Source organism: Osmerus mordax, chromosome 24 (genome assembly GCF_038355195.1).
Source record: "Osmerus mordax isolate fOsmMor3 chromosome 24, fOsmMor3.pri, whole genome shotgun sequence".
NCBI classification, from domain to species: Eukaryota; Metazoa; Chordata; class Actinopteri; order Osmeriformes; family Osmeridae; genus Osmerus; species Osmerus mordax.
The window spans coordinates 6,188,591-6,332,769 of NC_090073.1; the positions used below are offsets into that span (position 1 = coordinate 6,188,591).

Below are 144,179 nucleotides of genomic sequence, written 5' to 3' on the forward strand. Positions count from 1 at the left end.
TGCGCGCGACCAATCAACCGTAATAGCAATTTGTGCCAGTCACACGCGCGCGCACGCACGCACATAATATCAACACTGTCTCTACATTCACTCGGTGCATGGAGTGCTCGATTGGCCGAGCAGTTTGGCTGAATGATCGATCATACTTTCGGGTCAGAAAATAAGATGTGACAGTCTCAAAACAAGTTGCATTCATTTTATATTACATAGAGAACACAAAGGCAAAATTTAGATATTTTTTTATTAAAACCTTCAATACACGTGTAACTAATTGTGTTTGATGCTAGCCATAACAAATGCCTGGTTAGCAAAAAAAGCTGGTGTTGCGTTGCTAGTTTATTAAAATTGCGTTAAAACAGTGTTCGTGTCATTAACACATATTACATTGCTCGAATTCAATTCTATATGTTCAACTTCAAACACTATTTTATCCATTTGTGGTAAATATGTGGTATGGTATGTAATATAAAGGGTCCTTACTTCCTTATAAGAATGTCGTGCAGAGTAGGAAAGGCAGTGCCAAATAGACTAACTGACCTGACCACACCCCCAGGCCAGAACCGCCTGTGAATCTAAAAGATTTGTTTCGTCTGCGGTTGAGGTTATGCCAGATTGCAAGTTGTAGGCAAATTGAACCGTGTAATTCAACTGAATGTTGAGTTTATATTAGGAAATATTTGTGGTAACACACACACGCAGATGCCACTGCCCAGTAGGCCTAAATCTGCTGTTTTCCTCTTTGCATTTCATTTAGCTACATTCCAAGGCACTGATATTACCATATTCTTACCAATGCCACGTCAAATCAATCAGGCTAAGACAAAAACTGGACCATAACACTGTCTTAATCAAAAGTTAATTTAGGTAAGAGAAGCTTTAAAGCTTCTGTCAATGCAACAGTTTTTCTTTCTATTTTTATGAGTGGACCATACTTTTCATAGTGGGTTTCAGGTCAGCAATTTAGTACATTGGCAATTAGTTTTGGACTTGTTGAGGTAATCAGAAAAATGTTCCCAGAAGCATTAAGTGGATGATTTTCTGCCCCCAGCTTGTCCCTCCTAGAATAATTGAATCAGTCTTCCAGAAAGTAATGCATTTACAAGTCCCTGCTCACAGACGTATTTGGTCAGGTAACGAGCAAATAAAACACTGTGCGTCTTACTCACATTGTTTGCTGCTTTTTGGCATAGAATAAAATTACAATATTCTTTATTTCGTTACATACAAACTAACTCATGATTTATGGCACATTTACAGCAGCACAGGCTTAACAAGTCAGCATTAGTATCAGTGTGTGGTGTATAACTGACACAGCCTTTAAGGTCATCATTCTCAGCAAACCATCACCATAAATTAATAAATTACCGTAATTATCGTTGTCTTCTCATCTGGCTTATTGGGCATACACCCAGGTAATCATACCACATTCTATGTCAACAGTGCAGAACTTTTATTTAACTCAGTGTTCGCATTTGAAAACACAGTGTTATTATCTGCTTTTTCCAAACCCAGTTCCCATGGAAATCTCAATAATTTGTACCTGAGTTAAAAGTGCAGCAATAAACTTGGTCTGGAGAATGGATTTGATTGGCCACAACATGTGTCAGCCAAATAAGCTGTAGGTGGTTTGTAAACTTACACAGCATATGCAATTGAGCTGACTCATGAATTCAAGACATTGTCAGGGAGGCCCAGTTTTAGAGAATTGATTCCTGGAGCCATCTGAGTGGAGAGTATGGGGTGACTGATTGTCCACAAAGGAGTGGATGTGCTACACATTTGTAAATCTCCCTTAGATGCTCCGGCTGCACAGAAGATACAATGACTGACGGTCTTTAGTGAGCCATGAAAGCGATCTATAAGCTGGGGCACCCGAGCAGCACGTCACATCATCAGCTGATGTCATTCACGCAATCAACTGCAGGTGTGATCATTTAAGTTCCAGGCCTTCCCCTTCAGAGGACTTGAATACCGTGTGCACTCACAGACCCAGACACACTCACTCACACATCATACCTTATGATACCTTATGATGTGTGAGACTTACCTGTATTGTGCAATTGCTGCCACCTTCCACCATCCCCAGCTCATCCATAATGTCTTATGTATCGTCACTACAATATGTTGTCAATGCTCTGTGAAGCCTTTTGGCTTGCTTGTTAAAAAGTCCACTTTATGGACTTTATGTTTTAAATTATTCCTGGCCACCAGTGGATCTTATATGCTATACTGCCTGCCTTGTTATTGTATGTCCTTGTATGCTAGCCATGCTCCAAGGTCAGGAGTACCCCCTCAGATATAACCACACTGCCAGACAAACCTATTTTCATTGCAATAAATGGTTAAATGAAGACGTGACTGTCTTGACAGAACTTAAAGTTAATTGTCAAAAAAAATAAACCCTTTAAAATAAACCCCCAATTGCAGCTCTAGTCTATTACATGATAAGTGGGAGTTAACAAGGTACTTTCCTGCTGAAAGCTTGTTCTGCACAAGCCCTCAACCTGCCCCTTGAGTTTATTTATTTATTTATTTATGGAAATGCGTACCATCTCTTTGATGCCATACAGTGACATTGTCCTCACAGTGGTTGGGGCAATTTTAGTGACAGCAGGCTGGCCCAGGAGCTAGCATCACCAGTCACTGGAGTTAATGTAATGTGACAATCATCATTACCGGCCTGCCCATCAGCCTGGACAGCGGGTAATGGTGAGTAAACCCCCAGGCAGTGATGATCACATCCGGGGGAGTGACAGCAGTGGTCTGTGGGAAGCGCTGGTCTCCCCCCTCCCTTCTTCCATCCTCCGCCCCTGTCCTAGAGGGCTAACATACCACAGCTGTTTCTGCCTAGATGATAATACAAATACCCAATGTCCTGGGAAAGCTTCTCTCAATGTCCTTTCCGTGCTGTCTCCCTACAGAATTTCTGGATCTGAATTTTCCAATTGTTTTGTGCAAAGGTCAGGAGATATTCTCATGTGACCTGATGTTCAAAATTACTGATGAGAATATTGTTTTATGGAGGTTTTTTTTTCTCGTCATAGGGCTTATGTATACGTAAAATATAGATATGAATAGTCTATAAGTATATGGAAGTGATCTATTTTAGCCAGGGATGGCATATGGTTTCCTATGCAGATGTCTGGGTAGGCATATTCCAAGAATGTGCGCTAGGTATGCCATTAAAAAAAGTATTTAACAACATATTATGCTCATTCCCTATAGTATCCGACCTTTCTATGTGTTTGGTTTGGCTATTCTAAAAGGATTCAAATGTCTATGCTTCTTTAGAAATTACTTCAATATGTTGCCTTATTTACAAAGCATTATCAATACTCATCTTTAGCCGAACATTTCCGGAAATATTTAGTCTACTTGTGATTCAGCTTTCTCTTATTTTTGGTTATCAGCCGGAAGCCAGGACATGCAAAAAAACATCATCAAATGATTAAAAAAATAAAAAGATCTCATATCTCACAAAACGGAAACGCATACAGTGGTCAAAACGGTTTACTTTTCGAATTCCTTATTAGATTTCAGTGAAAGGCGACCAGTCTGTGCTACATGCGTGCGCACAATAGATTCAATCGTCTTGCGCTTATGAGAGGCGCGCGAATTAGATTCTTGAGCAGGTGTAGGCTACTACTGAGTTGGACAAAAGTGGAGCGGAGGTAAAGTGGGCGCGTGTGCTTCACACCGCTTTTTAAAAATCTGTTATAGGTTATGAAAAAATGAACAACTGTTGGAACCAAAATCCGATCCATCCTGATCAAGTATGCGCGTAATTGGAATACTCTGGCGAGGTGTCCCTTGCATCGCCGCCGGGATAACGTCGCCGTGATGTTCAATACTTCAGGCGTCGATTCCACTTTCATTAAGAGAGAGGATGTTCCCGAAGTTATCAATGGCACTCTGGAGCATTTGTACAACGTCCTCATCACCATCGCTCCTACAGCCATGTGGAACGAGTCATGCGGGGAGCAATTACTTCATTTTGGCGAGGCAGAGAGGATAATTATCGGAGTGATGCTGGCCATCATCACCGCAGTCACAGTAATGGGGAACACTTTAGTGGTTATTGCTGTGTGCGTTGTTAAAAAATTAAGACAGCCTTCTAACTATCTTCTAGTATCACTTGCTGTGGCGGACCTCTCCGTGGCTATAGTCGTCATGCCCTTTGTGATAGTGACGGACCTAACAGGGGGCCAGTGGCTTTTTGGTGAAGTGTTCTGCAATATCTTCATTGGTATGGACGTAATGTGCTGCACAGCCTCCATTATGACCCTGTGTGTGATCAGTGTTGACAGGTAAGTTCTTTAAGTGAACCAACTAAATCATTCAGCTACTGTCATGCACATTGGTATACCATGCAGCTTGTAGTTACATTGTGTGTGTAAAGTAGCCTTTTGTGTCTTCATACCTAGTTGGAGACCATTGTGCGAAGGCGTGTCAATGTGTTCGTTAGATGCTGAAGCCAGTCACGCCATGGACTTCAACTGCTTGTTCCGCTAATGTACGCCTCGCGTTAATAAGCAGGCGCAGAGATTCGGAGCTTAATGAACAGTTGCAGCTCGGGTGAATTGGTTGTGGTGAGACGTCTTCTGTCTGGTCCTCTCCGGAAAATTCTCTCAGAACAAAAATTGGCAGACTGTGATTAATTTATTGCTTAATGAATTTTGTTACAATCATTCTGGTTCAGTTATCATTAGTTCTCTGAAGTGGGCAATATTTCTCATAATTGATTTGACTCACCCCCCCCCCCATACAAAAATACATAAATATAATAACATCCTTAATTTGCCAATATTTTTTGCAAACTGTTGAAAGTCATCTACAAGTAAACCATTAAGTGAGATTGTATTGGCTCACCTCCCCTGCCTTCGATTGGCATCTGCTCTGCACACAATGCTCTGCCAGTTAAAAAGATCCTGGCTATTACAATGTTGGTGGAGCAACAAAACGGGCAGTGGTTCAGCAACCTTTACACAGCAATGCTCACTGGGGCTTTGTACACCAGCGCTCACACACACAGAGTGAACCAACCCTTTGAAGTGTCAACTCAAGCAACCCGACCAAAAGATTGCTTGTCTCCACACATAAATCTCCTCATGTGCTATATTTAAACCACCCAAAATAATCTGTATTATTATGCCACCTCCCCCTCCACAACCCCCCCCTCCCTACCCATCCTCTGTTGAAAATAAAAATAGAAAAAGAAGCCCCATCACCATCATGAGATTGAGATTATTCTAATATCTTTGTTGATGGTGCCACATTGACAGATTGAAGACATTCCAGAGTCCCCCCTAATAGTTTAGTATGAAACCGGTGTTGGCAATCAATCAGATTGTCCAGCCTTAGCAACCTCAATTGAGACAAAAGCTGATGAGAGTTTTCAGTGATACGATTATACCTTCCCCTGCTTGACCATATTGCCATATTAGCTCCATACATTACAGATGTACCCATTGTGCTGACAATGCTTCCCTAAACAATAACTATTCTGTCTTTGAGAGGAAGTAATATTATTAAACGAGGAACAAGGAATAGTGAAATATGACAAGTTGAATTGGAAGCAATGCTCTTACACTTTTCAATTGGTTTGGTACATTTAACATGAGCTCCTCGGATGAATCATCATGTTTTACTGTGTGTGTCTATAAGACACCATTGACTGTGGGACAACATTCAAAGTGTCCCCATGGTTTTCAACCACGCGGCCACAGGGAAAAATGATTTACAGTGAGGGAAGTTAATACCACGTCACTGTCTGCAGGGGCATGTTATATGGTCATATGGTATCATTTTAAATAGAGTGTTAATGTCAAGGAAATTAGAGAAGTAAACTGCGAATGTGTAGGTGATGTGAATGTCTTGTTATTTATATACAGATATTGACTATATATGTACATTTTTGGCCAATGGAGGTGCAGTCTTGGTCAAGGAAATATTCAGCCTCCAGTAAACTCACCATCTGTCCTTTTATAGCGCATAACATCATTGGTTGGTCATCCCAGAATAGAACCTCGAGCTGCATCTCCAAAAACAGCCTGACATCACAGCTTTTATGGCTGACCCTTCCTGCATTACGCCAGAAAGCCATGATCCGTCCACTGCAAAGCGATTGATCCTTAACCTTTTAAAGGCAGAACAAATAGTGCTAATGTGTGAGAATAAACCTTGCTTTGGAGGACATCAGGACATCCTTGTTTGCCAAGCTGAGGCAAATGAAGGGGTTCTTGATTAATGACAGACAATTGTCCCTGGTTGAAGCCTACCTCTGGTCTTTGGAGTCGGCAGGTGGGAACTGAGGACATGGTCAGGTGTTTGACACCACATGAGATAAGAGTTCTGTGGTTGTCTGATTATAGATCTTGGTAGTTCTTAGTATTTGCTCAGCAGATGTGCAAATTTACAGACTCTTGAATGAGCAAGCATGTCAAATGATGAAACGGGCAATTTGATCTGTCAACTTTACAAATGATGAAATGGGCAATTTGATCGGTCAACTTGTAACATACCCATGCAACTCACCAAACAAACCTTTTCAGAGTTTGCCTCACGCAAATGCGGGGGCATAGACAACAAAGAGAAAGGGATCTAATGTTGTAACTAGACAAAACCACATGGCAATGATATGTGAACTGGAAGGAAACTTTTCAGATTAGCATGTGATTATCCTCGGGGATAGCAGCATTCATGCCAATCCAGGTATTCAACGGGCTCTCCGACACGAACATTCATTATCATCCTGTCATATCAGAGTCCTGTTATTCAGAAAATGCAAGCTTGCAAGCAAACAATACACACTCTAAAACTCATTATCAGTTATAAACGGCTTTGTTGAAAATGCATTATCTCTGCATCCTTTTATTCCTTCAACGTTTTGAAGGACTCTTGATGAGGTGGAGGGCTTATTGTCTTACTTAAGGGTTTACAGAAGTGGCCATTCACAGCTCACTGTGTAAATGACACATAGAGCTGAACAAGGGGCCATTCAGAGCACTGATTTAGCAGCGTAACCAGGGCCACACCGGCCCATGTGGTTTCATCTCACCAAGAGTTATGCAAGTTCTTTAGGAATCCTTTGAGGCTGTGTATCGATTTTACTCTGAGGGCTCCTGTCATCTTCCAGCATGGGATTGTGCAGCACTGCATGAGAGTTATTTGGTCCCTGTGTGACCAGTGGATAAGCATGATCCTGTCAGCAGCCCAGACACATGCATCAAGAATACACAGAAAAAAAAAACACTGGCCACTCTTGTGGAAATAATATCTGTGCTTTTTATGACCTTTTCCGTCGCATCCTGCGTGCCTCTGGCCTGGACACAAGGAGTGTGCGGAGTATGAAAGAAAGAGAGCTCGGTAAAATATCGGTGGAGTCATTTATATTTGAATGGCTTTGTTTCTGCATCGCAGGCGGTCACAAACACCATGTATGATAATGACTCTCCAGTGAACCCTCTGGCCTTTTCTAAGGGGGCTGTACGTATAGCTACCGTGTGCCAACAACTGATTTAACCGTCAGTCTACCACGGCATAAGCTCCGAGTACTGTTAGTCATCCGAATCAGTTTCATGTTTTTCAAATCTAATCCAATTCCAACATGTTTTCATGCATGCTCGACATCTCAATAATGGCAGACTAGTATTCCTTGGGCATTTCACAACACGTTTCATCTAATACCTACACTTAGCCGAATCCTGATCTTCAAAAGTTCCCCTCTCATGTCAGTGCCAGTTCTAACCTCGCCGATAGTAATATGTTGTTTCTTAAATATTTCACAAGCCTGGCATGAATAATTGAACTGCTTCGAGGGGTAGAAAGGATACTTCCACACTAGAATGTTGAAAAATTTCCCTGAAGGTAATGGAGGAGTTTGTTATTGCTGGAGACAGATCTTCATTAAATTTGCAAAATGGAAATACACCGCCATGCACTCAATGACCGTCTGAATCAAGTACGGATACGGATGTGGCTTAAAATACAGGTGTCCCATCGGTGGTCAGACTTCTATACCAGCCTCCTTTCATGCGTTGTCACAGTGGACGGGACAGTGCATGAAAGGAGGCTGGTATAGAGGCTGTCCCGTCCACTGTGACAACCTCTGACGGAGGCTAAGCCCAATACCAGATGGGATGCCAGAGCATGGCTCATGCTGGTGCCCTTGGCACCTTGGTAATCTCAGGACCGGCTGACGGGCCAACACAATAAACCCTGTCAACAGTTCTCATCACCCCCTCCATCCTCCCGCCCTCCCCCTTGCCTGTCCAATTGATTGTTTGGGAGCCTGTGACAATGCTGATCCGTGGGGAGTCGGTACTTGTTTGGGCTCCGTGTGTAGAAGCGTCCACCCACAGACACGGCGGCACACCCACCTCCACAGGCGACTTGACATGGCTAACACTTCCACGGGTAACACAGAGTGACACTAAGGTCTCACACATCCGAGTATTCCTGTCCTGTGCTATACGTCCATCTCTCTGAAGTGCCCTGCTCGCCTCCTGAAATATGAAAGAGGAGACAGGGCATTGGCTGTGCTGATCTTTTCAAAGCCAGGATGGTCAGATCAAAGTGAAGGCGTCACAAGAAACCCACATTACTGTTGGCATAATGCCTTCAGAAGCGTTGTCGTTTATTGGTGCTTCTCTCCTTGTATGTGGTTGTGCACTTCAATTTTCAAGCCACACGAGCAATTTATCTGAGTTCATGTTATGTCAACTTCGAATCAAACGTGTATAATCTTTTGGGATGAGATTAGTATCAAGCGTCCTTTTAGTATGCATAGAATAACTCTGTCAAGTTATTTGGTAATTCGGTTTGAAACTATCAAGGCTTTGATGATTGTCAACCCTCACAGTTGCCCCAAATAGAAGTGAGCGCCCACATTTGGAATATACTAATTCAATAACCTAAATGTGAAAGCTGTCAAACACATCTTTACAGTAGGCTATGGATTCATTAGGCTCCTATTGAATTTCTGCTCCTTGTTTTTGTTATTGTTTGCTTTAGCTGCTAAATGAGACACCCACAACTAATCAGAGATCCCTTGAACCATTTCCAGATAAACATTATCATACGTAGAGAGCAGGCACAGTGCTCGAACACAGACCGTGGAAATGTCCCTGAAGAAATCCTCAAGCTGAAGGGTTCATGTAACGACTCTCAAGGAGGAATAATTTGGCTGACAACCTGAATAATTTGCACATTTTGCACAGTTCTGTGCAAGGCAAGTGAAAAACAGGATAAAGAGAAACGCATTGGGTGTGAGCCTGTCAAAGATGGAGACCTACTTTTGCTGTAAACACAACTTGTAGCACTGACTTCTGAGTAATCTGGTGAGGAAACTGAAAGGAAAAAGCCAGCGGTTTAAATGTGTTCTTAGTGGGGCGGGGAGCCTAGTATAAATCATGTTGCGTGTTTGGCATGAAGTAGCCATGGGGCATTTTCAGAAGTGAAACGTTCACCCTGGAGGATAATGGGATTCCCAGTGGTAGCTCAGAGATTACATACAGTTGAATTTAGATTGTGCATGCTGGCATCTGTACTGCACATGCGTGATTCAATGTTTGTGTGTGTGACAGTGTGTTTTTGTGTGTAAGTTTATTTTAATTTAGTCTACAGCTGCATACACATTCCAGTACACATGCAGATTTATGGTTTGAGGAGTTGCTTTCCTCTGGAATGACAAATTGTTGAATCTCAATGTAAGTCTGTACATAAACAATTGGCAGTTTTCTCCCTCAATGTCAAAAGACGTCATTAAAGTTTGTCGCTAAAACATAGACTGCTGTAAGAAGTGGTGAACAGGCTGGAAATGTTGCTTCTCTCTTGACCTCCTCGCCCAAAAGTTGATTGCACGAAGTGACATTCGATTCTATTCTCCCGTAAATTTCCCAAAACAGTCCCTCTGAACAAACAAAAGGCTTTGGCTCTTTTCAAATCAAACCAAATCAAATTTATTTGTATAGCCCTTTTTACACGCAAGCATGTCACAGAGGGCTTCACATACGCCCATAGAACTGCCCCTCAACCAACCTAAACCCTCAAGGAAGACAAGGAAAAACTCCCAGAAAAACCCCCAACAGGAGAAAAAAATGGAAGAAACCTTGGGAGGAGCATTTCAGAGAGGGATCCCCTCCTCCAGAGACGGTTGGTGAGAGAGAGGAGCAGAACACAGGCTAAACATAGTCATACAGTGTCGATGGGTTTTGAAACACCAAAATCCATTGTTCAACTTTATAGATGTAGGACAGGACCGGGAGACTCGCGACCAGGTCCAGCGTTGGCCGACCGACGACCAGGCAGGTGCTGACAACTCAAACCCCCCACACCACATCTTTTGTGGTTTTTGTTTGAGGGTTTGATTTTAGTTTGCTCACCTGCCTTGGGGACGAAGGTACACAGGTCTGTCTGTGATGACAATACACAGATACGGAGAGATAACAAGTACTGGCGATGTTCAAACATGTTTTGACATGTCTCGCTAATAAACAACAGAAAATTACAGAGAGGAAGCGGACATAGGCTATGCCTACTGTTTTGTTCGCTGTGTGCCAAATATGCATTAGTGAATGCATGTTTTTTTTCCAATTGAAGTGCTGTTATAATGTTACTATAATGTTGCTGCTATAATGTTTTTGGGGCCCTCTCGTTGTGTATGATCATTGACCTATGCACTTTTGTAAAGCTCTCTCTTGGAAGTCGCTTTGAATAAAAGCGTCTGCTAAATGAATACATGTAAATGTAATGTAAATGCTGTATTAGGCCCTTATTAGAAAGAAATCTGTAGAGAGCAGAGAAGAATCAGGAACATGGTGTTTCTACAAAACCGGTCACTCTGATGCATATCAGTGTCTGTTGTGAAATCAAATTCAATTCAATTTAGCCTCCTCCCAGTCAGCAAAGAAAAATAGAACCGTCGCTGATAAAAATAACAGGGCAAGAGTTCAGAGTAAAACACAGACATTTTGATGAATCCCAAATGGCAATATAACTGCCTATCTTTGTGTTTCAAAATCACGTACGCAAAATCATATTATACAGCTCCCGTGAACAGCAGTATACCTTTTCTACCATGTACATATAGAAGCCGTGTTGACCAGAGCTTAAGATCTAAACAGAAAGACCAACACTTGTTTTCTGAGGGATGGCTTCCTGGTGAAGAAGAAAAAAAAGCAGTTGTCCCTGTCATGTAATGTAAATATTGGATTGAAGATAACGGTTGGTCTGTATTGATAAAGCCAGGCAGGGTATAGCATGCCTTCATGTTCCACTCTGTATTTGCAGAGCACAAACCAGTGCTGTCTTTCCCACAGTCACTGTGCCCCTCAGCTGAAGTGTTGCTGGTGACTGAGCTTGGAAAGGATGTGAGACTTGACTTATTGTGTGTGATGAACACGAGGTGGAACCCAGATCATAGAAATCCAATGTGTGGAGACACGTCTGCAAGAAAGATGATGGTGTGTGCTGTCGTGTTTTTTTTGTCCAAATTAAACGGTAAAACAGTTTTGTTAAAGCTCTGGCAGCAAAAAGCTTTTCTGAAAGGGAATCTTTTTTCTCTCTCTTTCTCTCTCTTGTTCTCTCTTTCTCTCTCCCACTCTCGTATTCTGTCTCGGGGACGGTTTTAGAACGGTGGCCTGGGATTTGCTATTTGGATTTCAACAGGAAAGGTAAATTAATGGCCAAAAGGGAGATGAAACACAGATCTTAATATAAGCTTACATTTTTGTTATGTCATCAGTTTAAGAACAGCGGAATATTTTGGGTATATTATTTCCCTTCCCACAAAGGCAAAGTGGTCTGATACATAAAAAAACACCTGCGACATCCATATTCGTTCTCCATGGTAACTAAGAAGTGGAAAAAAGAAAGGGAGCCAAAAATAAAAGTAAGAATATGCACGTATATGGGATTCTTAAGAGCAGGGAGTTTGTTGTTGCTCGTTGCGACATTTAGTTTCAAAGAAGCTGTTCAATAGAAAACACATCCTGTTAGCCTAAGAAAATAATGTAGAACAGAGTATAAAGTCAGATAATCATGGCTGCCGTAGTAGTAAAAATAGATGAACAGACCCATAAATATTCTGGTTCCAGCAACATAATTAAGTCATTGTATAGTAATGAGGAAGGAGTTGGCACATTCATGAATATTTGAGCGAGTCTTTTTGGACCTTGCTAAATTAGTTTGTGGATGTGGGTTCACATGTCATTCATGTGACACAGATGTCTGCATGCAGACATACCAACCCTACACCTACACAATTGGTTTCCAAGTATAATTTTTCATCCCAGAAGATTGAATGATACAGCAAATTATCTAATCACAACTCAAGCGATTGTAAAAAAAAAAATGCTCTAATTTGAATTGACACACCTGGCCTTGTGAGTGACAGGCACAGCTGTGCCCTGTCTTATTAGAGAACATTAGCAGTTTATAGATTTGACGCTAATAGCATGCCATCATCTTTCTCCATGGGAAACGATAAACCTCAATGACACAGGTGGTATCTTAGACATGTAATGACCCACGGCAGCATGGCAATAAAATAATTTTATAGTCCTGCCCTGTTCAACTGCTAGGTGAGATTGAGTTGAACCAAGTTTCCCTGTGAACATATGCTGCAGAGGAGATATCAAGGTGTGTCTAGACAGTAAACATTCTGACCATAGAAAGACATGACCCTGTGTCCCAGGCACAGCCTATCAGGATCCTCACACACTGGGTTTTCCCAGAATGCAGTGTAATAAATGTCTGTTTGCATACTCTATCTCACAACATAAAAGTGCCTTAAGTCATCGTTAGTTGGGTTAACCGGATGTCAATTGTAAACAAGAGTTTAAGTGCTCTCTCAAAATGCTCTCTGTAAAATAAACGCACCCAACAATGCACTTACCACATATCAGTCATCAATATAGCGTGTTCACACTCGATACCATATTGTTCATATCCCCTTAATGTCCTTTCGTCAGTTCAAACATTTCAACAGTGTTATAGGGAGGAAGTGATGTAATCTGAGTGGTTCGGGAGGCAGTAGAGTGGGTAGCTCAAGTGTAGGGTTGGCATGTGTGACAGGGAAGGTTAGGGTTGAGGTGGCTAAGTGTCAGGAATAGGATGGGTCAGGGTTAGTGGTAGGGTGGGTTAGGATTAGTGTCAGGGTTAGTGTCAGGGATATAGGGTGGGTTAGGGTTAGTGTTAGGGTGGGTTAAGGTATGAGGGGGTTAGGGTTAGCTTGTGGGAAAGGGTGGGAGGCAAAGGAATCACAAACCCTTGCACACAGCAGAGTCTCTCAGCAATGACTCAGACAGTTTATGTAAGATTCTTGTTCTTTTTCTGGCTGGGTCTTCATTGCTCACTGGTTTTTAACCTTGACCCAGCTAGAGACAAGTTCAAGAGTGTAAAGTAAGTTATTCTAACTGCGAGAGCCATATGTGGAAGTTTTTCCGGAGCTTATTAAAGACCGAGAGTGAAGGACAGGAGAACGGGGAGCCTTCTCATCCTCTCATATTTGAATAGATTCGATGTGCTCGTTGATGTTTTTCAGACCCAAGAAATGAATGAGGGCTCTTTAGAAATTCGCTCTCTCTCCGTACTTGGGCTTGAAATTCCCGACTGTCTTTGTTAAACAAACGCAAGGGTGCTGGCAAGACAACTTTGGCCCAGAGTTCGTCCTGGCACTGAATGGTTTAGAGTGAGTATGTGCTGAGGACGCGCTTTGCCAGCTTTCATTTATTTTCTAAATTTCTCCCTCTCAGTGCTCATCTTTATCTAAACTGCACAAAGCCATGAAGAGGCCATGACTAGGCGGAAGTAGGTTACTGACCATTCAATTGATAACAGCAACTTGACATTTCTAGGGTTCTAAAAAAGACTAGAGTACACATAGTCGAGTTTTGTGACAGCTATGAATGGCATAAAATATCAATATTCATTCACATCATGAATGAAACTAAAGTAGATGTCTAGCAGCAAGGGATTCGATGCCATTGTTTAATAAAGATAAGAGTGACACTTTCTCTTTTGAGAAAAAATATCTTATCACAGAGAGAAGTAGAAAAACTTGAAACAAAATTGAAGTTTACCATCCTTATATTTTATAAATTGACAGCACCGATTCTTGAACAAAATTGACAAATCATAATCACAATTTCTGAAGGCTCTCAAGTGCAGTGTTAGGCTTTTTCATTTATTTATTTTTTACAACGTCTCATCTTTGTGAAATAGAACCCAGTTAATAGAATATGACACACAATCCTCCTCAATGAAGTCAACGGTGAAAAGCAATTCAACACATCTTCACTGGCTCCCACCCCTGTTTCCCCCCTCCCATACCATAGACACACGCAAACCTCCATTTAGCAAGAGCAGTTCTAAACAGCATCCTCGCCCCACCCCTACTGCACTAGCGTAAATATTTCACTGTGTTTCCCATCCCTGGCATACAAGGCTTGAGAAGTGCCCCTTCGGAGTGAGCGTCAGCGGCACGGCAACACTGGGGCCAGCTCATCATGTGTGCGAAAGAGTCCACGTTTCTGTTCTCTTGCTGGCAGCCTAGCGGAAGTAACAGAATTCTCCATTAACTCAGACACACTGTTTGTCTTGGACTTTGCAATCCCTTGAGGGGCCAAGAGGAGGGGTAGAGGAGGTGGGGCGCGGGTTGGGGGGGGGGGGCACAACTGTCGAAGTCTCTGAATCGTGTGAAACTTCCTTGAAGGTGCTCCCATCGGCTTGTGTGGCTTTGTGCGCATGCAGAGAAGTGACCCCCTGGAATAAGTGTGGCTTAGTGGTGACGGTCACTTGCAGGATGCAATAAAGACGACGATACGAGCAACAGATGCTTCCATTCCCAGGTGCTTCGGTTGTGGTGATATGCGACTAGCAGATGTCGAAACATCTATAGTACAAAGTCACGTGCACTGGAACCAAGATTGCTCTATCCAACATTTGTAAAATACCATACCCAGTCACCCTACATGAAGAAATTAGAGAGATAAAGTAATTCAACACTGGCACACAGCCAAATTCTTTTTCAGTGAGAGTGGTGATGCAGGACTCGTGTCCAAGTGAAAGTGGTTTTGAAATGGCCTTCTTGTAAAAAGGCCAAAAAATGAGCGACTGAACATACAGTTGTGTTCCTTAAACAGTGTTTTCAGCTCATTGAATACTACATTTATGGCGCAGTGTTACATGACTGTGTGGCCACAAACTATTCCTAACCATTCCCTCAGCGTAGGGTGTAGACATCCTGAACCGTATCGCCTGTTTAAATCCCCCGTTCACAATTCTAAGTACATCTTAAGACCGTGGGATTTGACATCATCACTTTGCCACAGTCATGACACAGCATCTGACCAGCTTCTCTCATGCAAACAGTCAGATTTAGTCAGGTAAAACTATAAATGAATACAGATTAGTAGGATCACAACGCTGCTTACTGTTGTATGTCACCAACCTGTGACCTAGGGATATAAGACTATGTTGTTTATGTAGATATCCTCTAAAACCTCAAGTTGGCAGTGCACCCGGTTGTAGGTTTAATGGCTGGTAAAGCTTTGACGCCTAGAAATCTTCTTTTGGACCTAAGTAAAGAACCTGTTGGCTTTCTAGAAGATGATGGGGCTTACTCTCAAGCGCATGACCTCAAGTGTGAAGACTCTCTCTTTGAAAAGAAGCACTTCTTTGATGTTTCGATGTTTGTCGGCAGCTTTTGATCATGAGGAAAATGGCCGGGGAAAGTCCTCGTGCCTCAGGAGCGCTGCTAGGAACACACTCCATTTCCCTGAGGAGATGAATCACGGTAGAAGTAGGTAATGGCCTTTGCCTCACACGCAAGCAGAGATGCATCTCCCCATTGACATGCTAACAGACTCCACTAAGCTGAAAAGCAGTCTGTATTAATGGCAGAGAAGAATGAGTTGAATCCCTGGTTGATACTAACACTCTAAAGCCCTGTCGGGTTCCATTTCATCTTCTTCTTCTGCTTTGCGGCACTCAGCATAGCGGGGTTCGGTCCTCTGTGTTGGAGGCCGGGGGTTTCAGATGAGGAGGTAGTCTCTGATCCTGCTAAACGCCTTTTTCTTCTTCTCTCCTCTCCCTCGCTCCAGGTACCTGGGCATCACCCGCCCCCTCACTTACCCGGCCAGACAGAACGGTCAGCTGATGGCGAAGATGATCCTGGGGGTGTGGCTGGCGTCGGCCTCCATCACCCTGCCGCCGTTCTGCGGCTGGGCCCAGAACGTCCACGCGGGCGGCGTGTGCCTCATCAGCCAGGACATCGGCTACACCATCTACTCCACGGCCGTGGCCTTCTACATCCCCATGCTGGTCATGCTCTTCATGTACTACAAGATCTTCCGGGCGGCGCGCAAGAGCGGCGCCAAGCACCGCCTCACCGACCCGGCCCGGCGCGAGCGCCTGGAGACGGTGGCCAGCGAGGCGGTGAGGATGCAGGGCCTGAAGCCGCCGGGCGTGGCGGAGGAGTGCCTGTCGCGGCTGCTGAACCGCGAGCGCCGCAACATCTCCATCTTCAAGCGCGAGCAGAAGGCGGCCACGACGCTGGGCGTGATCGTGGGCGTGTTCGCCGTGTGCTGGCTGCCCTTCTTCATCCTGTCCACCGCCCGGCCCTTCATCTGCGGCGTGACGTGCAGCTGCGTGCCCATCTGGCTGGAGAGGCTGCTGCTGTGGCTGGGCTACGCCAACTCCCTCATGAACCCCTTCATCTACGCCTTCTTCAACCGCGACCTGCGCGCCACCTACAAGGACCTGCTGCGGTGCCGCTACCGCAACATCAACCGCCGGCTCTCGGCCGTGGGCGTCCACGAGGCTCTCAAGGTGTAGCGAGAAACCGCGGGCGGGTGAATAAGAACGAATCGACGTTGCGACCTCTTGATTGGCTGTCAAACGCCCTAACCACTGAGCGATACCCATTCCCGGGAAAGAGGTGGAGCGTCTACAACGTTTCGGGGGGTTTCCCCAAGAGACTCTCTGGGGAATGGCGACCCCTTTTTCCTGTAAATGGGACCAGTGTGCTGGCTACTGTAGATAATAACTGACAGTATTAGGGTCGTTTAAAGACTACATCCCCCACTGCAAAAACAAAAAAACAGGACTATCACTTCAGTTTTTGGGTGACTCGTCAGTCTATTTCGGGGAAGAGAACCAGGAAAGCGTACATGATGGGCTATTCAAGTTGACACTGCTTTCGTGCATCTGCTACTGCTTCAGCCATATTCCCGGCGACATGCAAGTACAGTCAATAAGTCTGTTCTGAGAAGTCTCTGTCTCTGAGAAGCACGGCCCGCAATTGGATTTCTTTACCTTTTCCCAAATGGATGCCTGTGTGGCTGAGGATGCTGTCAAGGTGACTGATTATCTATTCAACATTGTTCACACAATGTAAACCACTGCAAAGGCAGTTTCTTTTGTATCCGGAGTTCCTTTCCAGACATGCCTTTGAACCGTACTGTATTTCAACAGAAATATCCCACAGTGCTCAAGTGGTACACAACAAATCCCCCCCCCCCCCCCCTGTTGGATTTCCATAAGAGAAGTGTCACAACAAGGCAGACGAGCCTGACGCAGATATTGTTCTCATGCCCTGGAGAGTAGCAACACATGCTTAAGCTGTGATTCAACGTGATCGTGGTTGTGTGTTTTCTTTGTTAGTTTGTGTGTGTGCGCGAATGTGTGTGTCGGTGTGTCTGGGGGGGAGGGATGTTACGTTTAAGAAAACGATATCGCAACGCCCCATTTCCCAGTTTGAAATCCCCAGGAATCCACATTCCAAACACAAAACCGTCTGTAAGTTGTTTGAGTCTGCATGAATTTCATGTTAGTCCAACGTGCTGCTTTAGATCATATGTGAACCATGAAGCACAATCGCTTGCATCGATTTCACTTAGTTGGGCACACTTGCTTATAGACACAAATGTGTGTACAGGATGTCTGTCCAAAAACAACAATGCTGTTTGACGTGCTATACATATTATTTTCAACTCTTGAAACGCTCGTCTGCAGACATTGCTGCTCTGTACAGACAGATTTCTCAATTGTCCATGGAAGTTTCGGAGTGGCTACAAGAAAGCATCATCAATAAGTGCGAAACGTAATTTCGATGTGTCTTGCGCTCATCTTGTGAGAAGGAACAATTTGTGTGAAACCTGTTTGCTATTGTAGTTCTATTGGATGGGGGTTTATTCTGTTTCCTCCCAGTACCAGGATGTAGTCAAAGCTTCGACAAAACTTGGCTGCACCCTTTCTCTTTGACAGGAACTCTGTTGTATCAATTCATGTGAATCGTAACCAGTCAAGCAGTGTGAGCTTTCTCTACCTCGATTTTTGAAAATAATGTATCTTACCGCAGACAGACATATTGCTGTCTTGCACTATATTTTGTAACATGACTTTTATTTATAGTGTGGACATATTTACATCGACACCTATCTACAACTGCTTTTCCATTACCTTCTAGCATTACTTGGAGAAGAAATATCATTATTTCATTGTATTTTACTCTTTGTAAATAAAGTGGCATCTGGCTAAAATCTATGGACGTCCCTGTGCCTCGATGTGTAAAGTCACTCACTTGACAGATGGACATGAAGTATTCAAGATCTGCAGATGTGTTGTCACAGCGAAGATATGCTTTCACGCTGTCAAACAAAGACCCAGATTTGGCCCATGAGATCTCTTCTTCAGAGGTTGAATTATACAGAATGCCGCGTTCATTTTGTGTATCACAAGACTGATACACTTGTCACGAAGAGAGGGGATCTTGAAGGCACGGAATATATTCTCATTAAATGACGAAATGAAAATGCATTACAATTCGTTACATTCAATGTTTGTTCATTAATGAAGCCTAGAAGAAGGGGGGAAAAAAGAAAGGGGTTTCAGAGAAACCGCTTTGCAGCTCTGAAGAAGTGAATGAAGACGGTGACCCAAAAAAGAAATCTCTTTATCCTCATCCTGCTCCCAGCAAAATATTTTATTCAGAACTTGTGTGGCAGCTGTCTTGCTTGCTATACTGAAAACTTGTCAGGAGAGAAAGAGCGCGAGAGAGAGAGAGAGAGAGAGGGAGAGAGAGAGAGACAGAAAGAGGGAGTGTGAGAGAGAGAGAGAATGGTACCAAACACGAGTCACACTGTGAGTATTGCTCAGCACCAAGCCTAACATGGTAGTCAGAGGCCACATGTAAACATTAAAGGAAAGGGACACAAGCACGTATAAACGTCAGGGGGGGGGGGGGGTGTTGGGTGATGCGGGGCTTAGGGAAGACAGTGCAGTTGGTGGTGGGGGGGGGGGGGGGGTTGGGGGTACAAGGGTGCAGGGGGGGGTTTGGTTGACGTCGGGACGGGGTGATGCAGAGGGTAGCAGTTGTTCACACGTGATGCTTTCTCATCAAAGGAAGCAGACAGATGACGACACCACATATGCTGCCCAGAGGCTCCATGCTCCAACTATGACAGCCTGCAACGGGGTGGGGGAGGGGAGCGCCACACACACACACACACAAACGCTGTTGGCTCTGCTCCACACCTTTTAATCCTCGCTGGAAATTAGTGGTAGAAGCTTTTGATTAAACATTCAAGGAAACCGATCTTGAGTTGTAAAACTTTCAACACCTGATAATGTGTGCCGTTTGGCCTAATTCAAAGAGACACTGATTTAGGAGAGAGGTTGAAAGAGCGTTCGTTGCGAGATGAAGGCTGTTTTATGTGTGCTGAGAGTGGGGAGATGTTCTTATATAAGTGCCTCTTGGGTGGTAGCCATGCATCTGAGAGTGACTTGTGGATGGGAGACCAACCTCTAGGTCATCCTGTGTTCGCAGGAATCAAGTGAAGGTACTAATGCACAAGTCAGAGTTACTGCCTAGAGTGCACAGCCAGCAGTGATACACTACTGAAATATAATTGGACCACCAAGGCTCCCATGTTCAACCAACCTCCTCCTCCAACGGAACCAACCACACACACACACACACACTACCTCCAAGACCCTCCAAGCGGTAGCTATTTATACCATTGTAAACATGTCAATTATAGGGTAATCCCATTTATTTAGTGTGACCTAAAATATCAACCTCCTCCTACAAACACAGCCGATGGCCAAATGCAATACGAGGCGGCTATTACCAGTGTCACTTCCACGGGAGGACAGGCGCAGGATTAAAAGGCATGATGCTATCTGCATGTGGAACAGGGACACCACTTACTCTTGTTTCAATTAGGAAGGAGGTGAGAAGCTGCAGCCTGTCATTGGACCAATACGAGTTCCTTGTCTCCATTCAAGGTAGTTCCATTCCTCAAAACCTTGTTGATTCAACAATGAAGCCCTAATTGCAAGGCTTTTGTAGATGCTACTATCATTGTCGAAGTCTTGTATGAGATTATTTGAAGGTTATTTTATTTTAATTTTTTTACATTTAAATTCCATAAATGACACTCATAAACTCTATTGTATTCTCCAAATGCAAATCCCAACCGAATCGAAGATTTGAGAAACTCAAGAATAGGTAGCATTTTCTTATATTAATCATTTTTTTTGGTGGTGTGTGATGAAAATGACCCTCGGCTGGAAGTTCACAAGAAAATTGCTCTATCGAGCCTTTTAATCGTGCCACATGTAGGATTTCAGAGTCAATATTGAAACGTGTTGTTCCCAACTGTCCTGAGATCAGACAATGACTCACTGGCTTGTAAACCAGTGTGTATGGCGACGTTTAACACCATGAATCGCACACCTACACACTTTACACACTGCGATATCGACCAGACTGGAGTGTGCCGCCTGTGATAATGACATTGCATTTGACAGGATGAAAGCCAAAATAAAAACCTAGCGTTGAAAAAAAGAGTCATTTCCATCTCTCAATTCTGTCATCCTCAAGCTTTCATAAACCTATGATAAACATACCTTTTGAGTCGGTTCGCAGCACGAAAGGGCTTTTACATAAACGAGAATTAATCACTGGGGTGGTGGAGAGGGAACTGTCAGCAATGCATCATTCTGTCACTCTCACCTCACAGGCCCATCACATTCTGTGGTGGCATCCAGCTGTTGAATTAAGTGTTTAGCGATCAAGCAAATCTGTCTCATCTCACTGTGTGATGCAGGCTGGAGCTGACAAACAGCTCGGAAAAACACAAAACTTGTCTTTGTCACCATCAGACACATTGTAAACAAAGGTCTTAATCTTCCATTTTTCTTCCTGTTTATGTCTGATGACCGTAAGTGTATCCTTTTTTATGTAAAGCTTCGGCTTCTGACGAATTTCCACTTTCCACTCCCACACAATTGTTGAGTCACAGTCAGTTTGATCACCAGGAGCAATAAACATTCTTGCTCTTCAGAATGCAACATTTACCTCCCTTGGCCGTCTGATTTTGTTAACTTAGAAAGTTATGTAACCCTAATGTAACAAGCGATTGCTTCTTCACATCTCCTGATGTGTGAAACGTGACCTTACCTTCATAATTCCACGTACGAAAAAGTCAAACCGACTCGCGTGTTCTGAAACTCATCCCGCCGCCCCGACCAGACTCACAGCATTCACTGTTCCATCTGCCCGAAACAGGTAACTAAGCTGTACGGCTTGTCTGTGACAGCTTGTTAGTCCCTGCTTTAGCAGCGGAAAGGAGTGAGAGTGACAGTGTGTCTGCCAGTGCAGTCGGTTGGGGTGTAGACCTGAGTACATCCCGGCACTCAACTGCAGTCTGAACCACTTACTAGGCCAGTCAATCCCCACCTGCCTATTGTCAGAGCACATTGGCTCTGATCCCTGACTGAGCTGCTGCAAGAACCTGTCACCCTGTCGGGCTCACCACAAACCTGGCCACCCTGCCCTCGCCTGCAATAACAAAAAACCTGTCACTCTTTATTGTTCACCTCAGCTGTGGGTGGCGGGAGATGTCAAGCCACCGTCCAGGAAGAGCGACCCGGGGTCTCTCCTGTGTTGATCATGTGATTGCGTGTCAGGAATCGGACAACTCAGGCGGGGGGTTCGTATAACGGGATAGGATCGTTCGTTCAATGGGCGTTGGAGGTTCATCCTGTGCTCTGTTGCTGTCGTGAGGTCCCCTTGCTGGGACGGACAACAGCTATGTCATTTTTTGGGGGGACTTTGCATTGCCGGAGTCTAACACACGTCAAGCATGCAAAATGACCTTCGAAGACGTTTGTTTTCAAAGGAAAGAATCCCTTTGAGGGGATGCTTTGTCTGGGCTGCGGGATACTTCTGCTTCAGCCGTCAACGCAAGACCAACTCCTGAAATCCATAGCTAGAGGCTCAAAGAACAGCGTACAAACAGTTTTTGGCGACAACAACTGGAACAATCGCTGTTGTTGCCAAGTGGAGTGATGCTACAAATGAATCTTACCCAGGGGGTCAAGCAGGTGAAGAAAAAGGCAGTAATGGATCTCAAAGGCCGTTTCATTTCACCTGCAGTTTTTGGGTTTGTTTGACGGGAGAGGATCTAACCCAGAGGATTATGTGTGGAAATGCTCTCACATTGACTAATGGGGTTGTCTCAGAAATTACCTCTCAAGTGTATGTTGCCACACAGCCTCCCATCACATCCAGGCATTCTAGAAAATGAGTTCCCCGTCTGGCATTGACTGGCCATACAATTAAACACATCAGACATGCGGAGGCCTGACAGAGTTTGAGCCCTGCAAGGCCCCCAGCCACAAAAAATCAATACAGCTGAACAAAATTATCAGCAGTTCCCATCGCAGCTTGCCTTTTGACATACAGTAGCTTCCCGAATCATAAACCTTGGTGTCGGGGATTTATGTTCAGATTGTTGAAACCCAACGGTTAACCTTGTCTGGAAATGACCTGCTGGTAAATGTCACATGTTGATTGGCTGGTGTTGGATGAAGGCTGGTTTTGTTGTGATGGAGTTGTGTTTGTCCACAGGCAAGCTTGTACGCAGCGATACACACACACACACACACACACACACACACACACACACACACGGTCCAACACACGCACACGATCAGACACACACACAGCAATACACAGACACACGCAGGCGGTCCAACACACAAAAGATCCGACACGCACACACACACACACACACACACACACACATTATGGAGCTTGTTTTAATTGTTCAACAGATGGTGTGAAGTCATTGATTAATTGCATTTCCTTCTTCCAATATACTGTATAATAGAAACAGTGTTATGATAAAGGCCCTCGCTGGCTAAACGAATTGGCAATGTCCAAAGGCAGTATAAGTGGACCAGCATCCCCACCTCCCTGTCACATCCTTTTCATCTGCCACTAACAGCCTGGATATCATCCCCCCCCACCCCCCACCCCCACCCCCCCCACCCCCACCCCCACGAAGTACACGCCCCTTCGCAATCTGTAGCCGACAATCTAAAACCCATTCATTCCATTGTTTCATTGAGAGGGTCTTTTTCTTTTTCGTTTTCTCCCACTGAGCAGTGGAGGCGTGATTGAGAAGCCCACATCCATTACCTCAGATAGCATCGGAGGAGAGAGGCCTTAGGCAATTCTCCTGAGGATCTGTCTGGCCAAGGTTGTTAGGAACAGCATGAGGCCTCGCCATGCAGCCAGAGGAACTCTGTGTGTTTTCGCGGTCAAATTTATTCAGGACAGAATCATCTCCATTTGTGTCCCTGTCCGCACGCGACCCGCAGATTTCATGTTGCAGATCTCCTCCGCCGATATCTCAGACCAGATTACTCACTCTCCAAAGGACACCGCTGCCGCTGGAACGAGGTCAGACTTCGTCTTGCCAATGTAGCCTACATTTGATAGACATCAGATTCACCAGTCAAATTAGTTTCAAATTTAGCCATCGGTGTGCAGGATTAAAAAATACTGCACATTTTCACAATACAGCATGAAATAACATACATGCTGTCACACGCTCACACACTCAAAACTATGCCAAGCATGACCATAGCATAGGTTTGCAAACAAAAAACGAAGTCTCCTTGAATTGAAAATTCATCTAAGTCTCTTCTTCTCCCTCCGAGACTCTTTTTACATCATCATCATTTACATTTAGTCATTTAGCAGACGCTCTTATCCAGAGCGACTTACAGTAAGTACAGGGACATTCCCCCGAGGCAAGCAGGGTGAAGTGCCTTGCCCAAGGACACAACGTCAGTTGGCATGACCGGGAATCGAACTGGCAACCTTCAGATTACTAGCCCGACTCCCTCACCGCTCAGCCAACTGACTCCCCAGACTCACGCCTGGAGGGCAAAAATGAAAGTCACACCAACAAACAACAGATGCGAGTGGAGTAGTTCTTATCTGTTGATGGAGACATAGCGGTGATAGCTAAGTGGCTGGCAATGTTTGTGTTACATCATCACAAGGCGGGCAGATTGGGATGACTCGGTAAAGGGGAACCTCTGCTCTCGCGTTCCTCAATCTCTCTCGGGGGGTGAGTGTCTTCTGAGTGAGAGACTCAGTCTGAGAGGGCTGAGTGTTTGTGTGTTTGTGTGTGTGTTTGTGTGTTTGTGTGTGTGTTTGTGTGTTTGTGTGTGTGTTTGTGTGAGCAGGGGGGGGGAAAGGGGAGTGGTACAGAAAGAACAGGTTTGATGACTGGCACAGGTGGTGCATTGAGACATACAGGAGAATAACGCTTGCAGGTTCAACTGACTCATAAAAAGTCAATTTCAGATATAGCGTTGACATATGAACGCATCATATGGACATTTCTTACTGTTCACTTTTTACAGTTCTATAGTGATTATCGGTCTGTCCCAACATGGGTTGTGAATCCTCAACCACAACAAAAAACTCTCAAGTGAAAAATCGAAGCATTTAACGGATACATTAATGGTTGCGATTGGAACTCTCCAATTGAAATCATTAGATGAGCTTGTGTTGGCTTTTTTGTCGAAAGAAAGCAGAAATGAGATCGAGAGGCGCTTAGTTAGAGCAGACTGGTTCTGGCGTGAATAAGAATGTAAGAATGCCGAGGCGGTGATTCATTGGGCCGTATTAAAAGCTAACACCTCTGTATGAATGACGCTCAAGCCGCCCTCACTTCTCACACATCCCTCCTGCGAATACCGGGGGGGGAGCGAAGAAAAAAAACTCTGCCAGATGATTAAGATATATGACTATATCGAGTTTCCTTGTGGTCGTGTGCACCCTGTTTGGATTGCTGCTCATCAAACAAGGCAAGGGGAAGGAGTTTTAAGTGTTGGTGGTGGCGCGAAGACACTCCTCCTCCTATTTCACACGCAGACGTTGGTGTTAAACTAAATTCATTGTGATTTTATTTTGACAAGACACTCGTACAGCATGGACTTTGGCAGACAGGATATTGGGCCTGCGCACAGCTTCATTCCCCGCCATCTCAAAACACACTGTGTCATACTGACACTTTAAAGCATGGATTCACGGTATCGACCACAGATGTATGAGAGAGAGAGAGAGAGAGAGAGAGAGAGAGAGAGAGAGAGAGACTGACTGTCTGTCTAAAGAAACATGCCAACCTTCCTGTGTAACTACCAACCCTCTCCATCTTCCACCACCCTCACAGAACCACATTTCATAAAGTTCACACATCTTAACCAGAGGCACAATTACAAACCTGAAGGTGCAGAGGTAATAGGTGACATAGCAAAAATAGAAATAAGGTGCCAGTGGCAAATTCCTTTACTATAATCAACACTGCACGTAATGGATCGTTTGTTTCATGCAGGAGACGTTAATTCATCTAAACCCATTTCAGTGACAGATAATGTAATTTTTTCCGTGGTGTGAGTGGAGTTTGATTCTTCGTCTTTTCCATTCGTATTCAGGAAGATTCAAAGACGTTTTGAAATGATTGAAATGCTCCATCACTCAACAGACACACGCAACTAAAGACTAATCTCATAGGATTGCAAACATTCTTGCTGTATTTATCAGGGAACATATTTAAGAAGGCCATGATGAACAGCTATGAATAATCAAACGCATTCAAAATGCTGGGACTGAATAAGTTAAGGGAGTCAGGTGGCTGAGCGGTTAGGGAATCGGGCTGGTAATCAGAAAGTTGCCGGTTCGATACCCGGTGTGCCCAAATGACGTTGTGTCCTTGGGAAAGGCACTTCACCCTACTTGCCTCGGGGGAATGTCCCTGTACTGACTGTAAGTCGCTCTGGATAAGAGCGTCTGCTAAATGACTAAATGTAAATGTCATGTAAATGAGATGTAACATTAGGTGGCTGTAACCTGGCAACGTGGTGACATATGGTAGACGTCGCAGTTAGGAGAGACACAAAAAAAACACCACGCCTGAAACATTCATGCGCTGCGGGGGAGCTATCTGTACAAACGCCTTGAAGGTATTTGAGTGTTTGATTTGTGTTCTGCCTCAAAGCAAGGCCTGCTGGCCGCCAGGGGAGGAGCCGAGGAGAGGGGAGCGGATGGTCGGAGAGAGGAGAGAGGGGGAGCAGAGAGAAAATGGGATTTACTGCTGGATTTTGATGGCTTGGCATAGGCAAAGAGTAGATTGTAGAAAACAACAAAAGCTATTTCAACAAAGGGATTGCTGGGAGGTCGGTGTATGATTTGTTCTGCCTGGTTGTTCTTTTGTTGTTCTTTATCTGTGAGCGGAGCAATTTGTGTGGGTGATACTTTGAGTGTGTTTTTTTTTTTTTTGCTTCCAAAGTGCAAATATAGAACAAAAGTAGTTTTGTAACACCTCTAGCTTGCAGGGCTGAATAAGGCAGATTACCTCAGCAGCAGACTAGTCCATTTCAGAAGGACGTCGGGAGAAATCATCATGGCTAGCCAGAAGGAGCTGACTGTTGTAGCCTATGCAAATCAGAAGTGAAAGAAATGAAGTAGAAAAGCTCAACCACACCTGCCCCCACAAAGCTTAATTTCCAGAACAACAGCACAACAGTAAGTGTTCAAGTTATTTTTAGGGAAGAGGAAGACTCTGTAGCACAAACAGCCTAAAACATGTAAATCCTCCCAACAATGCTGCAGGAAGGCTTTCCTGATAGCCCAAAAAACTAATTTAGCAGGTATTGAATGCTTATAATTTCACCTCTTTTAATTTTCATAGTTTTTGTATTCATGTTCAATTGACTTTCTCTGTGTTTTAGTTCCCCCCTTGACCCTTGATTGTCAATGTGTGGCTTCAATGGAATGCAAATGAAGGCTTTTAATGTCAATGTTAATACAAATTTGAGAAAGATGCAATTAGTTCCTTGGGTTGCAGTCTGAGACGAAGAAAGGACTACAGCCAAGTTCGTTTTCTTCCAGACCTACCCATATTCTACAGTAGTAATCTTGTATTTTAATAATAACCAGGAAACAGTATGAGTCTGATTGGTCATTTATATGAAACCGCTAGAATGGGGGAACAGTAATTGCAGAGCAAGGTCTATGTTTGGTTGTGTGAAACTGCTGTTCTTTGTTAGGGTACTAGCACTATTATTACTACATCTTGAGCTTTTGCAGCAATCAAGGCATGCAGGACTTTCATTTTCACTGTTACTTGGAGAGCTATTCTGGGGCGTGACTTTTGAGATTGAAAAACGTGACCACAATCACCTAACCTTTATCAAGTTACATTTACATTTAGTCATTTAGCAGACGCTCTTATCCAGAGCGACTTACAGTAAGTACAGGGACATTCCCCCGAGGCAAGTAGGGTGAAGTGCGTTGCCCAAGGACACAACGTCATTTGGCACGGCCAGGAATCGAACTGGCAACCTTCTGATTACTAGCCCGACTCCCTCACCGCTCAGCCATCTGACTCCCTCAAAACAAAAAGTTCCTCAAAACATCACGGAAACTCCACACAATCTCCACAGAGAGTGGAGTTTCTCCAAAGAAAGTTGAGCAACAAACTCAAACAAGATCTACGATGATTGTAACGTTGAAAACTCCGATTTACAGTAACAGATGTATGGGAACTCTCGCGTGAGCTGACCCTCGTTTGACCCACACGGGGGCCTGGTTATGGTGAGTTATCGACGAGACACACTTTCGAATGGGAACCTCAACCATCACGAGGAAAGCACACGCAGCATCCAAGCCGGGAAGACAGGAAGAATGGACAGGGAGGAGGAGGAGAAAGGAAAAATGGACAGGGAGGAGGAGGAGAAAGGAAGAATGGACAGGGAGGAGGAGGAGAAAGGAAGAATGGACAGGGAGGAGGAGGGGAAAGGGAGAATGGACAGGGAGGAGGAGGAGAAAGGAAGAATGGACAGGGAGGACGAGGAGAAAGGAAGAATGGTACTAAAGAGGCGTTTTGATGAGGGCAAGCCAGTGGAGCCAGCGGCTGTTTGTTCCACAGCAGAATGTCAAGCAGCCCACAAGCTGCTTGGACTGAGTCAGAGAAGGGAAAATCATGTCAGGCATTAGAGAAGACGACTCCATGACTCCGAGGACCCACAGCGCCCCCCGCCAACACAGGGAGGGTTCAGACAGGAGCATGTGTTACCGTCACAGTCACCGTTTCAGGGAAGCTATGTGTTGTTTTCTTCTCAAACAAGGACACAACAATGGAGGAGACATTTTGTTTACGTTCAGTAAGCAAGTCAACGAACCAGAAAAGTTACTGTCCCTTGCGCCATTTGATGTATAACTGTAAATACGGAACAGAATTATATCCTAATAATATTTGACAATGTAACCGTTTTTCTCAGTCGCTTTGGTACATTTCTATAATCCACCTTTATTATTTGTATGTGCAAATATGATACATTATTATTACATAGCATTTTAACCAGTATGACAATTTCTCAAAACAATTTGCACCGCACAATGAATTACCTGTAAAAGCCTGTAACTTGCTCAAAATCTTTAGTTAATCTCTCAAAAGTAAGTATAGCGTAGATTTCGAGCCACATTGAAACATTTCAGAGTTAGTACTTTCAGTTCAGGTGTCCCTTATCCCTCCCACAGAGGCTGACAAATGAAATTCTATGTTTGGATTTCAGCTTCGTTTCCCAGGGTGTTTTGTGTACGACCCTGCCTCCCTCACATCCACGGAAGCTGGTCCTAGGTCTTAAATCACTATTGCACTGTAAACCAAAGATTATGAAACTCATTGCCTCCCTGGCAAGCAGTGCAGTTCATTTTAATGTAAGCCTCAATTTCAGAAAGATAGGAATATGATTTATATCATTTCATAAAACTGCCAGCTGGTAATTTTTTTTATACTGTCGTCTTCTCTCTCATTTGCTACCTCCACAGAACATCCATGTTTGACTGCCTGGACTGAATTTTGGGGCAGACTCTGGAATTCCACAGCTCTCCCATCCTTTGCAATATGAGGAAACTCCACGCTGCTGTGTGTGCAAGTTATTTCGATGGCTAGTACTCAATTTACAAGAAAAAACAAGTCCAACTCTGAGTATACTACCAGTAGTGTTATGCTAGTGTGTAATTATCTGAGAGCTGTTGCAAATTCGATATCTCATCTGTGCCTCACGTTTACCTGTGAATCAGGTTCTGATTAGGGCATGGAAAATCTGTATTCACTTTCGTAGGCAATCAATAGCATCTATTGATCCATCAACAGTAGGGGTGAAGTGACCAATGGCCGTTGTCCCCCACCACTCAAACCAGGAATAGATTTTCGGAAAAATGTATAAAAATATCCACAGAGAACAAAAAAAAATGTCGTCCTTGAATATTTGAAAGAGTTCCGAATTAATGACATAGCAAATACGGATCCTTTGGAGTCCCAGGCTCCAGGAAATTGAAGAGTGGTGAGAGGATGAATAGTAGGGAGAGAAAGGGCAAAGAAAAAAGAGGAGAGGGACAGCAGGGAGATTGAGGTTTCTAAAGGGTAATGACTGCGTCGGGATGAGGATTACAATTCTGAAGGATTTGCATCAAGTCTGTAGCTGGGGGAGAAAACAACCCTAGAATCTATACCATCACGGTCTTTAAAGGGGGATTTGTCATATTCCTCTGTTGGAGGAGATGCAACTTAATACAGAAAAATAAGTATTGTGCAATACTACAGAGCAGAAACATAAACTATTGGCCTGTTGAGCTGAAGGCTACTTCCTTCTTCATCAAATTTATCGTTCTTTGATGTGAGAGCAAATGAGGTAAGAGAGCTTGCCTTTGAGGTCCTGTAGGCATAATTCGGTCATTTGCAGGACAAAAGAGGTAAGTAGGCTTGGTAAACGACAAAATGCACTTTCCGCAGGATGACTCACAGACCCGCCGTCATTGGGGGTAAAGGGGTCAAAGGGTACAGATGTCCCCAGGCCCAGGGGGGGTCCATGAAAAGGTCCAAGGGAAGGGCCCATGTTCAGTAAAGTTGTGATCATTTGCTTATGACAGTAAAATGCAGATTCCACAACCGTACAGATGCTCATTGATCATAATGGAGATGTTCTGAAAGCGAGGCTACAGCCTGATGGAGTGTTCTTCAGTTGTGTTATGTTCGAACTGTCTGCAGCTATTCCAAGAACATCATCTATTCAGCAAACGTCAAGATTTCTCAAGATTAAACTGTCGCCTGCAGATTGGCAGTGCACGCCATTCTTCTCTGTCAGATCATTACAATGCAATCGCAGATGCTACTGATGGGCATACTGAACATTAAAGTCAAACTAAAAGCTCGATAACAGATAGGCTACAGCCCATATTGCTCATGGCTGTCATTGTCTCCCAAGACGCTGATATCTTTACGGTTCGGCTGAATAAATAAAGACATCTTGGATAGTTGCACACGTGTTTCTGGCCAGCAGCCCGCCTCCCGCTGAGTTGAGTGAATCACCCGCTCATATTTTTGTGTCGGTGGAGAGATAAAGCCGCGACCCCGGTGCACAATTAATTAGCGATCATTATCCCATATCCGCTTCCCGGGTAAGGCTGTACTTTAGTCTTATTAACATAGATAACATAAAACGGAGGCAAAGCCGCATGATTCAGGAACATGGCAGCCAGTGTGTACTGGCAAAGACACGCCAAGCCCTGCCAAATATTCACACATGATTTATTGGTGGCATTTTGGTTATGAGAGAAGGAAGCAGTAGAAAGGGGCCTCAGGAAGTGAGACTTCGTATAGGCCATGGAGGGATCACACACCCATGAATGGGATATTATCTTCATCTGGTCTCGTTTAACATTAACCCTACGGTCTTAAGTTTACAATAAGGTTTCAAATAAGGTCAACGTTGTTCACTTAAATTCCAGCTTCCTAGTTAGCAAGGGAACTGAGAAAGAGAGAGAGATAGGCATAAAGATACAGACTTAACGCACGCACACACAGACCCATACCAGGCCTCTGATTTTAAGGGAGCACTCAGTCCCATGAGTGATCTGAGTTAGACCCCGCCCCCTGACCCCACATCAAGCCTGAGACGTTGACCCTCTCAGAGGACCCACTCCAGCACACAGCCCCCCACGCACCCTCTGATTACCTTTCATCTACGCATCTGCAGCCATCAGAGACCTCAATCACTGCTCCTAATGGCCCAGTCCCTCTTTAAACCCAGTCTTCCAGTTCGTGAAGAGTAGAAAAGTCAGTTGGCAAGGAGAAAAGAAGCTTGAAAAATGGAAGTTTCTTTTTTTCCCTCCATTAAAGCGCTCAAGCGCAAGTCACCTTAGGCACTGTGCAGGTCCGGTTCTGAAACTCATAAAACTCGTGTAAAGGGTTCTAGATGCTCTTAAAGAGTCTTTAAAATAGCCTTATCCGCTTCCAAGAACCCACTCCAAGTTCCATTTAAAAGCACACACATATATTAACCTTTGGACCGAAGAGGGAAACACACAGAGCAAAGTTAATTCATGATGACACTTTTATTATAATCACGTCCGATGCAGTACGGCAGACAGTTTTCTCTGACGCAAACACAAATGAATTGTGACGATTTTCCTCTGACTGCACTGGAAGGCTGTAATCCAGAGAAAGTGTGACTTCCTTGTTCACTGCTGGTTTATAATAGATTCCCCAGAAGAAGAAAAAAATCCATCCATGAAGTGTTTTTTTTAACAAAGTACTCTCGCCATGACCCTACAAGAGATAGAGTAAATAGTTATTTTAAATCCCCATGGTTGATAAACCAACAGAATATTCTACTGAGTCATGGGGAGAGTGCAACAAGCTGCGTCTGATAACTGTGGGCTCAGTCGATCATCGCATTGGCTGGAGTCTCTCAGGGTATGGATAAAAGAGAGGGTCAGCACGTATCCCGCAGAGACAGTCGAACTGTCTGTATAGACAGTCGAACAGACCACAGGATATCTTCCCTTTGGATCTGATAGTGCCGAGCCTAAAGAGTTGGAACAAACCAATCAGCCGCACCAGGCATACTGCTTTTGACTACTATCTCTCCCCATATAGAAAACTCTCTTTCATCTCCAGTCACATATGCTCTGGGGAAAGGGAGGCATTGCATTAAGAAGCCCTCTCATCTTGTTTACCGAAATGGCTGAAGTATTCTCTGTAATTGAACGAGATAGGAATGGAAGCCTTCTTTTGACCCATATTCCCATGTCTTTTGATAAACAACTTGGAATAATAACAGACCTCAGATTCCTTCAGCGCCAATTTGACACCCGCTGTTAATGCATGTGACTTATTGTCTTAATTGTTGGTATTATGATTATTAGAACACAATGTGCAAGATACACATTCTCTCTTCTCTCACTCTCCCTGCCTCCCATGCAACGTATATTTTATTTTATATTTTATTGTATAGTTTATTTTAAAATAATTCCACTTAGTATTGCTAGTATTGCTAGTTATGTACCCTTAGTTAGTCCTCATATTTAAATTTTAGATTCCTATATGTTTAATGTTGCACCTTCCTGCCTAAGCAAATTCCTTGTCTGTGCAAACTTTCATGGCGAATAAAACCCATTCTGATTCTGATTCTAATGCAAGGGGGTTGGCTGGAAAAGAAAATTTCATGACAAGTGAGAAAGACTTGTCAGAATAAAAAAAACAACCTTTGAATAGTAATTGCCTTTAATGATTGAGTAGTGATTCCCACATCACTTTGTCAATAAAGCCTTGGGCTTACCGTTTCTCTAATGTTTTAGCGCCCCTGAAGTGCAGAAAAACACGTTCCTTTTCAAACATCCTGCCTTAACTAAAAATGCCCCCCCCCCCCCCCCCCCTGTATCTGCCTGCGTTTGGCAATTGGAATCCAATCCCTGAGATCTAGCCTGAGCTTTTAATATTAACAATGGATTCTCTGGGATGAGGAAAGGTCTGGGGCTACGAGAGTTTAAGTTGCATTGTTGTTTAAAAACAAGGGGCCTGCATTGGCAGTGAATGGTCCTAAGAAAGACTTCATCCACAAACACTTGGTGGAAGGTCAGCCCATGCATCCATTCACGCAAGGGAGCATCTCAGATGAAACCTTTTCAATGATTAGAAAAACCTGTGATGACCAGGATCAGTGGTGAAACTTTGACCTAATCTGAAGGAGATTCCTGATTGGAGAGCACTTGATGGGTAGAGAGTTTATGACCTTCGGCAGGAGCCACAGGGGCTTAACAAGACAGTGTGGACCATTATCATTATGATCTGAATTAATATTCCCTAATACAGAACAAGAAGAAAATAGGTAATATTTTGGATGCTTTGTAGGGTTCACATATGGGTCCCCTTACACCTAGAGGGTCCCCCCCTGGCCTAAATATTATCATATGATAGCCACATTCACCTATAGAATGAATGGTCCAAAATGTGGGTTAGTTAGGGGATACCCTGAATTTGCATGCATACATGTAGGCTACTACATTAACATCTCCGCGGCTGGGCTGACTTCTAAGCTGATTATTTCCACACTGGCATATTTTCCAGATTTGGACCGTGATCCTGTGTGTCTCTTTATATCCAGCGATGGCCCTTTTCCTGGTAAACAGCGATATATCTTGGCATCGCTCACCGCTCAGAAAGCGCCAAAGCAAATGACCGCCATAAGCTACATGTAACAACAGTGCCCCCTTATGGCTACTTTGAAGGTAGTAAACAATTTGCCATGGATTGAGGGACTTCAGTGTAAGACCACTCTGTAAGACTACTGACTCATTAGTCACATTGCATGACCAGTCAAGGCCTGAAAAAACCCCTCTGGTCTGTATGAAGAGATTAGCTTGACAAGCATTTAGTATTTGATTGCTTCTTTGCTGTTTACAACCTCCTGTATACGTCTGGACAACTGGGTTTTAATAAGCATGGGACAGCTGGCGTAAAAGGTAAAATAATAGGTTTATTAGAATGTAGTAACATTCTGCAATTGAAAGGGGAACATTTTTTCCATGTTACAGTGTAATTAGAGTTACTGTGTTTTATGGTTTAAGACATCAAATATCCTTTTTATGTTAAATGTCATCAAATAATAACTGCCATGGCACACGCATAACAATGTAACTTAAATAATGAACCTACAATACACCACACAAGTCAACTCCAACATTATAAACAAAACAGAAAAATATAAATGCAAACATATCCAGTATGTGTGTCAGTAAACCTGATACTTTGGTAAAGTGCAATGTTATATGAACTGACGCAACATTAAATAATTTATTTTTTTCGCATATAATAACACATAAAAATCACAGACATGCAAACAACTCAACGCTGGTGATCATTTCTCTAGTAAGAAAAATAACGGTGTCCATAAATATTCCTTATTCTTTCTTTCCACAAGGAATGCATGATTAAAACATCAATTTGCCTATTTGTGCGTCCTAGTTTGTCTGAATAACAAAAATGTTGCTGCATGTTTGGCGAATGTGAAGATATACAGACAGCCTATCCCCCTTTTCACACAGTCTATCCATGTGTGGACAGCTTAGCTGTCAGTCACGATATTGACCTTTAAGGTCTTCAAGTGCGCTGTGACATGGTGTGTGTGTGTGTGTGAGCATAGGGAAGGACAATTGGAACATGTCCCTATCAATGCCAAGAGACAATTGAAACATCCCCACCAATCAGTGGCAGAGTAGGGATAATGTTAGCATAGGGTGATAAAGATGTTTTGTCCTCACTCCTGTTCAACCCAAACCTATGGCCTTGTGTAAGATTGTGTATGTGCACATGTGGAGCAGCATTAGTTATGTTTATGAACTGTAGCCAGACAGTAAAAAAAATGAATTGAATGTCTCAAGTGCACTAGTATGAGATGATAAAAAATAAAATTTTAAAAGAGCAAGAATCCTGGCCTCATCTGGAACAGTGATCTGAGAGTGGAGGGGACAACATACAGGGGGGCCAGGGCCACCGACAAGAAAACTAGGATGTCTAAGGGGGGCAGGCCGGAGGGGGGCTAGTCCAGAGGGACCTCCCCCAGACATCTCTGGGGCATGGTGGCCTTCTTGGACTCCTTCATCTTATCCAGGCCAAACAGCAAGTCCAGCTGGGTCACGGGCCTCAGTCGCTCCTCTACAAGAGACCTTGGGGAGGAGTAGGGGGGGGGGCAAATATGTTTTAGGGTGAACATAAGACACAGGAAGGCATGGGCTACAGAATTGTGCAGATACACTGCACCAGAATTGCTAAGGTGTAACATTACTCATGTTCAGATAAACTCGTTTTTCTCTTCTCGTTAAAAGTAAAAGTAACAATTGCGCTAGGCTAATAACACACTCCCATTGACACTGACTCGTAAAAAAGAAAAGAAAAAGATCTCCCAGAGGCTAGAGCACCAGAAAAGTGCGAGGTTCTTGGGGTGGAGGTGGTTTTGCGAGACTCACCTGTCCTCCTCGTCCTCCTCCTGGAGCTGCTGAGCTATCTGCTTCATCTGCTGCTTGCGGACGTAGTCCCGGACGCGGTACATGGCCGCGTCCCGACACAGCTCCCGGAGGTCGCTGCCGGAGTAGCCCTCCGTCTTCTCCGCTATCTCCTTCAGGTTAATAGCGTTGCTCAGCTGCGGAGGCAAAGGGGACAAAACATCCGTCACACAGCGGCGAGCGGTTTGTAGTACAGTGCTTTTCGAAATGATCACTCGAGAGACGAGGCTCGTTTGTCACTCAGGACGGGTGACGAAACAATGATCCGCACGGCGCTCTCAGTGGCCCTTTGGTCCAACTGGGACGTTTCCGTTGTGTGCGTTTTCGGGTTCATTTCTTGACAGATGTGTTTGGTCATGTATATTACATTGGTAATGTATATTACATTTAGTCATTTTACATTTATATTTGTATCTTGTCAAGATTTCTTTTGTCTCGTCGTTGTCACGTCTTCCTCAAAGAGGAAAAGGCTTTGGCTGACCATTTTAGAGTCAATCCACTCTAAGGAGAGAAGGGTCATTCTTCCACAAACGCTTACATTCTCTCCATCCAGGATCAGCTTCAGAATCTCCTGCCTTTGTCGTGCGCTCTACAGAAGCAGATCAAGAACACAGAAAACATGATTAACAGTGCACTTGTGTTTTGCCAAAATAGTGAGTGTGTGTGTGTGTGTGTGAGTCTCTTACTGGCAGGCCCACATGAAAGGTGGTTGGCATTCTGCGCAGGATGGCTGGATCCAGATCCTGAGGTCTGTTTGTAGCTCCCATCACCATCACCTGTGACGGAACCACAAACACAATATCACCTCCAAACCACAAAACACACCGCGTGCTTATTTACCTTATTTATTTTCCATTTATTTCTGCATCCGACTATATATCTATCTCTGCGTCTGTCTGTCTGTCGACCTGCATCTGACTGTTTCAGTCAGTCAGTCATCCATTGTCATTAACCCCTCTCGGGAATAGAGAGGTAGGGGGCAGGGTGTCGTGGTCTACCTGGCTGGTTGCGCTCGTGTCCAGCCCGTCCCACAGGCTCATAAACTGGGCCTTCATCATGGCTGTGGCCTCATGATCCAGGCTGGAGCGGTTTCGCAGGAAGGAATCTGACCAATGCGTAGATGGGTAGGTTAGATATATATACAGTGTCTGCTGATGGCTGTTTCGTTCCTTGATTATCTACTGGTGTAGTGCACAACCGTAACCACATTTTTCGAACGACACCAATTCAGGAAGTAAGCAGGTTTCAAATATACAATGGTGGAGTTAACAACATGATATTACTGTTTGGGTCAAAAGTTCATCGTTATTGTGGGGAGGTTAAACTCACCGATTTCATCAATGAAGACGATGCAAGGCTGGATCTTAACAGCCAATGAGAAGACGGCGGCAGTGAGCTTCTGGGATTCGCCGTACCACTTGTCTGTCAGTGTGGACGCCTGCAGGTTGATGAACTGGCACCCGGATGCTTTGGCGGTCGCCTTGGCGATAAGGGTCTTCCCGCATCCAGGTGGCCCAAACAACAGGACACCTGAAGAGAATAGGCAACGATTCATTTTGTAAATTATTTTAAAATAATGACGAGATGACTTTATTTACAATACATTGTATAGCATATTATATTCTTCCCAAGGACGTCTTGTAAAAGGCCTGATACTGGTACCTTTGGGAGGCTGGAAGAGTTTGGAACCAGCCAGCAGGTGTCTCTTCTGGAAAGGTAGGATGACTGTGTCCTGCAGTTCATAGATGACCTCATCCAGCCCTGCTATGTCTCTCCAGGACACCTAGAAAGATCAGGCCCCGTGTCAGGATGAGTCTCAGATATTTGCCACAGAAGAACGTGACCACACAAAGGGTTTTCGGAGTGTTGTACCTTCAGGCTACGTGGATCGACCAGGTGAGAAGCGATGTTCATCTCATACTCTGTGAGCTTGACCCCCTCGACACCAATCTGCTTCATCAGCTGCTCTGCCTAAGCAAGAGGAGAAGCGACCATAAACTTCACTCATAACAACTATTTTGGATCATTCAAGTTATCTTGATCAAGTTGTTTTTCCATGTGTGAGTGGGTGTGAGTACTGTGTGTGTTTAAGTGACGCAGCAGTACCCTCTTTTTGGCCTGAATCTTCTGTTTGTGTGTAGGGTCCATTGCTTCCACCACCCATTTGATGCTATAATAGGTGGCAGCTCCGAAGATGGTTAGCCTCAATAACATTCCCACTACTTCATTTCGGGATAGTGGCCTCATCAGAGCCTCCCGTGGGATGTCTTTCAGTAGCATCTTAGCATTCGGTTGTCAGTCCATTGGCAGAGAACTGCTATACGTGGATGTTTTGGCAGAGAGCGATCTGTACAAAGTAAACAAGCACAGAATATGGTTATTGTAGTCTAATTACACGGAGATGGCTACAGTGAACATGTCATGGGTATCCGGACTTTTAGCTATAGAGCTAGCTAGCTACTGGAGGGATGGAAGGTGGTTTCACTTGTTTTCTGAATAACGTACTGTAGTCAGCTCGTTTAGGTTTAAGATTAATTTTAGGGGGGAGTTAGTAGTGCTTACTGTAAAGGTAGCACTTGACTGCCGATCAAGAGGTCGCAGGCATAAATACCATAGCCTACTATTAGCTATACGTTGCTTTGGATTAAAGAGTCTGCTAAATGAAAACATAATGTTTTATTAACTAGGACAAACGAATATTTTTATTTATAAGACATGCCAGCAGGAGACTTTAAAATTAAAAGCGCTAGGGAGCTAGACGACTAGTCAAGCAATCAAGCTATTTTAGCAGCTACAGTACTGTAGCTAACTTGCTGCTACTGTAGGCTAGCAGAGATGTGCTAGTTAGTAAAGCAACCACGTCGTCACTGATGGAGGATAAAGTATAGTGAATATCAAACCCCACCAGTGAAAACTATCCTTGTATTATAATAAAAAAGGTGTAATGGAAGTCTCACTCACAAAGATATCCACAACTACAGTAGCATCCTTTCAGGTGCACCTGCGAAACGAGAAGCCAGCCTCAATCGGTAATCACTTCCGGTTGATATCTTTGTGCCATTTTTCAAATTAAGGTCACGAATTTAACGATTTAAGAATTTGGATTCTGAATTGTGATTGGTAAACAATGTCATGTGTTCTTATTAATAAAAATAATGTCCCTTGACAATGATCCAAATTAACTGTCTTCTGTTGATCAAATAAACACTGTCTTCTTAATTTTATCCAAGTAAGTCTTCTGATTTTGCTGTCTCACAAAAAGTCATGCTTTTTGTTTAGACATTTTGTTCAGATTTGTTCTATTATTGAAATGTCTTGTTTTTTATTCTTCCTCATTTATCGATTATCCCGTGCCACCGAATTCTTCTCAGGGAAACCGGAAATGGTACAGAGGACTTTCAAGGCCAGTTTCACTTTACCGGATATTAAAATGTGTCATTTTCTGTTAATCTGTGACACTCCATCACATTTTATAAAGATTCTCCGAGACAAGCGGTGCTGTTTGCGATGTCTTTGAGTATCAAAGGGATTACGTGGTTAAACAGAAAAAATACATACACTATTACTTGTGATCAAATTCTTATTCCACTAGATGGCAGATACAGCACACAAAAACGACATCTGAAGCAACCACTGATTTTATTTTCACTCTGGATTATCCAGGACTCACCAATTAACCTTGCCATTCTACCTATAATGGCAATGACGGGTGATGTGTGTAGTTGTGACAGTTGCATAAGGACATAATTTCATTGAACCAAAAGGTTGTTAACGAACACTTTGGGGATCCGCGTTAGCTCTAGTTATCCAGCGTTACTGACAAGACGGTTTGGTAACGGCATGATGTGGGCGGGGTCATTATTCACCAGCACATTTGACATTTTATTTGTTTATCTACGAGTTTGTCCAAAGGGATTGTGCAAATAGTGCAAATAGAATGTACAGCACTAAACTGCATTATGTCTGAATGGCACTCCAATTATTCCTTTCCAACAGCACACGCAATTACATACATCAACATAGGCTACATAACACTCAAAGAGCAACACTCATAACCTCCCTTCCTCTGTGGGCTAAACTTGTGAACCGAACTGAATAGGAGACATCGGTCAAGAAACTGTTTCATAAAACCTTTAATTCCACAGTTCTGCAAAAACCAGTCTCTGAAGACCTCGGGCTGACAGGGCCACTTTGATGGGACTGAGCATGAAAGCACAGACGTGAGTATCTGCAAAGTGCTGCCTGGCCTCGATATTCCCACAACACCTTGCACCTTGCCCAAACAGGCCTCCTCATGGGAAGGTAGGAAAGACACATTTAGCTTGCATGGCTCTCAGTCTCCATCACAGTCGCAAAATTAAAAGTAACAGTTCAGTCCTGGGGGAAATATATGCTAGGGTTTCACACAGCAGATATTTTCTGGGAAAAATTATTCCAATAGCTGTTTTAGCTGTTGAATACGTAGTTGTCACTAAGATTGAGTATTGTGTGTGTTTTTGTGTGTATGTGTCTTGTCGTGTGAGTGTATGGAGATTTGTTTATCACCCACCCTACATGTAAGTCACATAAAATTATGAATGACCCTTTAAATCTCTCTAGGAACAGAAATAAACCCTAGCAGCCCATAGTGTATGGAGTCTTGTTTGAAAAATGACTAGGCTAAATGTAAATGTTGTTAACCAGATGAGCAAAGAGACAATACAAGTAATTTTCTATAAACAGGGGTTGGAGTAAGTGCCGAAACTAGAATGCTTTTGATTTTATTTAATCAAAACTCGGAACCCTGTAAGATTTAATCGTTTACATGTGCTTCGACATAAGAGTTACAGAGCGCTCAGGTAAGAGGCATTGTCACGTTTTTTGTGGGTTAGCTCAAATCAGCTACTCAGCTCACATTGTGTGCTTAGTGCCGAATCTGGATAACAAAGCCTTAAGTGATCTATAATGAAGCAAGGGACTATTCCTGATGAAATCATTAAAGTTGCAGAAATAGAATCACATCCTTTTTACGGTTCATCTTCAGAGGGCCGTTATCAGCGGCGTCGGAAGGCATACTGAACACATGCCCGTCAGATGAAAAAAGATGATCGTCCCCATCTAGGATGTGGAAGATGAGAACGGGGAGGGATGAACCGAGAAGACGCGCATGAAAGGGACGACATCTGAGCAAGACGCGATGGAACTCACAAAAGAGATTTCTCGCGGCGTCTCTCCCCGTATCCGCCGGCTCCATGTGCTCTTTGTTCATTCGAAGAAGGCAACACGGGCGGGTAGAGACGACCCAGTGACACGAGCAGAACAAGCAGATTACAGCTGTGTTTTGACAATGACAGTTTGCCGTTGTTCCTTTCTCTCCGTTCGGCAGAGCCCTATCGATAAGAAAAAAAACAATGCTGATTTACACCAAGCAGTATTACCCTCATGCATCTTCACACTTTGCAAACTGTCGTCTGACTAGCAAGCAACATTTGTCACTATGCACAGCGCATAGAACATCCACGACCGAATTGACTTTTCCTCGTTGCACAGTTTAACGGTGTCGTACTGAAGCTGGAACCCCTCACAAGTGAGTCTACAAACGCCATAAAGGTTAATACAGACGCAATGCATCTCATGACATTTGATGGCTCATTTCCCAATGAGCTGTTGGATGACTAACCATTTTTGCAGGTTGACCATCTTCTGTCGTGGTTCAGTGTGTTCCCTCATGCCGAGATAGCTTCCGTTTACACCAGGGCTGATAAGAATGAGAGGCCAGTGCCTGAATGTGAAAAGATACCACTGTTATGCTATACCTTTATGGGTGAGCCTACTGCCAAGCACGTGGCTAATGGGTGACCCCTGGAAATGTGTACCATCCAATTAGGGGCCGAGGCATCACAGTGGATGTGGACATTAGTCAACTTAAATTGATCTGCTATCTTTGGACTTTGTTTTCGATGCTGTCAGAAAGAATCAAGTCCTCCGATTGGCTGCAGGTGTTCTGTGTCTGGACCTCAGCTGCCTGGTTATCACGCTCGGCCGACCGTGACCCTCCACGTCTTAGCCGGTCATCTCGGACCGTTTTTTTAAACACCACTAACAAGAGAGCTGGTTAGATAGTGACAAGGGAGGCACGGTGAGGACAACAGGCCCCAAGGCCACCCCAGCGACGACTTGGACGTCCAGCATTGTTACCATCTCCCCCCCCCCCCCCCCACACACACACACATACACGACTCTCCATAATACTCACCTGGCAGGAATCATTCCCAGCCACGGAGCTGGAACAGGAGTGTACAGCCCTTAATCCCTCAGGTGGCTTCCAATATTGAACTCTCTCAGGATGACTCTGTGCGGGTATGGGGAGAGTGTGTGTGTGTGTGTGTGTGTGTGGTGGGGTACACTCCTACAAGGACATTTTAGTCCAAAGCTTGCAAGGCTTGTCTTGCTGAGTGAAAACAATTGGCCAGTTCCAGCTCCCATTCATCAAAATGACAGGCAGTGGCCACGTGGAAATTAATGAATAAATAAAGTGAATGCATTCAGTGTTGTAGATGAAATGAAGCCTATTGAGGGTGCCTGGGTCTGAACTGGAGAGTGGGAACAAAAGTGAAGTCTGTCAGCGTACTCACGTCAAGGACTGACATCCCCCGTGGCTGGAACCTTCTGGAATCTTTCTTTGACATGACTCTCAGTTTGTCTGTCAGACAAACTGAGAGGGGGGGGGGGGCAGTAAAAGCAATGTCACTCGAAAAAAACAACGGAAAGTATTTTCTTTGTCATAAAAAAATACATTCCTCATTCATGTTTATAATGGCCATCAAATAATAAATACAGTAATCTTGTGCAAGGGTCTTTTTTTTCAGCACACAGCCTTCTCGAGCTATGACCTGACACACAGGCCTACATTATTGATCATGGCATTGCACAAGCTGCTGAGTGTACTGTACATTTGAGTTGCCTTGGTTACCTATAGAAATCCATGTTGGATCAAAAATCCCCTCGTTCTGAATTCACAAGTGAATAAAAAACACAGCGCAGAACATTCCATGTCATAGTATCATGGATTTGTTCATTGGATCACAAGGGATATAAATCATTCATATATTACAGGAACATCTATATGTACTTATTATGATTTTATTCCGTCATCTGCTGAGTGTCTTCCTTTACCGTCACATCGGCCTGTCCAATTCTCATAAAAATCCATAACCTTTTTATATGGTAGCCAATCCATTGCCATAGTGCAGAGCAGTTACTGCACTCCACTTTTTCAGAGGACAAAAAGCTGTAATTGTCCTTGTTGAATGAGCTCCTTGATCCAGGGAGGACCAAAAAGACAGATGCCTTAATCGTAAATCCCACCGGCACCTTGGCACCTCTTCGCATGTAGTGCCCAATTCTGCTGCGGGAAAACCGCGTCTGGAAGCGGCCGAGTGAAAGCGTATTGCATCGATGCACAGCCGACGGGACATTGAATCATCTTCTGAATCATCTCCATCATCCAGTGGCCATATTTGGCCATTACGTTTCACACCGAGGGAAAAATGATGGGTCTGACTCTACTGATGGCTGTAACTGTGCAGCAGAGAAGCTTCCATCAAGCGTTGTGTCCCCCACACAGCTTGGGTTAATGGGAAAAGGCAGATCACTGTCACATCCTAAGGTCCCCGGAGGATTTCAGAGACAACATTTACTTTGGCTGATTAAACCTGCTGCCAAATAACATCACCTCAGCTCACTTAGGTTTGATCCAGGGGCCCAGGCGTGGTGATGTTTCAGTTTTTGAGCTTCCTCTTCCGGGAATATCTTTCAAAACGACAGCATTACTTCAGGGAGAATCAGCTTTTGAGTTTGAGCAACGTCATTCCTCAACGTCCTTGGCAAAGAGTCCTCAAGATCAACTCGCAGACCCGACCCCAGGTTTCTGAGGCAAGCCTCACTGTGGGCCGGGTTGGCCTCACACAATGAGGTTTATCCCCTAAAATAATCTCACCTTCTCTGATAATCCCCTCATAAACCCTGGCTCTGTTGAGAAGGCTCACAGTGGTTCTCCTCTCGCTTGGCTTGTGTCAGGCTGGTTTACTTGCTTCCTAGTGTCAGCCCTCTGTCAGGCCCACACTCACCCAAGCCCCCCCCGGCGCTCTCACCAATCTTGCAACTCCATCAGTGTTTCATGTAGCCTGTGGGACACCGGTGAGATGTCCAAATGAGCTTACCTCCCCATCCCCCTCTCCCTCCCCCTCTCCTTTCCCGGGCTCACAACATTCGTTGTCCTCCAGGTATGGAGAGCTCTCAGGTGGACTGCAGGATGATATTATTTCAGAAAGAGAGATTTGATGTCTTTAGATCTCCGAGAGGTGAGAAAACTCTCCTGAGTGCTGTGACTGGATCATACATCACTGTGCGCGGTCAGCCAGATCAATGGCATGGAGGAGGTGTTGCCAACAACTGTTCTGATTTGGTATTTTCTTGAAATTCTTTGCCATGGCAGGACATTAAAACGCTGTAAATGTGTGTCCTTACTCTAGTTTGTCAGACTAATTAGCACTTCAGGTTGGTTTATTGAATACACTTTGGAGTTTCACCCCAAACAATTACGTCGAATAAATGGATTAATGAATAAATGGATGAATAAATGAATCAATTAATGGTATGATGAATGGATGCATGATTCATACAGAAGACTCAGGCGGGGGTTGGGCTCTAGTCCTCTCTGGCTCTGTATGGACCATATCCATAGAAATACCAAGAACAGAGAGTACAAGATATTAGGGTTGGCCTCTATCAAATCCGCAGGTGATCATGAAGTGTCAGCCGTCTTATAAAAAGAGGGCTAAGCCTTATACCATCCCCCATTAAAATGGTGTGCAGGGCTGTAATGGCGTAGCCAGAGTTTATAGGGCTGTGAAGGGCACTGCAGGGAGTTGTAATATACAACCACAAAACTCACCTCTTCCACCCTGTCACGACACAGCCTTCTCACGCCAAGACGACCCCGGGGATGCCTTTAAATCAACCTAGTCATACTTCTTGATTGAATTTACAAACAGTGCAACCTTTCTTTGGAAAGGTCACCACCGCCACAGCAAAACCGCATGAGTAAAAATAGAGGTTTGCAATAGGGCTACTCTTAGGAATGGAAATCTATGACCAACGGTGGGAAATGTCCCCGGAGAGATTGAGTCTATAGATGGGAGAGTTGTACATTATATGAAGTACATGCAGCGAACATTCTGGAACCTCATAATGCTGCACACCGAGCCTTCATCGTCAGTCACAGTTTCCTCCTACATGTCCATTAGACAAACACTAGGTGAACAGATTTGAAAGGTTCTCTTGTGTGTTAAAATAGCCCTCTGGCTTTGTGCGGTACATTCTACCCTCCCCCCTCCCCCTCGAGCTGGCCCCAACAACAAATGCTGCTCCTGCTTCTTTTGAGTGCTCTGCGCTCTGACCATCGTCCGTGGTGTTTTAGGAGCCAAAACATTTCTAAGTCAGACCACAGAGGACAAGAGGGGACTGAAACTCCCTTAAGGGCTGCTCCATCACAGTATATGTATGTTGAATGGATTTAGCTTTTAGGAGGGCTTTCATTCTCCATAAAGAGCTCGAAAAGTGAGTAGGATTCAAAACAACATTGGTTTTCAAGGCAACTCCCACTTCTTCTCTAATGGGTACGAATAGATAACGTTTAGCAACAATGTTTTCCAAAGTGACATTGGCAACCACCATGCTCCGTCTATTGCTTTCTGAATGCTTTTCTGAAATCTGAAATCTGCGTTTGCCTCCTTTCTCGTTTTTCTTGAGGATGGAGAGAACACAGCCAGACAATACCTGCCCTGCAGCAGTGGTTTATCTCTTCTCTTCCTCCACTCTCCCTCGCTTCTTTTCATCCAGAGCTGCAGCAAACTCGTTTTCTCTGCTCTCTTTTTGGTCACGTGACAGGAAATTCAGTGTGACGTTTTGACAAAGGCTTGTTTTTCCTCCATTTGTCAAGATTATACAATGATGCTGTATAAATCAATTATACCTGAATACTAGTTTGTGGCATAGAAAATATGTTTTTTTCTAAATGGCTACAATACGACAGAAGACCATTGAAGCGCCAGCAGAGACAGTTTTGAGCAAAGCCACTGTAGCTGTATTGCAACCAACAAACAGGTTGTCAATATCCCAGACTAATAGTTGTCATCAGCATGTGGATGAAACGTTGTCATGGTGAATACCAGTCCTTGCCAACAACCCTCAAAATTGCACTCAATTAAATTCTAATTAAATTTGTTGTCATGAATAGTGGTCACAGGTGTGGTGAAAAATCTTCCAGCATTTTCGGATGGTGCATGCAGATCGCACAGCCAGCCTGTGGAGGTTTGGGGGTCTGGGGGACGCAGTGTTCATACCCACCCTGGTGGAGGTCTGGGGGACACAGTGTTCATACCCACCCTGGTAGAGGTCTGGGGGACACAGTGTTCCTACCCACCCTGGTGGAGGTCTGGGGGACACAGTGTTCATACCCACCCTGGTGGAGGTCTGGGGGACACAGTGTTCATACCCACCCTGGTGGAGGTCTGGGGGACACAGTGTTCATACCCACCCTGGTGGAGGTCTGGGGGACACAGTGTTCATACCCACCCTGGTGGAGGTCTGGGGGACACAGTGTTCATACCCACCCTGGTGGAGGTCTGGGGGACACAGTGTTCATACCCACCCTGGTGGAGGTCTGGGGGACACAGTGTTCATACCCACCCTGGTGGAGGTCTGGGGGACACAGTGTTCATACCCACCCTGGTGGAGGTCTGGGGGACACAGTGTTCATACCCACCCTGGTGGAGGTCTGGGGGACACAGTGTTCATACCCACCCTGGTGGAGGTCTGGGGGACACAGTGTTCATACCCACCCTGGTGGAGGTCTGGGGGACACAGTGTTCATACCCACCCTGGTGGAGGTCTGGGGGACACAGTGTTCATACCCACCCTGGTGGAGGTCTGGGGGACACAGTGTTCATACCCACCCTGGTGGAGGTCTGGGGGACACAGTGTTCATACCCACCCTGGTGGAGGTCTGGGGGACACAGTGTTCATACCCACCCTGGTGGAGGTCTGGGGGACACAGTGTTCATACCCACCCTGGTGGAGGTCTGGGGGACACAGTGTTTATACCCACCCTGGTGGAGGTCTGGGGGACGCAGTGTTCATACCCACCCTGGTGGAGGTCTGGGGGACGCAGTGTTCATACCCACCCTGGTGGAGGTCTGGAGATGCAGTGTTCACACCCACCCTGATGGAGGTCTGGAGATGCAGTGTTCACACCCACCCTGGTGGAGGTGTGGAGATGCAGTGTTCACACCCAGCCTGCTGGAGGTGGTCTGGGTGATGTGGAGCTGGCAGTTGCAGGAGAATGAGCTCACCCTCTGAGAGAGCTGATGTCCCGTCTTCTGGGCCTCACAACACTGTGTCTGTCAGACCCCTGGGTCTCTCCCTGTCTCTAGGAGGCTGTGGATCAAGCTCCCTGCCACAGAGCTGTCACAACAGTTCTCGTTGTCGAGTACCTAAATAGAACAGACTTGGAGCAATAATACAGTTTACCAGAGCAGTAGAGACAAATACAGACATACGGGCTCAGGTTTCCTCACTAGTGGATTGTATTTAGCACGGGACTTTACATATATCAGAAATGCACGTCCTGTAAGCTGTTCCTGTGAGAGCCACAGCAGCTGCTGGCAGTTTGCTAGACCACAACATAAATCCTCCATCGCTGAAGTTCACAGCCTAGGGGTTGACACCAGGGATAAGGTGGCCTGTTTATTTGTGCTCACGAACCTGCAAAACGTCAGATAGAAAAACAAGAAAAACAAAAGAAACTGCAAAAAAAATTATACTATACACAATGCACCACAACCAAGCAGGAGAGAAGTAGAAGAATAACTACATAGCGTGGTGCAGTGTACAGTATGTTGTCAAGATTAATGACCCTTCTTTGGGATCCTAAATTAAAACACAGTTGTTGTACATAGCTTTCTGTCAAGGAGTAATTAATTGCTACCTGCATACAATTGGTTTCTAAAGACGTTGCCCGGTAAACATCGGCAACATTTCAAAATTGTGATTAATAGTTTGAGGATCCCACTCTGGTTTGAAAGGAAATGTGCCAAGCGGTTTGAAGAGCACAAAGAACACAGGCCTGCCTCCTGTTCTACCCCCAAAAATGAGGCAGCATTTTATTCATCATGTCAGACGATAAAAAGTGACCTAAATACAGAACCTAAATACAGAACCTAAATACAGAACCTAAATACAGAACCCAAATACAGAACCTAAATACAGAACCCAAATACAGAACCTAAATACAGAACTTAAATACAGAACCCAAATACAGAACCTAAATACAGAACCTAAATACAGAACCTAAATATAGAACCCAAATAGAAATTGTGGAATGGATGGAGGAGTGGACACCAGTAAAGTCAATAGGTACTTGCAGGAAGACCGTGTTCGTAAAATGACTACCCATCTCACTGAAGAGAGACAGCCATTACACAGACGATAGAGAGTGCTCGCTTCAATGTTATTAATGAAATATTGAAAACAATTGCTGGTTATTGAGAGGACTGTGGCACATATTCTGTGAGGGGAAGAGTCAACCGTACAGACCACCTGCCAATTACAATAAATCAATGCGCAGTTTGATTCTGTTCCTAGTTTTGATCTATTAACAAAAAGATATGCTTGCTGTGTGGTACTAGCTTGAGGTGGTGACATTTTCATGAAAGGTAAGACAAGAAAGTGGCAGGCATAACATAATTAAAATTGTATAATTTTTCCTCCAATCTAAAATTGCCCTTTTCAGAATAGGACTCACAGGATTTTTATATCTCGCTGCAAGCAAGCCTCCACATGGCACCAATAATGAATGCACTATTGTTATTATGCAGAAGTTAAACAAGGCAGGTGTCATTTCTAATCATGCTGTTTCCCAGAACAGAATTCATATATTTAAAACTTAGAGATGTTTTTTTTTTTAGAGAGACCCATTTGGAGAAAGATTTGCAGGAATAGACGTAGGCTATGCATCTAGAATTTACCATGCATGAAATTCTTTGCCATGCAGGAAAAACTGCTCTTGTCTTAGTGTCTGACAACCAAGGTGAAAAGCTATTGATCTCTGAAATGCAGCAAGTGCATTTTCCAAAACAGATAGAGCGGAGAGCCAATTCAGGGAAAGAGCACAGGTGACACGATTGTTCGTGAGTATCAAAGGCTACGCTTCCATCTCATGAAACAAACAAACCATAAATCACTGCTGATTGGACACTGTGGTCACACGCGCACATGGCCTCTCAGTATTGGCTGCCATAGCCCCACTGATACAAACAAGCAGAAATATCAGACCTTCACTTAAATCTGATGCGAACTCTGGTCTTTTAGGGTTAAATAGCCCTTGGGAACACATTTTTTAAATTAAAATGTCACAGGCCAGTACTCCCTGAAGACATCACATTCAAGTTCAAGTGTGACCCAACCAACAACTCTCATTCCTGCATTCGGATGTACAGACAGCTTAAAATAGCCTTTTGCAAAGTAAATTCCATGGGTAATTTCTTCCGGATTTGACAGTGTACTCTTTATTTTGTTACTCTGCATATTTTACCTATTACCCTGTGTAAGCTACTGAGAGTAGAGGTAATAAATGAGTATGCATTAGTCCAAAGTTCTGTTTAAATGATGGCCCACTTTCCCCTGATGATAATCATCTTCCTAGTGGAGCACAGGAATGGTGATTAAATGTTGATTTTCCATCAGGGAAGCAGCGGGTGATGTACTCTATCACGCTGTCTCAGAGTCCGACTCCCCGGCTGATTGGAGAGGTTATCAGAGGAGGAGAAAGTTTTTTTTTTATCTCTTTTTTTTCTTCTGTCCACTAAGACTACCAGCATAGTTCCTTGACTGCAAGGCTACCGTTTCACACCAAAGTTTGTTCTTTTGATAACAACATGGGCTCCGTGTTGATCTTGTTAAGGTCAGGCCTGGTTGGGTTGTCTTCTTGCTGTGTAAATGTCTCCTTCACCAAACTACATCAAGGGCACCAGGGAGGAAGGCATTTAAAGAGACATGACTGATTGTTTAGGTAGATAAAATGAAGGTCATTTGTATTCACAGATGAACAGACAAGAGTGAGAAAGAGGGAAAGGAAGAGAGAGAGAGAGAGAGAGAGAGAGAGAGAGAGAGAGAGAGAGAGAGAGAGAGAGAGAGAGAAGAGAAAGAGAAAAAGAGAGAGAGAGTGAAGGGGAGCAGGGCGTAAACTGTGACCTTGAGTAAGGTAAGTAGACCATCTTGCAAATAAAACAATCAATGGTGGCATCTAAATGTATGACTACTTTATACAGTTAAGAACATACATATAGTGTGATACTACTATTGCAATAAATTCTGTACTCTGTCTCAAGATAGTGTTAACCACCTGACTGAAGTGCAGTGCGTTTTGAGACTAAAATGTACTGTTAAACTTCAGAAAATCTCCCAGACCTATAACAGAGGAAATACAAAAGCACTATACTCGAGAAGACGAAGAAACATTTTTTTGTTGTTTCTTTTTTCAATTACAAAGTTCGACACATCTTGAGGGACTGGTACCCTAATCTCTCATTTTCTTTTCCATCAAATAATCTATGACTGGCATTTAACCAAGGCTGTGCGTGAGCTGGAGGGGATTGACATTTGCTCTGAAGATGTCTGGTATTAATGTTGCTTCTCGCTTAGTGTCTATTTCAGTACATTCATATTTGATCACCCTCACCCACTGATAGACTTTGACAGTGATGAGGAAGAGAAATATGAGTACATTGTAAAGCCCAATCCATCTGCAGCACTGTTTTATCATGCAAATGTTTGAGTGCGATGGAGGCGTTGTCCTTTTTGCGACAGTACTCAAAAAAACAAGCAGCACTTTGTCACCAAAGGAAATTGCATGTGCATTTCAAGCATGATTTGCCACAGGGAAACAGCATTTGCCACAAGAAAACTCAGTTGTCAAACAAAACAGTAGTCCCCACATAAACGATGGATGTGAAAAATGTGCTTAGTGTTACTAAAAGTAATAAGTAAATTCACATTAGCTTTAGATGGACAACACCATAAGCACATTTGACAGCCATTATGAGGTGATGCTGCCATTTCCACTCAAATCAATGAACGATCTCAATGGATATTACACATTGCACATCTGAGCAGAGATCCCCTGGCCAGCGGTTTCCCATGTGGTACGGGCTACTTCCTGGTTTCCCATGTGGTACGGGCTACTTCCTGGTTTCCCATGTGGTACGGGCTACTTCCTGGTTTTCGGTGGTTCAGTCCAGTGCACACGTACAAGTGTTTCATTACCTCATCACTGTAGAGGTACGGGAGATTGATTCTGTTCATCCGTGTTATTAAAGCTTGGAGGACAGCCAATGGACAGACAGAGGAGTGAAGAGGGCTGTGTGTGTGTGTGTGTGTGTATATGTGTGTGGGGGGTGTGTGTGACATTTAAATTAGCTCTGTTGTTGTGCCAATGAAAGCTAGCCTGTTCCAGTAGTCCTTGGTAGAGATTTCATAGCTACATTTGGCAACACCATATTTGTCTTTAAAGGCTAACCGATATTGTTTGGGTCGACTAAAAGGACTACAAATGTGCCTTCGGCGCATATTATGAAGGGTTTTTCAAAAAGGACTGACATTAATAGCTGACTATGTTGTAAGATCTATAAGTAAATGTAGTTCTGTTCATCCAATGCATCTCCATCAATGTAACTTTGCACTATATAACGTAGCATTGTAACTAGGCTACTGGGCGTATTTCCCAAGGGGAGGCGTTTGGTCACAAAGCCGTAGAGTCATATTTCATTGGTGTGATGCAGCTGCAAAAAGGGTTTGAAAGGGTTTTAAAAGCCTTCCTTCGATGACCCTTTCAGACTGGTAATGGATTCTCACTCAACTCACATAGTTTTTCCGAGAGACAGTGTGGGAGCTGGTACTGTCTGCAAGTGTAACCAACAGAACTATCTGTATTCATGTACGTGAGTCTATGTACAAACACACAGTATAAGGGATCTGTTTCAATCCATCCTGTAATTCAGGAAACAAGCCTCGTATTCACGTAGTTCAGCTACTATTTGTGTGAAAGAATCACACAAAATGGAACATGTTGAATATATTTGAAAATCTGGATTTCTGTAATGTTCCAGTTTTTTTTGGCTTGTGACATGGCATCCCTATACAGGGAACGATCTGTTGAATAATGTACATGTCTTTTCAGAGAAAAAAGGCTTTGTTTCTCATCTGTCAAACCAATGGCTTCTTTTATCTACTGTATGTATCCTGATAGCTGCATATTGTACTCCACACACATCTCGCCACTGATCAGGTGGTTGGTTTCACCGAAGTGCCTGACAGACTGATAAATTCATCTCATAATTCATTTTTGATCTAGGGAAATGACTCATATTCAGTGTTCTTAGAATAGTCACATTGAAACACTTATAATCTGTCATTCAAATATCTAAATGCAAAAAAGGCCATTTATTTCATGTGGCTGGATAGTGATGTTTGCTCGTTGAAGGAACTATTCAGGAATGAGCAATGAAGTAAGGTTATGATTGATTCAGTTTGTATACAGTCTGCTAGTTTAGGATACCTACATTCATAGATAACAATACATTTTTCTATTAATTATAGACAAATAGTCAAATCTTTATTCCCGGGATTGTTCCTACCCTGACCTGCTTCTTGGGTTGATGTTTGTAGTCATGTTGTGCTCTGTAGCAATTAGAACTGCAACTGTAATAGTTTGATTGCCAAAACTCTACAGTATGTTCTTCCCTTCCACTTAATAGCACACACACACACACACACACACACACACGCACACACACACACACACACGTAAAGACACGATCCACCTCTGTGCTACATTCCCTATCCTAAACTCGGCGGTAGAGCTACGCTGGGCTCTAATTGTGTCTTGGAGCTACTCTCCTGATCTCAGGAGATCTCATTACAGGATCCACAAGCTGTAGAGGCGAATACCCGGCCTCTCCCCTCGCTCATCACATCAGCCTTTAGTTAATGGACATCACAACGTGCCAAGATTGTCACCACACTTCATTGCATCAACGGTATCTATACGGCCATTAATGTCCATTAGGAAATAGGTCACTTTGAATTAGAGAAATACAAAGAGAAAGTCATCCATCATTTGTGGATCATTCCCTTCAGCAACGTACGAAGCAGTCTATTGGTCATTTTTAGTTCTTACAAACGTAAACGAGTTGGATTGGTTCAAAATGTTGGTGGCGTAGCTAGCTAATGTGGTGTTTGTCAGAGGTGGTCATTGTGGGTATGAGTTGGAGGGCCGTGGTTCGAACTCCAGAGTGAGCAAGTCACGATGACACCTGTTGCACAATTGATGTAGCTGCTACTAATGTGTTCATGAGGTCTCCCAGAAAAGCTTAAGTTAAATAGTACCTCTTTACCATAAAAAGTATGTATGTATGTATCCCGGGTGGTCATAAATATACTATGTATATGGTATTATATATATCTTTAGATATTATTGCTGAACTGTATGCAGATAACGTAAAGCTTTACCCTTTGATACATATCGGAATCCAACCTGCACCATAAGTAATGTTTTATTATAATGTATTAGATCCCTGAGTTATGAGCATGTGCTCGCTTCCATATGAAGACATTAAAAGCTGTGAAATATTGGACAGGAGAGATATCATTTAGTCTCTGCTGGCTCATAAAATTAAGTGGCAGTAATATGTTACAATAAGACATGACTCCATTCACATCCTCCATAAAGTTCCTGTTTTAACCCTTGTGCTGCCTTCGGGTCACATGACCCAAAGGTTCATAACGAACCATCGTTGTGTTTGCCCAATTTTAGCCGATACAAAAACAAATAAAAATAATTTTCTTTTAACCTTTGCAATGTGGGGGGTCTGAGACAGCCCAACGGTTAAAAGAAAATGCTTCACTTTGTTTTTGTATGCGGTAAATTTGTCGCAATACGACGGTGGGTCACAATGACTGATGGGTCAGAATGACCCGAAGATAACACAAGGGTTAAACGGGTATGAATAAAGATTTTGCACAGCTCTACTCCTGAAAGGAAGACGAAAAGGCTTCTGGTGTGAGTTTGAGATAGTCGATGGTCCGTGAGATGGTTCGGTCGGTTGGCAGGCCGACCAATACTACCGCAGAAAGTTGTGTATTTCGAAGCCACACTGTATTAGCCTACGCTCATTAAAACCTCCCCGAGCATTCTCGCTGTCACACCAAGTCCCCGGCTCTCTGCTCACTGGAATATTCCAGTAATTGCTGTCAATTCCCCTGCACAGAATGTCCAATTGAATGCCGGACCATAGTACTGCACGTAGTGCGAACCGCTTATGGTATAGAATTTCGCAGCAGAGCCCGCTGCATTTTGCAACGATGCCATCAGAGATGCCATCTCTTGAACGCTCCCTATCCCCCGCCCATTAGCCAGGAGAACCCTGTCTGTCTGAATGATGAAGTCACCTCTGGCTCTTGGCTGGGGCCCAGGCTGAAAAGGACTATTGTCAGCGTGATGATGGGAACATACACGGTCCCATGTCTGTGAGAGGTCTGTGTCCTTGCCCGCCTGCACCCTCTACCCCGACCATTACCCCATATGGCACCCCGGCCCATCACTCTGTCACCTTGTCTCGAGGTGGTTCGCGGACGTGAAGCCAGCAGGTGACTCGTACCTGGTGCATTCCATCCTTCAGCTAGGAGGGGCACAACAGCTACGGTGTCATATGCAGCCCTGTGCGGCTGATCTGCATATAAAGACATAGACACACACTCGCACATGACCATGCAAAAAAATGAACACGTGTAACAACACAGTGCAAACCCACACACACACACACACACTGTAAACATCACAGTGCGAACCCACCCACACACACACACACACACTGTAAACACCACAGTGTGAACCCACCCACACGCGCATACACACTGTAAACATCACAGTGCAAACCCACACACACACACACTGTAAACACCACAGTGCAAACCCACACACCCACCCTCACACACACAGACACACACACACATACACACACACACACTAAACACCACAGTGCGAACCCACCCACACACTGTAAACACCACAGTGCGAACCCACCCACACGTGCACACACACTCTAAACACCACAGTGCAAACCCACCCACCCACCCACCCACCCACACACACACACACAGACACACACACACACACGTGTGTGGTAATTGTCAAATAAGAGGAAGGATGTTCGATGGCACAACAATCCCTCTTTGTTACCATTCTTAAGTGTCTCCCATTGCTATGCCTTGTGCATGTGTGTTCATATTTACTCTAAAGAAATATTGACAAAACAGTCATTTCCTCTGTGGCTTATTTTCTTGGGTTGGGCTTCTTTGTTGTATTTGTTAATTCTGCCGTAATAAAATAAGATATTTCAGCAAGACACAGATGTGCTCTGAGTTTAGAGGACAGAGATGATCTATAGCTTATATGAAATGATTAGAGGTAAAGAAGCCTGCCGTGGTTGAGTGCTCCTGCAATCTCTTGGAGTAAACCAGCTGGAAACAAAATTAAAATCTGCAGGACGGGCACATAGGTGCGGGTTAGGACTCTCCTTACAGAAGGAGTCCTTTTTTCTCACCTCGGCCCACTGTATGGTACAGTACTTGGTCTTGGGCACAAAGGATGCACACTATCTATTCAAGGACATACCCTTCAAGCAATAAACATGTATTGTCAAGAAATAAGCCAAGAAATTCAGCCGCACGTCTCAATGTTACGGTATTTGCAGTATATGGTTAAAAGTTTTGCTGCAAAGCTGTGAAACTTTTGGCCGGATATTGTTGAACTATAAGGGGAAAAGGAGTGTGTAATAGATTGAAAAGCTTTCAGCATTTTCTGGGTGGATTATACCAAAGAGTGTGAGGTAAGACTACTGAAGGAGGCAGAAACGAGGCAGAAATGGCTCTAAGTGGAGTCACAACAAAGGCCAGTAATTGTGCTTTTTCTGTGAGCAACTGGCTTCACAACCGCAAAAAAGCAGGTCATGGCTTTTATGGGACATATCAGGGACAGCATTTGCATAAAAAATCTTTTCAAAAAATATATTTCTAACGGATTCTTACTTTTAGAAGTAGTAATAATACAGCTATTAAAGACACTTCAAAGGTCATCATAAAAATGTTTTATTTTCCTAATTGTCATTGATGGTCTGATACCAATTGAAGTTTTACGATATATTATATTTTTTTCTTTTTACATCTTTACATTAGATTTATATATTAATCACTTTAAAATCATTTGTACATGCTTGTGGGATTTAACATTCCCTGGTCAGAAGAAGCAGAATGATGGAAAAAGGCACATGATTGCTCCAGGTTGTACCGAGCAACACAGTCAAAATAAGAACGGGAAAAATAAGAGGCTTGTTTGATTTCTCCAAAGAATATTTTCTTCCTGATCATTTTATGAGCGGACATCAGTCTGTCAAAATCCTTTACCCAGATAGTGCAATGTCCTAACAACATCCCAAATCACTGCACCCGTCAGCCCATATCAAATCAAAGCAATGTTGATGTGCCAATCGATAGCGATACCATATTTTCATACCGTATTTTACCGAACCATATATTCAAATACAGATATTTCCCATATCTGCACAGACAAACAAACAAAAATAAATCAAACATTTTTTGAAACCTTTAACCTTCTGGGTTCACTGCATTCCAGTTAACCCTTACTCTTTTTTTTAAATACATGTAGGTAGACATTAGAAATAGAGAGGGTTTCAAATCAACTAGCTTTCCAGTCTGGTTTCTGAAGTGTGACCCCAGGTGCAGATGAACACAGGTATTGATCATATTCTTCTTAAGATCCAGCAGCTGACAGTTCCTTGCCCTCAGGTAGGACTCAGTACCAGAGGTCCATGGCTGAGTCAGCACACTAGCCTCTCCATTCAGGTTATGGGTAGCCTCCGTCCTGACTGTCCACGGTTTCACAACCTGAGTCCGAAGCGGTGTCTCTTTACAAGATCCCGTATGTCATTTAATGCTTTGGATGTTTTATCCAGTTTCGAATCGTCCATTTTTGTCCAGAGCACCTTTGAACCACCAGTCGAAGGCCAAAGTTGGCATCTTTGGACATCTCCACCTCCAGGCATCTCCCAGTGTCGCGACTAATGATTGGACCGTTCTGCAAACAAGACATGACAAGATTCGGTTAACAGGGACACCGTGAACGCGGGCCGATGGTTAAATGAGTGCACGTCATGGATTTTGTCGATCAATCCGAATACCTTCTTTTAGATCTCAAAAGTTCTTGACGATCAAGAGTGTCATCTTCCCTACCTGTGTGAAGTCCCACAATCTCTGGGAAATGCGCGAAACACTGTCACATTTGTTCAAGAGGGGAGTGCGTTCTTTGCCGTCATCTATTATACATTTGGTGTCAGGCATGTTGGTGGTGGATCCCAGGGCTCCTAACTGCAGGAGACCTTCTGTGGAGTAACGAGCAAGCTGCAACATGGAGAAACAACACCATGTTAGTGGAGACTACGGAGAGACACGAGCAAAAACGCACATGAGATACATTCTTTACAACTTTCTCCCTGAATTTCCAGTCAGTAGATGTTATGGTATTTCCCTCACAGTGTACCAGATTCAATGTCATAATCAAAATCCAATTTGAATATGCAAAGTGGAAAGAATGACGTTTTGCATCTCTAGTGTTGCTAATACCTCACCTCATGTTACATGCTTTTTGGCCTCCTATGCAGTACACTGTATTGTTTAATATTGCTTTAGATTTCACCAACTAAACATGATCCTGAAGTGTTTAGTGCTGCAAATGAAAGGCCCAGGGTCTGTGCGTATCTATTACGTAAGTGTACAGTAGAGATAACATAAATTATTCATGGGTGTGATCATTCCTGAAAAATGAGATGCCAAAAGATAGTGGGGTCTTCAATACTACCACACACACATGCAGCACGCACACACACACACTCAGACAAACTCCCTCCATTGTTCTGCCATTTGCAATAAAATTGAGGGTAAGTGGGTTATAAGGGATTCTAAAAGGCAGGATCATTGTAAAGGAATAGTACTCAGCCACTGTTCACAACCTGGATTTACATGGACGAAACATTTACACGACGTGTTATTCATTAGTAGAAGCTTTTCTACAAAGCGACATACAAACAGTACATATGAACGGTTAACAGCAAAACATAAATATATCACATATATATGTGAACAAAACATATATATTTACATATATACATTCAAAACATATATATTTACTACAAAGCAACAAGAACATCTCGACTGGTTAAATACAGTGCAACGATAACATCTCAATTCCAGCAGCTAGATGATGAATGGCGATACATACGTAACATGGTGTCGAAAGCCAAGTCTTCTGGCTTGTGAGTTCATGTGGCTGTTATGGGCTGTTACAGCCACTCAAGCTGAAGTGCAAGATCAATGTGTTCTTTAGCTAATGCACTCTCTCTCTCCAAAACTTGAGAACAGAAAAAAGAGAGGTAAAATATGATCCAATCCCTGTTCTGGCTGCTCTCCCTATGCAGTGTGTCTATTTGAAGCAGATGAAAAGAATTCTTTGTTTCTAAAAGGTTTTTCTGATCTTGTCCTTGACAAAGGAGCTGTGTGTGAATTTTGATTGCTACTTTCGTTTCATTTTTGTTCTCCTGTTTTAGATACTTAATGAGGATTTTTCTTTTATATAACAGAAGGTGTCTTGAACTTTATGAACCCTTTCCATTGAACCTTGTTTACAAAGTCTCTTCCCACACTGTGGACAAGGCAGCCATCCTTCTTAATAGACACTAAAAGATCAGGCAATTTGATTTGTCAATCACCCTCCATTCCAGTTTCGTAGACCTTAAACTGATTTGACATTCTGGTCTGTCTGTCTAACGAAACTCGGAGACGATTTTGATCAATGGTGTAAATGACAATTTGGCTCTAATCCCTGCTTATCCTGTACGTGTTAATGGTTTAGAGTGGATGCCTTTGTATCCTTAATGCATTTAAAATTGGACCACACAAAATGATAAACATGAGGAATTGAGCCTGCCATGGCAATTAACCAATTCTAAAAGACAGAAACACAAGCTTGATTGGTTGCAAGGTTCCACATGTGAACAACCCCCCCCCCCCCAGTATTACAGTCAACAGGCTTCCAGGCAGCAAGTTAGCAGGGCTAAGGTCTACAACTGCCAATGTGTCAGTGATGTCTAGCAATTTGCACTATTTTTATCAACTTATTAAAGTTCAACTCAGCGCAATCCCAATTGAAGGAACGTCCAGTAGGAGCTAGAACGTGTCGTTGTGTCTTGCAACGCTAGTCACCGTGATCTAATCACACAACGGCACCAAATACATTTCCATGTATTTATTTCCCACGAGGCCAGGATGAAAGACTCACATAGCTGTGCATTACTGGACTACACCGAGCTCCCCAAGAAGACGGAGAGAGACAGAGTCTGACAGAGCAATATATTTCCATATGCGGCATGTGACGGATAATAAACATGCCACCCTGAATCGGGAGAGAGAGGTGGTGGTGGTTGGGGGGGGGGGGAGTCGAGGAGGAGGTGTTCAGCCATGAATAACATTTGCATGATTGTTTCTTCGGCGCGTGAGCTTTTGTGTTGCTGCCCGCGACTGAAACGGCCGTTGACCCTCCCTCGCGTCAGCGTTCGCAGGTCAGCACCTATTGAGCGTTCTCTAATAGAAATACCAAGAGGGCTGGTGGGGGAAGTGGATTAAAACAAAGAAACGAGAGGAAAGAGAGCGAGCGACAGGGAATGAAAGAAGGAGGAAAATGGGAAGGGAGGGTTGAGTGAGAGAGAGGGCACAACACGAGAGGAGGAGATAAGAGAGAGGAGAGAAAGTGAGAGCGAGAGTAAGAGAGAGAGGAAAAGGGAGAGGACAGCGAGCTATCAAGAGAGAGGCAGAGTGAGAAAAGGCTACACAGGCAGATTAACGGCCTCCGGAACAACTTGTGAGCTTCTTACAGTAACACCACAGTCAGGCCCTTGCTAACTGACCGCCGCCGACTTTCCAAAACTCTTTGATATTCTCTCACCTGTGGTGACATCCCATGACAGGGGTAGAGGATGGCTTTGTCATCATCCTCGGAGCCTTGGTCCAGGCAGTATCCACTGGCTTTGCTGTTTCTAACCTGGCACACACAACAGGCAGACGTGACAGTGGGGGGGGGGGGGGGGGGGGGGATGAATGACATTCTTTTGTACTTCTTCCAATATTATGAGTCTGTAAGGTCTGCTTTTTAGCTATGCTTTTTTCCACCTCCAACCTGTTTTGTGCTACCTTGTCATCTGTGCGACAGGCAATGTGACCAACGGGCCCGATATTGGATGGTAATCTACAGTTTAGGATGTGTATTCACCGCCACAGACATACACAGCCCTAGTCCCGATGGCGAGGTGCCAAGTGGGGTTCGTGACGGTCCCATTTGAATGTGTATCACTTTATTTCCAGCGTGTGAGATATCTATCATGTGTGTTGTCAGTTGCGTTCTGCTCCGCTGGTCTGGTCAGCGCTGGAGAACGCCCGCGCCAGCCAATGACAGATGAGCCTTCTCTTCGGCTGCTCTGCTATGGCAACACAAAGTAACTGTTCCACGGCTTGTCGCAGATTTGAAATAGTGCCATCCAAATGGGCATTACTCGGAGGAACACATTTGCTCGGTGCCAGAGCTGGATAAAGGAAATACTTCTGTACGGGTAGTCGGACCTGATTAATCGAGAGGTTAATTTTGATACATGTGCTTAAGACGGTTATAGATTTTTTTTGTTTTTCTTTATTTGTGAATCGATACAGAGAAATGGCATACTTTGCGGTGCTTGTGACTGGTTTGTCTTTGGTGCCTGGACCTGTCATCATCTTTTACCCGCTGTGTTGGGTTGAGCAGCCAAGCCCAAAACAATCAAGTCGGCATCGAAAAGCTAATAAGTGTTTAATTAAAACTCATTATGAGTAAATTGCATCTAATCTTGTCGCCACGCAGCGTTGCTATGGGAACAAGATACCTTTACCTTTGGGTGACTCCCATGAATAAGTTTTATTTTTCCTTTTGAAATGTAATCTTTGAGGTGCAGAGGGGGGGGGGGGGGGGAAGGCTGTCAGCTAGGGACGTCTCGTGTGCGAACAGTACGACGGCAGTGCTAGTGCTGTTCTCTGTATCTATAAACATCACAGCGGGCGCTTATTTTCGAACTGTTCCCATTATGCAAATGTGGAGTACAGCTGAACTCTCAGAACTGCTGTAGCACTCCACAGCAAAAAGGTAGAAAAAGAACTCACCAAAGATTTGACGAAAACATTTCGGATTTTGATGTTCTAATTTAAAAGACTTGGCATGAGCTGCTACAATAATTTCATCGAACTATCAATGTCAATGCTGAAAAATACAAATGGTTGTGTTTCTACAAAAAAAAGGAAACAATATACTAATACTATGGTATATTGTTGGTTAGTATTCCACACAATAATCTTTTTTATGTGTACTTAAGCAAGAGTGCTGTTGTGATGACTATCAGTATAACAGTACTTGGATGCCTCGCACCTCCACCCAGACCCCAGCCATGCTGATATTCAGTAGAACAGCAGGACCTCCAGTGTGATATTGCTTTCATACAGTTCTACAAGCGCCATCTATTAGTTAACAGCAGTAAGAGCCAATATATTGTGATTTGTTTGTTTATCATTCATTCCGTACACAAATAGTTCCACAACTGTACTGGACTGTTGTCAAGCAACACAAACATTTACCTGCACACGATTGTGTGTCATTCATATTTATCTGTATGTTTCTCTCTTGGTAAACATTTGTAATGTATGTGATTTGTGAAAATATATTTATATTTGTGGTGCAAAATTAGTTTCAATCTAATGTAGATAATGACTGTTAATGTAAGCGGAGAGATAAATGTTTAGTTAAAAAAAGTTTATTTGTGTAGCACCTCTCGCAGATAAAAATCACAAGGTGCTTCACAACAAAATGCAATATAACACTACAAATTAAGAATACAGGAACATTTTTAATAGAAAACACGAGTCCCAGTACCACTATATCAGCTCTCATGGAGTGCCTCTTGTCCAGTCAAATGACTTGGTCAGAAGTAACTGTTGTATAGTGTAAGATAACCCTATTATACTGATTACTGGGGGCCAGTGTGTTCCTCACCTCTCCATAGGTGATGGTGTCATTGTAGCTGCGCATCTCTGGGTACACCTGCTCCAGGTACCAGCGGAAGCTTCGACACTGCAGTCTCTTTCTCAGGGCCACGCGTTCCGACACGTCGCCAAAGTCAACGCCAGGGTTCTGTTGGCAGGAGAGGAATACATTCACCTCACAGACACTTTGTCAAACGCCCGTCAAATAGGAGACCTTTGCAGTTGTCGACTTACAATACAGGGGTGACTCGCGTGTATTTCTGTGGTGCATATTTGCGTAGGGGTGAGCTTGTGTGTGCGTTTGTGTTTCCGTGTGGGGGTGTGTATGTGTGTGTGGCGATAAGGGTGTTTGTGCCGCGATGGGCTTGTGTATAGGTTGTGTGTGTGGAGTGGCGCGCGTGTGGGGGCATGCGTGCGGAGTGTGCGTACGCATGTGTGCATGAGCGTGCGCAGGCACGTGCGCATGCGGGTGCGGAGTGTGTGGGGGATGTTTGGTTCAGAGATGGATGGGCTGTTCCCGCCATGCGGGACCTTCATTGTTCTTTCATTAGACATGATACTATGCTGAGCAAATTCTAATCAGCTGCTTAATTATGAGGCCTCACGGCCCTGTCGGCATTATAGAGGTGGCTCCCCAGATTGATGGAGGGATGCCTAATAAGTCCACGGCTCTGTGCACTGGCCTTCTCTCTCTCTCTCTCTCTCTCTCTCTCTCTCTCTCTCTCTCTCTCTCTCTCTCTCTCTCTCTCTCTCTCTCTCTCTCTCTTCCTCCTCTCTCTCTCTCTCTCTCTCTCTCTCTCTCTCTCTCTCTCTCTCTCTCTCTCTCTCTCTCTCTCTCTCTGTTCCTCCCTCTCTGGCCCTCTTTGTTTCTCTCGCTCTCCGTTCCTCTCTTTGTCTCTCTCCTCTGTCTCCCTCTCTTCCTGTCTCCCCGTGCCTCTCTCTCTCCCTCTCTCTCAGGCTGTCCCTCTTTCTCCGTAACGCTCTGTATCTATTCCTCTTTCGCTCTCCGTCTCTCTCTCTCTCTCTCTCTCTCTCTTCCTCTCTCTCCTCTCTCTCTCTCTTTCGCTCTCCGTCTGTCTCTCTCTCTCTCTCCTCTCTCTCCCTCTCGCATGCACATACACACTCATTCATCGCCTCATTAACACCCCCAAGCTCTCACAAACTTCCCTGCGTCTGACTCCTCTCCTCCCCCAACTCCTCTGACATCAGCCATATTTCAAGGTTTGTAATAACAAATGCCGGTATCTGCTGTTACTGACTGCAGAATAACACTAACAAATTATTTCAATTTCAGAGGGGCTGTATGGACTGTGGTGACGACTGTACTGAATCACAGGCTCTGCCATCCAACCAAAAGTAATCATCCCCCTCAACGCCCCCCGCCCCCCCAACACCTCCCTGTGTGGGGGCAAATGGGAGCGAGATTATGTTTTAACAGGCTTTACATGTTACATGTTCCTGTACATTACATACAGGAACCGCACCGCAGGACAGCAGGGTAGTCGAGTGGCTCTGCCACCATGGTTGTAATTACGCTGGATGAGGGACGTTGGCCTGCTGGCTGGTTTGTCAAAGGGTTGTTTCTTAAAGTTCCTGTCTGGCTTTCTCTCTGAAGCATCTGGCCCCCCCATCCGCAGCCCCCCCCCCCCCCCCCCCCCCCCCCCCCCAAGCTCCATACCTCGTTTGAAGCAGCTTTGGACTTGTCAATAGGATTAGCTGGACTTGGGCGTGTGTTAATGTGACTTCAGAAACAATCCAAGCTGCTTCCGACCGACAATGAGGTTGGAAAAATGGTTGCGCCATTCCCAACCTTGGCATCTGGCTCCTGACACTGACATTGTTCATTCTGTGCAGTGCCACACAGCGCTTAGCGGAGCAATTAGTATTCCTACATCAACCTTGTTTTAGTAATGAAAAAAGATGTTTATTATTTACAAGCGTCGTTTCAAAGGCCCTTGAAAGCAATTACACGTAAACTGATGCGTATGAAAGCAGTCCCTGATTAAAGGAGCGCTCCCCTCTCATTCATGCGGCGCGCCTCTCCTCGTCTCAGAGGCCAGACGCCAGCCGGCGTCCGCCAACAGGCCCTGCCCGCCTGAAGGTCAACTGGGATGAAATCTGAATTCTGAATATCCATTGACTCCCGTCTCCAGGGGGAGAGGGAGAGACGGCTGGCTCGTCTGAATGAACAAGTGTGCAGAGCTCCTGGGCCTCAAGGGAGAGGGAGAAAAACAGGGAGGGAGGGAGGGAGGGAGGACGGGCGGGAGAGAGGGAGGACGGGCGGGAAAGAGGGAGGGCGGGCGGGAGAGGGGGCGGGAGAGAGGGAGTGAGGGAGGGAGCGAGGGAGAGGGCGGGTGGGCGGAAGAGAGGGAGGGAGGGCGGGAGCGAGCGAGAGAGGGAGGGCGAGCGAGCGGGCGGGAGGGAGGGAAAAGGAAAGAGCGAGGGAGAGAAGAGGGGAGGACTCACGTTCATGGGGATGTTCCAGGCCATGTAGACGTGGGATTTGTAGTCGTCCATCCAGACCTCGGCCGCCCTCAGGGCGTTCCTCTTGGCGTAGTAGTCAATGTCGTTGTTGTAGGGCTTCTTGATACGTTCGATGTGGGCCACTCTGGAGCAGGACAGCACCTCCATGCTGCCTCCGCACTGCCACACCTGGGGCGGAGAGTGGGAGCAGGGGAACCTAGAGTGAGGACTACAGCTTGTTTAAAGGCCCAGGTCTGCTGTTCTTATGCCTTGGCAGCTCAAAGGACGGCATCAATTGGACGCACCCGTACGGACTGCACAGGCAGTTAATGTGCAAACAAGGTTGTGTTGTGATTTGCAAATGTTGGCAGCAACCGCAACCACAACAACGAGAGCATGTGTTCTGTGAGAAGCCTCTTGTTAAGTCAAAACCTGAACAGTCCCGCTTCAACGGAACAGAACATTTGTATCGACGAGGGTTTCCCGTTCGCAGCTTCCTTGTTTGTTTTACAAGATGGCGCACTCGGGTTTTGCTTGGCGCAGGTATCAGGAGCCCCGCTTCCTTCTTTTCTGCTGAAGTGAGGAGAAAAGGAGGATGAGAAATAGGTTTGTTAAGGAACAGCCCGTAAATATGAGTGTCCCAGGAGAGCTGTCTGTGACGAACTGGGGCCCTGACACCACATCCCTGAATAGTGTCTACGTGTGCTCTGAGATAATGTATAAAAATAGACCGTAAACGCGTCTCATCCTGGCGAAAACGTCCATCACTGCAAAAAGTATCGATTCACTAAGGGCTCGAGAAATGCAGAGGCTCGACGGTGACAAACCCCACACTCGGGTTAGAAAAAGAGTGACTACTCTGGCATACAAGTGATTGGATTTTCACAAATAAATGACATAGTAACAACAGTTCCTTAAACAAAAGATTAACTTGTGACTACAAATGAAAAGCAGTTATAGAGTAGCTATAGCTGAGAGAGCAGCATAGTATGTTGCTATATACTGAGAGTCAGAGACACAGGAGTCTCTTAAAGACCATAATCACCATGCGTAACAGATGTTTCCAACCATTAACATCCCTCTGAACCCAAATGTAATACTGCCTGCTCCACATTAAAAACAGAACACGCCCCAAGTCCCAGTACGAGCCAGGGGAGTGGAAAGAGAAGCCGTTGCTGTTAAGGTTTATCTTACACCATAAATACAAGCTGCCATTCCAAACTGTCAGAAAACAGCAAGACTGCCGGAGGTATTATCATTTTCAAGGATATATTTGAAGTGGTAAACGAGTAACTCTCCTCAGAACGTACAGTAACAGGATATGCCGACATGGGTGCTCTTGCAGTCCTGTACTGGGGTTAGCACTGTGGATAGTCTCCAGTCCAGCCTCACACCCCCACCCGCCACCTACGGTCTTCTTCAGACCGTCTGGTGGACCCACCTCTCAAGAGCGACCAGTCACAACCCAAGCTCTTCTCCTGTCTGGCCCCCCAATGGTGGAATCATCTCCCCACCTCCATCAGAGATACTGACTGTCCCTCCACCTTCAAGACAAGGCTAAAGAAGAACTTGTTCCGGGAGTACAACGATACTTAAGACAGATTTGTTGGATCAGATGTTAGATTATTTCTTCCAGGAACACAATGACACTTATTGAGGGACTTGCTGCACTTGTTGGTTAGTTGTAACTGATTTAACTGCTTGTACTCGCTGTGAATTATATTATTTTTGCTTGCTTTCCTCCAGGTACACTCTAGCACTTTCAAGGATCATGGTGTTTAATTGAAATTAGTTTTACTACATGCTCTTCTGGTTCCACCCATTGGCACTTATTTGCTTTTCACAATGTATGCTTTATGTTTTGGCAATCCGCAATGTTTTTGGGCTATCTCGTTGTTTATGATCATTGACCTATGCACTTTTTGTAAAGCTCTTTCTTGTAAGTCGCTTTGGACAAAAGCGTCTGCTAAATGACTAAAATGTAATGTAACACTGTGGCTAAGTGGTTAACATGATCTTTGTGTCAGTGTCAATCACTTGGTGGACTTCTGGTCTGGGAATAGTACATATCACAGGTGCAGCACAATAACGCACACTTTAGCGACAGATTAGCATATAACTGTCAAAATACGACTTTTCTCTCCCTCCTCCATAATGTTTTCTGTCGTATCGGATGTAAACATTTCAGTTGTTGGATACTGCGTGTCAGCTTGCTAATCAGTAAGTCAAATCTAATAACTGAAGCAGTGTAAATTCTTCCCGAGAAGTAGGTCTACGAAATTAACTGAGACAAGATGTTTGAGTCACTAAGCCCCAAGCCATATGGCAAAGTGTGTCACGTTCTTGGAAATTCGAAAACAATGAAATATTAATCCAAGGCTCTATTATCATAATGCTCATGTGCGGCTACGCTGAGGAGTGTTTATGCCAGTGTGTGTTTAATTGAACGTTAATAAAAGACATTCGAAATGTTGGTCCTCTGATCCACTTCCAAGCGGTGAGACCTTCGCGGAGGGCCATTACTTCCCACCCTCGGTCGTCGTCTCACTTGGCTGCTCTTCCGTTTGGTGAACCTCAGTAGCTTAAAAGCATCTTTTACTGCATGAACTGTGTTGATCCCGACCAAAGCAGTCCTTCCTCTCTTTCGAATGTGTATTCCGGGTTAATCTTATGAACAACCACCGCCATTTTGTCCACAACCATTTTTGACTAGTCTCACAGAAAGAACCACAAGATAGAACAACGATGAGGAAGTACCTACAGTGTGCTGTTTATATGCGGTATAGATACAGTTGCTCTGCAAGCGCTTCAAGCGGCACCACAACCACACGAAAGACCTTCTCTATTTGTTTTCAAGAACGCATTTCCGAAAGCCCATCAGGAAGTATGTTCTGGAGTAGGTCCTCCCGTTGGCCCGAGGAGGTGAAAAGCTCCTCTTATGTTGCAGCCTAGCCTGCCACTGATAAAGGGTACAGAAGACGCGAGTGAGACTGCTCAAACAGTCCTGTTCTCTTCGGATGTGACATGTTTGGACACTCTGTGGGCAGTGTATCGGAAGAGTTGATAAAACACTTAGCGCACAGAGAGTTCAATTAGCCAGAGCGCTCCCTCTGCCCTCTCTCCATTAGCGGGCTGTCTGATGTTTTATCTGTCGATCTGAAATTGCTCCACTGTGTTTGTGGGATGGTTGATGTTGCTTGTCATTCCCATCTCCTACCAGTCCAAGCCACCATCGTGCACCCCAGAGTAATAGCTAGATCATTGCAGGGATTTGCCAGATACAAACACCATCTTTAATCCGGCCAGAAATATTCGTCACTGGTGCCTATCAGCTATAACAAGCGATACGTGACAAGGTAGTCACTGTTGGTAATCCATTCCTAAAAGCTCAAAGGGATAGCTCGGTTGATTATAGACAAGGAATTGCTGGAGTTACCATTTATTTTCTATAAGGGATGTTTTCTCACTGGAATATCCAACAGTCTATTGATGAGGACGGTCTTCATCTGTGTGTGACGTTAATGTCATATGTTTACCTTAACTTTGATTATCCCCGTTCCTGGGTGTGTGGGTGTGCGTGATTGTGAAGATGTTCTAAATGACCTCGCCAAGGACTCGTCGGAAAACACGCGACGGCGGAGGCTGGGGGATATCGTCTTGATTAAACAGGCAGCGGCACGGAACACGCAGTCTGTGGGGACTGGGGGGGGGGGTTTGTCTTTGAGCATCATCAGCCGCGATCTGACCTTTCCAACGGGCGACGGCTTCAGCCTCGGTAATGCCGAGCAGGAAACAGGTGGGCGCGCGCGGCACACTCCTGGCTTCTCATGTATGTCACGTTCCAGGTTGTCTTATCACGCTGACGCTCCCCTCCTATCTTCGGAGGCCTCAGCCGAAGTATTAGCAAAACAAATCAGACCAAATGCCTTATTTTCCCCCGGACACAAAAGGCATAATGATTATGTGATGATTGCACTAGTGCTGGGGCGGGAGACACAACACATGGATGACACACGCTGAGCGAGCTTCACCCCGGCAGCGCATTCTCCTCTTCTCGTTCCGGCGCAGCCAATCATTTCGATGCAGGTGTGATCATCTGGTCTGTCAAGCCAAGTTATGACACGTTTGGATGGAATTAATCAAACGCTTTGCAGTCGCAGCTTAACGGCTGTTAGACTCATGATGATTATTGGTTCGAGACACAACACAGTCCACTTAAGGCACAGGCATAACATAGCTGGGTGTTATTATCTTGTATTGTTATTGTTAATCTTTATTGATGCCAGGTTTCAAGAAAACAGATATTTTTTGCATTGGAGCCCTGCCTAAAATAGATATCATACACTGCATTGCCATATGCAGGATGTTTTCATATTCTGATATAAACCACAGGCCCATGACATTGCTCTTTCACAGGATCATCACCACAGCCACAGTAGTTGGTTAACTGGAGCAGCACCCTTGTGGCGGTAACCTCCAGAGAATTCAGAAAATAACTGTAAAAACCTCCCTCCCAAACCAACTACTAGCCACAGTAAACAGGTTTGAACCTGAACTGTTGTGCTGAAAAATCAATGCTGATGCACCCCTGTAGGAGAAAGGAAGACGATAGCTTTCCTTTCAAAACCGGAAAACGTATTGAACTCTCTACACCATGTCGTCAAAACAGAAGCTTCTTCCAGTGCCTTTGTTTCACATCCTGTGGCTCTCTAGTTCTCATATCCGCTTCCTAGCGGTCTCCGAAAATAACACTCACAAATGCATCCAGTCATATCTATCACCCGTCTATAGAGGGAAGAGGCAGGGGAAGATGAGGTCTGAGTATTGGGTCATGAATACCGTTTGGGATGATTTGTGATTGCCTGGAGCATTGCAGAATTTAATATGACTGCTTCATCTAGCATGACAGCTGAGTGATTTGACAGACAGCATTGAAAATTGCCTGGCAGTTACTCCCTGAGTGTAACGGGTCGTCTGCAGGGTCTGGAACAGGAGCCTAGGGTCACCCACAGTTCATCCCTATGGATATCGGCTATTTCGTATGCCTGGCTGAGCCATTGGGAGCCCTCTCAAGCATGGCCTGAGGCTACCTTTGATTGGTTTTCACACCAAGTATATTACGGAGTGTTTTATTGTATATGGCGTGCAGGTAGCCCCACGGATAGGGTATTGGCAATGTTTTCCAGTATCTTGACTGACAGTCATTGAAATGGACTGCAACACTGCCGTCGTTGCAAATGATATAACGGATCTGAGGTTTTGTCGAGTACATTTCAGTATCTTTGTCTGCTGTGTATTGGCGCCTGTTTGCCAGTCTAACTGCTATAGGAATCCATCCCCAGCTAAAGGATCCAAACCATCACCTGTCACATATTATGAGTGTGTCACCACATAAACAACTTGTTTCTAGCCCTGTCCCAACTTAGGGCCCACAGCCAGCATGACCAACCAGTATTTCCTTGTTGGCAGACAGTGCTGTAGAGTGCCCACATGTATGGTGTGCAACTAGGGACAATTCTTTTGAGTTTAAGCTACAGTGCAGCAATATTATGGACCTGCCTGGATTAAAGACATTAGGCAGCCATATCCCTTAAAACCACAGAAGGTTTGCTCACAAAACCTGGGCCTAGTTGCTAATGTATAGCAGAGAAGAGATCTGTGCAATTAAACGAAGACAGCCTCGTGTCCATAGGGTTGTTCTAGCAGACGGAGTAACAAGCTTAGGATAATCAGCCGAGGCTGGGGAATCTTCTTAATTGATAGGTTCGCCTCTCTAGAACCCGGCGCCCCCGGAGGGATATCTCTTTGAAACCAAATATCTAAAACGCTTGCTCGATTCAAAAGAAAAAACAACAAATGCTGATTTTAAACACAAAGGGGTAACCGCACATTCCCTCTCTGATGTGGTCGCACTGTCTCAGCCCTCGCTGTGTTGAATTCCCTGTGACAGCATGTGGCTTTAAAGGCTGATTTCATCTCAGAGCCCTCTGCTGAGCAGTGTTGACACCTAGCAATCAAAGCACTGGTATTATCACGCTTAACAATGCCATGCAGAAATGCGGATAAGGTTCTGTAGAAAGGGGCAAACAAAACAGTTAACAGTGTCATGGCTGCTGGAATAATGTTGCACTTCTGAATCTTTATCTTTTGCCATACTTTCTGTTTGCAGTTCGCATGTCGCTTTGGATAAAAGCATCTGATAAATGAATAAAATGTAAACGTATTGTAATAGGACAAAAACATTCCAATGTAAAGTGAAGCTTATACAATATAAATACTTGTACTGCAGAACCTTTATTTACAGAACGGTCTGTAAACAAACAAGGCATATTTTCTAGGAGTGTATACAATGCATGGTGTCAAACAGAATACCATAAAAGCTGAATAGGTAAACAACAAACAAGTAAAGACTCTCAGCACCAGAACCTTCTAGAATCTTCTGTTATCGGCATCAGCCTGAGCATCATTCAATCCGACTTCCATTCTTGTTTGTGCAAGTCAAGGGATACAGTAAGCCCGGTGTTCAGGAGCGATACTCTCAATGCGAGGATCATACAGCTCTCAGAACACAGTGACATACAGTAGTCACTGTGAATGCACAATCAGGAGCACAGAGCGCGTCTCCTAAGCCGTTCTGAACAACTTGAATACCCAAGAGGGAGGGACTGACGAAGGGACTGTAGCATCGTAGTTTGTTGCAGGAGTGTTGGTGTCAGTTAATCAGTCCACCCCCCCCCTGTCAACCCCCCCCACTCCCCCTCCCCACGAGGATGTCTTAGAGATGACTGATGTTTCAAAGCAAAGTGTGCTGAGGGCTTTATCCTGCTGTGGGTATTAGCATCCTCTCCGGAGCCTCCCATCATGTTCCTGCTCCTCTCCACCACATCGACAAAATGTACAGTTCAACCCAGGACATTTTTTGAAGCGAGGAATGCAGAGCTGCACGGCTTTGAACTCCAACGTCCACTGTCAAAGCTTCATTCAAAAGAGTGTTCCCTTTTATACTACCTGGATTAAGGTGACTGAAGTTGGCACCAAAAAAAAAAAAAACTGGTGTTTTGCTCAGTTACATAATCAAAATTTCACTTTTGACAACTAGGTCTGACAGTTTGAACAGTGGCAATTAACCTAAAAGCTGTTGAAGTTAATGAGAACAATGATCCACTGTAACATCTGCTTCTTGTGAAAGTTTGTCCAACTTATTGGCACAGGCGTCTTCGGAGAGAGTTTGATGCTAATTATCCGAACCATTTTTCCATTGCTTAATGGGCTCTGCAAAGACAGAAGGATGTGAAACACACAATAGTTCTGAAATGATCTTAATTGCCTCGTCAATGTGTGTTTAAAGATAGTTGCGAGTGCAGTCACACTCGAAAGTGGGCCCCTTTAATGAAGTTTATGACTCGTGCAGATAATAGGTGAGCTGACAAGTCTGCCTAATTACATGTTCCTCTGGTCCTGATGGATAGAGGCTCTCATTCTCTTTGGCAGCAGCCTATGTTCTGATCTCACAAACCCTTCGCAAACTCCAAAAGGCATTCAGGGATTTTCCAGGACTTGAGAATAAGCTGCATGCTGTTGTTTGGTGGGTATGAGGGGGGGGGGATTCACAACACAATCTGTCTCCGCATAAATTAGACAGACAGATTGCTGTTGCTGCTGGTGCTGTGCAGATTGCTGATATGGACCTACTAAAGACGACACAAAATAGAAAATGGAATTGTCTATACTTAACATAAAAATAACATGATAATAAGCGTTATCACCACATGGTGCAGGAAATCTCTACTCTATCCTCCTCCTCCTGACTGGTCTGAGGTAAAACCGGAACAAATCAGTATATAACTCTAAGTCCATTAAGCCTCTCGAGATTGATTAGGACCCTATAATTAATGCATACACTGAAGAAGACAAGCGCTTGATCGATACTGAACGGTCTCCCCCCATTGTCAGGCTAACACTGTACCTATCAATGGAGACCCCCCCCCTCCTCCTCCCACGTCCTCTGGTGAAGGACTGTATTCTCAGGGAATTCATCATTCAGATGCTCCGGAGAGAGCTGGAGGAGGAGGAGAGGAGGACCGGAGAACCCGTCTGCAGACGACGACTAGAAAAAGACCCCGGGGTCTGCTGTCACATGACAGTGCTCTCCTCCCGGACCCCGTGAATACATTCTCGAGCGACGGATCTAGCGCGTCTCTCTTTCTACGCTTCCCTTCGGAGCTGTGTCACGGTGCGGTGGCGTCACACACCTCCTCCAGCTGCTACTTAATCCGTGGTTCGGAAGGCAGTGCAGGGGCTGGGCTCCAAGTGTGACCGGCAGAACCATCCCGTGATGGAAATAGCCTTGGCAGCGAGTTCCAAGCGGCTGCTGGCGGTGGCGGTGAGGGCGACCACAGATGGCGGGAGGCCTAACATGGGGACGGCGGGGGCCCCGGCGGCATGTGTCAAGGTGACTTCCTGTTTTCCGTGGATGCAGGTGGGAAGGGCTGGGAGAAACACACAGAGCCGCCCCCAGCCTCGCTCCCCCTTTTGATAATGATCCGGTTACTGTCTTCATTTGTCTTTCTTATCAGATGGGTGAAGCTCTCTGCATAGTGCAGAAATAGATAAGCGATACACAGAATCAAGCAGATCTGGAGTCTGCGTCTCTCTCCTCCCAGTATCCAGAAACTCTACTCTCAGAGTATGAGGAAGGAGGGAGAAACTGACTTTAATCAGCTTCTTACCTTTCTTTCCAACCGCAGTGATTGGTGGAAAGTATAAGTCGATGGACAAATGCATGCGTGACGCAATAAAAATGTGTATTGACATCTGTGTCATTTTCATTCCTCTGCATTTTCATTTTGTTCCGTTTGCAAACTCAGCCTCATAGTAAGCAGTGTTTTAGGCTTTAGGAATCAGAAAAGGCTGTTGCAGGAGCTCCAATTCATTTAAACCTTTAAAATGTTTTTGTTTGCAGAAAAAAAGCGGTTGCTAAGTGATAAAACCATTCAACCTGTTTTCGTAAAACCCCTGATGATGCATGTCGCCCTCTCTCTGCGGTTCAGAGCTGGATCCATCTCTGCTGAAGGCTTTCCTCTCATGCCTTTCCCGCTAAATAATTCTACACATGAATACCTCTGACAAGAAGTTCCATGGTTTCTCAGATGTGAATCCTCTCCAGTGACATTATTCCTCTGACTGCATCACACTCGACACTACTGCGCTGCACGGCTGTCTGTTCAGAGAAGCACCTTTTTCTTGCACATCTTAACCTCCTTCATACTTAAAGAGGCAAGGGCCTGGGTGCCGAGGCAAGCCTTCTACACAAAGCTACACAAAAAGGCAGAACGCACATTCAATTATACAGAAGCTATAACCTTCATATGTGAACTGTGCTTTTCATAGGGATCCACAGAGAAATGGGCCAGGGCAGTGCTACTGAGAGCCACAGTGGCTAATTGTTAAACATGTTCCTGTCAATCAAAACTCTCCCAAATGGCCGCTCCTTGCATGCCCCACAATGAGCTGCCTCAGACAGGGTAACCTTAGAGAAATGATTGCCCTTATCTACCACGAGGCTCGATCTCTATTCCATTAACACCTGTGCTATGTTAATGGTCAAACTGACAGCTGGGGCTATTCTTAGTGGTTATTGTATGTGCTGCATTTGCTGAATAGCTAGCTTTGTGATGTGTACTCTTTCATTCACAATTAGAATTGTATAGGGAGGCAGCATTTGAGCAGCTGATGTGTTCATAGGCAGACATTTTATGCTGTCATTTGGGATGTGTTTTTTTGATGTCAGACCCTCTCCTGTCCTATGCTACTTCTCGGACAACCAATATGTCTAAACTGTTCAGTTCTTTGCAACACTGTAAGCTGGCAGACTGAGAAAAACACTTTTCAATAGGTTTCGTCTGAACTCAGCTTCATTTCCTTCGGAACCCACAGCGACACGGTTAGTTAACCATCAGCAGGCCTAATGAATAAGAAAACCTATTCTAACCTTGAAAACAACAGTTGGTGCTGGAATACATCACATTATACAATGACCAATAGCATCAATAAGAAAGTGTTTTGTTTGCTGGTAGCCTAATCAGCAATGTTGAGACACAATTGCAAAGTGTATGCATGTGTCTTATTAACTGGAAAATCCGAGCTATTGAAGCAACGTTAGCCTAGTCCATTTGGAGTTATGAGGGCATTGAAACAGTCATCACCCGCTATAAACGTCTGCTGAAACCATAAAGGGTTGACGCGATCTATAAATCCTGACCTACGCCTTCGTATGTTCAGAAGAGCTTTTCAAACGCAAGGAAACCCGTTCTGAAGTGCCGTTAAAGTCTCAAGTTTCAAGATTCGCAAATGGATGTGACGACAAGGGCCAATGAAGGTGGGATCTTTCAAGCATTTCTCATTTCCAATAAGCCAAGAGTGAGTCTAGATTTAAGAGTGGTTCCACTTGACTGGAGAGAAACATTTTCTGAATTTAAACGCTAGCCAATTCTTCACCAAGCCTCTCCGCTCACATCAAGCGTTAAATTTAACTCAAAGCCGCGGCAAAGAGATTTACATTTTCCGTATATACCGGCTTTAAAGCATTTGGGTTGACTGAAGATGTGCATTAAGGGTTTTCTCCGGCCATCTAAAAATCACATTTTCTAACATTAGAAAGTTTAAATGCCGCTCTGTTGACGCCTCTGGGTTTTGTTTCTTAAGATGTAGCCCTTAGGCTAGAAAACATGTTATTTCTTTTTAATTTTTTACATTAAAAAAGTCATTCTAAAGCTTGTTTATAAGATTTTCTGAATCCTTATTTCCACCAGGACTTTTCCACTGAGTGCTCCTCCTCCCACCTGATATTGGATTTGTAATTACTGCTTTTGTAATTCTCCACACTAGTCTATTCACTTGGCAACCACAGCTCAAACCTTCATTTAGAAATCCAACTTTCCCTTCGGCACTGCTCCCATATATGTCTTTCAAGAGTGAGAACTTTTTCAAAAAGAAGTTCTGCGAGTCTACAGTAAACTAGAGCACAAAAGTAGTTTCCTAGTTGTTTTTTGTTGTTACCAGGGAGACCGAGCTTTAGAGTCATTCCAGTACTCACCCTCATGCCCAGTTCGATGTTCTCTGCCCCATAGACCTCCATCCCAGGATCAAGCAAGCCAATCTCTCCGAAGTATTCCCTGTCCACCACAAAGGAGCAGCCAATCATGGCGGGCGTTCTAGAAGAAGAGTGGGCATTTTATTAGTGTTGTTGTTTGCAGAAACGGGGTAAGTGGCAGCTGTGAGCTGGCGCAGACGTCCTTGGTAAATATAGATGACTCGGGGAAGCAGAGGGCTGCCCCTAAGAGAAGACACGGGCAGAGCAGGACTGTGACGGCCTGGGGAGAATGTGCCACTCAACACCAGTCTGTTCTCTCAAGGTCTCTGAAGACCTTGTTTAATTCCAGGCCTCTTCTACCCCAGGCCTGCTTTTAATGGGCTTAACCATGGCAGGAAAAAGGCCTTGGGATGTCTGAGAATTTTTTTGGGAGACCAGTATATTCAAATATAAGTGAACTATGTGATGAATTAGAGTTAAAAGGCACTCTTGAGTGGAGTCAGTAGACAGCTGCTATGTAATGCAGTGTGGAGCCTGCAGCAAGGATTGCATACATTAAGTTAAGGCATAGTAGGAAGTGTATTGAGGCCACTTTATATACCCCTTGAAGGAATAGTTAGAGAAAAAACTGGACATTTTAGAAACTAAGCAGTGAGCCATTGACACCACTTAAACTGTGTAGTAAAATGTGATCAAAAGAAAGATTGTTTGGGTTAGGGCAAGTTATAATTATGATATTGTTTGTATTTGGCTTCTAGGTCATAATAATTGTGTATGCCTGCAGTTCTGTTTAAGCGGTATTTGGAGGCCAATGAGATTAAAAAATGCACAAAGGTAAACAAGCACTCAGACACAACCACACACACACACATACCCACATACTCACACACACATCCCCACACATTCACACACACACACAATCCCCCACGCGCACAAAAAATGCAGCCACACTAAAAGCACAACTTCAGCATGGATAAATCCAACCCCAAAAAAACGCATGGTCACCCCGGACAAGCACTCGGTAGCTGCCAAAATAGTTCTCTTTGTCAACAGACAGATTTAATCCCCCTATGTATGCATGGGGCTATGGTGCTATGCACCCATGCTTGGAACTCTTTCTGGCACTTTCATCCCTTTATCTTTGGGGAAAAAAACCCAGACAAAATCTTATTTTTATTCATGGTGCCGAGACAACTGACAGAGCAGGCATCAGCTTCGGCTTTGAACAGCCGTGGCCTTCTATTGTTGATGGGCAGAAAGCTGGAGGAAACAAGGGGATGAATGATTTCCAATAGAGATCCTCCCACAGCCGACACACTCCAGATGCCCCTTGAGGCGCTCTGTCCATTTCCTGCAAAGTGTCAATAATGAGACTGCAAACAGCGCCACGGCACTCATTCCTCAGTGGCGCTCATTCTTTTGCGGTTTCCGACACACTCTACCTGACTTAGATAAGGATTTGTAGGAAGAAACAGGAAGAACACCTCAGCGTGGGGAGAAGACGGCGGTTTTAAGTGAAAGTAAGTATGGTGTATTTGAATGCAGAGCAGATACAGTTACTCTGGCTAGTAAGTAAGTAAGTAAGTAAGTAAGACTTTATTTATATAGCACATTTCATACAAGAATTGTAGCTCAAGGTGCTTTACATAAAATCAATAAAAACGATAATATAAGTGATAAAAGTAATAATTAAAATAGCAAATTATAAAAACAATAATATAACTAATAAAAGTAGTAAAACTCTTCTGAGATAAAATTACTTAAATGCTTCGGTAAAAAGGTAGGTTTTAAGCTGTGATAGTGATGAGCAAAGGGGTGTGCGCTTGTAGTTAAGTTATCAGAGCGCTCTCGTTTAAGTCTTCCTCAGAGTAGAACGCTCGTGTGGACGTCCCTATTGGTTGGCTCCTGACACTTGGTGAAATTTCAATCAAGAGCTTGTACTCTTTCAAGCCCAAACTAAAAAAAGAAATGTATCCCATAAGTTGAGTTGTCACATCCAGTCTTCAGACAACAGGTTTATGAATTAGCAATATGATCATACTGCTGCTTGTCTCTCCAGGAAATATGTTGCCATGACCTTGCCGGAGCCAAACAGCTGTCGAGAGAAATATGTGTCCATTTCCGTGAAATATGATACCGCATGATAATCAAGAACATCTCAAAATGATGGAAAACATGATTTACCTGAACGTACATTACAATAGCCACATTTATTCTAGGATTTGACATGTTAAAGGTCATCGACAGCACACCAGTGTGTGGACTTACGATTCTGTATGTGGTACCCGTAAACGATATGCAATTACACTAATGACATATCATCGCAGCCGTCTCCTGTGTACAGGCTGACATAGATATTAACATATTCATCAGGTAATTAGACACTTTTTCATAGAACTGTTGACTCATGTCTTTCAGCCAGCACACGCACCCATCAAGCCCGGGGTTTGACAGGTCCGAACATGAATAAGTCATAAGCCGGGGGCCGTCCCTATCCATATTTCAAACGTCCTCATCTATAATGGAGCGGGTAGGGGTGGGGGGGCGGGGGGGGGGGGGGGGAAGCTCACCTGATGGGTGCCGTTTCGTCGCCCTTGTCCAGCCACTCCTGGGGGGGGCGGATGTACATGCACCAGAGGCCCCAGTTGTAGCCGTGCGCGCTGTTGGCGTACTGCTGCACCTCGAACGTGTTGTACTTGATGTTGTCGATGGTGGGGAGGATGATTCTCCGGTGGTCGTCCTTTATTCGGCTCAGAACGGGCTCGGCCCTTTGGAAGAGAGAAACGCAGCGGAGGCAGAGATGTTATCTGTGTTCTCGGCGAACGTCGTGTTCACGTCAAACTGCGGGATGCCGGGGGCGCGAGACTTAGGGGAGAGTAAGGGGGAAATAAACAGATAGATGAAAACCAATTCTCCGGGTGGAAACGAGCCACTACGTCTCATGTGCCACGACTGTCAGCCACTACGAGCCTGTCACCCCACGTCAACACTGGCTCTTGCTCCAGGCGTGCTCCGCTTGGCACATTCTCTCTCAGAGTACATCAAGCGGAGAGCTGATCATCCCGCCTGTGTCCCTTGGTCATTGGAGTTCTAGGCCACAGAGTCGAGTTTAGCTTTGTTTTCTTCCAGTCCTTTTGGCCTCAGGCATGAATACTGATACTTTTATGAGGCTACAGTAAATAAGAAGTGGTGTCAATGTCAATATTCCCACTCTTATTGACAACCTCTGGCGTGTATGTATGTATGTCTGGTGTGTGTGTGAGAGAGTTTGCATGGTGGTGACTGCTCACACGTAGCATACATATGTAGCTATAGCTTCCTATCATAATTACAATACAGTAGCTACATTGTTTGGTATCCCATCTAAATAGGAGACTGCAATTTGGAACCTCAGAATGAGTGCTGGAGATATAGATATAATTTAAGGACAACTATTATCTCTCTCCTTTTCAACCTACTCAAGTCTCAAATGTTATTTTAAAACAATTGTACTCAATACACTGTCTTTGTGTCCAAAACTCCTCCACGTCTTTAAAACATACAACCTTTCATCTCCTAAAAGCAGCATAATTCCGTATCACATTAAAGTAACAAGTGCTTGGGGACACTTCCACATGGAGCTTCAAATGATTTTGCCAGTTAAGAAACCTGACAGACGCGACACATCGGAAAAAGGCCATCATTTAATGGTGACGGGGTTGTAAAAAGAACTCTGGGTCTCATTCCAAAAGATGGCTGATGCAAGGTCGATGCCTTACCCCACTTTGAGGGTATAATGACTGTGAGAGAAAAAAAACGTGGTCGAATGTCATCCTGAATAGTCTGTCATTAGAAAGATGGTGTGGGTCCACCGCACTGTGTGTTGATCTTGGTTGACAAATCCGATTTGTGAGGCTTTGACCGAGAGGTTTCTCTGCTCTCCCAGTACCAAGAGGTTTTTCGGTTTTTCGGTCCAAGAATGGCTGCTTATCCTATCCTGAGTATGCCTTGTGTATTTCAACCTGGATGCCATACGTATTCCCTAACCTTGAGCCCCCTTATCCCCCCCGCCACCCTCATCCTACACCCCCATCCCACACACAGACACACACCCCAACACTCCAGGCATTCCTTTCCCTGGCCTTGAGAGCTTAGCCTAGCCCCCGAGTAAGCTAACAGCACACTCCCTGTCCAGGCAGGCTTTCCCTTAGGGGGGCCATGTTGATGAAATCGTCCCGAGGAACGGAGACACGGGGAGGGATCCGGGGTGACTGATGAGCCCTGTCATTTCCCCCGTCATTCTGTATGCACACCACCAGACGGGATAGCCACCCACATCTGTCCAAATTCAATTAGATTTCATATTCAAATGATATTTTTCCTCCTCAGCTGTGACACACAATGGCGTGAATCTGTAGTGATAGTGGGTCTTACCATTAGGCCTGCTAGACTTGTATCTCATTACTGCACTGGGTAAGAAATCTCAGCTCTGTGATTTGGATAAATCAGAGTATTGGAAGATTGTGTCACTCTAATAAGATATGTGCACGTTTCATCGCAGCCTGAGCAAACAGACGTGTGTTAACTAACTGGCCCGTCATATATCTGGATCACCATCTCGCTCATCTCAATTTCTGTGTATTTGACTCCTGACTGCCGTCTTCTGAGCGGCCTTCCCTATCTGCCCTACCTTTGTCCTTTGCACAGAGTCTAGCAAGGCCTTTGAGATTACAAGCCAATATTTTCCAGATTAATGGGATTCCTGTGTGACACATCTTGAACTGCAAACGTTTCTCAAACACACATTTATCAGATAATGGGATCTAGTTTCTTTCACTACCATGCCAAAGGAAGACAGGACCCCAAGTACCTAAAATAGGATCTTCAATTCCTTTTTGGGGGGCTAAATGCATCTGAACATGCGAGTTTTCAATGCAGAAAGTCGTAGGATTCTATTGACATGCAGTGGCTTCGGTTTAGGAGCAAATTATACAACATGAGATTTTATATGCAAGCTCACACACATTTGTACGTTAGAGAGAGGCTGTGTGTGGAGCTGTGAAAGTCATCTAAGCCTCCTATGCCTCGAGCCTTTTTCAGGAACATTAAAACTGTATGCATCGTCCTGTGAGTCAAATACTGGTCTTGAGGGCTGTTTCACTGAATAGCAAATGTTAAGCGTAAGATCCTTTGAAACAAACATTTGGCTGAAATGTACATTTTAGAAGCAAGAATAGTTTTTATCTGTAACCTTTTACAGAATGTGAGATTTGTTTTACCATTTAACTTTTCATAAAGGGGGATATGTAAGCGGTGTACAGGTAGCCTAAATGGCATGTGTGTGTTTTGGGATGTTGACCACTTTTCCAAGATGGAAACACACCCATCAGCACTGAGCCATGACTTGTTTCAGCAAAGGAAAGGTTTCAAAGCACGTCAATGACCAGACATGCTCAGCTCTTTTCAATGTAGCTTTGCTAGCAACTGTTCTGCATCTGTTACAGGCAATGCTCCCGATATCCTTTAAAAAGGATTCAAGATTTGTCTTTTTTTATTTTTTATTACAGCATTTAAAACCATTAAGAGATAATTGTTTGGAGAGCTTGTTTCCTCTACCAGTGTCAAAGTGTTAGTTGAAGGTGTGTTGGAGTTATCAATGAACTGACATTCTCAGCCATTGTGTATTTCACTAGCCCTTGTGGATAGATGGACACTTATCATCCCACACAAATGTAACAAGCACTCTGCTAATTATCATCATTAATCATGAATAACCGGACACAGCAATGGTGTTGATTTCTAAACCAAATAAATATCAGTTTATCTCCAGGTCTTCCTGTTGGGACCTCAGTTTAAGAAGCATAGGTGTTCATTACTGCATCCTTCCATTTCACGTGCTTCTTCTCAGAACAGAGATATTGTAATGTAGCTTAGCACCGCTGTGGCTCTAGCCACAGTGAATGGATGCACCTTTTCATGGGATTTGTAAGGATGCATGCTGCCTTAAGAGATAATGGATTGAGTACATTTATATGATAAAAAAATTCTAATTAAAATCCTTACAATTCAACCCAGCTGTTCCCCAGATGCAAAACTCTTGGTTAAAACGATTAAAAGACTCTCAATGTATAACATGCTCAACAGAAATATCAAAACATGCTCCAAAAGAGGATAATTTCATTCCATATTTCCGGTGATATATACGCTGAGGAAAACAATGCCAACTCAATACACGTGATATCAGACGTAGGCTTGCTCTTCCTGGCTCAGAGTCCTGGCATCCTGCATGCTCTGACAGTTCCCCCAAGGTCGTTTGTGTGGGCCTCGTGACTCCCTCCAGAGGAACCATCCATCTCACTTATCAGTGTATGTGCCATAGTGCATAATCGTATGAGGATGGATGGGTTGCCTCACTTACTGTAACAAATGGGCATACAGTATACCTGCACCTTGGGCTACACTGCAGAACTAGGCTATCTCAATAAAAGCGCTGCATAACCAAAGCGTGCACATGCACAGGCTTAAACAAACTCACGCCCGCGCCAACACGACACCGAAAACCGAACACCAAACGTTGTGGCGTCAAGGAGCTTTCCCTCGGCCATGTCTTAATATCCCTGCCGCCTACTCTGAGGGAGTCGTGAGGACGGAACACCACGGGGGGAGTTTCCGCTCGTGGATCTTCCAAATGCGCCCTGATGTAAAACAAGCGCGAGGCTGCGCTGAACAAAGGAGCCGGGTTATGCAAGAAGGCCTGTGAAGAGTGTGTGACTCACGGCGACAGGTAAATCAACTCGAAAGGAAATGCGGAGAGAAAGTGGCATGTAAAACAGGAAGGGAGTGGGGTGTGTGGAGGGGGGGTGGGGGAAACATCTAAAAGAGAGCACTTTCCACAGCGCTGAAGGGGTTGTCAAGGGGGCAGAAAGCACGTCCATATTTGAAAAGGAACAGATGGAGGCACAGATGAGGGAACCACCAAGGTATCAATTATCATCAGCTACCACCGTCCGGATACTTCCCTGCCCCTCAGTGGAGTAGGCTGTGGCAGAGTCTGGGTTTGAAGTGCCCATTAGGCCCAACTAACGACCCCCCCTGAGGGAGGATCTAGAAAACTGTACGTGAGGCATAAGGAGTCAAAGGGACAAGTAAAAAAAACTGTCCAATCTGATTCAAACGGACTACCCGTGTTCACATTTTTTAGGCATGACCTTGCATTTTACAAACAAGGGGCAGAGACCTTTACAGCTTTGAGCTTGATGTCATCTGGTCCAGTCATGTCCCGTCCATCAGTGTATTCAGTAGGTTCTTGAAAAACCCTATCTGTTGCCACTATAAGTCACAATAGTAATCATATTTCAGTAAAAGTCTGTGTTGGTGCTAAGCCTGATGCCGTGGCAGAGCCCTGTAGGTGGTTGAGCTAGGCAGTGAGACAATTTATAATCCAAATGTTTCTCTAACCCCCCCCTCCCCCCACCACCCTCTCCCCCCTCCTCCCCCTCGACCAGGCAAGGAACGAAGAACCCTCCGTCTTCAAAAGCTGACAGAATGACAGCCTCAAATTAGGTGCCAATTACAAGTGCCTGAGTGATTTGTTTGGTGGTAAATGTGAGTGTCAGACAGACATTGGGCTGAGACCCCCCAAAGTAATTTCATAACGCTTAGAAGCTCGCAGCCTGAGGGAAAACAATGTGGCAAACACAACATTAGACTTTTTTGCGACTTTAATTGTCTTTCAGCAAACAACCGTGTTTGGAATTGGCTTATGTTGATGTGGGATGCCGGTAACCAGCGAGTGTAATCTCAACCACAATGTCTCTCCTAGACTGATTATCATTCACAGTTAAAGAGTAGTAGACCAGCAGTGGAGCCCCAGGGAAGGCTGGGAATTGAGGGAGGCGGGGGTCATTTCCCCGCAGAAATGTGCCGTCTAAGGTTGTTATGTCCATGCACTGCACGGCTGGCACTTTATTAAACTGTTTTACACAAACGAGCATGTGTCATGGATAATGATGAATCTACTCCCAATGCATGCAAAAGTGGAACCACCACCAAGCGAAAAGGAGAGATAGGGAATCTTGTTAAAACCGATCGGAGCCGTACTCACCAGGCAGTGTTGAACTCCACATGAGCGTCGAAAAACCCCACAACTGCCGCCGTGGCTGCGTTCCAGCCGTGGATCCTGGCTCTGATGAGGCCCTCTCTCTTACTGTTCCGCACGATCTTAACCAGGCCTGGGTAGCGCTTGTTCACATACTGTTCTAGGTTGAACTTCAGATCAACTGTAAAAAAAGAAAAAAAAAAGGAATCAATGGCGAAGCAAACAGAAAGTAAAATCGAACAGAAAACAACAACAAAGACCTGTTACGACATATCAAATGATTTCCAACTGGGCCATGTGGCGCAGAACACGGCTGACCTTATTCATTCTGCACCGTAAAGATTTTCTCCTTTTTAAACTCAAGAATGAGGCTTCTCGCTTTATTTACAGAAAACACACCGTTAGCTGTAAACAACGAGTTCCATGAGTTTCCATGTGTGGAGGATGGATGATATTTTGAGGTTGTTCCCTCCAGGATGCTAAGTGCTCTACTTTTGAATGTGGGGGGAGAACAATGGCACTTTCCAAGCAAGTGCAGCTTCAGAACTACATCATTGCCGGGACCCGACAAAGGGCTTGTAGCCATTAATCTACTCCAAGAAGAAAAACAACGCCTGAATCTGTGCATTTCTAACACAGTACATGTTGGCTTTCGGAGTGGAGTCGGAGTTCTGAGTTCAAGTCAGACTCTAAGTTATTCACAAAGTAAGAGAGTTGGGAGAAAGAACCCCCTATTTCTCAAGCAAACTTACAGGCTACATTATTCAACCGGGTATATTCCAGATCCAGGTAAGGTGTCTCTGTGCAGCGGCCGTCTTTGCATTGAGGCATCTGGGGTTAAGGTGTCTATGATTTGTGAGCAGACAGGGAACTGTGGACACACTGAGGCAGCTAAAAAATGATGAAACCCAACAGAGTGCAGTAATTGTGTGGCCTGCGCAAGGAAGAGATGGGTGTGGCTTCCCTCTGATCCTCTGCAAACAAATAGAAAGTTGGAAAGCAACTGTGCCAGGGAATTATGGACAAGGAATTCGTTTTATGGGATTGGCAGTGCAACACTGAAAAGAATAAATAACTATCAATCATACTATGAATATGACATTTTGCTGTGTTGGGCATATGCGGTAGGGAGCTATAGAATCCAAGTGTGAGGATGGGGACTGTGGCAACTCAAACTGGGTGAGTGAGGAGAGGAAGTGACCTTACATTACATTTAATCAAGTTTGAAGACAATTCTTATGTTAAATTGCTCCTGTTACCAGTGCAGTTTAATGTTTAATGTTATCCAATTAAAATACACCTGAGTTGCTATGTTATGTGCACGTTACGGCCCGCGGAAGGTGCAAGAACATTGAATGAAGACAGGGTACATTGGTATTGTCGTTATGACTCGATAGTTTCTTCTATCCGTTAGATATGTACAGCAGGGCTCCAGACTGAAAAAATAGGAGTTTAAATGAGAGTGGTTATATTTAATGACCAGTAATGATCCAGTTCTCTACAGCATCTTCACTGTGTTCAATATGGCCTCTGTTTAATAGATCCAATTGTCGTTACATGAATCGTTAGCTCATGCTAACAGCATGACACAGTACTGAATTCGAAAGGACCATTGAGCATTTCCTTGCGGCATTCCTGCGTACCCCCAGTGGCCGGGGCTGCAACTGCAACACGATACACCGAGCAGAAGCTCATCAAAGGACGGCATGAATCCTGCCACGCTCCCTCCGCGGAGCCTCTGAAAATAAACCTCTCAACCACCAATAAATGTCACTCCGGGTCCTAGCGAAGGATATGTGTCACGGAGACAAGGCCAACATGCTTCCTCAGAGGGGGGATTCATTATTCACGAGTGATCCTCGCCCCTACCTCCAGTCATGTCACACAGCCTCGCCCCCAAATGAGAAGAGATGGCCATAGCCAGCCAGAAAAGGTCAAGTAGCCAAGCCTGCATGTTAATAGTGTAATATCAGTACGAGGAGCCGGAAGACGCATCCGCACAAATTACCGTCACCCAATCACAAGCCTCCTGAGAGAGAGAAAAAAAGGGGGGGGGGGGCGTGGTGGACGAGGGGGCGGCTTCTGCTGTGCAGGCAAACTGCTGCCATTTTTGCCTCCTCATTGGCTCTAAATAGTTGCCTATTTAAGCCCCTCTACAGGGAGAGGGAGCGTGCCAATGTTGACTCTCACCCGGCCCCCTTTCAGTATGTTATTTATGCGCCTCTGTTCTCCGCCAGCGGAGGAGGGGGAGGGGGGGGGGGGGGGTTGATTTGCTAGGCCCAGGCCCCTGTGCCAAATGATGGAGGGCCAAGTGTCAGCCGGAATCTAGTTCATCGTCCCCCCCGTCTGAACCAGACGGGCTTCTGGGAAAAGGAGGCTTGGACGCCACAGGCCATGCAGGTGTGGAAGCTTCCCTGAATTCTCCATTGGCGTCGTCCTGCGTTACCGTGGAGATTGTGTACGCAGAGTCTCGGCAGAGGACGGAGCAGATCCTCCACCTTTTTTTTTCCAGTTGCTATTTATAAAGGTGTGACCATGTTGAAGAGCCGGCCCTAGAGGGCTCGATAATCTCCAACACCTCTCTCTTTCCTCCTTGTGACTGGTACCTTCGTCGTGGCGCTGAGCTCGCGTTGGGGTATGCACGTACGTACTCACGCACACAGACTGTTTATGTGTGCAGAAATCTTTGTCTCACGTTAAAGAGCCCTGGTAATCAGGTTAAGCTAATCTGACACGTTGCCACGTGTGACAGACTAACCTCCTCCACAATCACGTGAAGCGTTTCTCACTTTGCAGCCCTTCACACTTAGACAATGATGCAGCGTGGGCTCAGGGGCTGGTGGAGGTCGAATACAGGAGAACGTAACCAGGCCGTAAAGGTCTAAGTAGGAGGGAGTTTTTATTTCATTTTTTATATGTCTCACCATTGTCACTGTTGTCATCTACCAGGATGATTTCCTTGAGGAGGTGGGCTGGGGTGCGGTTGACCACGCTGTGCACCGACCGCAGGATGACCGAGAGAGCCTCATTCACAAAGATGAACACAACCGCAATCTGAGGGAGATCCTCTTGATAGGTCAACTGCTTGCATCTGAGGGGGGAAAGGAGGAGAGGAAAAAAGGCAGGCGTTAAGAACAATGGTGGAGCGATTGAATGGTTCTCAAAGTTAGTTCTGCCATTCAGTCAAAGTGATCAATCACCTTGTTTGTCTGGTTCCAAATTAAACCCGACACACTACATTAAATATGACGTGATGTCTGTTTAGGTGTACATAACAATAACACTTTTTTGTATATTATAAAAGGTTTCTGCACAGTGAGTGGATGGTGTGTGAAAACCTTACTCATCTACTACAGTTCAAAGAGAAAAAGAAAAATAACTCGTGTTTGCGGAGTCGTAGCGGCCCTGTGTGATCCTGGGCAGCAGCATGCAGCCGGCAGAGTGTGTGTTAGCTGGAGGTGACAGAGGCTACGGACAGATGAGGCATGAAGACCAAGGGTGGGAAAGAGTCCATGACAGTTCTCTTTCCTCCTCTGCCTCCATTTCCTCTCTCCTCCTCTGCCTCTGATCTCCTCTCTCTCCTCCTCTGCCTCTGATCTCCTCTCTCTCCTCCTCTGCCTGTGATCTCCTGTCTCTCCTCCTCTGCCTCTATCTCCTGTCTCTCCTCCTCTGCCTCTATCTCCTCTCTTTCCTCCTCTGCCTCTGATCTCCTCTCTCTCCTCCTCTGCCTGTGATCTCGTCTCTCCTCCTCTGCCTCTATCTCCTGTCTCTCCTCCTCTGCCTCTATCTCCTCTCTTTCCTCCTCTGTCTCTATCTCCTCTCTATCCTCCTCTGCCTCTGATCTCCTCTCTCTCCTCCTCTGCCTCTGATCTCCTGTCTCTCCTCCTCTGCCTCTATCTCCTGTCTCTCCTCCTCTGCCTCTATCTCCTCTCTTTCCTCCTCTGCCTCTATCTCCTCTCTCTCCTCCTCTGCCTCTGATCTCCTGTCTTTCCTCCTCTGCCTCTATCTCCTTTGTCTCCTCCTCTGCCTCTGATCTCCTGACGCTCCTCCTCTGCCTCTATCTCCTCTCTTTCCTCCTCTGCCTCTATCTCCTCTCTCTCCTCCTCTGCCTCTGATCTCCTGTCTCTCCTCCTCTGCCTCTATCTCCTTTGTCTCCTCCTCTGCCTCTGATCTCCTGTCGCTCCTCCTCTGCCTCTATCTCCTCTCTTTCCACTTCTGCCTCTATCTCCTCTCTCTCCTCCTCTGCCTCTGATCTCCTCTCTCTCCTCCTCTGCCTCTGATCTCCTGTCTCTCCTCCTCTGCCTCTATCTCCTGTCTCTCCTCCTCTGCCTCTATCTCCTCTCTTTCCTCCTCTGCCTCCATTTCCTCTCTCCTCCTCTGCCTCTGATCTCCTCTCTCTCCTCCTCTGCCTCTTATCTCCTGTCTCTCCTCCTCTGCCTCTGATCTCCCCTCTCTCCTCCTCTGCTTCTATCTCCTGTCTCTCCTCCTCTGCCTCTGATCTCTCACTACGCCTCTTTCTCTTTTGTCTCCCCTCTCTGTTCCCTCTCCTCTCCTCTGTATCTCTCCTCCATCCTCATTCTCCTCAGCCCAGTGGCTCTCTCTGGAGGGAGACCCCCACCCCCTCTTCGCCCTCTTAAATGGCAGCGTTCTGGTGCCAATGATTACGGGTCTTTTTCTACTATGGACGCCATGGTAACAGCATCTGTGCAGCAGTGATTGGAATCCGATTTCATGTTGCCATTTTCAATGACCCAGTTAATGGATTGAACAGCACATGCAAATGCACAAGCGGACACACACACACACACAATCACACGTGCACACGCACGCATACACACACACATGCATGCACACACTTACACACGCTCCTGCACACAAAATCAGACTCAGATTGTGTGCTGTGAAGCTACATAAGCACAAGCAACATATTTTACATAACGCTGGTAATGTTGTTCTTCCAGTCTGCGTGATTAGACCCTCCCCCCTTCCCATTCACTGGAGCACAGGTTTAAAGATGGCAGCTTTTGGTCACAATGTAGCTGCATGATTCCTATAGCAACCTCCAGCTCACATGATGTTTTCTCAAGCATTCCCCAACGCTCAAATAAAGTCACTGCCGCAATGACAACTAAATTAAATTACTCCCCTATTGCCACTTTTCTCTTCTCCTGTTTCTTGTATTCTGCACTGAATCAGATTATTTGGTAATCCTCAAATTAGATGTCAATTAGGTGTCAATCCTAACAACTGTGTTTCAATTAGACAAAATATTTTACCCATATAAGGTTTAAAACCGGCAGAAATTTATTCTGCACCTTTGCCTTTTCTTTCAAAGAAGGCAAGTCTTGGAATAGGCATCTTGCTCCAGCTCAGTATTGGACGGTGCACCACTGTGCTCATCTGAGGAGATAACGGGATTGTCTGGCTTGGTGTGGGGCAGGGTCGGACTGGCCGTCGGGAGAGTCGGGAGATTTCCCGAACGTCTGGTCAAAGGCGCCACGGCATATGCAAAAATAATAAAATAATAATAATACACGGCCGTGGGCCGGTCTTAAGTCCAGGGTTGTTTTTCAGTCCCAGTCCAGACCTGGTGTGGCCTGTTTGACTTGTGCTGGCAGGGCCGAGCTGAGATCAGACGTGGTCACACGCAAAAGTGTGTGATGTCGGTCGAGTCACTGTTGAGAGGCCACGGTGACAGTAGGGTCATAGTGGAGGGACACAGAGGCAGCAGATGGCACCCAGCATGGTGCTACATCCTCTACGCCCACTGGCGCTTGTGGGGGGGAAGTGTGTGTACATTTCTGTGTGTACATTTGTGTGTGTGTGTTTCAGGGAGTGTGTGAGTGTGTGTGAGTGCAGTCGGCGCTCCACTAATGTCTCCATGCTCCTGAGACTTGTGGGCTTGGCTTGTGTTGGCCGTTCTTACAACCTCACAGAAATAGGACCTGACATAAAAGACATTGACAGTGAAATAGAGAGAAAAGACTGAGATGCTTTCTCTCTGCTGAAAGCTCAGAGGAAATGGAGTCAGTCTAGTATTCTTTACAGTATTCTGTGAACAGGTACAGCAGTGTTTCCCCTATAGGTTTACATTTGGGGGGGGGGGGGTTGGCGACCATGTAGAGACAGAAATGCCCCATGCCGTCGGGTAAATAAGATAAATAACAGAAGGCCATTTAGTTTGTTTAATAAAAGAGCAAGCTATAGACCTGTTTTATAGGAATGGTAACCTTAAATGACTTATTTTGTGATATGGCGCTATATAAAAAAAATACATTTTTTCATGTTTTATTAACTTGACCTCAGGGGTCAGGGGGTGCCGTTGGGGGGGCGGGGCGCCCCCCTAATATGATGGAAGGGGAAACACTGTACAGTATTCTGTGAACAGGTGTCGGGGAAACAACAGGCTGTGCTTTACAATACACCAATACACTATATGGTCTAAGCTGAAACTCTGTACAGTCTTGTTGCCTATACTGTACAATAACAATGGTCATCCTTACCACTACTGAATGAGAAAAGAAACTAGTTGACATGGTGAAGAATTGAGACTACACATACATATATATATATATACACACTGTAAAATACGGTACATTTATTTATTTATACATGTTACATAAACTGTATTTAAACCCTCGTATGGTGTTAATATATGACAAGGAAAATTGACACAAGTGGATATTTTGTCAGCCGAAAACTCATTGGCCTTGTCTCATTTTCTGTGAAGAATTAATTTTAATTAACTGTTCCACTGCCTCATTCAATCAACCATTCGAGCCTTAGAAACACAATGTTACATCTGGCAGTGGGTATAGCACAATTTTTTTGTGCAATGCAATGGCTTTCCTTTGTAGAGTCAGAGCAATGGAATGACATCCATCCTAAACAGAATGAAATATCTTTTGTCTTCTATGCGACGAGTATTTCATGGCCGGGGAATGTTTAATGGATATTACCATAGTAACGCCTCATCTAAGTCAGAAGGTTCTAGATGGTCACCTTCACTTCTTCACTTGGGCTTCACGTCTGCGTCGACTACTCTGCGTCGAGATTTGAAAAGTGATATTGTAGTTCCTTTGGCCTAGTTACGGAATCCAATTTAAGACATCGCTCAACCTTAAATTTGTACCTGTCTGCAGGACCAAGGGAGGCTTGTAGGCCATAACAGGATGAGCAATCGACTCATCTGTTTGTAATAGGACCGCGCTCACTGGCGAGCTCTCATAATTTGACCTGGAACGAGCTTTGACAGAAACAGAGTGCTAGATTAAGACGTATTCCCATCACTGCCCCCCACCCGCTCCCCCTTTACACAGCCTGCCTGCATGCCTCAGCCCGACAGCCTGTCGGCTCTTCCCAGCTCTCTTATTCGCGGTGAAATTTCACATTAACCTTCGATAACCTGTACGGCACCAGATATGTGGAAAGCAACTTTTCAATAGAGAAAACCGAATGACTGTTGGTGGAGCAACAATTTGCGACGAAGGCTTTTACTTATAAACGGGCGCCATTATGACCTCGAGATCCCATTCTGTGGTATCTGAGGTTTAAGAGATGAGGTAGACCCTGGTCTCTAGCCTTCCAGTTGCTTTACTCTGCAGTTATCTCCCTATGACAGACAAATGGAGAGGCCTTGGGGGAGCATAGCACATTTTGCATTGCTTACGTCCTTGGAAATCGAATATTATTTTGACCTGACATGAACGCATTTTTTCAAGTGAGGATGTAGATGATGTGTGATTGAAATTCAAAATGGAACATGCTATTTCGTTTTGGTGTATTTGTTGGGTTGCCTTTAATACCCTCTGCAAACCTCAAGTGCGATACTAAACCTGTCATTGTTTGTCTTTTCCATCCTTAAACATTGTTGTTGGAGTGGAGTACCCAAGGACAGGCTGGTTTCAACTGCCCGCTGGTCATGATTATAAAGCCTCTACTTGATATCCTCCAGATCTAAGATTTAAATGTCACCACTAGAGGTGACTGGGAACATAAAGACCTGCTGAGAAGACAGTTAACAAGGATAACAGGTTTTATCCTCAAAAATGGTCTCTTGACAAATCCCAATTGTACCGGGAACCAGTAGTGGGTGCAATTACAAGGAACAGGTTAGCGGTGGGGCAATGGGAAACTAGGTGCAAAAGAGGAAATCAATATCATAACCAGAGGACAGGCAATGAGAGAATGAGTGGTGGAAATGTGCAGATTATGTATCCCTGAAGCCATCAAAGACCTCTGCTCAAAGTCTCCTTTGCAATTAAGAGACCATTAGACAGGGGGGTATTGAGTCCATGCACTTGTATCGAAACGTAGTTTTATTTAAACTGCAATGCCAAACCACCCCCACACAATGACTGCGATAGGACTTCTATTCCTGCATTGAGAAATTAGCCTCATTAACTCTCTGCTATAAATGTCTTATCTGTTACATCATCAATATCACTGGACATGAATGGACTGCGTAGTTCTTGTTTCAACCGAATCTTAGTGAAACACACAGGGAGACAGGCTTAGCTACAGTACATTGTTCTATTCAGCATATTGATTTCCTTTGTTTACATGAAACGTGGAGGAATCCATCTTCATTTCCCATTGTGTCTAGTGTACATGCACTGTGTGATTTGAAACTATTTCATGGAGGGTTTTTTGTTCTGTTTGAAATGACTTGTTTACATGGAAGACACAGCTCAGTGAGCAGATGTTGACAGAAGCGGTAATAATGGTCTTTATCTGAAATAGAACCTGGGTGCAAAGATTCCAATTGTGGATTTAGCATTCAGGCCACAGGCCATGGGTGACACATGTCTAGTCTGCTGTGAGAATAGTGTCAAACACACATGACTTAACAGACAAACATCCGTCATGGAGAAGTCAACAAAGCCTCCCTGTGGAATCAATCGCGGCAGAACGAGTCATTTCCCCAAATCCCTTTTTTGCAAGGACCCTTTCAGTTAATAATTAATGCCCTTTTTTCCCCCTCTTTGACTCATTTTACTCCCTTTCTGCACGTCTATTTTTCACAGCATAAAGAAGGCAGAGTACAAAGACGTGCGGGTGAATTGGATTGTTACCCCAATAAGCCGACAGAAGTCTCCGGCCGGCAGATTTCCTCTCAGCGTCTCTGTCTTTCAGTCTGTTTTTTTCTCAGACACTGTGATCTAAATGCTGGAGGCAACCCTTGTTATTCCCCTTACACTCATTGTATGGGAGATATAGTCCAACATTCTAAATATAAAATTCATTTAAAAAGACCATTAATATTCACGTCTCCATGCCCTCTTTCATGAAAATACTGCCGGACTTTCTCTTTATTGCATTATTAACTATCCCCGACTATCAGCATCTTCTCAGTGGCCGTGGACAACGTCCTTTCATGTTCAGATTACACGTGTCTTCAGCAATTTCCTTTTGTGTGATGCCATGGCCTCGTTTGCACCTCCAGCTGCCATGGATGCCTGCGCAAACTGGAGTCTGCTGGAGGGGAGGAGGAAGGACGAGGCGAGGGAGGGAAAGAAGGAGTAGGTAGCCGGAGGCAGAGGAGGAGGAGGAGAATTAGGAGGACATAGAGGAGGAGGAGAAGGAGGGAGGAGAATTAGGAGGTGGACACGGAGGAGGAGGAGGAGGAGGAGGAGAGGGGGTGGGGAAAAAACGGATCAACCTACTTTTTGGGCCTGTAGTCTGGGATTCTTCTGTCCAGGGAGATGCGGTCGCTGAGGTGGGCGTTGTAGCCATACTCCTCATATCTCTCCTCTTTGTCATGGCTGTCCATCCCCAGAGTAGCCGCTGCTCCTCCCTGGCCCAGACCCCCAGGCCCCTCCACCAGCCCGATGGGCTTAGCTAGGCCTGGTACACACACACACACACAGAGAGAGAGAGAACAAGTAGATGTTGGTGAAGGAAGGCTCATGAAGACAGACAGCTCATTGACATTCATGGTTTGCGGGTCGGAGTCTCATGGCAGCTCTTAGACTCGGCGGGGCTTTACAGTAGGGCATCATCACACTATGTCTCCAGACGAGCTGCAGCCGCCAGCCTGAACACGGCTCTTCAGACAACTCCTCTGACAACAGCCCGACACACACACACGCAGGGCACACACACACACGCAGGGCACACACACACACACGCAGGGCACACAAACACACACACGCAGGGCTGTGAAGGGGAACATGTTGGTAATAAGTCCAGTTTGTAACGTTATAAAATGTCAATGTTACAAACATGTACTGTGGGACTCGTATCAAGTCAGGAATCTTTGAGCATCACTACCAACATATTACGTAGAATCACAGCTTTGCCCACATTCGTGTCAGATGTGCAAGCTAATTATTGGGACATAGGGTCTACATTATGAATACTTGCAAGAGCAATATATCACCCGTAGATAATCTATTTTCTATGCAGTGTCTTGGGTCAACTAGTTAAATATAGAAACACATTGAGTTATCAGTCCTCAGAAGGATAATAAGCCTGAATGAACATTTTCTTCCACACTCTTCATTCCTCTTCATTGTAACTGACAGGTCTTAGACTAAAACCACCCCTGTTAAAAACCTACTGCAACATGAATTTAGCAGAATCTAACAAGTCACTGACATGAAAGAAGGATTTGGAATACCGGTGCAATTAATCCCAACTCAGATTTTCAACCGGTCTCACCCTGTTCAAACACATGCTCTTTCATGTCTATGGTCCTCAAATACTGCAGTGTTTTGATCAGTATTGATGCGGTTCTGTCAAAATTCCAACTTCAAAGTCTACATCCTAATGATGGTGCCAGTGTATAACTTTCTCCTCTTACCTTTGGTACACTGTGCCTTTTATGTTATTTTGCTACTTGAGGGTCCTGTAACCTCCCCCTGGCTATTATAATTTGGCAGAGTGACATTGCGGGGACATCTTTGGCTATTCCCGTCATCCTTGCAGAGTGGCCTCTCAACAGTGAAATCATGCAGGCCCTCCCATCCAGATGGACAGGGAGATGGGAAATAAACAAGGCATACCAATGAAGAGCTCTGGCCTTCCCAGACCGCCCTAGCAGGAACAGCGGTATCCTCTCCAGTTGTTGAGGCCCGCTAATCAGCGGCCTCATTTTGGGAGATTTGTAACTGGAGCTGAATCGCAGCTCCCCTCCGGTGGGAGGGGTTAGTCATGCGTCAGCCAAACGCTATGGAAATATCAAATGGATGGGAGGTTCCGGACAAATTTTGGTTCAGCTCAGTCTGTGTTAGCCTACTGGCAAAAGAGGTGACCAAAAATGGTCCCTCCCCCCCCCCCCCTCTCTGCTGAGACAACCCTTTTGTTTTGCTACCAGCGTTGGTGTTCAGTTTATACTCTGCTATAATTCCATTACAAATGGGCCTTGTCTGAATAAGAGTACTGATATGATTGGAAGTCGTGTCCCTCTCAACTCTTTGTTAGCTAACAGGAAGCAGAACCAGTCTGTGGTGACAACTGGACCGGTTGTGGTTTCAGAGCAGTTTTTGTTGTGTACAGGAACAACAGTACTAGCCGCCGAGAAAGTCTTACTTTGACAAAGCTTGGGAGGATCACTTGCGGTTATTACGGTGATTGGACATCTGCTGATTCACCTTTTCATGTTGCTCATCAGTTTTGTTTTCCTCCAAGAAGCAGAATCATTTTTGTGCTGAGAGGAAAGTGAGCTTCAACGCAACAACTTAATCATGCAAATTGGGCGAAAATTTGCCCTATCATCTTTTTGTTGTCCCGCTTTGAAGAAAATAATGATCTGCTTTCCACAAAGACGTGTGTATTTAATTTACATTATTTAGCTGTTTCTTTACAACTCTTGTGGTTTTAATAACATAAAATGGTCTACCCATGCTATGACTGAAGTACAACTTCACAGCCATAGAAAACAGATCTTGGTTTTGAGTAAGTGCACACTAAATTGTCAGGGGGTGAGTGCAGGAGGTGAACCCAAATGCAAGTAGAGAAGCCAGGCAGGATATTCAAAAACCAAAACGCATTTATTCTTTCAAACTCACAAAACACGAGGGAGTGCGAACATGCAGGGACATACCACAACAACAATCTGACAAAGACCATAAATACACACAAGGACCAAACTAGACACTGCGGAAACCAACTACGACAAACGAGCAAACTGAAAACTCCACACGGACAATTAACGAGACACAGGTGTAAATAATCACACAGGCAGGACACAGGGAAACACAAGGGGAAGGAGAAAACATGAACTCAATTGGGGCACTGCTGTGGGCGTGACACAAAAGGAATGACTCAACGTTACAACAAAAGAAGGACTGAACTTAATTCAGTTAATTACTTAGTGGTCTTTGGCTTGAGCTTAACTGGATGAATTCAAAAGACAATAGACAGTTTGGGGTAAAGCCACAGATTATGAGGTGAGTTTCCGGACACTGTTTAACTCTATATAAATATTTGCATATTTTCATTAACAAAATAAATTAAGAAAAAAAGGAAATTAATAAGAGTGACAATGATGCAATGTCATGCATCTTCATGCTATCCTATGCAATCTCCGTACTGTATCAGTGGAATATACTCAGCCCTAATATCCTCTACCTGGGTCTCTTTCTGTAAAATGCACATTAGCAAAACACCGTAATTATCCCACAATGAGGTAATTACAGACTAACATCTGGCACCACCATTATTGTAAACACAGGAAGGTAGAGTAGCACAAAGCTGGGATGGTCGTGGTGCAGGCTACAGTAGACGAGATGAAGAGTCTTAGATCTGGGACTGAGATGGCTCCCATTCTTCAAGCATCAATCCGCCTGTTCGTCCAAGTACACATCAATCCAAATTTCCACTCCAGAACCATTTGCTAAGAAGTGCGACATGATGCATTTGAGCTATGATGGTGATAAATTATGGAACAACTGTCTTAAAGTGTCTGATTTGCCCTTTTATGTGACAGTTTCCAGTGAAAGGACGACCACTTGAATGATTTAAAAGGAGAGTGGGTTTGTGCGTGTCAATGGTGAAGAAGATGCTCTAAATATTGATTTCTCAGAAGCGATTGAGTGAACTGTTGTTGAAGGAAATAACTTGTTTGTGTTGTGTTGCATGAAAGCTAAAATGCATACATGTAAGACTATGTATAAAATGCATAAAACATTGACAACGGGGTAAAGTGGTTCTGCTGTGCAGGACAGTGGCAGGCTAGCCCAAGAGGTTTCCAGGGTGATGCCCCCATGTTACATGAGGGATGACGATTGTCAAAGAATCTCTGCATGGTCAACTCTGCTGCCACGGTAACGGTTCAAGCTGACATGACAACACAAGTGGACTACCATGGCAAACATCTATAAAAGCACCTTAAAATAACCGAAAAGGGCGATGAATAATGGAAAAAGAATGGCAACAGAAAGGGTGCAAATGCAAAGCCATGGTTACACATGAATGTTACCTTTCCATTCAAGGAACATGAATAGACATCCTACAGTTTTGTAGGACATTTGTTGTATCTAAAGATATTATTGATAAAGTGACCTAGCCAATGGGGACACTTAGGTTAGAGATCATGTTTGAGAACTACTCCGTTTTCCATCATAGTCTTTTGCATCACGACGGGTTGTCTGATGAGACAATGAATACAGTACCCAGACTGCTTAAGGCAGGAAGTTTCTGCAGATGGTTTTTGAAGACCATTCCTCATCTACAGCTTATTATTTGAAAATATTTCATTTCATCTCGAGACATCCCTTACCCTTCCCCAACCCACTGAGCTTTCAGGAGCCCCACGACTGAAAATTATACAGACGCTTTGATGAGACTCATTAAGGTAGGGCTGAGGCTTTGAGAGAGAGGGAGAAGGGGATAGAGAAAAAGACAGAGAGAGGGGGACAGCAGGGGTGGAGAGAGACAGAGCGAAAGAATCATGTTTTGTATTCCTCTTCGATAATTTCTTCCCAATACGGGCTTTGCATACAAACAGTGCTGAGTTCTTCTTGTAATTGGGTTTTATAGATAGGCGTCGTGACATATCAGTTGCATCTCACGGGCCACCTTTCATCATCTCCACACGCACCCGGGAAAAAAACACGAGCCACATCCCTGATGACTCGCTCTGTCTGTCTACAACGGGGCTAGAGCTACAATACATGAAACATACACTCTCACACACAATGCCATTTAAATACATAAAGTCAACGTCATATCGTATGCTGACACTACTCTCTATGCCCTATACATTATGTTACATTCTTTTTTGTTTTACTGAAAAGAATGCCAGTCATCATATTTTACAAGCAATCAAGTCAAAGAGGGCTTCGCAGATGAAAATCTGTAGGCTACTGAATCTAAACTAGTGAAAATCAGTAGAGGTGTGTCAGTTTTAATACTCTTCTCAGATGAAAACTCTGTTCCAAAAGCCTGTGAACAAGAAGCTTAGAACCGAGATGGTTATCCAGGGAGAACTGATAACCTCCTTGTCAATCGCTTCTAAACAGTCCCTGACCGATAACAGATTTGACTGTTGTTGTTGCTGTGAGGAGTCACATGACCTCCCTCTACTTTGCAATTCTTTGTAAACCGGGAAATGTCCTTCAGTTCAAATGTGGTCCTTTCTCAACCCTTTCAGGAGGGTCATTATTACACAGCAAACAACAATATGGGCAATTTCATAAAATAGCTAAGGGCAATCTGCTGGCTTAGATATTGCCGCAAAAGGTTTAGCCATAGAAAACTCGTTTTCTGATCATCGAGAACAGGTGAGAAATTGATATGACTGTGTGGTTGGGTGTATGGAACTAGGCGAAGCGTGTATGTGTCGCAACACGAGTCACTTTCTGGAATCCAGTCCGTTGTCTACACCACAGGCCAGAGCAGACTCGACTCGCACAAAGTAACCCGCATTTAAATGAGAGGACGCATTCTACTTTTGGTGAGGCTGTGCCTGCTGCCTCGCCTCCAGATGCAAACCATAACTCTATATGAAGGAGTGACCTCTTTCGTTCCCCAAATGATGCCAGCACTGAGGCGTAGGAATACAATCAAATAAAATAAAAACGGCCCCAATTGGAGAGTGTTGGGGAACATGCAGCTGTGAAATCAGAGCTTTTCTGATCACCCTGGCGTGTGATGATGCTGGAATGGGGATCTTTGCATTAACTGGGGTGATAACTGGGGCACTAAGCTCGATGAGACACTGTAGAAGGAAAGGTATACACACAGGTGCACACAGAAGAAGCTATGTTGTGTTTAGTGGCTGTACTGTGCTTTTGTGATGAATCATGCAACATTCCCAACCGTTTCACTGCAATGCTCAAGCTGTTTCCAATCTCTAAGTGATGGAGATTTGGTTTGTGGTCCTCTCACAAGATTGTCAAACCCAAGATCAAACCTTGAGTCCTTTTTAAAATGATTTTAGGAATGCGTCCACAAACCAACCCCCTCGCATAGCAGTCACTAATAGCTATATAATTAAATACACTGGCATTTCATTCTATAAGAAACATCTTCTTGCATCTTCTTTCAGATTTCTGACAGACAGCTGGAGCCAGGGGGGCGGCACAATTTAACTACATTAGAAAGAAGAATGGGAATATAACTATTCAGCCGGTAAAAGAAGGCCACGTGTCCTCCACTGTGTAGAGCGGCGTAGATCAGGTACAGTATGAATCCCAATTAGCTCTAAGGGCCTTGTAATTACTGTAGGCTCAATTCCTCACTTACAGAGGACATTAGATGACAAAAGACAAAGACAATGCCTAGTACAAAGACACGGGATGACTGCACGGAATGACAGATGAAGCGATGAGACACATTTCATTGATCAGTTGTCTTGTCATATCCATCTGATGGCAAACAGTGTTGTAAATGAGAATTAATCTTCTTTCATTAATTTTTTTAAAGCGAGCTACAATATTATTTCTATATATAGGCCAAATGAGGGTATTATATAATGTCGGTTAGCCAGACTGTTATCCATACCATTCAATTGATTGTAGACGACGTCTTCTAGGCGTTCAAGCCTCTGGAGTATGAACTGTCGGTCCACCAAGTTAGAAACTTTGCCATTCCTGGCTCGCAGTCTCTGATCTGAGATTCGCCCGATCGGTATAAGTTCTTCAGAGCGGTCCTGAATTCTGCAGTACACGGAGAATAATATAATTCCTACAAAAACTAATATATTAACCGTAAGCAAAGTTTTTATTTTGCGTGCCACAGCCATGAAACCGAAGAGAATTACTGGATTGACTCCGTCAAACCAGATAATAATCCATTTTCAGCAATGCCTCTTAGAAAATTAAAAGCACACGTTCTCGTTGGGTCAACTTTGGAAGGAATGGACGACACCAGGAGCTATCCTTTCAGCACCACGGACACAGGCTTGCAGATTTGCGGTAGTTCTCACTGGGCATTGGACGAAAAAGTAAAAGGCTGGCGAGGATGTTGAAGGAGGATGCTTAGTATCTTTGCGATCATGAGCAACGCCGTATGCTTAAAGGCTACGCACTGCTGTAAAGCATAAATGTAGGAACACAGTCGTTACCACTACCGATAAACAACGGCAGACACGCTCTATCTTGGTTTTTGCAAAACATCTACTCGGCGATGTGAAAATTGGTCAAACCCTACTCCCGGTCTTGCTCCATCCTACATAGCACTGCACTATCCCGTATTTGAGAAGCATCGTCTATCACTGCTTTGACATTTCTCAAAGGCGTTGTGGTCATAGGATTCGTCCTCATGAAGAAATACATCCGAATATTGCTAAACTATTAGAACAGTTTCTCTTGTCATTCCGCCATTGGTCGTATAAAAAAATGCAGGTGCCAATAGATAGAAGTTCACGCGGGTTTTGTCCTCAAATGCTGTTAAATGTTCCCGATGCTTGCACTCTCTGCATGGTGAGCGAGTCGACCCTTATGCGTTGCCAGCTTGCACGCTGTCTCGCATTCCACCCTCTCTCTCTCTTTCAGCCTCTAGCAGGGAGAAAGTCCAGAGGGCGCTACTGCGTTCTTACGTTTAGAGGCAGAAACATGAATATTCAGTACCCATTGGCTGTGCCGTGGCAGGATAAAATAAATAGATATTATAATAATCTAGCACCAAGACATCATTGGCCACCAATGTCAGCCATTTCAATACGTGTTGATGACAAGCATTTTCAAATGATCTATATTGTATCCTAACTCAGAATTCCATATGTGCCATAACATCCTCTCAATTTTTATATCTGTGCTCTAAACTGGTATGGAAATACTTTATAACTATCTATTTGGTAAAATGTTTGATTTTAATGAGCTAAAGTTAATTGCTGCCTATACCTCCTGATTGTAATAGGAGTGCCAATCCCCTCCTATGTGTACTGCAGACAATTGGCAGGGTTGCCTGGATGATGAAAAAGCTGGCAATGCCAACAACCAAGTAAGCCTGGGTGGAAAAGTTAGTCTAGACTTATTTAAAAAATGGGCGAACGCCGGCGGCATATTGTCCTATTGGGGGGAGATCACATATTTTTTTTAATAACACAGGCTAGCCTTAGGAACGTTGGGGGGCATTATGCATGGGTGGGACATGCCCCCGCACCCCCCCCCCCCCCCCCCCATTTTTGTTATGAAAAATATTTTTAATGGCCACATTCTCAGTTATAAAAAAAGCTGGCCCACCCACATGTGAAAGCAAAGCTACGTCCATGGTTGCCTGTTAGGGGAACTGGGGTTAAGGGTTGTACAGTAATTCATCCACTTCTTGTTGCACACACATTCAGAAATTTGCAGAGGCATATGCTGCTAAAATAACACATTTATAGAGTAATATTACAATCTATATTACAAGTGCATAGAGCATCTCCGGATGTGATAAATCAGCGTTAATGTTTACCAATGATTACTTAGATCAAAAGAGAATCCAGAGAATCTGTCCATTATTGCTGCAAACCCCCTGCTCATCAAGTGCTGTCTATTCCCAACACATATACACACACGCGTGCACTCTCAAACAAGCCGGTTTTAAGCAAATCAGCTCTTATCTCTTCTCAGCACTATATCCCCTTCTTGCTGCAGTAACTGCCTAATCAGTAATTTCCCAATGAATTGGCCTACTATTCAAGTCAATTCAAGCCTCAGAGTCAGGAAGTCACTGTCATTTCACCTGATTAGAGATAACTGGACACTTCCCTATACAACCCCTTCCAACCCCCAATCAACCAACAGATCTGGTAGTTTATCTCTAAAAACATGTCTCAACTGCGCAATTCTTGGGAAAGTTGAGAGAGCACATGGAGCGCAAACTTGTAAAGTCAATTCCTTCAGGCAATCGTTTCTGCAGCATAGCTTCTCCCCCAAACAGTGACAGATTTGATATTTCGAAGGACTCGAAGGAAAAGGGTGTTTCCTGTGTTGGCCCTTTTTTCTAAGACACATGAAAGTACACTCTTCTCCTCCTGACCTTGTACAGGGGCACACCTCTTTTGTTAACGTCATGACAACAGCACTCACTAAAGGACGTGATCTCATCGCACCTAGTAGAAGCAGGAACCTATGGTCTATATGTGAGACAGTGAGCGGTTGTGTTGTTGAGAAGCAAAGATTTCTCTTGTAAGGCCAGAGTGAATGCGTTTGTGTTTCCTCACTGCATGGGGCAATAGGGCGTGACTCTTTCTCTGTATCCTTACAGAACTGCAATCTCAAGTATTAGTATTGCCATGCACGCACACGTCAGGAAGATTTCCATTTCACTGTACATTTGTCACTTGTTTTCAGTTCGCAAGCCATGCAGATGTTCGAGATCTCGAATAAAACACTTCTACTTTGGAAGTATAGAGCATGCGCCACTGGAGATATCCAACAGTCTTACAGCAGCCTGCATCAAACGGACACACATGAGTTATTTCATAAAAAAAATACAACTACAGAGAGCGTATGTTTACAGGTCTGAGACAGTCCTCGCATGACTTTCAAAGGCCTCCACAACCGGCAGGCGAAGTCGCCTAGCGGCGATGAATTGTTGCTCTGCAACACCATTTGCTTTGTAACAACCAACAAACATTGTGCTCTGATTTCGTCATCGACCTTTCAATCCAGGATCAATTAAATGCACGTTCTTTCGAATTTAGCAATGTATGATCCTAGTCAAAGCATGACTGCCTTTCCCGGTGTTTCTCATACACTTCCTGTATCACTATTATTTCTCTCCTGTGCATGACTGAAATCATTTCTCGATTTTCAAGTATTCTGTTGGCAGTACTTCAGATGCGAACAGCACAACAACAAGGGTCTCCATTGAGTAAATGTTTCGGTTGTTTGAAATCCCAAAGATCAAATCTACTGACTCATCACACAATTCTTTCATTTGATAGAATTCTTACATTCCTGTGATCCTGGCTACACTGTGTCTTCCTGAAAAAAGCCCTCCTTCAAATCACAAATCACCCGACTGCTAATGTAGCAGGGCCTCTGGGCCTGACATAACTAATAGTTCATACGTTGTCCCTATGACCCCAGGCTAACATGTAAGACCCAGTTATGTCTTCCTTAACATTGCTCATTTGGATCCAAACTAGCCCCTTCTCTCTTCCTCTCATTGGTACGACTGGGACAGTTGATTTGCCTAATGCTGTAAGGGAATATTAATAGTCCGGAGGACTGAAATCTCCATCGTTAGCTTTGGCGTTTAGCTTTGGTGGTTTCAGCAAAGATTAAAACAGGCAAACTGAGGATGGTTGGCTGAATGTTTATTAGCGGCAAGCTTCCTAATCAGACAATGTGCTACTTGACCTTGGTGCACAAGTGGGTCTCTACTCATGATGCATCGCTCCAAACCCAATCACATCAGCGCTACAGAGAAGTGTGTTATTTCATCAAAAAGTTTCATAAAATACAGTATAAAATGGACGAGTGGTCCAAAGATATGAAACGTCAAGCTGAATTTGCAAAAAAACAAGCTCTGTTTATCGTTCACCCAGAAAAGAATAACAGAATGTCAGTTCCTGATGTCATATCAAAATTAACGAGTCATTATAGCAATACAAACAGGAAGCTGGCATTCATGTGTATTTATATTAATGGAGCAACAACTCCTGAGAATGTTTCTTGATTTATGGCAGAAGCAATTATGGGTTGCCAGTGTGGCGAAAATAGACAGAAGAATTGGCGCAGGTAATTAGAAAGAATAATGGAACAGACAGCCAGGGGAATAAATAATCACTGCATCAAAATTTGAATCAAAGATAAATGGACTATCCACATTACCTAGTCACTATGCCAGCTAAATTGTTGTTTTAAATCCCTGTGAGCGCTGTGCATGAACACTTTGTCATAATAATTTTTTTACATCGTTATTGTCATTTTTTACATTTGAGATTGTGTGCACACCAAATACGTCTCTAAAAAGCGTTTTGGTGCCAAGGAGACTGCCTGAATCTTGGGCAGCTGGTTTCTGCCTGAGAGCGTGACAATAATCTTCATGTACAGAATTTGTACAATAAGGAACGCAAACTATTCACGTGTACGTAATCACACGAACAGTGACATTCAACTTGTGCAGCAGTCGTTCGAGTGTGTTGTCAAGGTATTAAGAGGAATGGAATGCTCTCGTGCATTCTGTTGAGTACAAGAACACAGAACTCCATTCAGATGGAATCAGGAAGCTAACCTGCCTTCGTGCTGTTTATCATCACGTTAGGTGGGTAGAGCATTCAACAGCAGATCAAGAGCTCACAGGATCCAATCCGCCTCTGTGTTTCTCTTCGGGGAAAAAACATCTGCAGTATGAACCCTTCTATTAGCACCATGTGTTGTTTCCCCTCCCTCTGGGAAGTCAATCACAGATAAAGACATGGAGACCTTGGCAGTGTCCTGTGTGATTTTTATGTTGTTTACATCGTCCTGTTTGGGACAACAGGCACAGGTGTGTCGATCCTCACTTCCTTCCTAATCTGTGGGCTGAAGAACCAGCCGCCACGGTTTACTTCTGAGGGGATAACCCTCATTCTAATCAGGCACAGAGTTTGTGTCGTTCACACACAGATGCACGCGCACATATACAGTGGGGAGTCAGGTGGCAGAGCGGTTAGAGAAGCGGGCTTGTAATCAGAAGGTTGCCAGTTCGATTCCTGGCCGTGCAAGATGACGTTGTGTCCTTGGGCAAGGCACTTCACCCTATTTGCCTCGGGGGAATGTCCCTGTACTTACTGTAAGTCGCTCTGGATAAGAGCGTCTGCTAAATGACTAAATGTAAATGTAAATACAGTACTGTTCAGAAGCCTTAGGCACCTCAGATTCTTGACATGAATATTGTCATTTTTGGGGGTCATTTGTATTTGTGTGGCAATTTTGCGAAAAAGAATGTTTAGCCTTTCACACAGTACTGTACGTGCGCACAAACGCACACTCAACGTCTGGATCTTTTCACACCGTTTCTATACCAAAGGGGCATAGCCAGTATCGACACCAGGGATCAAAAGCAGGCAGATGGCCAGACCGAAAAATCCACTTTTGTTGCATTGCATCGGGTGCTTTCTGTCAGGCTAAGTCGTCGTCTTTCTCAGAGCCCTTCTAACCCTTTTCGAACAAAACGCATCCTTGACTCGCTGTAAATGAAATCCGAGCAAGCCGTGGGAGTCGAACCACATTAATGCCATTTGGAGAGGAAAAGAAAAACGGGTAGGTGGAGGCACGGGAGCAGCCGACATCAAAGCCACTCGTCTTCCTTCCCCTACTAAATCCCCCCCCCCCCCCCCCCCCCCCCCCCGTCGGTGTGATTGTAATTAAAGATAGAGGCCTGTGCCGTGAATAAATACATACAAACAGAGATGTGCTGCTACGGGAGGAGGGGTGGGGTGGGGTGGGGGTAATGGACGACAGTCTTCAGGGCTGAGGTGGGCGGCAGAGGGAGAGGTGGGGAGACACGGGGGAACTGCAGGGGTCGAGCTGCAGGGGGATGGGGGGAGGGCAGAGTAGGTCAGCACTCAGCTCAAGAGGGAGAGAGATGGAGGGAGGGGAGGGGAGGGGAGGGGGAAAAACAACAGAGAGAGAGTTATGTTTGGTGATTCAAATGGAAACACAGCTGCACAAGTGTCATTCTAAATTCTAGTCTATACTATGAGGATTAGTTAAAGTCAGAAGTTAGTGTGATATTTCGAATATTTTGGTATATAATGGAAAAACTGCTGTAAACATTAGCTTTCAACAAACTGAAAATATTATCATTTTTTGTTGAAATTCCTTAAAAAAGCAAATAATGAATGGTACAAATATAGCATAAATTGTAGTTATAGACTATTCAGCTGGACAAATTGGCAAATTAAGGTTCCATTGGGGAAAAAAACACGCATGTTTGCTCCTAGTCGAAAATGAGTGTGGCGCACTGTTGGTTATAGCCTACTGTCCAGCTGAGGGTGTTTGAGCAATACAGATTGGTTGCTTACTCCTTTTTTTAGTGTGCCATCTATTTTATATCCAGGGGCAAGAAAGTCAATTGAAAGTTAATTCCAGTGTGTGTGATTAATGGCTCCTGGAGGATTCTCCCCTTTTAATCTGTGCTCTCTCCAACTGGTTCTTTTGATACCACCCAGGTAATTATTCCGAGAGCTCTCCAAGAGTAAATGTTTTTGTTCCACCTTTCCTCCCTGACAGCGGTTGTCTTCATTTGTGACCTTTTAAAAAAAGGAAAGAAATACTTCTGGCCGGGTCAGTTGTTGAACGAATGCACATGGTACATCGAAATGGAATTGAATAATTCGCTACTCAACACCCACAAAGAACTATTTGGTGTATCACCTCAGCGAGTAATTTAATGCTTCCAGGCGCTTTCAGTAGTGGGTACAGTATGTAGAACTAGGGATTGTATTGTGTTGATGCTGCTTGAAATGGTTCTACCATGTACTGTAACTTCATGGCAGGGAAACACAGATACACCATGGAGCAGCCACAGAAGCCTATCAGGAAGGAAGAACAGCCATTATGGCTCCAGTAAGTCTCAGCTATGTGGAGTGTCTCAGCAGGTCTGCAGCGTTCTGAAGATAACTTTGTCAAAATGTGTTCTGCCTAAAGTTAATACAACACTTTCATATCATGTCAGGCTACTCAATCATGCAAGTGCAGGCTTACTGTGGAGGTGGAGTTAACTCTGCCTTCTAACAATAATGTTTTCATGTTTTAATAAAAACATGAAAGTGTTTCTTTCTCTGAAGGTTTACATATTATACCAAGGCCATGTTTTGCGAAATTGTTTTGGCACGACTGCAGATTCAGAACATTACCAGTACATTGGGATAACCATACAGTCAAGGAGTTGAAAGGAATATTTACAAAAATAACGTTTTTAGGGAAAAATCCCTTGACCCTTAAAATAATCATGATTATTGTGAGGATTTAGATGCAGAGAGAGATACTCTAACTGATTTGAGCTTTGAGGTGAAGCATTTAAAACAGCCTCAACCCCTGTTTTCATTGAACATAATACCCTGATCTTCACACGATTGGCTCTGCAATGTCCAGTAAACACCAGCTACTGAAGCCATGATGGATTTCTTTCTCAACCGACAAAAAGTTAATTTTTCCAATCTGTTTTCATCTTTGTTGTGCCTAGCTCTGATCAAATGAACGTGTTTCTAGTTCACACTGGGATATCACCAAGGTAACTATTGAAACGGCAGTTGGATGCACTCTCAAGCTGATTGACTAAAGCTCATTATCTGCATCCGTCACAATGAATCCATTTCATCTGAACGCCAGACTCTCGCATTAACTGTCTCAGCTCATCTCGTCCAATGGAATTTGCTTGGCTTTTTATCACGCGCAACCTTGACTCCAGACTCCCTCTTAAGCAGATTAACTTAATATTTTCATGAAACCTGTTATGTCTTATCGTCTGGGGCCACTCTGATGAACTGATGACATCAAGTCAGTGGTGAAACAACCAGGAGAGCACGACCTCACTATGAACACACTGGGTTTATGAGAGAGAATTCCCTTGCAAGTGTGTTTTTCCTCCAGTTTGCCATAGAAACAATTCCATTTACGTTATTGTACAAACGGATATGTTTTCCCGTGTCTTAGCATGAATGTGAACAACCTCCCCTTATTGCTAGCCAAAATGCTGTTATCGGGATGTGATAAAAAGAGGAACTTCGATATCTTGGATACTATGACATGACGGAGATGGCAAGAACAGAGGATGAGATGACAAAATGAAAAGAAAACGAGTTGATCGATTGAGAACCTTAATACCCTCCATGGAGTGGATGAAAGGCAAATAAGAGCCTTGCTTGTCACTTGACAAAAGGCTGTTCTGAACTAATCCTTATTGAAAAAATATGGCAAATTGGATAGGGTGGTTTTGTCATGTCTGTCAAGACATTTACTTGCTGCAAGTGCATGCTGCAGAGAGAGCTATAACTAGGGGATATACATATTGTATATTTGCTTATGAATCCTTCTACAAACTGCTGAAAGTGACATCTATAGGAGTATCAAATCCCTGTATAAGGAGATTGTTGGATGAACCAGCAAGGAATGTGGGAAGTATAGGAAATTCAGACTTATGTATAAAAAAACAGCTTTTTTCCTATGGGAAATTCTTCCCATAAATAACTAATAACCTTCTACTATTAAAGCCAATTATATAAAATGTAAACTCTGACTACAAATATAGGAGTAACATCCATAACAAAGAAAAGCAATTAACTGTACAATCACTTCTGCAATTACCAAAGTCCCTAAAATCCCATGATGCCAATTGTTGTAACATCGTAATGCATTTGTCCTCTCAACAAAACAAGGCAAACAGACAGGTTTTTCTTAGATTTCCGCACTATATATAACTGTGTCGCTTAGAGAAAAAGCCCCCCACACCCTCCCACCCCCTCGCTCTAAGTTTAATGCATTTTATATAACCAAACAGAGAGTAGAAGTGTCGCAACAGAATGCATAATGAAAGCAGAATCAGGATTCCTTGATAGCTGTGGAACAAATGCCCCTGCTGGGCTTGCTAATGAGTTTAACTTGAGTGCTTAGCCATTCTCTACCTCATCCACATATTAATTTCATGCAAATAGGGATTTGCCGTCGTGTCTGGGCAGAGGACCCGGCAAGATGTTTTCCCTGCCATTCCGATTGGATGTTATCACGTGGTTGCATCCCTGCTATGTTGATCTGCTGTCCACACAGTTGCCTGGCGGGCTGTGTTCAGTGAGCAGGAAGGACAACATTGGCGTGTACCCCCTAGCAGTGGGCTTACACTACCTGCCCTGGCTGCGGGGGGGAGGGGCTCGGATCAGAGACCCAACCGCGGAATTGTCCTACGCTGCCAAGGCCGGCTCCCAACTCATGTGGCTAAAAACGTAGCCTGCATAGCTGAAACAATCAATTAGCAATTTAGACCACTTAACGGTAAGCCTTTCAATTCAAATCAATGCGCTTTTTTACTGTCGGGAGCAGATACCGTAGATGTGCCTCTCCCTGTTGTTGTCTTGGCCTTGGGCAAGTGAGGGCCACGAGGGGCGGATCGATACCTCCCTACAGCCAGTGGAATCCTAGGGGTCCCCGTGCCGTAGCCAGTGTCGATGGTTGTGTTTCACTGGTTGGCCGAAGGCCGGAGGGCGTAACTACACAGAGCTGCTAAATATTCGAGTAAAAAGCACCCGCCTGTGTCCTGGTGGGGGTGGGGGAGGTCAGTCGTAGAAGCCTTGTGTCCACTCAGCACGGCGAGGGGAGGGGGTGTTGATGGTGGGGGGGGGAGGTAGTTATACAGTCTGTACAGGCCGGATGGAGAAATCGATTTTCTCACAATGGTCTTGCTCTCACACTCCCAACAAGATCCATAGAAACCCATGCTGTTGATTGCCAACAAGGCCTTACAGCATGCAATACTGTGCACATACACTCTTTCTCTCCCCCTCGAAGGCACAGCGCCTATTTGTCAGTTGCTTTGGGATGAGTTGCATGAACATTGTATGATAACCATGGTTTAAGGCAACACCAGCTGCTCTGTGTGTATGAACAGATGTACGTTCTCACAGCTGTATTTCTCTAGATTCTATTCATGGTTTCCCCACGCTACGGAACTGGAACCTTGGCGGTATTGTTCCAATTTTTCCACTTAGCAGAACTGCATATCTCAACTCCAGATTATAGTGCTATTAAGACCTAGAAATGTGACAAGACATTCCTTTTTGGGAATGATAAGTGTCAGCTATGTATAGCTGGAGCAGTGTATCTCAGACCTGACACAATCTCTACACAACATGTTCGCCGTGTTGTTCCCGAGAATGTGTCAGCGCACCCTCTACCGCTCATGATGGGTTCACCAGCCTGTGAACAGAAGCTTTTCTACTATGAAGAGGAAGATGTCATCCTTCACTGAACTGATCACTGGCTTCTTCTAATGAACATCCACTGGAGGAACCTCCAGTGCAATCCAAACATTTGGCTATCAAATGTTTATTGAAATGTTTATTGAAAGTCCCCAAACATACTTGTTGAACAAAAGAGTAAAAAGAATGTGAAAGTGGTATTTTGATCGATATTGTGAGACTGCATTGTACACTATGAAGTCCCATTCACGTTAGTCACTTGGTCGACGAACGCAAACACATTTTCCAACAAGAAAGTACGTGTGGCTCAGTTTGCTAGAGTGTGTCATCTGTAACCCTGAGGCTAGTTGTCATATCCCAGTACATTGAAATGTGCTTTTACAGTTCCTCTGTCGGCAGTTAAGTCTAACCCTCTAACGTCAATTTAACAATATTTTGACGTGGAATCCGCCATTGCAGCTTGCAGCTATATTTGTATTAGTTGTAACTGTGTTGGTCATATAATACCAATGTCAACCTGGCATACATTTACCTGTCTATGGCTTTTAATCTTCCCAAAATTGTAAACTTACAAGTGGTCTGGTGTTAATGTGCACTTCATTATTAAAGAGATATGAACCTGAAGAGATTTGGGTAGACAAGTCCATCAGTTCAATGGGCTTTTCTTCCATGTTTAGTCGTTGTGTGTGACAGTGCGGTTGGCAAGGTTGGGAAAATGTGTATCCCCCTCCCCCCTCCCTCCTTCCCTCTCTCCCTATTTATATCACCCCCCCTCTCTCTCTGCTCTCTCCATACGCTGTCCTACCCTGTCACACTCTGCCCCCCACCCCCCTCTGTCAGTCCCCCCTCTGTGTCAATATCCCCCTCAAATCTCCCCCCCCCCCCCCCCCCCCCCCGCCCACCCACACTCGAGCAGACTCACTTTCATTAGCCGGAGTGGAGTGGAGTGCTCAGACCCCCCCCCCAGACATCCTGATGTTAGCTGGTTGGGACAGATGGCGGCTGGAGGAGGCTGGGAGCAGACGTCACGTGTCACCGTCTCCCGCGCCCTGCAGCGACTCCAGTCCCTCTCGGCCTCGGGGAAGGAGACGACTCCTGTCCCCACCCCTAAGCACCGCACAGCCCCCTTTCTGACCCCCCCCCCCCACACACACACACACATCTGGTTCCACCAGGTCCCTCTGAGAGTCAGAGGACGTTAAGGAGGGAGGGAACAGATGAAAGGAGGAATAACGCCTTGTTTCTTTCAGGCGCCTTGCTCACTGATACTTTTGAAATTCAAATCAGCCCTCATTGTATTTTGGGTTCTTGCTTGTTTCCTCTATCTCGAAGGAATTAGTTCCACCTGTCACCCTCTGGATGTGTTCATTGTCCCCCTGGAGACGCAGCCCAGCGCCGGGCAGCCTTCTCCTTTCAGAGTTATAAATCACAGAGGTAATCATCGAAAGTGCTGAAAATGAAAAGTCCCTCTCTTCAGGACAAGCAGGCCTGTGTTTTTATTATCGGGACTCCCCATGAGGACGAAAGTGTTGACGATTTCGGGTCAAAATATTGTGCTTGAGACGGGTCCCTTTGGGGCTTCCACTGGAAACCCGAGCGACGCTGCTGTGGCAGAGCGTGGAATGTTCTCTCGCCTTAGATTCGAGGATAATCTTCGAGTCTCACTTAGAGCTGAGAAATCCGTGTCCGACACATTGGTTTTCATCAGATATGATTGGGAGAGTGATACCATCTCCAAGGCCAGGGATGATGAGGTGCGCATAGGCTGAAGTGCGACAGTGTGCGTGTGAGACCAGGCCAATGCAGGGGAAGGGCGAGCCTCTGATTTGCGTTTTCTTGAATCCTCCTCCTCGCTGCCTGTGAGGACATTCAAGACAGCGGTCTCTCCTCCCTCGTCTCCCATGTGACTGTTTCCCCCGGTCCTGAGAGGCTCTCCTGATGAAGGAACGGCTGTCTGGTGTGATCCCTCCGGGGCAGCCATCTGTGAGCTCTTGGGGGTGGCGGGGGGGGAGGGGGTGACTGTCGCTGTCCAGGGTGCTGAACGGCGGGCACTGTCCTGGGTGTTGAACGGCGGGCACTGTCCAGGGTGCTGAACGGCGGGCACTGTCCTGGGTGTTGAACGGCGGGCACTGTCCTGGGTGTTGAACGGCGGGCACTGTCCCGGGTGCTGAACCCCCTGGCGCTGTGCCGAGCTTAGTGCCTGGCCTTGTCCGGGCGCAGCGTGTGCGTGCGTCTGTGAGCGGTTGCGTGTGCTTGCCCGTGTGGACGCCACCCCCCCCCGTGCTCCGAGAGCAGTGGTCCCTGGTCCTCAGGGACCACCTGCCCTGCATGTTTAGACGTGTTCCTCTGCTCCAACACACCTGTTTCAAAGGAACGGGGTCGGCGTCAAGCTCGGCGAAAGCTTGAGAACGACACGTTCATTTGACTCAGGCGTGTGGGAAGAGGAACACGTCTAAACATGAAGGATAGGCTGTCCCCGGGGGTTTGAGGACCACCGTCCTAGAGAGACGATTTGCTGTCCCCGGGGGTTTGAGGACCACCATCCTAGAGAGACGATTTGCTGTCCCCGGGGTTTGAGGACCACCATCCTAGAGAGACGATTTGCTGTCCCCGGGGTTTGAGGACCACCGTCCTAGAGAGACGATTTGCTGTCCCCGGGGTTTGAGGACCACCATCCTAGAGAGACGATTTGCTGTCCCCGGGGTTTGAGGACCACCATCCTAGAGAGACGATTTGCTGTCCCCGGGGTTTGAGGACCACCATCCTAGAGAGACGATTTGCTGTCCCCGGGGTTTGAGGACCACCATCCTAGAGAGACGATTTGCTGTCCCCGGGGTTTGAGGACCACCGTCCTAGAGAGACGATTTGCTGTCCCCGGGGTTTGAGGACCACCATCCTAGAGAGACAATTTGCTGTCCCCGGGGTTTGAGGACCACCATCCTAGAGAGACGATTTGCTGTCCCCGGGGTTTGAGGACCACCGTCCTAGAGAGACGATTTGCTGTCCCCGGGGTTTGAGGACCACCATCCTAGAGAGACGATTTGCTGTCCCCGGGGTTTGAGGACCACCATCCTAGAGAGACGATTTGCTGTCCCCGGGGTTTGAGGACCACCATCCTAGAGAGACGATTTGCTGTCCCCGGGGTTTGAGGACCACCGTCCTAGAGAGACGATTTGCTGTCCCCGGGGTTTGAGGACCACCATCCTAGAGAGACAATTTGCTGTCCCCGGGGTTTGAGGACCACCATCCTAGAGAGACGATTTGCTGTCCCCGGGGTTTGAGGACCACCATCCTAGAGAGACGATTTGCTGTCCCCGGGGTTTGAGGACCACCATCCTAGAGAGACGATTTGCCGATTGCGGACCTGGTCAGCGAGCAGGAAGTTATCACAGGTGTCTCCGTGTCTCTCTGAGCTGCGGTACAATCTAGTCACGCCTCGTAATCTCTTGCCCTGGAGATTGCATCACTCTCACAAGCGTGTGTGACGAACGACGATGTGAAACATGGAGCGCTGAAAGACATCAGATCGGATGTGGATGCAGTCGGTGACAAATCCAACAGGCTTGTCACAGTGGGAGGTGTGTGTGGCATGCTATTGACAAACATCATTCCGTCAAACATCCTTCAATAATGAAACGGTGAGCAAAATCAGTTCAGGGAACTCTGCTTGCTTGATTGCATCTTGTTTGATTGCATCTTGTTTTCAAGTTGACTCGTATTCCGTCACGCAATAATTTTTTTCCAGATCTGCATAACTCACCGGGTCCCCCCTGAAGGTCGTGGAGAAAGCCAGCCCCTCTTAAAATGCAGATCGGGAGTTTTGAAATAGCATGGTGTTTTTATGTGAGTGTACATTTCATTTGGCGTTAATTCTCCGTGAAGGGTGGGTGTAAGTGGGCCAGGTGGCCCGGGACAAGCATGAAGGGGGGGTTGGGGGAGGAGGAGGGGGGCGTGGGGGGAGGGGGAAGGGGGGGGGGGACACAGCAGTAGCAGGAAGGTGGTTATCTACTCCACCCAGACCCGCACGCCTAGATCTCTCTGACTCACCATCCACTCCTAGCCCATTTACAGGACATCATATGAAAATGTTCTGGAAATTTCCCACAGGGCCACAGACTGCTGAGTGAACTGCTGTTTGCTGACGCGGGAGAGGGACTGTGTTTGTGAAACCCCAGGGTGGGAACACATACAGTACCTGAAACGCAGCCTCATGATGATAATAATAGCAATAGTGTTTTCATTTAGCAGTGGCTTTTATCCAAAACAACTTGCAGAGTGGATTTGAACCTGCAACCTTGGCAACTCAAATTCCCTACTACTGAGCCATACCCAAGTTTGGGCATGTTTGGCACTCTGCCTAGTTATTGATGATTCCTGAGTACAGTAGCATAGCATGGGAAGGTGTCTAACCAATAGATAATCCATACTAAGGCATAACAAAGTCTATCTCCAGTTTTTCTAAGATTTTTAACCAAACAAGTGCCAAATGTAGAAAAACAGTTCTCTGAGGATTGGTTCAATGATGTGATTTTAGATTCCTAGAGGAACGTACATCGGGGTTAAGGAATCAATCTGTGCAAGGGTTAAGATGGCTTTCGATTTGAAATCTGGAGGGTACACCGCTCTACTTGTTCTATCTCTTCTGCCCATTTCCCAGGGTGCATCAGTGTGTCATTACGCCCCGCACGGGCAGAGGGGAGGAGGATCCCGCCGTGCCTGTAATAGCACGGGGAGATGTGATTGTAAATCCAGACTCGTCTGAATTCAATCACAGGCAAGCTGGGAGTGAGCAGGGAGCGACGGAACACGTCTCCTCACAATCTCCTTCTTCCCATCAGCGGGCTCAAATTATGAGCGTGTCCCCTCCCCCACTCCGCGTTTTGATTTGCAGTTAACCCGTCTGTCCGGCGTCACACAGGCCGTTGACGGAGGGGGTGGGGGAGAGGTGGGGCAGGGCAGGGAGGGCTAGGCGAGGAGCGAGTCCTGCCCCCTACCCCCCCCTCGCTCCCCCCCTCACCCTCCGCCCCTTACACACACTTCTCTCTCCCGGTGCCCTTCATGGACTCACGCTCTGCTGAGCAGTGCACCGTGGGAGGCCAGGGCTGAGCTCTCGGAGTGCTGCTGTCAAGGGCAGGTGTCCCAGGTGACACGCCTGGGGGGGGGAGGAATCCAGGGGTCACAGGCTAGCCTGGGGGCCCGGCTCAGCCACGAGACAGGCTCTGCCTGCGCAGACAGGATGTGGCTGCCTGCACGGCCTGGCAGGCTGTTTAGCACGGCCTCTGATCAAGGCTGGCGTAATGAAGGCGGGGGGGAGGGAGAGAGAGATGTCTCCCCAGTTGCATCAGGAGCCTTTGTAGTCGGGTTAGAATGAAATATGTTCAGAAAAAAGACAAGGGTAATTTGGGTCCAGACGCGTGTCTTAACAATGCCAGGAGATGAAGTGTGCAGGTTGAGGAGCAAAGTCAGTGACACCAAGTCCCAGGAGTCGGAGAGACACTTTATGCTATTAGGCATTTGCAGTAGTAAGCATTCATGTAATGTTCAAAGTCAATTTGCACATTCATGTAATGTTCAAAGTCAATTTGCACTAAAGAATTTGCAGAAAAGATGTCCTTGGGCTTCTCTGCTTGAAAGGTTTAGCCAGAGGGAATTGTAAAAAGAACTATTTCAAGGCTTTGAATATGCAAGAGCAGACAAAACAACAAACATTTGTTTTAATTTAGGTGGGATGTGATAAGGTGTCAGAAAATTGAATTAAGGGTCATGTTTTTTTTGAGAAAGAGCAAGGTGAATTTTTACTTTAGTCAGCATTTCTTCCCCCAAGAGCGATACATAAATGGCACAACAGTGTTTCCCTGAAAATGCTGAATTTCTATCATCTCCACATGTCTCCTACTGCCGAATATGTAAAAATGTGTTTAGTCACTATAACAATTTGACAGTCAGGCCATGATTGGTTTCTGTTTATTAAGAATGACTTTTTTTTCAGAGAAGTTTCTAATAGCTACAAGTTTTCATAAAGAACGTTCCTTTAAACGTAGTCCACTTGAAACACTTTAATTAACGGCGCACTCCCTTTAATGTCTCAACAGATCAATAAAGTAGCGCTGTTGCCATTAGCAACATTAACTCCCTGCCAGAAAACAACCGTCTTTTCCCTCCACCACTCGTCCATTGCTGCTCACCTTCAGACACGGCGGACCCAACTTTATTATCCGTCACTCCTGTCACAGCCGGCGTTGGCACGGCAACCGCACTGCGCCACGGCTACGGGGCGGCATGCTCGCGCGAGACACACGACCCGGCAAGGGCAACGACAACAAAGCCTGCGTGTATCTCTCCTCTCATCACTCCGGGGGCTGAGTCACCGCTCTCCTGCTCCGACACGACTGTCCTCGCCTCTGTCCTCGCCCCGCAGCCCCTCCCCCCCCCCCCCCCCCCCGCCCCCCCCCTCCTGCCACGGCTCATTCAAACATGCCCCTCGACCCGCAGGGAGTCGCCAGCCACTCCTCTGAAATTGCTTGCCCCCGCCATCCGCCTCCCTCCGTCCTCGGCGGGGGAAATAAGGCTCGGCTGGGGGTCTCGGTGGGTCGCGGGGGACGGGGGCAGGCTGGAGAAGCACGCCCAGGAGGGGGGTTGGTGGAAGCTCTGGCAACCACGGCACACTGAGGTCAGAGTAATAAGGAGAGAGAGAATGCTTCTCTGACATTTCCCTCAGATCAGAGGGAACACACACACACACATACACACACACACCCACAAGCGCACTACAGTTACACGGCCACACAGTCAGTCTTTCCCCTCAAAAAGCAACTGTTGAAGTAGGCTCTTTGCACCGATAGTTATTTTGCAGCAACGATAGTTATTTTGCAGCTCTTCTTTTTAAACCCTTTTTACAACCCCTAAGGCAGAGACGCAGGGTTGTGGGGGCCAGCGGTCTGCCACCCCGTCCTCCAGAGACACATGGATCCTGGCTGTGAGGCTCCGGGTCGGGCCACGTGTGTGGCAGGGGTACCAGTAGCCCGGTCGGTCTGGTTTCAGGCCCTGTGGCCTTGCCCTGCAGTATCAGGGGGCAGGCGGTAGGGGTGGGGGGGTCGTTGGGGGGGCACGTGAAGAACCCTGGGTCTGTAGATGGGGAGGGGGGGGTGGAGGGGGGGGGAGGGGTGTAGCGCTTCTCCCAGTCGGTGAGGGAGGTGTGATGATGGATTGTGGGCGAGTGAGTTCCTGGACTCGGCAGGGGCTGATGAATGCACCTCTCAGACACTGAGTGTGAGCTAACCAGAGTATCAGCATGGGCTTGCTCCAATGCCTGGAGCCGTGTGTGTGTGTGTGTGGGCGTGCACGTGTGTGTTTGATCAACAGCCCATTCCAGGGTCCGTCACCTGGCTGGTTTCATAGGTGCTTTTTAATTAGCAGCTGATGAAGACTTGGAAATGGCTGCACTGATCAATTGAGCACATAATTAGATTTCCGAAAAGGAAACGGTCGCAGATGCACAAAGGGGCACGGTGACAAGGAATGTCACGCTCTGGTTTCATTCATTTGTTTGCTGCACCCTGTATCTTCCTGGTGTTTCCATGATGCCAGGGATCTCAGAAGAGCGCGTGTGGAGATGAGGGTGGGCAGCTACTGCCCTCTACTGTTTGAAGATGATGATGCCTCAGTCTCTCCCTCCCTCCCTCCCTCCCTCCCTCCCTCCCTCCCTCCCTCCCTCCCTCCCTCCCTCCCTCCCTCCCTCCCTCCCTCCCCTCCCTCCCTCCCTCCCTCCCTCCCTCCCTCCCTCCCTCCCTCCCTCCCTCCCTCCTCCCTCCCCCTCTCTCTCTCTCTCTCTCTCTCCTTCCTCTCTCTCTCTCTCTCTCTCTCTCTCCTTCCTCCCTCCCATATTTTCTAGTATGAACACCATCAAATCCTCATAGAGAGAGAGAGAGAGAGAGAGAGAAGAGAGAGAGAGAGAGAGAGAGAGAGAGACACTAAGGGAACATAGATACAGTCAACATTCTATCCAGTTAAAGTAAATTGGATTACTGAAGTACCTTTCGACGGGCATATATAAACATCGATAAGCCTTTTTGGCTGACACCTGAGATTACAATGAGGACACTGAAGAAGCATGAGCTGGTAATTGTGTGCAGTACAGTCCAACACCACTGGGTGGTGGTGTGTCATCACAAAGCTCACACTGTCAACAAGAAACTAGAACTGTAAATGGGGAATTGTTTGAAATCTTATTTAACTGTTGTTACAAGGGCTATTCATACATTATTAATGTGTAACCACGCTTGAAAGTGCTATGGAGCAGCTAAGAAAAAGATACTTTTGTTTTTATCTTGACCCTGTCCTCCTACCATCTCACAGTGAATACATCAGCTCTCTAAGTGGAAGGTCGCCCAATGGCACAGTAACAAATAGCTTGTTGATTGATATTTAGAGAACTCAACGGTTGCTATATGAATCCCCATGATTTATACATTTGCTTCTTTAACAGTCACTGTGGAAAAAACAACAAGGTTATGATGTCCTTTTCTATTTGCTTTTGAGCCGAGGTAAATTGCTTGGCAGGGCTTTACTCAAGTTCTCACACTGCCTTGCACTCAGAATAGATATTTTATTCAGTGTCATGTACAAACCGCGGGTCCTGCCTGAATATCTGATGTCGAATTTGAATACATTTGATATCTTGTGATGCATTACATTCCCATGCGTTACATTTGAATACGTGTTTGTTTAACTTAGCGGAAAAGGTGCCATTTCACAATTGATTTATCAAGCGGCGAGCTATGAGGGTCCGTTTATATTTGGAGAACGTCACGGATCGTTCCGACTAGTTATTACCTCGGGCCGCAATTGCAGACTTTGCGGCACGGCTTTGTAGTCATTTCAAGCACTTACTTACGTAACATTCCCAGCTGCTTCTACACTGTTATGACCTAGCCCCCAACCCTCGTGAGGTCCATATGCAAGAGAATCATAACTAACAGCTAAAAAATGAATAGGTAGGCCTACCAACCTTTTAGTACATAAACTGAAGATGATCTTGATATCGTACAGTGGTAAAGCATCTAGACAGTGTAGCATAAAGTAAACATTTCTGGGGTGGAACTGTGGAACTGTGACATGGATTAAGCTGAGACGCCCCCACAGGATGTTGTCATACCCAGAAATGGATGAGTTCCTGGAAGCGTGAGCCCCTCAGGCTATATGTGACACCACGGAGGAAGGGGCCAAACCGGGCTGGTGTTTCTCCTGTGGTCTTCCTCTCCAGCTCAATACAGAATCACCACAGGGAGAGGCCACAAACACATAAACAGTCTGTTAGGCATGATTGGCTGGATGTGGAACCCGGTCACACACAAGGCAGCTAGCTGCTGTGCTGCCTCATTTCGTTTGCTGTGGTGTGCAGCCAAATCAGTGTGTACCACAGTGAGCTGTTAGTTTACCAAGTCACATCCACATTTGATATATTTCTCATTTTAGCAAACGCTTTCGATCCAAAACGATGTAAAAATAGAGCAATTTCAGAGGCAGGGAAGTACATGTATTGTAAGTTGTAAACGTACAGTGTTTTTATAGGCAGAAGGGCTGGCTGTGCTATATGAGGATCTCCCCGAAGAGTCTGCTGTTATCTCGCATACACAACCTCTGTTTTCAGTAGAGCCCAAACGAGCCAGACGAGCGTTGCCTCGCAGGAAGTCGCACTCGTCTACGAAAGAGGAAATGAAAACCAGCTCTCCACTTCGCCTATTTCGACGGGAAGTCCTCCAGACGCGCTCGGCTCTTTTTTTAGACGCCTCCTTTGATCTGCATAGGGTGACGCCTCTTTCTGTGGTCACCTCATTAAACCCTGACTGAGACAACAAATATCTCTGTTTTTGTCTTGAAATGAGTCGAGGCCAAGAGCTGAATGAAGCTACTCATAATACAGAGACGGTTAATCATGGGAGCAACGGGATGTGTGCGTGCGATAGTGGCCTGGCGATCGTGACGTGGGCTACATATGCCTAGTAACAGTCAAATTTATAAACGTCTTTATCACCTTTGCGGGAGGGCAGTCTTTTCTGGTCCGTTCCTGCACTCTAAAGCCTAATATCAAATCAGCTTCTTTCTTCCCAAGGGAAATGGTGTAATGGCATACAAACCAGTGTTAAAACTTTCTACAATGGACTTGTCTGAATATACCGCGAGTCTTGACATCAAGTTAAGTAGTCTGTCAAGTTAAGACATTCACACCGCTGGACTGGGTCTTTTCAACCCTGTATAATATGTATGCAGAGTCTGTGCCCTCCCCTGACCCCCTGGACGGCCCGGGGGAAGGGGAGTGGACGCCCTGGTGCTGACCCTGAGACTGTGGGGAGGCTCGTGAGATCACTGCGTCTCCGTTACTTAGCGGAGGTGCAGCCCTAAAGGCCAGGGGCCCGTCGGCGAGTCAGACAGACAGACTCGCTTCCAGGCGAGCGGAGGGGTCGGCACACACAGATAGATTTACAGTAGCTTTGCTCAGTTGGCCGAGACACACAGGCAGTATGTGTTCTTTTCTTTTTACCTTTCGAGACGGGTTTCCCCCGAGCAAACAGGATTAAAACGAACGACGTCCGACGAGACACACCTTAGGTCTGGCACTTGGAATTCATTGTTTTTTTTTTTTATTGCGCTGACATTTCTAAAGGTTGTGCGAGGCCGGCATGTTGAGATGCTGGACTGGATGACATGCAGAGGGCCTGAGAGAGTCCCACTTTAACAACCACAGCACAGGAGACTCTGACCCGGCACTCTGCCCTTTCCATTACCACCAGTTTATAGGCATTAACATCAGGGACTACGTATCGCTTTACAGCTGCACAGGTTCAAGTAGATTTATGGATGGGAAATGTAGTTTTTTCTTGTGCTGGGAAAGGTCAATGTACTGTACTTGACCATAGATGTGAACATCTAGATCCTTTATGTAATTTAAATGGTTCTCTCCGCAGAAGGTGGTCTACTGTGCTTGACTATTTACATTGGGGGGATAGGTTTAGCTCTGTGGTCAGGGCGTTTGCCTGCAGACTTTAGAGGTTGCCGGTTCAAATTCCCCTAGGTATGTTTCCTCGGACGAGAACATCTGCTAAATAAATATGGTATCATCTTATCATCATCGTGGGGTACATTAAACCATGGCATAATTCTCTTGCTTGTTTGCGTTTAATATCTTCTTCTACTTGTAAAAACATTTCACAACTCTTCAAGGTCATTAAATGACATTGGCGTGTTTCGAATTTGAATAGGATTCTTCTTGCCTCAGGGCTCATATGCTATTAAATGCTCATTCAGTAGCATGTAGCACTTGACCTGAATAACAATTTCACTGTTTTCAACACTGTCTCTCCACGATATGATGATATGTGCGGCGCCAACCTCACAACGACAACAGTTCGTGCTATTTCACGTTGGGAAATTTCCTAATGGAAATGTTTCCAGCATCTGTTTGAGGTTGATTGGTTTGTGAGCGTTCCCCCGGGTGATTCTAATGGGCGTCGTGACAGATGGTATTGATACTGTGCATGTACGGCTAGGCCCCTTCAGTCATCAATTAAAACACACTACGACTGACTGACTGCAGCTAAACAAACTGACAGACATCTTTCTCACAGTGGTCAGGTGTCCTCTGCGTCTGGGAGGGTTTGGGTGATGTCTAAAGAGAAATAACTGTCACAACATAGTTTTGTTGTTTGTAACAGTTTAGTGTGAAAATGAAAAAAATGGTACGCGTCTGTTACTTAATTAATTAACTGGAATTACTTGACTGTCCTTGAGGTCATTATAAAGTCCTCTCAATTGGACAAAATAACTCAAAACAAAGGGCAGTGGATACAAATGTACTATTCCTGAGCCAATGTCCATGATAGTGGATATACATGTGTTGCTGGAAGATTCCACAGAAAAGACTGATGTGTATTTTTCACAAAGTGTGCGCAATATTAAAGAGGCACCAAAAGAAGGCTCTCTTAATGTTGGTATGAATTCTGTCGACGATGCAGGTTGCACGTCTTATGTAGATTCGCTGATCCCTACTATCTGGAAACCACCCAGTGAGGAAGTAATTCCATTGAATCTATATATGAGCTGCCATGCATCTGAGTCCAGTGTTCCAACTCTGCAAACACATCATGTTTCAAACGACGGCTTTAAGTGTTCTGCTCATACTAAAACACTTTTCTGTACCATACCACCGCGAGAAGGAGTGTATTAGAAAACCAAAATGAGATCCTAAGCAATGTTTGCCAGATTCCTGAAGATAAAATGTGAGCAGTGTTTAAAGATGTGTGTACAGAGGTGAGCCAGACACCATTAATGACCATGTTATCAGATCTGCCACATTTTCTTGTCAGAGGACAACAGCACTGGATGAGATGTGCTGTTTGGATGGCCCAGCCAGCGGGAGATAAAAAAAGATCGACTGTTTATATAACTTTTTCAGACAATCCAGCTGCCACTGTTATTCTATAAATTCAAGCAAATTCAAACAACAACAAAACAGGAAACATGATAGTGTAACACTACAGTATAAACAGACCATATAACAGCTTGGTTTTCTCCTGAGTGGGCAAATGTTATACAGGAACCAAACTGTGCAGCTGGGAGGGTGAGAAACCCACGTCACACTGCCACATAGAAGCACCTCTCCGGATTGCTCGCACACATCCACCAGCATCCGTCGACACACACACACACACGCACACACGCACACACGCACACACACACACCCAATGATGACACAGCTGAGGATTTCAAGCCATTTTTCTATTAGCTTTGTAAGCACCATTAAGAGGCTCCTCGGAGATCCTTTCAACAAGGCAAACAAACAAACACAAATCAATGTTGTGGAAAAGCGAGCGCTCCGCGCTCTCCCCCGAGCGAGGCCTGGATTGCTCCCGTCTGACGGCGAACCGCCAGCCTCTTCAAAGCCGTCAGACTTCAAAAGAGGCCCGTAATCCCCTCCTAATGACAGCCGCCGGGAGGAACGGCGACGCCGAGTTCGGCGGCGTTGCGCTCGCGCTCGCCGCCTCGTGTCTTCCTGAACCGTTTACCTTGACGGGGGGAGAGAGGAGGACGAGCCGGGGCCATTCACCCGTCGGATAGAGGGAACACGCCGGAACACAGATACTTGGCTGTCTGATGTTCCATAGAGTCAATGTTGCTTGTGAGAGCCTTCACTGAGCCAAGCTGAAGGGAACACAGCCTCACAACCTCCCCCTGAGGGGGCTTAGGTGTGTTCTGAGTTGAGCACGTCGTTTGTGACACAGACACCAGGTGGCAGTCTAAGTCTTCTCCCTCGGATCCTCTGCAACCCAAGCCATGATGTAATCCCTAGAAACCGTTATATCACATTGCACAAAACAGGCCTCGTCCTTAACTGGGAGAAGGAAATAGATATTGGTACTTGATTCTTCCGTCACTATCGAAGTACAGTATCGCCCACCAGAGGGATCCTACATAGATTGTGGTTTAATAAACTAAAACCAGAGCGATAAAACACGAATACACACACAACCGATTCCGTGATGCTGCCTGTTCACCATTCACCCTGGGCTTCATGGATTATAGAAAAGGCCCCCGACCTTAGAGTAATAAAAAGCAATTCCCATGTCACTAATCCTCCCTGCTCTCAACCCTCTTCTCAGTTTGAATAGCTGAGCACGTGAAGCCTGCCGTTGATCAGGAGAACAAGAGGCAGAGACGCCTCGGTACACCCTCCGCGCTCCCTCTGTAAATTTGCGGCGCGGCGGCGGCGGCGGGGTGACATCGCCTCGGAGTGAGCGCAGATTACGGAGGGGGGGGGGGGGGGAGAGCATCTGCTTGAGAGAGACACAATTCCACTGCTTCTCCCGAGGGGACCACGCAAGTAACAGACAATCAAAAGCAGAGGGACGCAAACCAGCCTTGAGAAATATGGAGCCATCATAGTCACACACCCCTAGGGATGTGTGTGTGTGTGTGTGTGTGTGAGTGTGTGCGTGCCCGTGTGTCATTAAATGTGTTTGGGCTGGCGTGTGTGTGTGTGCGCGCTTGTGCATGTGTGTGTGTGTGTCCTTAAATGTGTGCTTGCATGCGTGTGTGAGTGTGTCCTCTCGTGTGTGTGTGCTGGCAGGTGTGTGTACACGTCTATGTGTCTTCCTGTGTGTGTAGTTGCCTGATGGTTCCATGCGAAGTGTTGCCTGTGTAGTCCCTTCTGTGTAGTACCAATGTGACACTCTGAAATAGCAGCTGTTTACCTTACAATGGCAGGATGACAATAAACCTTTCCACTTGCTAATGTAATTAGACTCTGAACACGTTTAATAGGAGATAGAATGGAGTGAATAAGATTGGCTGTTTACATTAGACGATATTACATTCCTGAAGTTGTGACAGCTTGTTGCTGTGCGATTCTAGTGTCATGGCTATCAGATCAGCTTGATTGCCGAAGTATAGGATGTGGCCGTTGCCTGCAGTGCGGCCATTAGGGTCAGGGGTGAGGGGTCAGAGGTCATGGTTAGCCATGGTCTGGTCCAAGGATGAGTGGAACATTGACTCAGGGTACGTGCCGACTCTGTAACAAGGCTTATGACAACACATCTGTGTGTGTGTGTGTGTGTGTGCGCACTGTAATTGCAGCAGAGCATCCTTCAAACTGATCAGAGCTGTGGCCACACCAATGTCCCTGGTGTGCTCACTGTGTGGGTTACTCACGAAATCGACAAATATTGTCGTTACCACTTCCCCTTTGCTTAGAGGGAGACCTGCTCAGAGGGTTCTCACTTCTCTCATTTATTTTGGCTTTTTGGGGTCTGTTCCTGTTCCTGTGTAGCTTAACTCTGACTCAGTGTAGCATCTCCGTACAGTACAGTGGAGTTGCCGTGTTACACTGCAGATGAACTCCTCTGTAGCTATGGCCTTCCTGTGAGAGGTGTTAGCACCTCTCACAGAAAGAGTTATAGAATATTGTACCAGTGTGTATTGGGCATTTGAACCGTAGCAATGAGACGTCCTGCTGCTTCCCACTACGATGTAATATGAACCGAAGCATTAATCTTTGTTCTTAAACTAGCTATCTCACTCTGGACTTTTGGGTTGAAAAAATAGAAGCCTGTGACAAATATCTTCACACTTTGAATGGGATTAAAACCAGCCAGTCTCGAGGGGTCAAAACCACCAACACGGTGTCCCTGTATCAGTAGTTCTTTTCTCCCTCTCTTTCTTTCTTTCTCTCTCTCTCTCCTCCTCCCTCATTCCCTCTCATTCCGTCTCTATCTCTCTCTGTGAATTCACCGCCGCCCGCAAAGGTTAATGGGCTTAAACACAGCTCAGACTGAGCTCATTACCCATGGGCTGAGGAGAGGAGGGGGGCGGGGAGGGGGCGGGGGGGGCACGGTGATGGAGAGGGGGAGGAGCAGGAGGGGTCTGGCGGGTGGGCTGAAGTGACACATCCGAAGAGATGAGAGACAGAGAGGGAAGAGGAAGACAGAGACAACAGAGTCACGTGCTGGAGCTTTGTCACTGTTATATATATACTGTTTTCGTTGCAGTATTAGTGGCCGCAGCTGTTTGCTCCTCTGCCTCTCTCCCTGCCCACAGCCCCTATTATAGTTGAGTGAAAAACGGCTGGCAGAGGCAGTCACAGGAATGATTTGCCGTGGCTATTTGGTTCCCCTTCATCCCAGCTCCAGTCCTGACTGTCTCCGAAAACATTCATCACCCTGTCAGTCCCACTGATGGCTTTACTCGTCACTGCAACGCCCCTCTATACCCCCCCCCCCCCCCCCCCCCACACACACACAGACCCGCACGCACATCTACATGTTACAGGTGGCACTGCAAACAACAGTCGAAATTTCCCCTCTCTCTTTTGCCCACACCCGGGTTTGAACTCTGGGTAATCCTGAGTTCACACACATGAACACCTCTCATAAACATCCCTTTAGCCAGATAAAAACCAGCTTTTCCAATGGCGCGGTAGGCGGCATTTATACTGAGGACTGAGATCAACCCGTTCAACTCGATTAAACACACACACACGCTTACCCATACGCACACAAGGGCAAAAGATTAATTTAATAACTTCACTATAAAGTTCTATTCCAGGATCTGAATCCATTTATATTAGTCATATCTTGTGCTTTTCTAGACCTTATTTCAAACGCTTAAAAATGATTTAGGAATGATTCATGAAAGACCTCAGAGAGGACATAAATGTCAAGTAAAATCTTTGGTGTTAAACTCATCATTTATCTTCTGCAAAGGTACTGTACTTCCGGAATGTGATTTGCATAAAGACAGCACCAGTGACTTAAGTGTGGTGCTAAACCAAACACCACATGACTTCAGATGTCGAAAGTACTTTTGATCGAGGTCATGACATCCATCTTCGTCCAAGCAATTAGCTGTAAAATAGACTGCAGCCCACACAATTGGAGTGGGGGAAGCTTACCAGCAGCACAGCTGAAAGCGGCACATGACTTCATTGTGACACTAATACACTGAAACCCTCCGCTCATCCACCAGAGATGTTCACACGGCTCGACTCTCACCCACGAAGAAATCGTCAGGACTCCATCTCCGTGAATGGAGCCGAAATAGATTTTCGATTGGAAGATGGACTGAACACGAAATCAAGGGAAGAATCCAGCCGGTCTCCGCTGATCAAATCCCGTTCGTCGTTTGGGGCGTGTGTTGGTTTCAAGGTCACAAAGATGAAATATTATTTTGGTGTGATGTTTTGATGATAGAGAGACGTTTATTTGGGCGATGACTATGCTCCGGTCTCTACCCTACCACCACAAGCACCCCACATGGTTATTTCAGCGAATCACAGGACAGCAGTTCAAATTCAACTTTCAAGTTTAGTTTTGTGTTCATTGCCATTTGTTAGAAATGCAGGTACTGGTATATTGGAATCATTTAGTCCTGCTCCTCTTGGCAATCTCAATCTATGTCTATGTTTACCTATAATTAATTAAGTCCTATCATCCGGTATGGGGCAAATAGTTCAAGTATGATCTCAAGAGAAAGCCTTCTGGATCAAGAAACCCACAGATGGATTTCATCTGTGGGTTTTACAACACATTTAGCTCAGTTTAATTGCCTATTCAATCAATATACTTATACCTATGCAATGCACGTTGTATAAACATGTTCTAAGCCAAAAGCAATGTTGCAAAGGTCACACAGAACCTTTCCATGCCAACCTTTTCATGTGGAGCCACGTGAACGTGGTGCATTGTGGGATGCCGTGCAGCTGCCCCTGAGGAATGTCACAGCCCGAGGGGTCAACGTCCGCCAGGGGTCAGAGGTCACTGCGTTTACCACCCATGTTGGAGAAACAACCTCTGGTGTGAAGGAAGCTGATTGGCTCTGAGAAGAAATGCTCAGGCAAGTGTCAGAGGCATGTTGGGGAGCAGAAAGCCCCCATTGTTGGCAAACGTTTCCTTTCTGTGGGCCGTTCTGCTGGGGTGCCCTGGGGACAGACTAGGGCTGAGAAGGTGGATGCTTGGTGGGCTGCTGAAGATGTCTTGTGGTCTGTGTGGCGTTGTGTAGTGCTGCTGGTTAGGTCGAGGACACAGCATTATTGTCCAAAGCGCTTTGAACACGCGGAGAGAAGTTCGATACGAGCAAAGCAGTGGTTTTGCATGCTTCTTTGTCCATGTCTCTCTCTCTCTTTCTCTCTCGCTTTCTCAATCTCCCTTTAAAACCTCAGCTCAAAGTGTCAACCACAGTGGCGAGCACGTCATGGTCAACGGCATATCGATAGAGACAAGCAGACATACTGTGCTGTGGCCAGCCCACCCCCCCCCCCCTCTCCCCATCAATGCCTGCAGCTCTCCCCCCGCACATGCATTTGGGATCACCACCAATGTCAGCCCAAGAAGGCTTTTATGACTTCATTTCCCGGGCACGCACGACTGGGTGGAAAATGAGGAGGAATGCAGCCAGGGCGCAATCAATACCGTGCTTTTTTTTTTCGTTGTTTTTATATTTCTTTTTTTTCTTCTTTTTTATTTCATCGGGTCGAGTTCCCTACACAGTGGATTCATCAGCTGTTACCGTGCAGAAAAGAGTCTCCTCCCGGGCCAATCAGGAGCCGGGGTTGGACAGAGTGGGGGGGTTCAGAGGACTTGGAGCGTGGATTTCCCCCCAGCCATAACACAAACATCAGCACTTCTGTTGGGTTCGGCTCCGAGGTGGTCCGAGGAGGGCCGTATTTCAGGGCCCCTCCGACAGACTTACGATGTCGACAGGAGAAGTATTTCATTCTGAGAGGGAGACTTGATGTTGACTTAGCAATCGAGAGAGCCGTTAACGGCAATTGACATAAGGGCTGCAGACTGCAAGTTGTCATGGAATCACTCCCTTGGACGGCATCTTGTGTGTAGGAGAGTGAATCCTGTCATTCACTTGTAAAGGAGGCAGCACAGTACATTCCTGTATTCATGCCGACCAACGCGATTCGGCCCAGAACATATTCATACGTCGTTTTTAGTCTCACGCACAACACACGGCCTCCAGGCATCCATTAATTAAGACTTGCTGAACACACATTCACACATGGAAGCATGTTTTATAAATTGCCCAAAAGAGAACCATCATTCCGGAATATTCCCATACCAGAGGAACCTGCCCTCTGTGCAGCTGCGCTAGCCAAAGGGACACACACCCAGATCAAAGCCGGACAGATCCCAGGGGATGAAAGGAGATGACGCGTGTGCGCTCTGGGCTGGTCCCCCATAGATAATGAATGAAGAGGATAACGTGAGTGTGTTTGATTGGCCGGGTGAATCAGCTGGATAGCGGCAGGTCTACTGTTTGCCTGCGGGCATCGGGCACACGGTAGGCCTGCCCGCTTTCTCCTCCCTGCCATTTCCACTTAAGGGGCGCACAGCCGAGGCCGCGTCCATGAGGCTGTCGACCCAGAGGTGTCGAGGAACGCTCGCCCCATCATCATTTAGCGGCGATTCCCTTTTGAAGGTTGTTATCAAGCGCAATTACTATTATTATGATAATACGTTCTCCAAGCGGAGAGAGAGGGAGACTTCTGGGCCTGTCAATCAGCCCAGGGCCTGACACAATGCTGGGTAAACTGCGGCTCAGGACTCGCAGCTGTGTCTGTTTGTGAGACATGAATTGTGGGGAGGAGGAGAGGAAGGGAGGTGAGGAGAGGAAGGGAGTGTGAGAGGGGAGGAGGGGAGGGTTGGAGATGAGTGGAGGGGAGGTAGTGTAAGAAGCGAGGGGAGGGGAGGGGATAAGGGGAGGGAGACAGAGAGGGGAGGGGGACCAGTGAGATATGGCTCGGAGGGAAGACTGGAGGAAAAGCGGAGTGTATAAATACAGGACGAATGTGTCAAGGATGTCATTTGGGCCGCAGTGACTTTATACTGTGCTGCAGCTTGCTATGGCAGAGGCTAGTGTCGAGGTGCTCTCTGATAAAACTGTGTGTGTGCTTGTGTGTGTCCAGGAAGAGAGTGTGTGCTTGTGTGAGTCACGGGGATGATTGGTGAGGGATATGGTCTTCACAGGGGTTAGGTGAGGGTATGAACAGGTTGTTGATTTATATCCGGCGTCTGAATGACTAAAATCTCAGAGGTGTTTTTAAGAAACGAATAACTCTTGCCCCCAACCAAAATACCTAGGCTTTAGCACATTCGCTCATTAAATTTTATGGATTTTGCAAGCAGCTATTCTTCATGTAATTTATTTAACGTCAGTTTTACAGATGTAATTAAGGCATAGTGAAGAAACACTACCAGACCATGGTAACAGGTTACAGTTGTAAAACTGTGGTTGTGCGCAAAGATTTCCCTGTTACACCATACCAAGGGACCTACAAAAAGTGTCATGTTATGGTCACTGTAACAAAACACCATCCACATAAGTAGCAGGGAGTTGCAGGGAGTCAGATGGCTTAGCGGTTAGGGAATCGGGCTATTAATCAGAAGGTTTCCGGTTCGATTCCTGGCCATGCAGATTGACGTTGTGTCCTTGGGAAAGGCACTTCACCCTACTTGCCTTGGGGGGAATGTCCCTGTACTTACTGTAAGTCGCTCTGGATAAGAGTGTCTGCTAAATGACTAAATGTAAATGTAATGTAAATGTAAGTAGCACCGTGATTTCACCGATGACATGTTATTTTCATGTACCCCTGGTGGTGAAACGACATTTAACGGCACTTGTCATCGCAGAACCCGATGTGCTTTCCGGGTGTTTCTGAGGCAGGATCCCATCTGGGCGGGAGAACGAGTGACAGGATGGCTGTTTACGTGTGCTAATCAGCCCCTGGCAAGGTGTCTATTGGAGGGCTCCTGTCGTCGTGGCTGACAGACCGACAGACAGACGGGAGTGACCGTCCTGTGCCCTGGTCGCCATGGCCACGCCATCTGTGTCCGTCGACGCGAGGGGAGAGATACGGGGCGTGTGTAGGTCAAGGTCACACTAGCTGACTGCTCGGTTTCGAAAACCTGATCCCCCCCCCGTTCCATTGGATCGCCTGGAACCTCCCCAGCCTTGTTGCGTTACGACAGAATCCTCACGCAGCAACAACCATCCAACAAGCAAATCACTTTAGATGTATTTATATGGCCTGCATATTTAGATGTCTGTGTACAAGAAGAGACGCCCGCTTCCCTTAATTATACATGTGGGCGTGCGATACAGATTCTCCATGCAGTACCAGGGGGCTCACTGCTTCCTTCAGCCCAGCAAGCTGATTATGGAATTCTGGCAACCCGAGTGCTTTGAATTATTCAAATCTCTGTTAAGCTTCTATATAGCATATATCAATGGGAGAACTGGATTCTTGTGTTGACATGTCCCACCTCCCCTCCCCTCTGCCTCCACACACACACACACACACACACACACACACACACACACACACACACACACACACACACACACACACACACACACACAACAACAATAACACACAACCTCACAGTCTCCCTGCAACGTAGCCACCAGACCTTATAAGGTCAGCTCCTGCTCCTCCTCACACATGTGGAACGATGGGCCAACCGTGTTCAGTTTAGCTTGATTGGGATTGGGATTATGCCACGGGATTAAGTACAGGATCAGAGTCTGCAGAGGAAATGTCTCAGGGAGGATGTGGAGGGGGTTCCTTTGTCCCTCCAGGGAGTGCTGAGGCCCCAGCGAGCCCGGGCAGAGCTAGCTGGGGTGGGCTGCAGGCTGATGGATCCTCGGCGCGGCCTGGAAGAAAGCACGCAATCAATATTCCTCCAGTCTGTCCCCCAGCACCTATAAATGGGAACACGGTCCCATAAAGAGATGAATGAAGAAAATAAGGCCACTCTCCTTTTACATGTCGGTAATTGTGCACGTAGCCAAGCGGATATTGCATTTGAGACCTTAATAGCCTCTCACACTCTCAGCATGTGCTCGGCACGCATTTTATGGCTGAAGTGTACGCATACGTTCAAAGTGAGGGGAAATTGTCATGAGGTGTTTGTGTAAATAGGCTTCCAGTGACTAGATTAATGCAAGTGTTTTTCAGTTAAACGCTGGCCAGTGGGCCTGTCATTGCCCCCATCCTTCTAAGTCTCTCCGTGTTTGTCCTCTTCGGTCTTGCTGTCTGCGGCGTTTCTTTCGCCGGACAGCCGAAAACGAGGCGTTGCATTCGTGAATGGCGTTTTTTCTGGAGGGAGGTCACGGCACGGCGTCTCTCCTTTCCGTCTCTGTCAGACGGAGAGAAAGAAACGGCCCGAGGTGTGTCTGTCGGCCGGAGACGGTGTTGATTGGCAGGAGATGAAATGAGCTGGTGTCAGCTGTAGCTCCTCAGACAGACGTAAAAGACAGGGCTGCATACACAGGGAACTGCACTCTCTCAGACTCTCCCACAGACTCACTCGAGAGGCAGAATCAAGCAGACTACACAAAGCATCCATTTGAAAATCATAGAGCTCATTTTGATGGGAGAGTACCTACGAATTCCAAACAATCCTGGAGTAACCACAATCAAGCTGAAGTTGAAATAAACCCCTTGGTGGAAGACGTTTTGGATGGGTGAATTCATTAAGCTTCTGTCACTTCATCAAGTGCTATCTTTCCTAATGCCTGTAGAACACAAAGTCGTTTCTTTGTCTTGTTTGGCCAGTGCCAAGCCGAAGGCTGCTTTTGTGCCTTATTATACGACAGAACTGTGACAGGTGACACTGATGAATGCCTGCTTCAAGTCGGGAATGTAAATTAGCTTAGCTGGGGCTTCAGAAATGAGAATTGATAATAGTATGATGGTGTATGAGGTGCCTGTCAGTGAGCTGGACGAGTACTGATAGATTTAGTAACTGAGAATGAAGGCGTGGAAGATGAGTTTTGTCAGGATAAAGAATCGCTAGGCAGAAGAGGAGTAGCGGTGGTCCACACAGCCGACAGAAGACTTCTGTGAGCACGCAGAGGGGTCATCCTCCCCATATGGGCATCGATCGAGCGCCGTAACATCATCTAAATTACACCTAAAACATGACAGTAAAACACTGGAAAACATTCCAAGCGTCTCGTGGCGACAAAAGGCGATGTGTGATGACAGAAGCGCGAAGAAGACGGCGACCACGCGAGGGCACGAGGATGAAACGCGTGCCCATCTGTTGTGTTTGTTTCCCAGGGTCCTTTTAGAACAACACTAGACAGTGACACCGATCCGCAACAGCAACATCTGCGGTATTGTATCCCCTGTCTCATCTCCTGTACGATACGTTTCTCGGTGTGTGAATATTAGCTTCTCAGCGGCTGCATATCAGCTTGGAAGCTGGCCTCATCCGCCCAAAACTACCTGTCCTCCTCCAACTGCCTCTCTAATGGGTAATAAAAAGTGTAATTATCCCAGGTTAAGGGAGACAGAGGTAGGGAGACGGGGCAAACTGACCTATGACTTCATTTAGCAGACTATATTATCCAACGTTTCTGGCTCATTTGATACCAAGTCATCCGGATCATTATGCTTATCTGTTTTGCGTGGTGTGATAGGGTGGAAGGAGTCTACAGGCATCCGGGAGGGCATGGGGGTAATAAGGGTGTGTTGCTGGATTAATTCATATTGAAACTAGGTGGCTGATTTAATCAAAAGTCATTGAGTATACAGGGTTTCTGGGCTTCAACAGTGTCATCAGTGCTTTCATTGAATTCTCGATTGATTTCTTATCTTGGCTGTATAAGCACAACTGATATAGCCTACGCTAACTCGTTTTTTTGTTGTTGTTTGAGTATTGAGTAGCTTGAAACAGCAAAGAATACATCCTGTCATAATATCAACGTTCAGGAAATAATCAACTCTATAACTAGTTGTTCACCTTCCTCACTAAAACAAAACTCATCATTTGAATCCTTTGCAAGAACTACAGATGTTGCTAATAGCACAGACAGTTCCTTTCCTTCAAAAGGACCCTCAAAATAGACTTAAAGCTGTATTTTTAGAGTGCTAAAAATACCTGAGGCTAATTCATTTTCTGCTCTCCAGGCACCTACCTCTGCCTCTCAATTATAAATGAGGGGAAAGTGATCTGATTTCCTGCTCTCAGAGGAAGTGGATGGAGGTGACGGGAGTCGCTTCTGCGGACAGATGCCAAACACACCTATTTGGCGAGGATACAGCTATGGTTGGTTGGTTAACCTGGCTAATACGGTGAAAAATGACTAAATAAAATGACAAAATGTAATACTAGCACTGGTTAGCAACAAGTGACTGTGCTATGTGTGCGGGAGGAAGGAGGGGGGGAAACCATGGAACATTTTCTCCGCCTGGCTCCTACAGCTTCGGAGAAATATATTCATTACTCTTGTGAGCGACAAGTAGAGCATGCGGGTAAATTGGCTTTTGCTCCTGACCTTACGTGTGTGATTAATGGGACTAGTGTTGCCGGCAGCGCAGGGGGTTCAGGGCCCCTGTGTGGGAAGCTAATGTGACAGGCTCGGGCCCTCACCCACCTCTTCCATGCATCCTCGACCTAGATATTCAACTCGGACCGCAGAGCAACACCCCAGCAGCTGAGAGCCTATGTGGACACGACTGGTGTCTATGATTTCTTTGTCTCAACATACAGCAGCCCCTGTTGCGCGTGTTGGTTTCGAGGTCCTTTTCTGGTTACTGAGACTATGACTAACGTACAGCAGGTTTATCAGGACACATGTCTGCACTTGACCAGCAAAAACAATCCCATTTCGACGGGTGCAATCCCCAAATCGAATCCCATTTTACAGAGTGGACTCTGAAGAACAGGGCAGTGTTCCGCTGAGCGAGCCTGACTTCCTGACTAGGGTATCTGCCACGGAGGAAGATTCTTCCAGCCAGATAATCTCGTTTGGTTCCTTGGCCCCCTGTATTATGACAAATTAAGGAAGTCTGGAAGCCATATTTTTCCGAGCAGCATCTTGGCTTGTTATTACCTAACAGACTCGCAAATTGATTAGTATTGATCTCCTGCCAAAAGCTGGCCTCGGCCCGCCTAGGCTTTTGTAGTTCTTGGATGGGAGCTGAAGGAAAGGTCACATCACACTCAGGTCCGATGGGATTTGACAGGGTAATATCTCAGAGGTTAAACTTGTAAGGTTGGACATGAGTGTCTGTAAAAGCTGTCGGTGAGATCACAGAGCGCTTGGTCCCGTGGCACACAGGGTTTGCTTAATAACGCTGACTTAGTGACAATAAAACGCGTTTGAGTCCATCTTGCTAGGCTTTTATTCAGCCCGTTAAGGAGTAATTACTTCAGTTTTGGCTAGTAATTTACCAAACAGGCCAGGTCAAAGACCAAAGTTTAGTTGGAAACCACTTCTCCCACAGGACCTGGTCTGTCAGTATTAGAGGCAGGGGAAGGGTCACCGTCGACAGATGTGGCCACCACAGAGACGTAGACAAGGACGGGTCAGCCGGCCGGCCGGGTTCCAAAGAGAGCTTTTGGAAGTGGCTGCATTCCGTTCCGCCTTTCGGTCTCCCGCGTTGTCATGGTAACAGGACGAAGACTGTTTTTAGGACTGTCTCCTTTGGCCGACGGTGCATCTCGAGGGGGTTACTGTGGCGCGTCGCTCTCGGAATGGAAATGTTTACGAGCGTAAACACAATGATGGAGGCAGAGCCCTGGAAACCAGAGAGACAAGAAATCTTGTATGAATGGCCGTTTTGTGCCAGCAGCATCCTGTACATTTGGTTGATCTGGGATTTATGTGTGCAATGTACTGTATAATGTGTGCTGACTTGTATACTGTCTGTGTCTGTGTGTCTTTCCGTGTTGTGTGTCTATGTCTGTACACAGCATGTGTATTTGTCTACACAATTTGTAGGTATCCACAATCAGAAGGTTTGTTTAGAGGTGTGCATGCATGAGTGTCTACATTTTTGTGTTGAAAAGAATGCAGAATAGATGTAACTCAAATTCTGTTCTAGAACTCCTTACTGGGATAGAAATGGGTTTTAGTCTGTCGTCAAACAGCTAGTTCTGCCTCTAAATCGACGGTTCAGCACGATCTTCCTAAAGCATTCTGTTCAGCCTGTGTGTGCATTACCTCAGGATTGGCTCAAATCCAATTAGTGACCCTACGGTTCAAAGTGTTCAGAGAGGATTTATCCATAAAATGGCGGATTAGATTTGGATTAGACAACTAATAGGTCTGGGAGAATGTGCCCCATGCAGTTGGTCACCGGGAGGACAAGGGACTGCAGGAATTCACGAGGAGAACGTTCTAGAGCCGCTGCACTCAGAAGGATTATGTTTCAATGATGTTTTGGATGATAGATACATGGGAAAACAACATTAGTAATGATGTTATAGTCTTCTCCTTCTTCTTTGTGGACATAGGTCTACATAAGGTATTGAGGTCTAGACTACAGACCTTTGGTACTGAATACTGTACATACTAGTATATACAGTGTGGTCTCCTAGCAATATTGCTAAATTGGAACCGTGACTTGAAATATTCTACTTGAGAAATGCCATCACACAGGAGGTGTGCTAGGAAGACAACCAGATCAATCGTATTTGGTAAACAACACATCTTCAATTAGATTTATTCAAAAAATGATTATCTGCTTATAAGCACTCCTTAGGATTATTGATCATCAACCAGAGTCATTTTATTAGACTCTAATTCTTCCCTTCATGAACTATGATGTAAAAAAGGCCATTAATCCTCAAACAGAGATTATCCATGCAAATCTGTCATGCCTCATGGCATATGCTCTACCCAGTATGCATCACTGCAGCACATTACATTTGTAATCCTGAGAGCAACTCATATCATCCCCTAACAATCCTTGCAATTCAAATCAGGCTGCACGGAAATCGTCAAACATCATCACCCCGATAGCAAATACAATACAAGACCGTACCATCGCAACGTCCAATACAGAACGTCCAGTGAGGGGAAATGAGTGGAGAACTGGTCTTCCGTGGTGAGGTGCACCTGTGTGAGGGGATGGGCGCTGACCTTTATCTGTGGCAGAAGCTGGAGAGGAGATGGCTGAGTGGTGGGCTCAGGGCGTGCCCGCTCCCCCTCACACAGGACGCCTCTCTGACCAGGTATCCTGCCACCCCACCTCAGTGTCTGCAGCTCTGTCACACTCACAGCACACGGAGAGATGGACAGGCAGGTACCACGCACCGAGCACCTGACTGACAGACAGACAGACAGACAGACAGACAGACTGACAGGCAGACTGGCAGGCAGGTAGGCAGGCAGGCAGGCAGGCAAACAAATGACAGACCCACTGACAATCTGGCCAGATGAATGTCAAGACCCCCAGGCTGACTGGACACTAGTTCGTTTTGGTCTTACTGTAATGTACATGTGTAGATCGAGACAGTTCTCCGTGTTTTTAGAAGGTTCAAAATAAACGGATTTATCCGCCGTCTCAGCATTTTGTCCCCATTCAGCTTCATTACATTCCGCAATCAAAATGAGCGCTGTAGTGGAAACGCGGACCATAATCAGATCTAATCTACATGCTGGAGGACTTCCTGACTAAACAGAAGTTGGTGTTTAGCAGCTGCTCACCGAGAGAATAATTCAAGGAGAAAAGCATGGTGTGGCCTCCAGTAATTACCCAGGACCGTGGCACCATGGTATGAGGATGTTATGACAGTGCTTGATGGGATGTTGCCGTAGCACGCACCGATGAGTCGGCTCCCTCGGGGGGGTTGCTTGGAGAGACAATAAACTCAGGAGCGTTTTTCCATTATTTATCATCACAAGAGCAATCGCTAAATGCGGGGTTCAAGGAGCACTTTTCTCCCCTTGGGATGAGCTAGTTGCAGATGTAGGAACACAAATACATCGTTAGCAATTAGAGCTACTCCTTTTGTGATCTGCACACGTCACCTCAGATGTGAAACGGAGCGGGAGGATTCGATTTGCTGGCGTGTGTTGTGCACGTCCGCCTGCCTCCCTCACCCCGACCAATCAGAGAGGACCGACCAGGACGCCACGCTAGGCTAATCCACGATGGCACATAACCCCCCCCCCCCCCCCCCCCGAATGCTGCAACACCTCGTGTTTTTCACTTGATGTTAATGTCCCTGTGAATTATTTATCTATGTTACTTCACTCTGCTTTTTCCTCTCATCTCTCTCTCCTTTTTTCTCTCTCTCTCTCTCTCTCTCTCTCTCTCTCTCTCTCTCTCTCTCTCTCTCTCTCTCTCTCTCTCTCTCTCTCTCTCTCTCTCTCTCTCTCTCTCTCTCTCTCTCTCTCTCTCTCTCTCCCCTCTTCCCCTTCACTCTATGAAGGAACAAATCAAAGGTAAAACCACACATTGAACCGACAGCAGGATTCAGCACTGGGACTATTGTTTACCACGCTCACCCGAAGGCCCGTCTCTCTGCTCACATATCTTTGCTTTACCATCCCGTTGACATTTAGTGCAGGAGTCTCGCTTCATGTGTGTACATGTGTGTGTGTGTGATGAAGACATACACAGATGCTGCATGTCCAGGGGAATGGCAGATGTTCCATTTCATGTTGAACATGAGAATGTGTATCAGTAGGCTGCAAATGGAAAACAATCCCTCGAGCCTAGAGGGTGTTGGCGCGCACACGCACACTCTTAGCGTGTGCGCGGAACAGCACAGCATGTGTTCGATTCTCGAGTTCCACTCGCTGAAAAACCGAAGAGACGGCTCTCTCCTTTCCTCAAGTGGTCTTTCCGGAACAGTCTTCTGTGGGTGTCGCGGGCGTCTGAGCTCACCTGACATCGCTGATGTGTGGGGCTCATCCAGGAGGAGGGCTCTTCCTGCGTGCCCTGGCCTCGTTTCTCCTCCGGCTCTGCCCCGCGTCTTCGCCCGCAGTCTAATTGGCCTACTTCAGCACTTACCTGTCGCCATCAGTCAGTGAGTGGCGAGCTCACCCCCTCTGCAATGTGTTTTTGATAGCAGGTCCCACAAGGGGGCGTCCCCACGGTAACGCTCCCGTATGTAAACATTGACTTAATGGATACTAAGTGAGATAAGGACTGAACTGGGAGAAACATCACTTTGGAGGCGAGAAATCCTCTGTGGCAAGCTCGACTCCAACATTTCTTGTGCAAACACAGACTAAGTGCTAGTTAGTAAGCTAATCCCGGCCCCTCTCTTCTCCTCCTACCGTTGCACACCCAGGCCAAGAGTCAAGGGTGAAGCAGGGTGCCTGAGGCTGAATTCAATTACTGTGATTGCCCAGTCTTTTGCAATTAGTCTGCAGAGGGCTTAAGCTTCCTAATGGCTGGAAGCAAGGCGGACTGAAGAACACGCACTGATTAAAAGCTGCGGCCGATGATGAGGGCTGAGCAGAGGGCAGTGCTGGACCTTGCCACTCTGACACGAAAGGTGATTCACCCTTTCTGGGGGTTATCAGCCAGCCTGGCGGCCCCAGCGCTCTGTCCCCATTCAGACGGTGTTACAGTGACCGTAACGGTGTCAGTCCTTCTTTGGATACAGGAAGATGTTTGGGTTGCCAGGTTGTCACTGTCAACTGGTAAAATGAGCTGAGTTCTGCAGAGAAATCTCATGTACGCTGACCCAGAGGATGGGATTGTCATCCGGTTACAAGTTTATCGGGAGTTGTGGAATGTCGCCTCAGGACACGTATTCACTACTAGAGTGTTTAGACTTTTCCGGAATGCATCCACTTAAATCACATCCAAAGGGCTAAAAAGCAACCCTCTTTTTCCAGCGGGATGCCACATTCCTAAAAAGAGTAAGGAGGATCTCTAGGTGGAAAAGAGCTGTAATGCTTCCCATATGCAGACATTCCTGCACTGGAACCTCTAAGCTCACAGTTATAAAATATCACTTAGCTTAGATCTGCACCTACTACAGGAACAGATTGCCAAGCTAATGAAAACCCTCTCGGCGGCCTGGATTAACTTCTTCCAGGGGTTTTCGAGAGTCCTCGATTGCTTCTTTGCCTCTGGCAATTTCTCTCTTCTCCTTTAGCTCTTTCTACTTTTTTTTTGCTTTCCTTTCTCTCTCTTCCCCTCTCTTCCTCTCTCTCTCTCTCTCTCTCTCTCTCTCTCTCTCTCTCTCTCTCTTCCTCTCTTCTCTCTCTCTCTCTCTCTCTCTCTCTCTCTCTCTCTCTCTCCCCTCCCCTCTCCTCTCCTCTCCTCTCTCAATTTCACCTGGAAAGCTCCTGTATCCTAGTGACAGAAGCTGATTGCGTTGACTGAAGCAAAGAGGAAATTAACAACTCCAGACTCACTGCTTTTATTGCTTTGTTTTTGGAACAAAACGGTTCCGTTTTTTGTGTGTGTGTGTGTGTGCTCCTAAACCGAGACAGGAGGAAAACAAGACTTTCAGAATTTTCATTATTAAAAAAAATATACTCCTGCTGCGTCTCACCTATGTGGGACCTTTCAGCTGTTGCATCCTGGGAAAATGATACCGAGGATCAAATGTCCTGCTCTGCTCGCCTCTGATTGGCTGAGAGGTATTGGTGCCAGCTGTGACTACTGTCCTGTGAGACGTGTAGCTCAGCTCTCAGGCGAGGACACATAAGTCCCACACTAAATATTATTTTATTATATTGTATATTATAATAATAATAATAATAATATTTCCACCAGCAAATGCATGGATGTGGAGATACATAGTATGATATGGTAGTGAGACATTTCAGTGTGTAAAACAAACCTAGGAACCAGTCCCGTCGGACATGACAGTGCTGTATTTCTTCCGATATATGTCACAGAAATCTGAGCTCAAAAGTCGTCCTGAACGTCACCCACAAGACGAGGGAGCCTCCAGGTATCGGCCAAAGATTGAACAGATCCCATCATCAAACTGTCGTCTTACTGGGATAAAGTGTCATCTAGATGGGTTTCAGCTAAGGGTGCCTGTTCACAGAGTAATTGACTACAGCCTGGGAGATCATTTGAGGTTAACCAGGCTTCCTCACAATGAGGTTTTGATGAGCTTGAATCAATGATGGCCTCAGGAAAAAAAAAGCGTTACATTTCTGTCTCATTAATGCAATATTCATATACCCACAGATGCAGGAGTGAGAGGAGCTGGACTGTTATTGATCTTTATCTATTTGGCATTCCTCCAAACAACAAACGGGTTTAAAAATTCAGCATTCAAAAGAAACCTCTGATAATGACCTATTGAAATCAATAATGGGCACAAACGCAAATTCTATAATGCATCTCTATCAATTACCAGCCTTGGGAGCTGTAACTACTTCTGCCACATGTCGAGAAACAAAATATGTGTTATGATTGGATTTACATGAACAGATGTTTCGCAGAGACGAACGACGAGTACGAGGGGAGCGGAGGGAAGCTTCTAGACTCCAGTCTGTTGTTTGAACTCTCGGAGTGACACAGAGGTGGCTTTGGAAAGCAAGCAGAGTACACACACCGTTTTCACCTCTCAGGCATCCCCCGGTTCTCTTCAGTGACGGTCGGTTCGCTTCAGCCCGGTGCTCCAGGCTGTGCCCCCCTGGCTCTGCTTGGATCCGCAGAGGGCTATGCCAACAAATGGAACTGTTTAATTTATCGAAGGCCTTAAGATAATATTAACATAACCAGTGTTGAAACTAAACCTTGCAGGCCCCAGGGTTATTAGGGGTAATTATGTTTCATAAATCCATGCCCTTCGCTTGCCAAACACACTTACAGGCCCCTGTGGCTGGCATTTGAAGGTTTGCGAGCTCGATCGCAGAGAGACTACACACGCACACTCGCAGATAAAGAACGACAGTGCCTACCCACTTAAAGGATTTCCATGGCAGACATATTGGGAGTGTTTATCTGGATCAAAGCGCCGTTTCTCTCGTGTGAATTAATTGATTTGTCATTTGAGCTATCAGATGTGACAGCGCCGATAGACTGGCTGCATGACATGCTTTCCATAATGTATGTTTGGGAGCCAAGCTTTATAAGATGTGTGCTTCAGAGAAGGACACTTGGAAGGAGTCCAAGCTGGGAGAACTTGGCTTTTCCGAAGGAGTGTTCCTCTCCGTGTTTATTTACATCGGGAGCCATGACATTTCTTATTTTTGGGGGGGGTGTGTGTGTCCCCCGGCAGCTCAAGTTCTTGTATGGCAATGTTACCTTAGTAAGCCCAAAAGCAGGAGTCAGGATGACTTAAAGTATGGAATGATACGCACCCTTAAATCCGACCCCAAAAAGTCCGATTCGTGCCTCTTCTCTCCGTCCACACGCGCAGAGCCCAACGTACAAACCGTTATGTCCTCTAGCTATTCAGACCACGATGTGAAGGATTGTTTATCCTGGTTGGTCTGGTCGATTCCCCCATGCCTACTGACAGGCTGTGTGTACCAGAGGATGTAGGTAACCCAGAAACATCTTGGAAGAAGCGCACACATTCCCCCACCCATTGATCAGTGCGCCCCCAGCTCGTGTAAGCTCTTTCCTCCCAGAACTGTTGACACGGCAGATGACTTGGAGGGCTCTCTGTGTTACTCCGCGCAGCGTCAGAGTCATTTATCAAGCGAGGAGAGAGGTCTCTCTGCCCCAGCGCTCCACTCCAGCAGCTGCACTATTTCCCCCAGTTTAGTGTACAGTGAGACGCCACAAATAATTCCTTACATATAATGTAGTGGGGAGAAGCTGAATGCGGGGGAGTCTATCTAAAGCCCATTAATCAGTCGCCTATGCATTGCCAAGTACCCACTTAGGGCTTTTTATATGGAGGCAGAGGAGAGGGATGCATCCATTGTTGCGTGACTCCAGGGCCGCCCCCCGTTTATGCACACACACATCCACACACACTCATACTCACACACACTCACACACACACAGAATCCAGTGAGGAGAAAGGCCGAGTGGGTGATGTCAGAGGCCCACCGAGAAACAGAGTGGCTTCATTGTGGCTCCGCCGCCGGCACGCCGGAGGCCCCTTAGGGGGAATCCGGCGGGGGAACGAGTGGAGGACAGGGAGCGGGGCGTACGAGCCTGCCGGGGCTGGTCTCTCTCTCCACAGCTGCTCCGCACAGCCAGGCTGGCGTTTCTGTCTGTGTTCAAGGTCCTCAGGTCAGCCGGTCTCATTAGCGCGCCCGGTGGGGAGACATTGATCGACACTGAAACAACAGGAGAGGATAATAACGCTGTGTTGCTGTGTTATTTGTACTTTGTAATGCCGGAACGCACCCTTGGGGGGGGGGGGTGGGGTTCCCTGCCGCGGCTCATTTTTCGCTCGCGACTCGTTCTTTTGTTTACGTTTTCGGTTGGGTTCGACCTGCTGAACAGTGTGCGGCCCCGTCGCGCCAGCTGGCATGGTAGACCACAGTCTCAGAATGGAGTCATCACATTTCTGTGGCGTTCTCGGAGGCCAGCGCACTGAACTGGATGACGGCTGCTGCAGCAGCAGCGCTGAAGCCCTGTCTGGATATGGATACAGTACACAAGCGCTGTGGGAGTTTATCTTAACTGCCTTGGAATGCTGACCCCCTCAGATAATTGAATATCTGTGTAAGAGGCACCCCCCCTCCCCCTCCCCTCCATCGCCCACACAGCCCGCCCCCACGCCCTCTTTATTCTCTCTCTCTTTCTCTCGGCGAAAGAAAGACTAACAGAGCGGTTGAGAATGGACGTGGGGAGAGAGTTTGTGTGTGTGTGTGAGTGTGAGTGTGAGTGTGAGTGTGAGTGTGAGTGTGAGTGTGAGTGTGAGTGTGAGTGTGAGTGTGAGAGAGAGAGAGAGAGAGAGAGAGAGAGAGAGAGAGAGAGAGGATTATCAAGCCTCCCTCACTCACTCTCTCTTCCTCTCCTCCTCTCATCTCCTTCCTCTCAGCAACAGTAAAACCACAGAGCAGATTTGCTGTGACCCATTTCCCTCAGTCTTTTGGTTTTTGCCACTGATACGTTTTCGAACGTATCAGTGAACTGTTCCCAACCATGTGTCTTTCTTCAGCCCACTCTAACTCTTATTAATGGCTAGTAACAAAGCAAACATACTACGTCTTTAATTCTTATTGAGTTTCGACTGGTATGTTTCTAGTTATACATGCATTTCCAGGTCCGGGCTTAGAAAAGGGTTACATTAAACAGTATTCTTTACAAATGTTTTCAGTCATTCATTGCCTCAATATATTGCCCATGGGTTACAGCATGGAGTGGAGAGTGGACTGTGGTGAATATTTCAATTCTGCGTGGCATTTTAATGCACAGTCTATAATGATTACAGTAAATACCCATCGGATGCCATCTTCAAGTATTGTCTCAACGACAGCATGGTTTGACTGCTTTGGTCTTCAATCAGAAAATGGGGTCCCTTCAAGCACTGTGTGTTTGTAGGGTGTGAGTGTGTAGGGTGTGTGTGTGCGTGTGTGTGTGTGTGTGTGTGTGCGTGTGTGTGTGTGTGTGCGCGTGTGTGTGTGTGTGTAGCGTGTGATTATGTGCAATGAAAAGGCAGAGCTGACAATCACATAGTCTCTTTATTTACAGTAATGACAAGCAGTGTCTGGTAGAGTGGAGAGAAACGGAGAGATGCTGTCTTCCAAGCGATTTATCTGAGACTGCACTGCTTTATCGTGCAGTCACACTGCTTGGAGATCATTAACTGCGCCTAATCTCTTCCTTCCTATAAATCATCACTACTCTGAATATTTCAAACCAAAGAGTACATTTCTAATATAAATATTACATAGACTCTCCACAAGTGGATGGCATCACTCTGGCACTTTCCGACTCGCATAACCACAAACCATCACCCATCAAGGTGCACTCAGCCATTTCCCTTCCAGTGGAAACTATTTTTATTCAGCAGCTGAGTGAAATTTTAAATGAATGATTGCTAATCGTCAGGACATCATCTCCTGCTGTGGGCCCAGGAGA

The 144,179-nt window shown here is 45.5% G+C and overlaps 3 protein-coding genes across 3 annotated transcripts; 1 reads left to right on the forward strand and 2 right to left on the reverse strand.

The window, feature by feature from the left end:
- Positions 1 to 3,840: 3,840 nt before the first annotated feature.
- htr7c (5-hydroxytryptamine (serotonin) receptor 7c) lies at positions 3,841 to 16,941 on the forward strand. Its single transcript, XM_067227630.1, has 2 exons — positions 3,841 to 4,307; positions 16,104 to 16,941. Exons 1-2 carry the CDS (start codon positions 3,841 to 3,843, stop codon positions 16,834 to 16,836), a joined length of 1,200 nt encoding a protein of 399 aa, XP_067083731.1. The 3' UTR covers positions 16,837 to 16,941.
- An 18,184-nt stretch (positions 16,942 to 35,125) lies between these two features.
- atad1a (ATPase family AAA domain containing 1a) lies at positions 35,126 to 38,759 on the reverse strand. Its single transcript, XM_067227960.1, has 10 exons — positions 38,678 to 38,759; positions 37,823 to 38,063; positions 37,589 to 37,687; positions 37,379 to 37,499; positions 37,046 to 37,246; positions 36,715 to 36,821; positions 36,403 to 36,492; positions 36,255 to 36,305; positions 35,681 to 35,853; positions 35,126 to 35,380 (listed from the first exon to the last, which is right to left on the reverse strand). Exons 2-10 carry the CDS (start codon positions 37,994 to 37,996, stop codon positions 35,254 to 35,256), a joined length of 1,143 nt encoding a protein of 380 aa, XP_067084061.1. The 5' UTR covers positions 37,997 to 38,063; positions 38,678 to 38,759; the 3' UTR covers positions 35,126 to 35,253.
- An 18,055-nt stretch (positions 38,760 to 56,814) lies between these two features.
- On the reverse strand, positions 56,815 to 99,820 carry galnt9 (polypeptide N-acetylgalactosaminyltransferase 9). The gene is made up of 11 exons (XM_067228043.1): positions 99,580 to 99,820; positions 93,297 to 93,477; positions 86,556 to 86,722; positions 83,638 to 83,812; positions 78,125 to 78,322; positions 75,558 to 75,675; positions 64,466 to 64,651; positions 62,010 to 62,147; positions 59,886 to 59,981; positions 57,122 to 57,289; positions 56,815 to 56,966 (listed from the first exon to the last, which is right to left on the reverse strand). Exons 1-11 carry the CDS (start codon positions 99,818 to 99,820, stop codon positions 56,820 to 56,822), a joined length of 1,815 nt encoding a protein of 604 aa, XP_067084144.1. The 3' UTR covers positions 56,815 to 56,819.
- Between the last annotated feature and the right edge of the window lie 44,359 nt (positions 99,821 to 144,179).

What these genes read in the sequence shown, in the direction of transcription:
- htr7c (XM_067227630.1), top strand. Translation starts at nt 3,841, where the DNA reads ATGTTCAATACTTCAGGCGTCGATTCCACTTTCATTAAGAGAGAGGAT. An exon ending in TGTGTGATCAGTGTTGACAG is followed by an intron (nt 4,308 to 16,103) that starts GTAAGTTCTTTA and finishes CCCTCGCTCCAG; the next exon opens with GTACCTGGGCATCACCCGCC.
- galnt9 (XM_067228043.1), bottom strand. Translation starts at nt 99,820, where the DNA reads ATGGCTGTGGCACGCAAAATAAAAACTTTGCTTACGGTTAATATATTA. An exon ending in CCAGACTACAGGCCCAAAAA is followed by an intron (nt 86,723 to 93,296) that starts GTAGGTTGATCC and finishes TTCCCCCCTCAG; the next exon opens with ATGCAAGCAGTTGACCTATC. An exon ending in GATTGTGGGACTTCACACAG is followed by an intron (nt 56,967 to 57,121) that starts GTAGGGAAGATG and finishes TCTTGTTTGCAG; the next exon opens with AACGGTCCAATCATTAGTCG.
- atad1a (XM_067227960.1), bottom strand. Translation starts at nt 37,996, where the DNA reads ATGCTACTGAAAGACATCCCACGGGAGGCTCTGATGAGGCCACTATCC. An exon ending in ACACGAGCGCAACCAGCCAG is followed by an intron (nt 36,493 to 36,714) that starts GTAGACCACGAC and finishes GTTCCGTCACAG; the next exon opens with GTGATGGTGATGGGAGCTAC. An exon ending in TGATCCTGGATGGAGAGAAT is followed by an intron (nt 35,854 to 36,254) that starts GTAAGCGTTTGT and finishes TTGCCTCCGCAG; the next exon opens with CTGAGCAACGCTATTAACCT.